This window comes from Brachypodium distachyon, chromosome 2 (assembly GCF_000005505.3).
Source record: "Brachypodium distachyon strain Bd21 chromosome 2, Brachypodium_distachyon_v3.0, whole genome shotgun sequence".
NCBI classification, from domain to species: domain Eukaryota; kingdom Viridiplantae; phylum Streptophyta; class Magnoliopsida; order Poales; family Poaceae; genus Brachypodium; species Brachypodium distachyon.
The window spans coordinates 19,932,037-20,060,111 of NC_016132.3; the positions used below are offsets into that span (position 1 = coordinate 19,932,037).

Consider the following 128,075-nt stretch of genomic DNA (forward strand, 5'->3'; position numbering starts at 1 on the left):
GATCACACTATAAGTCTCGAGCATATAAAGACAAAGAATATGCTTGCGGATCCGCTTACGAAAGGCCTACCACCCAGTGTGGTCAAGGAACACTTAGCCGGCTTCATTTTAAGGGAAAGCCTATGATTCCTGGATAAAGAATGGCCCGAAAAGAACAGAATTTGTTTCAACATGAAAAGGTATGTCGTAACTGTCTGATTCTATCGGCAATTGAGCTGAGATGATGAAACATGCTCTACGTACTTATCAGTGGTGAAACTGAAAGATCGGTATGGTCGACTAGAGGGGGGGGGTGAATAGGCGACTAATAATTTTACTTTTTCTTTTCACTTTTAAGGATACAAGCATCAATACATGGATTCACTAAAACGTCTAAATGATAAACACCCCTAGTATGATGCAATAGCCGAAGCACGAGCACAAGCAATAGATAATCAATTTAAACTTGCTTGATAGCCGAAGCACAAGATAAACAATTAAGCTTTGCAAGTAAGTAAAAGGGCAAGAATGATACCACATGGGGAGACAAAGATTTCACCGGAGTTCCACCTATTGGGGTCGGTGTACGTCTCCGTTTGGAGGAGTGTTCTACCACAAAGGTAGATGCGTCACAAAGGCTCACTCTATTCTCCAACTCACCACACCACAAAGGCGGGATGAGCTCTCACAACACCACAAAGGTGATGTGAGTTCCACTAAGTGGCTTCCTTGAGAGCGAATGCCAACCCTTACAAACTTGACCGGTGCTCTCTCCACAACTTAATTGTAAGCTCCCAATATGAGGAGAAGGACACGTCTCCACAACTTAATTGGAGGCTCCTTCCCGAATCCACAAGCACCACCTCACAAGATTAGTGGCCTTGAGGAGACACCTTCCGGCTAGGGATCCCAAAATCCCAAGAGTAACAAAATCCACAAAGGAAACAAGGTGAATCAACCTTTTGCTTTGGTGAAACCCTAGATCTAGATCTCCTCCTCCAATACTCAAAGAATCAACAAGAGGGGAGCTCTATGGAGGGAGATATAGCACTTTGAAGCTTTAGAAATGGTGTGGAGAGAGTTGGGCTTCGGATGAGTTCATCTCGAGGTAGGGGATGACTATTTAAGGGGGTCCCGAAATCTAACCGTTATGCACTAAGTCTGCCAAGGGAGGAAGTTCCGGTCATACCCCGAAAGTTTCGGTGCCTTGGAACTTCCGCCCTTGTTCCGGTCCAACCTCCGCCAAACACAAATGAATTCCAGTAGCATTGCGGACCTGGTCCCGTTGGTTGGGCGGAAGTTACGGGGTACCGGAACCCCACCGGAACTTCCGGACCTGGGCAGGCAAATGCACACCAGTTAGGCTCCAGAGTTGGTTCTCTCTCACTTTTTGGGTAGGCTTTATGTGGATGTAAAATGTTTGTTTGTGTACGTGAAAAACGATTCACCCATTACCTTCTCATGTGGACTCACTCTTAATAGTACGGAGTTTCTACGACTCAATATAAATAAAAAGCCGCTCACCGCTGCGCTTCTTTCCTTTTTGAGGGCAACGAACCGTGTTGTGCCATATGATCTCAAATCTGAAACACTCGAGCACACGGTTAGTCCACGAGTCATGTTGTCATTAACACCGAAACACTTAGGCATCAAAATGCCTTTTCAGAAACGAGTAAAGTAAAAAGTACACAGTTAAAAGAAAAGTTGAGATCAAGGGGAAGAATGTTAGAGTGATCTCCTACCGTGTGGGCCCAACAGCCCACCGGGTCTAGATCTGACGTGCCCTGATCGGGGGCGCCCAACCCAATATGGTTGGCGGGCCCCTGTCGCGCTGCGCTATATAATGAGGTGGGGGGCCGAGGCACGCACTACGAGGTTCGTCTGCGTCACCACCAACCCCACCAAACACACCCTACTGATCTAGGGCTTTGCGCAGAGGCGACGGGAAGCAACCGCCACCGCCGTCACCACCTAGCTCATGCCGCCGCTCGTCTTCGCCATAGCCATGGCCGCATCGTCGGGATCTTCTTGCCAAGGCGAAGGTACTGCTCTCCCTCTCCCTTTTATCCCGTACCCGAACCGAAATCCATTAACAGAAATAGTTTTCCTTTTGTACCGATCTACACCTAGAGATATCTAGGATCTAACATATCTCACCCGCCAAATTTTGACTTCCGAGAAATTTCCTGCGCGTAATCACGGAAGGAAGGAAAATTCTGGATTCCGTCACTTATTAGAGTGATTTCAAAATATTTCATTTTATAGAGAGCTATAGAATTAAACTTCAAAATATTTGATTCTACCACCAATTAGAGTGATTAGTCCTCTTGAGCTGCGCCAGACAACGGCTATCACCAGTCGCAAATTGGTAGCTTGCCTCGAGCACATCCACCTTGTTTTTTTTTTTAGAATATCCACCTTGATGATCTACTAACAAGACTAGTATAACTGGGCTGTTTACCAAAAAAGAGTATAAATGGGCCGTATACTCGTCCGGCCCTTGTCTCGTGGGGAGGCCACAAACAACTCCCTGCGAGCAGGATTTTCATTTCTTTTTAAAGAGGACTACGGCAGGCCAAAGGCCACGGATTTCCATTTCACAGTTCGACTTAAGCATTGGCCGTAGGATTTTTGCTACGGAGTACTACTTACTTTCTCTCTCCAGTGTGTCAATAAACTATGCTTAGAAGATTCATTTATTGCAAGTTTAGAAACACAAATTGGAGGCTTTTGCCGCTCCTGGACATGGAGTAAATTAGATTTAAGATCAAGGAGTGGCACCATCGCAATGACAATATTTATGCTAGTGGAATTAATTGTTTCTGAGCAGGCTCTGTGCTTTTTCTTGATAGCTACGGAGTATGTGCATGCATTGTGCAAGCCTTGCAAGGGAGCAATCCTGGGAACCCAGCTGTTGATGGAAAAGGGAAGAGGCAAGGTCATGTGTGAAGTCTTCTCCCCTCAAGTTGGATAAAATTGGATGTTGATGCTAGTTTTTGTTGCCGGCGTCTCAAATGGGAGTGTGCTAGAACTGTTGCTCGGGATCAATCTTGACGCGTCCTGCTTTCCTCGTGAAACTTAGTGGATTTTTATTCTACTACCTCCCTTCGTTCCTAATTTACACTAAAACCATGACAAATATTTAGAAACGGAAGGAGTAGTGTAGCCGTGTACACCAATCGACTCAACTTGTGATCTAAGCCTCTCGTCATTGAACCTTGCCGTTCTCCGGTATTCCTCGTCTTCTATTTGGGGGCAGAAAACAGATATTTGTGTGGGAGAAGCAGAAGCTAATTGGGCTTGCCCATGGCTTAGCTTCTTTCGGGCTTTCGGCAGGAGAGTCTTGTTATGCTTGATTGTAACAATGTTTTATTTATTTTCTTATTTTGGCGAAATGCAACCGAAGATGCTTTTGTGGATTTACATGATTACAAGAAAGGGAGAATGTATATGTAGCTTAGAGATTAAACATGACCGAACAATGTTGCCTCCTAAAAAAAAAGGGAAAACAAATGGGATGAGGCGGATACCAGCAGACATATGTACAGCACTACTTAAAAGTTCATTCGCACTGTTGGTTATTTGTGCCCTCTCGCTTCTGCAACCTACTTTACTGATGTGTCCGGCAGGCATCTTCTTTCAACAGAAATGACAAGGCACCTTAATTTGGACGGTTTCCTATTTTTGTACTTTGTGCACTATAACATTCGTACGGATAAAGCGGTGTATTAGCTGGAAACCTTTTCGTTTTCATAGTACGCAAGACTTTTAGCCTGCCAGAAGCAATTTATCAATAAATTGATATTACAGAATCATCTGATGTAGAAACCAGAAGAACAGCAATAACTTTGACCTGGCAATGTTGCGGATTTTTTCCCCTTTTGCCGTCTTAAAATAATGGATCAAACTTTTTTTTAACGAGATATACAAATTAAGTAATTTGAAGTATTCCCATGCATATAGATCGATTGTATAGGTCTCCAAACAGTTTTTTTGTGCTTGCTGATCTGAACTAGCTAACTTTGCATCCATAGTCCATGTATACTGGCACACAAAATAAAGAACAGTCAAACCGGTCCGAAAATAAAACATAGTGTTGTTGTTCTAGACAACAATTAGAGTAAGAGGTGCTAATGCTCGATGGCACAAGCACGGGTATAAAAAAGTAGAGCGTGTACGCCGGTCTTATAGCGAAGGTCGCCGTACACTTGGACAAGTTGACACGTCGAATTTTTGAAATAGGTTCGGTCGACCCCGCGGGTGCGACTTAATCTTATGTTAGGAAAGGCTTCGAGGGGGTTCTTAGCCAAGGGTTTGGGCCGAGCGGATCTTCCCAAGACACTTTTTGGCGAGAGCTTCGTCGGGGATGCCTCGTATTTGGACCGAACGCGTCTTTCGAAGTATCGAGGTTAGGATACCCTCGGAATTCTAACCCAACCCCTTCTCCTTCGAGCCCATGCAACCAAGATTAGCTCGGAGCCTCAAAACTAGAGTCCCCTATAAGGGTTTCTCAAGGCCGATCGACTTTCAGTCGAGAGCGGCGCGCGAGAGCGAACCTTAGAGGGAGCACTATAGCCCTCTCCCCTTGAGTTTATTCAAGTGAGAGCGAATGGTACATGCCCCCATGGAGGTTATTATAGCCTAGGGGTACATGACAAAAGACCATGGCTACCCTTGAGGGAGAGAGAAAAGTAGAGGCAAAATGGTAAAAGTAGCTCCTTTGGTTCATAACTTTTGTGTGCACCATGAGGGCAAAGTGAGGGATGGTCCATGGTCCACCATGGACCAAAATCCTCATCCCACACCTTTCTTGCCCCTATTCTATCTCATTTGACCATTTGACCATGGCATGAGAGGCTTGACTTGTTGACTTGTCTTCCTTTGCCACGTAGGATTGACCGCGCCACGTGGGTGTCTTGACTCGTGCTTGGGAAACGTTGACTTAGTCGTCACCACGTAGGATTTACGGCCCGGCCCATATAACGATTTTATTTTACTACAACAGTAGCCCCCTTGAGCGGGAGGCATTGAGAAGGCCTTCGGGTCAACCTTCGATGCGAGACCTTTGATCCCTTTTCTCGTTCTTGGATTCACGATGGTACCTTGGATGGATTCCCTGGCGGACTCCCTTGTGAGAAACGGAGTCCCTGAGGGCCTCCCTGAAATTTCCGGAGTCCTATTGGCAATTTCTCCCAAAATCTTGTTTTTTCGCACTTTTCCGCGGCTCTTGTCGGTCGCATGGGCTACCGGGCCGTCCTGGCGTGTGCGCGTACGCGGACTGGGCCGGCCTTGCGTGCGAGTTGGGCTGCCTTTGGGCGTGCCACGGTTTTTTTTTCGGCCGTTAGTTGGGCCGCTCCAGGGCCGTGGCCCGGTTTGGCCCGATACCGGTTTGCAACTTAAGTCGCGCGATCGGACGGCTCTGGACGAAGGGGCGCCCTAGATCCAAGGGTTGGGGACCCTTCTTCCTCCCCCATACGTAGGCTTCTCGTCGTCGAGTCCTCGTGGGGACGCGGAGCGCGCCCGAGGCCGCTAGGAGTGAGGTGCCGGTCGTGCCTTCAAGTGCAGCCGGGAGACCCTCGTCGTCGGCCGTGCTCTTCTTGCTCCTGTGGAAGTGAGGGCGGCCTTGTGTCGTCATTCCTTGTGTCTTCTAGGTGCCGCCAATCCTTGCGGGCACGCGGTCAAGCACCTTTGGTGCGTCATAGCTTGGCAAGGGCGCGGGCATGGCCAGGCGACGCGGGCGCGCGTGTTCTGTGGGAGTGACGACGGCAAGGCCAGATGGCGCGTGACGCGAGCGCAGCACGGTGAGGCGCGTGCGGACACGGACGTGAGGGCGCGGCAAAGCGTGTGCGCGGAGGTGGGTGCGAGGACGCGGTGCGGCTAGACGGCGCGCGAGAGCGGGCGCGGCCTTGGTCCAGCGGGTCACGGCGTGCGAGAGCGGGCGCGAGCGCGGTGCGGCGAGGCTCGCGCGCGGACGAGGTGCGGCTAGACGGCGCGGTCTTGGTGCAGCGGGTGGCGGCGTGCGAGAGCGGGCGCGAGTGTAGGCACGGGGAGGCGTGCGCGGGAACGCGTGCAGGGACGTAGGCGCGCGAGCGCGGCGCTGCAGGGACTGGGCGCTTGGGCATTCCATTGAACGCCCGGAGGGCGCGGGCGGCAGCCCGCCCTATCGTCCTCTTCCCTTTTTCTCCTTTGTTTTTTTTACGCGGGTGGGCCGAGGAGCGAGCGGGCCTGCGGCCCGTGGAGCGGCGGCCTCTTCTTTTTTGTTTTTGCGGCGCGGGACGGGGGCTTTGGTTCCAGGCCCGTGACCTTATTTGGCTAATCCTTGGCAGATCTTTTTTTGTAGGTGAGATGGCGGGACCCGACGTTGAGCGTCCAGTTGGTGAGCCGCCGAGGGGGTCTTCCACGGCGCAGCTTGCGGCGAACCGACCGTCGCGGAAGAAGAAGGTCTCCTTCCGCCCTCGTGGTGGCCCTCCCTTGGTTCCGACGGCGCCGCTGGACGGCGGAGGTTGGGCACACGACCACCTTCTCCCTTCGTCGATGAGCCCAAGGATTTTGCCCAGCTGGAGGAGGCGGGATACTTCCCCAAGGGGGACGGTATCCTGCCCGATGGCAAGGAGGTGAGGCTCGACCAGCGGCGTTCGGGATGCATCGTGGCATTCTCGGCTTGGTTCCACGCCGGCCTGTGTGTGCCTGTTCACCCCTTCTTGCTGGAGTTCCTGGAGACGTACGGCATCAAGTTGGCCTAGCTTCACCCGTCGACGATCGTGAGGTTGAACGTTTTCAAGTGGCTGTGTGAGACGGCGCTTCACGAGGAGCCTTCGATGAAGCTTCTGCTCTTCTACTTTACCGTGGAGGTGAGGGAGCTGCTCACTCCGGACGGCTTTGCTCTGAGCGCCTTTGGTTCGGTGAACCTTGACACTTCGTTCCGGCTTTGGGGACGACTTCCTGGTCATGCCGGGGAAGAGTGCGGAGAAGATGTTCGTCAAGTGGGAGTCCCAATGGTTTCTTCTTCGGGCTTCGAAGACCCGTCTTCGACACATGGCTCGGCACTTTGGGGCCGGAGGTCTCAGGGAGGTGTCTCACCCCGGCGATCCTCGATCATCCAACCTCTAGGAAGTGGCCAAGATCAAGGAGGTGTCCGCCAAGAGGAGCTTTCGTGACCTCATGGAGGAGATGGTCATGGCGGGACGCTTCATGATGAGGAGCCGTCCGAGGTCCGAGATTAGGATCCCTCGATCTTTCCGTCCTCCACAGCTTGTCACTGCACGTGAGTGGCGCCCCTCTCCCCTTCGTGCTTTGCTTGTTTTCCCTTGTGAAGGTACTTAACAATTTTGGCTTGTCTTTTTTCAGCGACGTTTTTCGAGGAGAGGGCGGTGTTGTGGGCCGCGCAGCTGATAGGTCCGTACGGCGAACCGGAGCACCGCGACTACGAGACCAAGATCAGCGAGGAGGGATGCCACAACGTCATCGCGAGGTGCTTCGGGAAGATGGTGCCAGTGCGACAGGACCCGAAGCTTGGTCGCCTTCTCCGAGTGGGCGATCGATACTCCCGCTTGGCCACACCGTCGATGTTGGCGGTGGGGTCCAAGTTGCGGGACTCTTGCGGGAAGGCGAAGGCGGGAACAACAGTGCTGGGTTTGGCGATGCCTGTCGCGCCGGTTTCCAAGATACCTCGTCCATCGAGTGGATGCAAGAGGAAGGCTCCCCTGACTCCTTCTCCTTCTCTTGACTACGCCCCGAAGGATTCGGCAGATCCTGCCATGGGCGAGTCGAGGTCCCCCCTGAGGGTGACCTTGGACCTGCACATGAAGGGGAAGATTGCACTTGAGCAAGTTCTTCCTCCTTCAAGTCACGAGGTTGAGGCTTTCACTCGCGAGACGGGGCTTCGGCTTCGGAGCGACTCAGTGGTGGAGTTGTCGACCAGAGCCAGCGGTGCGGGCGTCCAGGTGTTCTCCATTGGTCGCGAGCGTCCCGAGGATGCTCCTACCTCTGGTGAGTGCCCTTCTCTTTTGGTCACGTCATTCTTTTTCCGAATGATTTTGACATGATCTCCTTGGTTTGTTTTTAGGTGCTAGGGCCGCGGAGCCTGGGGTTCTTGAGGGCGAGCCCCCGACTCAAGCGAGGGATGGAGTGCTTCGGTTGACCGCGGATGGAGTGAGAGACCCTTTTGTGACACTGGAGCTGGTGAGCATCCGTGACGTACCTTCCTTGGTTCTTTGGGTTAGCTTTTGTGCTAACTCCCTCTTCTTTGTAGGTGAGGGGTTTGGTCGAGGCCATGGGCGCCCTTCCTACCCTTAAGACTCAGGTGGGGGCGCTTTCCGCTGCTTTGGACGTGGAGATGTCCAAGTGTACTCTTGCTTTGAGCGAGTTGGCTTCGGAGAGGGTGCGGCGCTAGGCGGTGAAGGCCGAGCTTTCTCGCGTTTCGGCGGAGCTAGCGGCCGCGCAGACCAGGGCTCGACTTGTTGAGGAGCGCCAGAGGGACGAGATTGCGAGGACCCGTCGAGTTGAGGAGGACTTGGTGGTGGCCAACCTTGATAGGGAGCATGCCCGCGCGGAGGCTGCTTCCCTCAAGGTGGAGTTGGCGGCAGCGGGTGATGGCCCGATGCTTGCTCCTCGTGCTCCTCCTCCTCCGAATCGTCGTCCCGAGGAGGTTTCGCTTTTGCTTGTCCAGGCCACCGAGATTCGGGAGACGATGACTTGCTTGAGGAGTGTTCCCCAGCCGGATCTTCCTTCGTGTCGCACGGTGGATTAGGCGAGCAGGGTGCTTACTTCCCATGTGGAGCTCATTGAGTCTACCGTGAAGAAGTGCCTCCTGAGTATGGGTGCCTGACTTGTTTCGTCGGCGGTTGCGGCAGTCCTGGACGGCGGTGCCGGGATGAGTGGGCTTGAGGGTGAGATGTCTCACGGGGCGAAGAAATTTCTGGCGGACCAGGGTGCTCCTCTTCGTGCTCAGGCTCAACTCTTCGTGCGTTGCCTTGAGCCCGCTCTTCAGGAGGGTGACGGTGAGGTGTGAGCCTCATCGCCCTCGGAGGTGGTGATGTACCTCAGCTGCTTACTTATGCGATGTTGCATATATCCACTTGACTTAGCCTTATGGCTAGCATGTTTAGGCTCTTAGTCGTAGAGATTGTAAGGCGGCTTTTTTGTTGTGTTTCATACTTTACTATGTAGTCAACATTATCGGAAATGTTAACTTAGCTCAGCATGTATTTCTCATGTTTCACCATGTAGTCGACATTATCGGAAATGTTAACTTGGCTCAACATGTGTTTTTTGAGTACTATATTTCCTTTTTGTGAAGTACTATATTTACTTAGTTTATACAGCTCACGATCGTTCGCTATGATTGCACTGTTGTGTCATCAATTGCTGTCGCCGTTGGGATACGACTCGGCTTCGGCGCCTTAGGCCATGGTTACGAGCCACGGTCCTAGTACCCTTGTGAGGGTCGCTATCGATATGCCGGTAGTGATCCGGACATTTCGACCTGCCGTTCGGGAAATTTCATGCGGAATTTCCCCTCTTCGGACTTCAGGAAGTTATGCTTTCCTGCGATTATTATGGAGCCTTAACCCGGTTACTTTCATGCAGGCCCGTGCGCGACGTTTCGCATACGGGTAGCACGGTTCTCCGAGGTAAGTAAGCTCATGCATAACTCGCTTATTTACGATTCTCCTTAAATGCGTTTAAGGAGCTTCCGGCCCTCGGGGGACTTGGTTCTACTTGGCGGATGGCGTCGAGGCACGCTAAGATCCACCAAGGAACAAGTCGCTAGTACCGACCTATGTCCGTGGACATTCTTTAGAGGATGCTTGGGCCCACGGAGGCCTTTCCGCGTTCCTTGGTGAGCGGCACAGGGGCAGCGGCTCCTTTTATGACGATGAGTCGTGTGAGTGTCTCGTGTCACTCTCAATTTTTCCTCAAAGACTTGTTTTATTGATCCTTGCTTCCTTATCTTAAGGTATGGCCCGATGGGCGCTTACAAGCCTTACGTAGACGCGGCCTTGTTGGCGCTTACGATCCCTCGAAGTTTCGTAGGGAAACGGCCGGTAGGGCGCTGATAGTCTTTTTTTGGGAGCGGCAAGGATTGCCCTTGAAGGTCCTCCTTAGGCGTAGAAACGCTGGAGCTTGTCGCCGTTCCAGGCATGGACAAGATTTTGTCCTTTCATATTCTCGAGGTGGTATGCACCATTTCCCAATACTGCGGTGATGCGGTATGGTCATTCCCATTTAGTGTCGAGTTTGCGCTGGAGCTTTGGGTCGACGTTCTTTTTCAGCACGAGATCTCCTTAGGAGAAGGCTCGTTCCCGCAGTCTTGTGTTGTAGAAGCGTGCGGCGCTTTATTCATAGACGGCGTGCCTCATGAGGACTTTGTCACGAGCTTCTTCCACAAGATCGATAGCCATCTTGTGATGCTCTTCATTTTCGATGAACGCAATTGGGGTGGCTTCTTGGAGCCTTTCGACCCGAGGTGAGCGGAACTCGACCTCGGCGGGAAGAACTGCTTCGGCTTCATACACCAAAGAGAATGGTGTTCGGCCCGTGGAACGGCTTACGGACGTGCATATGCCCCAAACCACGCTAGCGAGTTCATCTCTCCATGCTTTGCTAACCGTGTGCTCTACCCTTCGGTGGAGTCCTTAGTCCATTTGCCTTTTTGCATGTGCCGTTGCTCTTGGGGTAAGCTACGGATGCGAAGTGAGGGATGGTCCATGGTCCACCATGGACCAAAAGTCTCATCCCACACCTTTCTTGTCCACTACTCTAGCTCATTTGACTCTTTGACCATAGCATGAGAGGCTTAACTTGTTAACTTGTCTTCTTTTGTCACGTAGAATTGACCGCGCCACGTGTGCGTCTTGACTCGTGTTTGAGAAACATTGATTTGGTCGTCGGCACGTAGAATTTACGGCCCGACCCATATAACGATTTTATTTTACTACAACACATAGAACAATAGAAGAACACCGGTTCCTCATGGATACTTGGGCAAGAGATGTTCATGTAATATACTAATTTTTCCGACCCATATTACTTGTTCAATATTTAGTACAAAATTCAGCGACACGTAATTCCGTCGGAAGGAGTACTTAATGACATGATTAGACTAACAGACTGAAGGCTAGCCACTATAATGCCAGCAAAACGAGCAGTTACCTTGATATATACAGCAGCAAACTTAATTCAACCGTACGTGTTGCATAAAATCATCAAGCTTTCAGAAATGTAAAGAAAAAAAAGGAAGAAGAAGATATCCGTAAGGACAAAGAAGCATGCCAATATGCCATGATCCAACGTACTTCAACACATGTGCAGGCGTGCAGCTACATACCTGGCTGTCTGCTCCGAAAAGACCAAAATCACTGCGCTCGTACGCGTGCACCGCAAAACGAACAAAACCGGCTCGCTAGCCTCCAATTAACTAAACACCGCCGCATATGGGCGTGCGCGCGCGTTCGCAGGCGAGGCTTGCGCGGTGGAGAAGAAGGGCACATGCATGCACACACACGCGCATGGCCGGCCGCTCGGGCGACACGCGCGCCCAGGCCGCGGCGCGGCACACCGGCGGCGAGCTGGAACGAATGCACGTGCCCTGCTTCTCCACCTCGCGCGCCTCGCCTCATATGTCCACTCCATCGATCGATTCATCCGGCAGCAGAAGCTAATTGAGCTGCGCTCTGTTGCATGCCGCCATGCGCAGACACGGCATATATATCTTTCTCCCACTCGCACTCTTCACACCTGTTATATACAGTAAGCTAGGCTTTCAGGAGTAATTAAAGACTTTGTTGCAGAGCTAGCACGCACACGCTTGTTCGATTTGGACGGTGCAAGTTGATCTCGCCGAGATTATTATGTAGAGGCCGGCGCTCCCAGTGCGCGCAGCAACATGGACTCCTACTAGTAGCTCTAGGTAGCTCGAGGATAGGGCCCATGCAGGCAGGAACAGGACAGCACGAATGGCAGGAATTCTCTGTCGTAGGGGGACCGGGAGCTGACAGCTCCGTGATACTGGCCCTTGTTGCCTTGTTGCCTTTTGATCCTTTTTCCCTTCGAATTCCACCACCGATCGAGTTGACAGTTTGATTTATCATCCTTTTGATGCGTTTTTGTTTCTATGAACTTGGCTGGGCATCAGGGCCTGATTTTACGTTACCGGTGGTGGCCTGGTGCCGATCGTGCGTGCGTGACCTTTGAAAAGCGGCCGGCGTCGCGTCATGGCGCTAATGGAGCAGTGCCATGTGTCGTGGGAGCATAGGGCACTTGGCGGGAGGAAGCGAGAACAAGAATCAATCGTTTTTGGAATGTATATGGCGTAAAGAAGCAGGCAAGCAAAGGCTAGCGGAGCTGACCGACCCGGCCATCTCCCTTTTGTCCGGCAGGAGATCTATCTTTAACACGTTTACGTACTCCTTTGGGACTTTGGTTTTGTTCCATGGCCACTTATTGGGTCAAAGAAATATATTTATATGTTCACGACATGATTCTAGTAGTACTAGCTTAACTAACCTCGCGATCGAGCATATATGCGCTCGCCCGCCAACATTATGTTACTACGTTATCACGGATCCAACCAACGCACGCAGGGACGCCGCAGAGGATCGGTGGATCGGAGTCGGACCGGAGGCCCTACCGCCGCGCTGGTGCCGGCCGGCCGGGGGTTTATAGCACGGAACGTACGCACCGGCCACGGGACCCGTGCATGCGCGCTACCGGACCCCGCCCGCGCGGACCTATAGCTTAGCTAGCAACGACGGCGTACGTACGTAACGCGCCTCATCGATCGCCCAGCTGGGGGACCTTTGCTTTGTCGAGCACTAATTAACCGCCGCCGGCCCCGACCGATCGAGCACGCTCGGGCCCGGCTGGCCACCGGACACGTACCGGCACGCGGCTTAAAATTCTCGGACCGTATCGTACGTGCATGCGCGCAGCTGCCGCGTGTGGTGCACAGGAGCGGTACGTACGTACGTACGTAGGGCGCGTCAACGACAGTCCCCTGCCTGACACGGCCGGTCGGTGACCTACCTCTACCTAGCCACACCTTAAAACGATCTCTCTTCGAGTGGTCTGTGTTATACAGTACGTTGTTGTGTTTCGAGACGAGCGAGCGGCGACCAGGCTGAGCTGGCATGGACGTACGCCCGGGCTCGGCCATTGATCTCTGCCCTCTAGCTGTGTACCAGCGGATGGTCACGTTGATTGCCCGAGCCCGACAGATGGCCGGTGCGGTGACAGCGTGCTACGGGCCGGACGGACGTTTCCATATATGGGATGCATGCGTGTGTGAATGCGTTCTCCACAAGGAGAAAAATAAGGACCATCAGCCTCGTTGATCCGATTAAACTTGCGTCGTCTCCCAGCATATTAACCTGCAACCATACCAGGCAACGTAATAACCATATGTGCATCTTTTGTTTCTGGAGTACCAGATGGATCGAGCAGTTCAGTAGCAGTACATTTTTTACAACTGATTGTCTAACTCCGCACATGTGTATTTTTCCGGTGCAGTGCGCTTGCTTGCTTGCCCACAGATGATCTAGAAGCAAAAGAGTTCTCTCATCGGATCCTTTCCCGTCATCGCACGTCATTCTCTGCGCGCTTAGTGCGCAAAAAGCTGCAACAACCAACACGATCGATCTGACCTACTCTCATCACATGGTGGTGTCGCAACTAATCAATTAATCAAAAGCTAGATCAATCAAAAAGGAAGTTTTAGACTTTTAGTACCCACGTCAACCCCCCAAAAGAGAGCGGCACATACACAAATTTGGCAGAGATCCCAGTGATGATAAATTCAGAGGTGGGATAGGAAAGCAACGGAACCATTCCCAACCCATATAACCGTTACGTACCCACGCGCAGCGTACTGCGCCGTTAGCTGGCCAAAGAAAAGATAGAGGACGCCCCGATCGTACGCACCGGAACAACGCAACGCAACGGACACGCCCCTAAGCCACTTAAGTGTGCATGACTCCATTTTTGCTCGGTTTTAATGGCGACGACGACCACACGACGGAGAGGACCACGTAATGTACGTACGGGGTTTATTCGGATTAGAGGTGCATATCTACCAATTAACGATGACATGCGCGCATCATGCATGCATCTACTCACTCCGTCTCATATGTCAAAATATTACATGTATCTAGACGTTACATCCATTTTTAAGCAAATTTGAGACAAGAATTATGAAACGGAGGAAGTAATAATTAGTTGTTTCATCTGTGCGCATATTAATCAGTTGCCAGTTTACCACATAATCAAGTCGTCTCTTCCCTGCCACGCGCGCGTATATCATACAACTTGATGATACAGAAGTGAAACGTTTATTTAAGATAGCAAGGGTGCCCCCCCCCCCCCCCCCCCCCTCTCTCAGAGCCGGGAATGGCGAAAAATAGTGCATACTCATCAGCAGTTGAGAAAACGATAAATCCAGACAAATGACCGTACTAGTCAACTGTCTTTTGTCCTGATTTAGTGTCTTAGCTTGTTAATTACTCTACCGTGACAGCCCAGCTTCACGGAGATGATTGATTGTGGATTTGTGGTTCCGGTGGCAGCTAGCGTCACCTTCGTGTTCCCTGCGCCGGGCTAGTGGTCGCCCCAACCTAGCTACTCGCATGCACAATGTCAAGTTTCATCTAACCTCGTGTCTCTGTTGGAAGATATGGTAGATGCCACTTTGTAGGACAAACAAATTCGGTGATGTCTCGTCAGACAACACGTGCCGACAAATGATTCTTCGTTGATTCGTTCGATAGTTACTTTGGACAACAAATGCAACACTCACTGATTCAAGAGTAATTCTCCTCCATTCCGAATTAATTGACGTGGATTTGCATAAAAATTTATACAATTCCACGTCAGTTCATTTGGAACGGAGTGAGTATATTAAAAGGTTGCACTGAGTACTCTCGGGGATGAAAGAATCAAAGAAGTGATCTTTTAAATAGTTTTGAAATATGTACAACGTGTCGTTGTCCGTTTCATGGGTGAACACGGGGAAAGATAAGTTTCGTACCCTGTATCAAATAAGGATGTTCCTCGAACATTTGCATATTTTTCATGAAAATTTACACGCATAAGAGGGACACTTTTAACAATGTTTCTGATTGTACTCTTCAGTCTTCACCTGGAAATCATGTGCTCCTAGCAGGCACTTCGCCACGACCATAAGTCAGGTACATATTCGTTAATGTACGATGAGAATGCTGCTATATAAGTCAGGTTACTTATATAGCAGGTTACTGTCAAAATGGGCGGCCTAATGAATCTGCACGGGCGCACATATCCACTCCAACGTGTGTACCTTTCCCGTAGCGAACTACTTTTCGTAGTCAAAATACGTGAAAAATGTCACGGAGAAGAAACAATCGATCGATCCGTTGCTGCATGCGTTCTGCAGCGTAGCAGTAGCGATGAATTTGCCAGCCCAAGAAACAAACGACGATTCTGTTTCTGTGCGAGCCTGTTTTTTTTTTCTATGGGCCAGCTGAGCTATGCTTCATGGGCTCATCAAACCTTTTGGTGTTGCGGCCTTTAGAATATTAGGGGTTGAACGTTATTCCTAATCTGTATAGCAAGCTGTTCTAAAAAACAAAAATCTGTAGAGCAAGCAACCCCCTAAAAAAATCCATATAGTGCCCTAAAAGAAAAGCCATATACGGAGTAGTTAAGCTTGATTTAGAGAGAAAGAGACAAGGCAGCGTGGAAATGACACTCGTACCAGTAGTTTAGCTGAGAAAATTCTGCAGCAAAACGAACTTACGTTATTGGTTCCCACAACATAGTCTTTTTTACACCCTCCTTTTTCCCTACAATGGAACCGGTGAGACGATGACAGCTAAAATCGCTGCTGCCTGCATGGCTGCATCCGCCCCATCGCCGTGCCACGGAGCCATTGACTCGGATACGTTGACTTGTTGACCCTTCCGAGGCGCCCAAGCCCAGCTGAGCTACCCCATCCGCACACCACGGGGGGCCCACTCCTCAGCAAACGCTCCTCCCTGCGAACTGCGATGCTGGAAACCAAAGCTTTCCTGTTTCCTCTGCTGCCCATCCAGCCTACCAAAGCTTTCCTCGCTGTCTCTCCCAGCCTAGCAGCACACACAGCCGTGGCGGCGGAGGAAGGAGGAAGAAGGAGGAAGGAAAGAATCTCGCCCGCCCTCCGTTTGCGCGTCAGGTGAGAGCTCCCCCCCTCCTCTTGTGCTCCGCTCCTCCAGCGGGATCTGGATGAACTGAACGCGTCGTTCCTTTTGACTTGATTCCCTCGCGTTTGTCCGTTCCAAGGATTTCCGCTCCATCCCTAGCAGTAATCTTGGTTCTCTACTTCTGTTGAGGGGTACGTAGGTTGTGCTCGCAGATTGTGGTGCCTGTTTATAGGATAGATTTTGCGTGGTAGTTGGTTAATGCTTGTATATGGCGTATTATTCGTCCTGGTTGAACTCTATTGGCAGCCGATTTAGTGGTGTACTCCGTAGTATACTAGTACTTGCCTACTTGCTATGCGTGTTTACTCCTTGGCACTTGACGAATTTACACTGCTAGTGCTAGCACAGAAATATATGTTCTTAAGCAGCTTGGATTTATTGAAGGTTTCACGGCTGGGCTATGGTTGTACTGATGGTAGTTGAGCCTTATTCTACAAGAGCATGTTTTCAGTTTTATCCCCCTTTTTGATGCATTTACAAGTAGAAGTGACTGGAGGATTGTTTATTTAAGATGCTTGTGTAGAAGTTATCAGAGTATTATTTCCAGAATAGCTCCAAAATTGAAACGGGACGAAATCTTGAGAGTGTCACATCGTTAGACGGAAATAAACTACTTTTACCTGGATAACAACTTACAAAAATAAACGGTGCAGCTCGGAGATCATTTTGTAATTTTGTTGTTTCCAGCTAGGGATGTGCTTTCCTTATTCATGTCCATCTTAAGTTTTATTCATGTTTCCTATATCCACAAGCTTATATACTCTTCTGGTCCAGAAATATAAGGTGCACACACTTCCCAAGATTTATTTTTGATCAAGAATTCATTCGTAAATATGCGGATTACTTGATGCAAATTTGATATCATTGGATTTGTATTAAAAATCATTTTCAGTGGTACCGCTTTTGTAAGATAATCCACGTATAGTTGGACTATTTGTTGGTCAAAGTTAACTCTCGGAAACTGTGTGCATCATTTGTTTCTGAATGAAGCCATGAAGGGAGTACATTATATGACATGTTTTCTACTTCATTGCCCCTTCTTCCGTAGTTTCACAAATCTTACTTTCTGTTATTCATGCATCCATAAAAATGAGTTTGAACCAACTTATCTAATTTTGAGTATTAATCGATTGCTTTTTCTTTCTGATCTGTTTCTGTTTATGCAGAACTTAGTAGCCAATAGTATGTATGTCCATATACATAAACACGCAATGCAACAGCCATTCCTGTGGAACATGACAATTTAAGTCTGAAAGTTAAGGTTGCTCTATCTTTGAAAGAAGGCTCGAAAGAGGTTGAGATTGCTCATATTATTTGAAGACTCCTGCTGAACAAAATGGCCCTTAATGGTAATGGAAACCTCAAACCTGATATTCAACAAATAGAGTCAACAACATCAGATAATGATCCAAGAGCCACAGTTATCAATACTCCTTCCACTCAGGGTGTTCCACAGCCGGGAAATCAGTCGAGTGGGTTTCTGAACTTCATGAATCGCTTTTCTAGCGGTTCCCACTTAAGGAAGTTGGGTCCTTCCCCTTCAGTCAAATTTCGACAGCTCGCACTTGAACGTGATGATTTTTCACGCTCTATCCATTCTGACCACCATGATAGTCATGAGCATTTCCAATTGATCAGGAAAATTAACTGGGGTCATTTGTGGGCAATGGGCAAGGATTGGATAAGGCAGCCTCTAAACATGGCCCTTTTTGTATGGATTGTTTGTGTTGCTGTATCTGGTGCAATACTCTTCCTTGTTATGACTGGAATGCTGAATCATGCTTTGCCTAGCAAATCACAAAGAGACACCTGGTTTGAAGTGAACAATCAAATTCTGAATGCATTATTCACACTCATGTGCCTATATCAACACCCAATGAGGATCTATAACTTTGTGCTTTTGTGTCGATGGGACCAAATGGACATTTTAAGGCTTAGGAAAATATACTGCAAAAATGGGACATATAAGCCTAATGAGTGGATGCACATGATGGTGGTTGTGGTCCTTCTTAATTTGAACTGCTTTGCCCAGTATGCCTTGTGTGGTCTCAACATAGGATATCGCAGATCTGAAAGGCCTCCTCTCGGTGTTGGTGTGACTATTTCTATTGCAATTGGGGCTGTGGCTTTTGCTAGTGTGTATAATATTGTCAGTCCTCTTGGGAAGGATTATGATGCGGAGATGAGAGAAGGTGACCCAGAAGCTCAGTTTGAGGTCACCTCAACTGAAGGCACCAGGCCAGCAACTTCACGGAAGTCGCTTGAAAAGAGATACTCTTTTCTTCATAGCGAAGAGCGCCGTTTCGTTGAGAGTAGACCTGAGTGGGTCGGTGGACTAATGGAGTTCTGGGACAGTATAACTATTGCCTACTTGTCAATTTTCTGCAGTTGCTGTGTCTTTGGGTGGAATGTTCAGAGGCTTGGATTTGGTAACATGTATGTCCATATTGCAACATTTCTGCTCTTTTGCCTAGCTCCGTTCTTTATCTTCAACCTGGCAGCTGTCAATATTAACAATGAAAACTTGCGAGAAGCACTAGGGTTCACTGGTGTCGTGCTTTGCTTTCTCGGTTTACTGTATGGTGGCTTTTGGAGAATACAGATGAGGAAGAGATTCAACCTCCCTGGGAACAACTTCTGTTGCCGCAACCCCGACGTCACAGATTGTTTCCAGTGGTTGTGCTGCTGTTCATGTTCTCTTGCTCAGGAGGTGAGAACTGCTGATTATTATGATATTGCAGAGGACAGGTCATACAGAGGGCAAGCAACTGAGGAAAGTCAGCGTGTAATATCACCATTGCCTCGTGAAGATGGCTTGCCTCTTTTCAAGTCAACTCCAGCTTCGCCCTACAGGAGTAGCACCGCTAGTCAGTCAATTTTCATTCTGGAGAGTCCATCAGCTCCACGGAGGTCCAACGGTGCAACCCCTATCGGTGGCTCACCGACAAAAGGTGACATGGTGATGAAGGCGCCTGCTCCATCTGTCCTACACAGAGAAGGTGAAGATGGATCGTAGCATGCGGTGACTCAACAAGGCAATTATCACGAGTCTACTCAGTCCATCCAGATGGACCTGTATATTTGTTGTAAAGCAAAATTACAATACACGGCTCCTCACCCACGGCTGAATTTTTAAAGATGTAGAGTATTCCGTTCTGCTCTGTTGTGTAATTTCTGTTAGATTTCATGCGATGCACTTGCTTTTGTGGTGGAATGGGGTGGTGATTTCCAGTATTTGGTTGATGAGTTCATGGCTAACATCAGTATTCGTTGCTGCTGTCAGACTGCTCAGCTCAGTACTCGCAAACAGTTATAGTAACCTTGTGATCTCAGCCTGTTTAACCCTGTCAAACGTCTGTTGCTTGTGTTAGCCCATTTCTTGCTCACCAATCACAAATCTGAGAATCCGCTGACCAATTCACCATTTGGCTTCCAGATTCAACATCAAGCTCTTCGTCCCGGGACACTCTACGTACGTACGTTTGACAGCTTCCGCACCGTCAATCCTGTTTTCACCATTTTGAAGTGATGCAGAGGAAACGAACACATCTTCAGCCGAGTCAATGAAAGCCATGGCCTTATTTCTCAATCCAACTGCGTCACAAAATCAATGGCACAAGAGTAGCCGTAGTCCCCCTCAAAAGAAAAAAAGAGTAGCCGTAGCGGGAAGCTAAGGACCATCAGGACTAGTTCTCCTCGCTGAGAACTTCTCGATTGGTTCAAACATTTTGACACGAGAACAGCATCTTCTTTCTCTCTATCTTCTTGTCTCTTCTGTATCCCTGTAAAATGTGAAGCAAAGAAGCGAAGAACAGTATACTGTAGCTCGCGCTTTTCTGTTTCCCCCCGGGAGGCTGTTTCCCGGAAAGTTTTTACTAGTCACAATTGCTCTGCCGGCACGGTGGGGGTCGATCAGACCCATTGAATTTTAAACCTCTCCAGGCATGCCAAAATCACGTTGCTCTTCAGTCTTCAGAGTCTCTGCGGTTGTAGCTACTTCACTCGTGACATTTTGATGCCGGGCCCATTTTCAGGGGCTCCAAGCCAAAACCTAAGTCTTATGAATTCAGATTATAGATTGCCGTAAGTCGCATAGCATTCACTTGGGCTTTAACCGAAGAAGAGGTCAATCAAATCGGTGATCGCCATAGCTCCACTTTACCTGCAGCGCTCCATCTAGAATTAATAACCCGCGTGTGACCTCCACTGCCGTTGAATATGCAGTTCGAGCGCATATACGACCGGTGTGTAAATTTGTCAATCTGTTCTGTCGTACATGGAACCAGTCAATTGGTTTAAAAATCATGGGACATTTTTACGCGAGTAGAAATTCAAGCATTGGCATTTGGCTGAGTAGGCGAAGAGCTACAGCGGGCCGACGTTCTGTCAGGCGCATTACAACGTGACACCCTCTCTCTCTACTCTCGTGCATCCTTCTCCCTCTGTACAGAGAAGGGCCAAGAGGATTTAAATTTTCAAAAAGTTCTTTTGTACCCCCCAATACATAATAAGTGTCTTGTATTTAGTACTTCCTCCGTTTCATAATTCTTGTCGAAATATTACATATATCTAGACGCTTTTTAGAAATAGATACATTTTTTTTTGGGGCAAATTTGAGGCAAGAATTATGAAAGGGAGTGAGTACAAATTAACTTTGTACTAAGTAATCATAGGCTGTCAATTTTTTGGCATGGCTGGTTGGGAGCACCAACCAAACATCTTACCAACTGTTTTTTCCTAGGGCTCCTGTACGAGGCGATCTTCTTGCTAGTGCCGCCAACGCTGGTATCCCTGCTCTTTGCCAGCCGCTATGGTGCCTGGAGCGTGGGGGAACCTAGGATCTGATGACCAGTCCGTGTAGGCCTTCATGTTCTTCATCTCCGGTGTATGGGCATCGGCGGTGATGGGAATAAAGGTCATGCAGCCTGCCTCAGTTCGATGTTCTTCCATGCAGGAGCATCGACGGGCCGGAGTTTGGAGTCAGATCATTGGGCATTACGCCTGGCGTGGAGTTGTGTTTCTAGGGAATCCTTTGGGATCCGGCCGGCCTTTTGGGTTTCCAACAAATCGGCTTTCGTGTTTTTTGTGTGGTGTCAGGCTTGGCTCTTCTGATCTACGGTTGTCATGTTTGGCGATGGTTGCGGCTCTGATGCGTTCGTCCTTTGGAACCTTAGCACGATGACTGCTCCGCCATCCACTAGCACAAGCAATCATTTGTCAAGTTTTGTCCGGCTCCGGTGATGGAGGGGCAAGAACAGTGGCCCTCCTTCGGCTTTATTTTAGTGTTTGTTGCCGTCGCTCGATGGTCCAAAAACTTACTTGTATTTTTTTTTTGTTATTTTAGGTCTCTTTGTACTGCTACCGATGGTTATCAATAGATCGGTGGTCCTTACCCCCTTCCAAAAAGAAGTTGGGTTGCTGCAGTGTTTCAGTCAGGCCTTTCTCTAAGATTGACGGGGCGCTCATTACCTGTCTGGCACACCAAAATGAACTCTTTGCCGCCGTCAACGGCGGCCATCAAACTCTTTGCACCTCACTCCTCGCCATTGCCGGTACATCCGATGGAAAAGCCATTGTTTTTGTTTGATGATGCAAAACTTTTAGTACGTAAGTAAACAACCCTGGATTACTCGAAAGCTTGGTTAAGCTACCCAAGCAAAACCAACAATCAGTGCATCACCATGTCTTTCAATTAATTCGCAAGGCAAGGTCTCCTACTCGCCACAAGGTCACTGTATCGACAAGACTTGGTGTAATAACTAATGAAACGAGCGCATTTCTGGTTGGCTCAGCCCATGACCCCCATCGATCGGAAGTTCGGAACCAGTCAGAGAAACGATCCGCGGCCGTCACTCCCCTCCGTGCACCGAAAACCATACCCGCCCCCTGCATCACCTCCTCCAAAGCAGCCCCACCTCCTGCCACGTGCGCGACCAGACGCGCTCCCATTGGTGGGTCGACTACTAGCATGCGGGTCGCAGCCGCCAGTCAAAGGCACCGGGCTTTGACCAGTCAAAGGTCAAATATTCAAACCTCTATATAAGCCCAGACAGGTGCTGTCTTGGAGAACCATCGATCGCCGTCGGATTCCTGCCTTCATATTCTGCCTGCGCGCGCTCCCTAGCCTTCCTCAACTCCGGTGTCCGGTGACCGCAAGCTGCGCTGGCCAACTCAGGATCCGTCGCGCTCGCCTTCGAGAACCCGTTCCACGGTTCTGCTGGATTTAGAAGCAGAGGAAGGACCGGGCTGTCCTCGTTGGAGTTCATGGCCATGACGCCGCCGTCCTCCCTCCCGCCGCCGTCGCCGTCGTCATACTTCAACATGTCCGCCGGCTTCCTCGACTCGCCGGTCCTCCTAACCCCCAGTGTAAGCACAGAGATCCATGCATCGCTTATGCGTGCTGCGTTATCATCATCCTCGAAAGTGGAAGCTGACAGAAGTGTGTGTGTTTCAGTTATTCCCATCGCCGACGACGGGCGCATTCCCCTCGCAGCCGTTCAACTGGATGGGGACGCAGGAGAACGACAACAGCGGCCTGCAGGGAAGCGTCAAGCAGGACGACCAGCAGCGCTACTCTGGGTTCACGTTCCAGACGACGGCGCCGATGTCCGGAACCACGTCGACGGCGCCGGCCTCCTTCCTTCAGTCGTCCATGCCGATGGCTCAACTGGTGAGATTAATTTATCTGTTGGATTTATGTGCATGCAAAGCTTAAGAGAACGACGTGTGTGCAAACGAGATAGACCGGGCTACTCTGGCTTTGATTATAGAGGGCCCACTTACCAGTGGTACCCCCGATAGTTGCAGTTCAACGACGTCTATGCATGCATTGTTTTTTCTTTCTCTGAGGTCATACTGGCTTGATCGGTACGATTCGTGACTTTGTCTTCACATGCATTTATGCCAACAACAATCGTACATAAAGCATATCCATATCTCACAAGCCATCTCTTTTTATACATTGTTTGAACGTTTCTCATGACACCTTTGATGCTGACCTTAATAATGGCCCAAAAAAGCATGTACCACCGCCATACAAATTAAGCACCATAGTCAACGCTCCCCAACTCTAAGCCTGAGTCAAAACCATTCGTTTGACCAATCGTACATTTGGATGTCTAAATATGCTAACATTATAACTTTGCTATTGTAGGGAGGAGACTCCTATAACAGGGAGCAGCAGCAGCCACAGCAACAACAGCAGCCATGGAGCTACCAATCAGACACGGTGAGCATGGACGTGACGACGACGAGGCCGGCGGACTTCACCACGCCATTCGACTTCGAGGCAGCACCTGACAACATGCTCGGAAACAATGTCGCCAGCGGCGGCTACAGCACAGCGCCTGCGGGCACCGGAGTCCGTGCGCAGAGCGGGCGTCGGTCATCGGACGATGGGTACAACTGGCGCAAGTACGGGCAGAAGCAGATGAAGGGGAGCGAGAACCCGCGGAGCTACTACAAGTGCTCGGCCCCCGGCTGCCCCACGAAGAAGAAGGTGGAGCAGGCGCCCGACGGCCACGTCACGGAGATCGTGTACAAGGGCACCCACAACCACCCCAAGCCGCTCCAGAACGCGCGCCGGGGCTCTAGCTCCGGCTCCGGCGCCTTGTCGTCGTACGCGATGCAAGGAGCAGGAGGAGCTAGCATGAACAACGAGGTGCCAGCGGCGGACGCGCTCTCTGGCACGCCCGAGAACTCGTCCGCGTCGTACGGGGACGACGATGCCAACGTCAATGGTGGCGAAGAGTTCGAGGTGGACGAGCCGGAGTCCAAGAGATGGAGGGGCGGCGGCGAGGGAGCGATGGCGATTTGCGGGAACCGGACGGTGAGGGAGCCGAGGGTTGTGGTGCAGACGATTAGTGACATCGACATCCTGGACGACGGCTACCGCTGGCGCAAGTACGGGCAGAAGGTGGTGAAGGGGAACCCCAACCCGAGGAGCTACTATAAGTGTACCATGGCCGGGTGCCCCGTGCGGAAGCACGTGGAGCGCGCGTCCCAGGACCTCCGCGCCGTCGTCACCACCTACGAGGGCAAGCACAACCACGACGTGCCCGCCGCCCGCGGCAGCGCCGCAGCAGCGCGCTACCGTGCCGCCATGCCGATGCCGATGCCGATGCCGCAGGCCGCGAGCGGATACCTGCAGCAGGGCCATTCGAGCCTTCGTCCCGACGGGTTTGGCGCCGCCGCGCCTACGACGCAGCAAACGGATGGGTCGACGTCGTCGTTCGCGCTTTCCGGGTTCGGCAACGCGCCGCCGTCCTACTTCAACTACGGGAACGACGCCATGTACTACGCGGCCGCCAAGGACGAGCCGAGAGACGACGACAGGTTCTTCCTCGGGAACTCGCTCATGTTCTGACCGAATTACTACATGAGTTTAACTTCAACTTCAACCAACGCCGGTCAAAATCGAAATCGAGTGCCGAGAAAATGGGTACAAAATGTAGGATTAATTGATTCGTCTTAATTTGGCCCTCGTGGCCGTGTGGATATATAGGTCTGGTCGCATTTGATCATAGCAACTTTTTTTGGAGGTCCAGCTAGTGAAAAATGGCAGCGGCCTTCGTATGACACCTTGCAAGAGGAAGGAACGTAGGAAGGAATAGTGTAGGAAATAAGGCAAGATTTTTCCGCAGTTTGACTGCGTTTTTATTCTCTCTTTTTTTTCAAGTGAAAAGTTGTTGTAATGTATTTTAACAGAAGAATTTGACCATTCAGCCGATGTATGCGCGTTACGGAAGAGTCAAACGTTTGGCACCTGGCACATTTGGCTTCTTGGCACATGCAGGAAGGAAGAAGGGGCTCGTGACACTGACAACTGGGCCACTTTGGCCAGGCATCAGCACGGTCGGGCTTCAGTGAGACAAGCTTAAGCTAGTCGTGGATTTCGTTTCGGATCCGCTGCTCGCTGCTCACCGTCGCGCGGCGCCGTGCTCTCCTCAGAACAGATTTTGACCTGTGGATTCGTTTGACCGAAATGAGGCGCTAATTGCTCCGTGGTTATATTTGCAAATCTGGTGCAGTGAACATCGTCTCCGAGCAGAATCCTTTTGGCGTGTGGGACGCGTTGGCAATCAAATTATTTCTTCTCTGATAAAACCATCAAGCTCTGTAAGTCTAGAACATGCCTGTAATTCACCATCCAAAATGTCACGACCCTTTTTTTAACAACACTGATAACTGTATGCGTGTAACAGACATCTTTCACAATATATGTTACATGTAAAATACTCAATTTTTCTGAAAAGTCTCAAAGGCCTATTATGTGAAGTAACAAGAGTGCAAAAGCTTAGTCTCTTGTCTTGCTAGGGGTGGAAGAGTTGCACCGTCTTCTAAACGCATGTTTGGTACAGTTCTATTTCACAGCTTCACCACTGAAACATATGAAGTTGTCCCAAACGCTCTAAACTTCACCACTGAAACAGACTGAAACAGTATACCTCTGTAGTTCATTTTACTGGAGTCAAGAAAGAGGTGCTTCACCTACTCCACTTCACCTAAACTTGGAGTAATTTACCCACCAATGCCATTAGTGATTCCCGAACCGTTATCTCCTCAGCCCCAGGCCCGACACCTCCTCATCTCCCTCGCATCCATCGACAGGAGCTCCCCCATGGCGACTCGATTCCAACCCTAGCTGAACCGGCCGCCGCGCGCATCTCCGGCGCTCTCGTCGGGATCCATCTCCGGTGAGCTTGTTCTCCGGCCGCCCTCGCTCGCCCGCCCCTCCAAGTGATTCCGCTGCCACGGGGATTCGTTGCCGCCACGGAGGTAAGAACTTCGCCGTCCCCCTCCACCAGACCCTAGTCGCCGATCCCACTTCTAGGACCCCTAACCTCTGCTATTCCCCAATTTTCCAGGACATTGCCGCTGTGAACAAGGCTTTCTTCCCAACCTCTGATTCTTCTTCTTCATCAATTGCGCCTGGAATTAGAAGGTAAAGGCATTGTTCTTTTGTTTCCTCTTACCTGTTTCTCTCATCCCCTCATGTATGTTGTGTGCATGAATTTGTTTGGTCTTGTACGTATATCACAAGTAGAAATATTACCAAATTGTTGTATGCCCAGATTGGTAATACAAATATATATGTGTTCATTTTCTTACCCATTAGATGGTGCACTGAATAACTCTATTTGATAGTTTATTTGAAGAATGGCCGCCATCAATTGGAATGATGATAATACTAGAATTATCACCGAGTTGTTTGCCGACCAAGTTCACCGTGAAAATCGTCCAAATAGCCACCTGAATAATGTTGCATATGAGGAGATTTCCCAGAGGTTTAAAGATAAAACCGGCATTGAGTCAAAGAAGACGCAAATCAAGAATAAATGGGATAAATTGAAGAACGAGTATGACATATGGAAAAAGTTGTTGTTGGAACAAACAGGTGCTGGCTGGGAGGGGGAACCATCAACCAGGACGTCGAATGGTGGAGGAAGGCCAAAGTGGTAAGTGTTTTCGTTATCATTAACATGTACTTGTTGCATTTAATCTGTTTCATTTGTGATACTTATCGATGCACTTGTTTCAATAGGACATTCCTGGTTGTGGAAGGTTTCAAAACAAAGGTATTCGTAATGAGGACAATCTGAGACTTATCTTTGAAGATATCACTAATGATGGACATGATCATTGGTGTCCTACTTGGGAGACTTGCCCCGACCAAGCATTGTAGAAGATGTTGTTAATCTTGATGGCGAGGACGGTATTGACATTGATGAGCTAGATGAGTCTTTGAGCAATGTAAAAGGGAAAAAGAGAGGTGCAAAGGTTGTGGGTGACAAGTCCAAGAAGTCGAAGACATCTCAGGTCATGCAAGATGAGATGAAAAAGGTTGGTGCCTTGGCTGAAAAGACACAATCGTCGTTGGAATCTTTTACAACAAGAAATGATACATGTTCCGTTGCTACAATGATGGATTTGGTGATCGAATGTGGTGGAGCTTATGGTACTAATGAGCATTTTATTGCCACCGAGCTATTTGTGAAAAGGGAGCAAAGAGAGATGTTCCTCCACATGCCAACCCCAGATATTCGTTTTGAATGGCTTAAAAGAAAGTACGAGGCAAAATATGCTCGTTAGATAGCTATTTGAATGTAATAATTCTGAAGTTATTTTGGCCGCCTATGAACCTGTAATAATTCTGAAGTTATTTTGACTAGCACTACTTTGTCCTCTATGTTTTGTATGCTAGACCATGGAAGCAAAATTTTATTGTTCTGCCATCTATCTGTTTGACTATCTGTTTGTTTCCAGATTGTTGTCTATATTTTTTTTAACCTTATGTATTTCTTCTACTACGCAATGTTGTCCAGGTTGTTCATTTCTTTCATCTCATTGTTCAGATTTTTGTACAGATTGTTCATTTCTTTCATCTCATTGTCCAGATTTTTTTACAGATTGTTCATTTCTTTTATCTCATTGTCCAGATTTTTGTACATAATTATTTATTTTTGTCCAGATTGTTTTTTTTATTTCATATATTATTTCTTTTTGTCCATATTGTTCATTTGTACATTTCTTGTTACTTACAGATGTCATCGGATAGCGAGAGCGATGGAAGCAATGATGATGAGAAGGAGATGATTGTTTATAATCATGTTCAAGCTCTGAGTGCTATTTACCTTGCTGCGGCCAACATTGCTGTGAATTATTCTGAAACCTATCTCGATAAGGCGGACCCAAGGACCTCTATTCTCAACGGGATGGGTTGGTTGAGGGAGACACTACAAACACCTGGAGAGACCTATAGGATGTTGCGTTTGAACAACCACGCCTTTTTTGACCTACATGACTTGCTGGTGAGAAAATATGGTCTAACCGCATCCGTACATGTGAGTAGTCATGAGTCGGTCGCGATATTCCTTTGGGTTCTTGGTGGATGTGAATCAAACCGGAAAACACAAAATAGGTTCAAGCACTCAGGTGAGACCATTAAGTAGGAAGTTTGATGAGGTTCTTCATTGTGTCGTAAAGATGGTGACTCATTATTTGAGACCAAAGGACCCAAATTTCCGTGCTGTCCATAAGAGGATTAGAGGTGATAAAAGGGCTTATCCTCACCTCAAGGATTGTATCGGTGCACTAGATGGTACTCATATTCGTGCATCACTTCCTGCTGATCAACAAGTGAGATACATTGGAAGGTCGGGCACTGCATCTCAGAACGTGTTGGCTATTTGTGATTTTGATATGCGCTTCATTTACGCATCTATTGGACAGCCGGGTGCTATGCATGATACAAGTGTGCTATACCATGCTATAAGAGTGGACCACGACATATTCCCGCATCCTCCGAAAGGTAAGCTTGTTCATCAATTCGGTCATAGCACCAACAGACGAAGCAATCTCGTACATAATAATCTATCGATAGTGAAAAAAAAAACAATAAAAATGACAGCAAACAACAAGGGAAGGGGTAGTCTGGGCAGGCTTGTGTGCCAAACACATTTTTAGGTGAAGTGGAGCTGAGGTGGAGTGGAGTTTAAGTGAAGTGAAGCCCTCCCAAACAGGCCCTAAGTGTCTATGTGCTTGACCATCTTGAAGCATGAGACATGGAGAGAAGTATGCGTGCTCACTCACTCGATCGACACGCCATGCCATGAGTGTGAGTTGCTCGTGTTGTGTCGCGTGAATCAAGCTCAAGATTTCGAGTTTCCATCAATAAGAGTAAGTGGGGTTTGTATATCAGACCCGTTATTGATCTGGTTATTGTGGGAACCTATTTCGGATCCTCCCACCACCTGACTAAGTAGCCCAAAATGAGATGAGATGCCAACTCGAGATTGTGATCTAATCTGCGACTCTCGTCTTCCATGCTCTAGTCATCACCGTTGCAATCTGTGTTACTTTCAGCTTTCCCATCCCGTCGCCGCATTCATGAGTGTTTAGGAAGTGCGTGCCGCTGAAAGGTCTCACTCGAGATCCTACATTGAAGAACCAATAAGATTTTTAAGAGTGTCATCACACGACTCCATCCTTCCAATCATTTGCGTCATCGTTCTGACAACTCCGGCAAACTCGGTAAGTTATACACCATATATTTTGAAATGGAAGTAGTATGTTTATGTTTCACCGAAAAGTTTGAAGCCTTGAACTAGAACTTCTAAGAAAGCAGGAAAAGAAGGGTTTTGCAATATATGAAAACAAAGATCATATATGTCAGTGAACAAACTTGACACAAAATTTCAATTGAAAATACAATCGATGTATAAAGAAACAAAATAAACCGCGGATAGTACTCCTAAATGGAACCAACACACTGTTCATAAATCCTGAGAACACTCAAGTTGCCCTCTGTTTACTGTCAGATAAAAAAAAAAGTTGCCCTCTGTTTTATGCCATGACTTGGGAGCGTAGGATATACAGTTCTCCAGATGAAAAGTCAATCGCTTTAAAATTTAAACCCTCTTTGGGTAATCAGCCAAGCATCCAAAACAAAGCAGCAGTACTAGCGTAGCACACTGTCGAACAGATTGCGAATAGACAAAAAAACAAAGAAGCAGTACTCGCAAAAAAAAAATTGCGAATAAACAAATCAACGAACCCAGTCTAAATTCTGTTTGTACAACCTGGATCTTAAAAAGATCTATTTTTCCCTTTCAATCTCGCCATCTACTTTTGAGCAAGAAAAAAAAAAGGATAGTGCTCAAGCCCCAAATGAACATCCTCACTGCTTAGCTTACAGTGCTTCACTAGATCGAGCTGACGGAGAACCAAAAAAGGCAAAAACTAGCGTCCTCAACGACCATCCATATATTCACAGCGCAAGATCGCAGAGGACAAAAGGAAAAGCGAAAAATTGGAGCGGATGGCACTAGTCCGAAGGCTCTTCCGCTATGCTCTCCAACCGCGGCCGCCACACGCCGGCGCGGCCGCTGCTGCTGCGCCGCCGCCGGTGTCCGGCCGCCGCCTCCCGCTTCTCGGACAGGAGCTCCCTCAGGTAGTTGTCCTGCTCCGCGGTGCTCGCCGCCGCCGCGGCCACCTTGCGGTGGTGGCCGGGGCCGTGGCGCCTCTTCGTCTTGCTGGGAGGGCGCGCGCCGTTGTGGTTGCGCTTGAGCTCGGCGGCCGCCTTGGCCTTGGGCGCGGCCGCGGGGCACGCCGTGGTGGGGATGAGGAAGTAGATCCGGCCGCGGCGGAGCTCGGAGTCGGGCGGGACGATGGCGATCCTCCTGGCGGCTCCCGCGGAGCCCGCAGCGGTGAGCGCGTGGCTCGGGTGCGCGGCGAGGACGTCGGCGGCGATGAGCGGGCAGGTGAACTCGTCCACGTGGCCGCTGAGGTGGACGACGCGGACGACGTCCAGGGCGCCGCAGGGGAGCATGCACGCCAGGCAACACCGCAGGCTGTTCCCCATTGCTTTGCTTGATTGCTTCTTCTTGGCCTGCGTAGTGTAGGCTGCCTGGCGCTCTGCTTCGTACGCGTTCGAGCAGAGCAATGGGAGGAGCCGAGAAGGAGGCGGTTTGTTTGTCTTCGTTTGGTAATGAGAGTCGGGTGGGTCGGCTCGGGCCGTCCGGTCTTATATATAGAGCTACGTAGGTGAGGAAATCAGTAACCGCAATGGGTACATGCGTTGATGCATATTGGGGCTTCGTCTTTAGACATCGAAATTATTTTTGTGAGATTGTTTTGTCATGGACCTGATAATGCAATCATCGTCAATGTACGGAACCATAGATTGAATATGTTTATATCCCCATTGAAAAGCTTGCAGCCTTGAAGACACATCACTCATGCGGACACTTATTAGCGAAAGTAGAATGGCTTTAAAACTTGTCAAAACGTAGTACTCCATCCGTCCAACAAAAAATGTCTTAAGTTTATCAAAATTTGAATATATTTAGACATGACTTAGTGTATTGAGACATCCTTTGTTGGACGACGGAAGTACGTTGTACTCTCTCTTTCGAAATATAGGACGTAACTTTTGTGGACCGTTAAGTTTTTGAAAGTTTAACCAGGCAGTGAGGCAGATAGAAAAGATATGAATATGTAGTGTTAAATCAAGGTCAAAAGATCAAATATATTTTCATAGGTATAGATTTTGTATAGCAGATGTTAAACTTTTAATGTACGTTTGGTCAAAATTTATATGGTTTGATGGTCTGCAAAATTTATGTGTCTTGTATTTTGGGAGATAGAGGTACAACTTTTAGTGGACATAGGAAACAACTCTTACCTAATTCATCTTACTTGTGTCAAAGTTGTACTCCCTTCGTCTCGTGACTCAAATTTATCAAATATGAATATATCTATATCAAAAAAATTGACTAGATACATGTAATATTTTGTTACTTAATATGGGACCGAGTGAGTACCATATTTCGTGAACTAAAAATGCCATAGAGTTGGAGGGATTTGGACAACAAATTTTGGACGTGAGTACATGTAGCATAATTGTCCTCGACCACATCGTGCGAACAAGACAAAAAGGGCACCATGGACATGATGCATGTCCATTGCACTTGCAGGTAGCTGTCAACTACGGCAACCTTTTCTTGCTCTTTCCAAGATTCCTTTTGGGGTACCTCTCACTAGTTTTCACTACCGGTGATTCAAGAAACCAAATACAGCAAATCAAGAGTTAGAATTAGTGGGCAATAATGCGAACTCGTGTGGTTTAGCAGTATACGCAGACCGGTCGTGGAGATTGTCTGTCAAGCAGGGGAAGCTGCTAGGAAATTTGCCACCTCCCGCCATCCAATCCACCGATGAGGGCAGAAGGGATAAATCTCGAGCCCGTTATCGGTTACGATTCCCGCGGAGAACATTCCTCGCAGGAGAATGGTGCCACATGAGTTTCTCGGCATTGGTTCCACCTTTTTGACGATTCGTTGGAAATTGGGTCGGAGTTTTCTCTCAGGTTCTTCCATTCAATCAGAATACACAAATGGTTCCCGTTTCTGTATAACATAGAGAAAAGATTTTGCTGAAATCCTTGTGAATTTCCGTAGTATTTTGAAAGAATCAAAATTGTCTAACTAATCCAAACTGTCAACACAAGGCTGAAGAAGCAAGCAGGCGCGGTCATCATGCCATGTCAAAAGGCCGGCAGCAAAACCCCGGATCGGAGACCCGTCAAAAAGGTCGAGTCAGGAACTTGCCTGCCTGCAAGGCGACACCCGAAATGAAAGGCTGCAGAGCAGGCGCCACTGTGTCAGCAGCCAAACTTAGCTCTAGCACACTGCACACCCGCAGCCGCCGCCCCAGAACTGACTGAATTCCTCCTGAGAAACCCGAGGCCGGCGTGCATGCCGACCATTGCCGATTCGCACGCCCTGCGGCACGATTGGCACCGGACCTACAGTATCATGAGCCGGCCCGACAGGTCTCCGCGGCAGCTGCGACCGCGCCACGCCGGCTAAAATCTCGCGGACGCTGACGGAGAACGGACGGCGGACCGACCGGTTTTCGGGGCGAGATGCGGCGTTGGGCGCTTTTTTGGGCGTAGCCGGCTGGGGAAAAGCTGGCCGTGCGCCCCGGGGAACCCACCAGCGGCACTCATGCGCTCTGCCTCGTGCAGTCGTGCTGCTCGATGTAACGACAGGCAGAAAGGAGCTCGTGCCGTTGCGGCTGTCGGCTCGGCGTCGGCTATTTCTATGGTCTACTTGTGCCCTCGCGGAACGGGCACTGTAGTGTGCTTTGTGTCCCCCTTCAATTATAATGTACTCGGATTTCAGAAAGAAGCAGTAGTATACTGTGCTTCAGATTTCAGAAAGGAGCAGCAGCAGCAGTAGTTGTACTGTTTTTTCTCTCAGAAGGAAATCCAAGTTAGACTTGACACAGTCGTGCTACCTGCGGAAAAAAAAATGGGATCAACAAACTTTCGGATGTTCTCGTTTGAAATTTTTTTCCTAGTCAAAAAAGAGTGATCCAAAACTTTGTTGTATGACAGCAAACTCACAAACTATTGATGTGGATCATTGCATCCAAAACGTGCGGTGCCGATTAAAAATGAGAATCAAGCGTTACCAAATGTGAGAGAAGTACAGTGAGTTGTGTGAAAATGTGTTTAATTGGATCTTTTGGTTTTCATCTTTGATCCGCACCACATGTTTTAGATCCGATGATCCATGCGAATAGTTTGCAAGTTTACACTGGATACGTCATCCGAATAAAAAAGATAAAATAATTTGTTTTCATTATATTGCCAATCTGGCCCGAATCACTAATAGATATGTTCAGCGACATGGTCATTTTTTAGAAAGAAAAGGTCTTAACCGTCTCTCCTATTATTTTGTCATCCTCGTCACAAAAATGAACAACCTTTAAGAAATGTCAGCGCTAAGCGTCGGCCGCACGTCATGACCTTTGAGAAATGCCAACGCTAAGAGTCGGCTGATCAATTGCCTCGAGATGCCCGATTTAGTTAAAATCTCAAATCTTGGTGTCCAACCATCGGAACATCAAAGTTCCGCGTGCAATAGATTTTGTATATGTTTGCAACATTGGTCTCTCACCCCCAAAACCTTGCAAGGAATGACCTGGATTGGGTGACCACAAACCCATTTCTCTCTATAGCAGAGCTCCATGGTGAGAACTAAAGCTCCACCATGGAGGCATCCTATCCATGGTGTGGGCTTCATGGAGAAGGAGGAGGAGGAAGAAGAATAGGTAGGGGATGCACGAGATGGTAAACGGTGGTGAAGGAGAAGTTTCATGGACGAATGAAAAGCCACTTGAAGAACATTGCGGGATGGGAAGGGCTCGAGAGGGGACGAGCGTTGCAGAGAGAAGAAGTGGAGAAGCTACGAGCTCTTTAACAGGCGGTGAATCAAGACAAACAAGCTCCGTCAATGATCTGAATTTAATATGTTAACTTTTTCTTAAGTAAATGTATAAACTTTAAAAAACAAGATTTGTGCGTGCTCCTAAATCATCAATTTAACTAACTAAATATAAATGTTTGTGACAACTGACAAGAAGACATATCATTAATTGTCGACTGCGATAAGTAATTTCGGTCGGAGGGATTGTGATTTTTATACAATATAAACATATTTAGTTGATCAAACTGATGATTAAAAAATACACGCATGCTTTGTGAAGATCGGAATAACTCACAGTGCGGTTGCGACGAGAATTTCCGTGGCCAGAGCCACGGGACGATTGAGCACGGATGCCATCGCATTTGCCGTGCAAAACCGCGAGCACCGAAGCTCGTGCGTTTGACCGGCCTACTACGCAAACGTGCCTGACCGACTCGAGAAGAGCACGCAGCAGATGGCGCCATCACGGCTCACGTGCGAGGGAGGAGCCGGGGACGAAGCAGCCGCGAAGCTTCATGGGCGCATCGCATCTGTTCCAAAACCACGGCGCCAGCCACCGACCACCTCGGCATCCGTCCCGCAAGATCCAATCTACCATTTGGGACCGAGCCGATCTCTCCCTGGACCCTGGACCACACGGCTCGGCCAACCTGAGCCACGGCGCTGGGCACCTGCCGCTTGTCTGTCAAACCTTGTGCCACTGCCTCTGGGACCCACCTTCGGCCTGCCATGTAACCCGATTTCTCTGAGGGCGCCGTGCAGCATGACCGTGCAGGAATCATACGGCCCCGTCCTTGCTCCGTACGGTTCCGTTGGTGGTGCTACCCGGATCTCCACTAATCCACTAGCGCCTGCGTTCCACTTAAACTAAATGTGATTCCTACATATTTCTGCAGTGGTCCATACATACATACCAATACCATGGTTGGTGAAGGAGACAGCACATTTCGATCCTACCAAACGCAGAACCAAATCTCGGCCGCTTTGCATGGCCGTGCCCGTGGTGGTGCGGATTCACGCCGCAACAACGACAGGAAAGCGGCGAGCTAATACGTTGTTATACAACATCAAATAATGCAACCACACGAAGCATGTAGGAAGAAGTGGCCACGGCAAAAACCGTAGTCCCGTTTTTTCTTTATTTTATTATTTTACGCAACGGCGTTTACAGAGCAATGGAAAGATCATGCTGGTTCCTTCCCGGCACCTAATCTTTACTTCTTCGGCATCCGTTTTATTTCAGTCGTCTTTCTCGGGGAACTTTAGTTTTCGTGATCCCAGATATCGGATGCACTCTTGTACGGCCCGTGGGTCTTGTTCACGAAGAGCTCCTCTCCGGTCAGGACACGCTTCTGCAACACCGAGGCTCAGTCACGTTAGATCGGATGAAAAGACAGCTAAGCAAGCTAATTACTGCTAACTTGCCAGGTTTTTTTGCAGTATTTTAAGGCGCAGCATGAGTATTCAAGAATTAGCTGCCGCAGCAAAACAGATCGAATGATGCTCTATCTGAATACCGCATTTTCTCTGTCTACCCTGCCAGCACTGCAAGATACCCTGAAGAAACGTCTAAACATATGCAGATATGTAGATCGACCAACTGCGGCATCTCCCTGCTACAGTTCCTGTTTACTGTTTTCTATTACTCCATCCGATTCATATTAATTGTCGAAATATTACATGCATCCGGACGTTTTTAGGTATAGATACTTCCATATTTGGGCAAATTGAGACAATTAATATGTATCGGAGGGAGTACTAGACTACATTTCTCAGGAAAAGAGATCCAGATTCAATGCTAAATTTTCATTCAAACGCTTTTTTTTTCTTTTTTTGGGCAATAGTTGTGTCGAAGAAAAAGAGTGCAGGTATTGCGACCCCTCACCTCATCTTTGATGCTGCACAGAACCTGGAAGTCCTCTTCTGGTATCTCCCATCCAAACACCTGAATATTCTCCTTGATCCTCTCATCTTTACTTGATTTGGGAATAACACTTGTTCCCCTTTGGAGAGCCCACTTAATGAGCACCTGCCCTGGGGTTTTGTTCAGTTTCTTCGCTACCTGCAGTTAAATGGTTGAATTGAGCTGTACAGTCCTAGTGTCATACATGTAATTTCCCGAGCTTGGATTCAACCAAAAAACCACATATTTAATTACTTCTGATTTTTGAACATGTGTACCTTGTCGACAACCGGGTCATGAGCAAGGTTCTTCTCTGAAGAACCCAATGGGGAGTAAGCCTGCGAAGTAACATGAGAAAAACAAGAACACCATTAAGCTATTTTGTTTCAAAAATGAGCAGCTGCCACATCTCGTTTTTCAGAACAAAAAATATCATACAGTAACATGAATTCCGTTCTTCTTGCAGGCCTCAAAGATCTTATCGTTCTTCCAACCAGGGTGCATCTCCATCTGTCAAATTAAGTAAATAAAGGGTTAAATCAGTTACTATTTCAGTATGTTGTAATACTTATGAAATCTGAGAGTTCGCAACCTGGCATACTGCCGGTGTAACATTTGCAGACCGTAGCAGCCGGTTGAGCTTGGCCACTGTGTAGTTGCAAACACCAATGTCCTTGACTAGTCCATCTTTCACAAGGTTTTCCATTTCCTTCCATACGCTCTCCATGTCAAATTCCAGCACTTCCCCAGCTTCTGGAGGCTTGTGTGCACCGTCTTTTAGTCGGAACGGCCAATGGATCTGCGTTCATTTTGTACGTAACAGTTTTTGTTTTTCGAAAAACAACGCACCATACTTATGTGTACTGTAGCGAGATCTAACAAAATAAAGTGCCATAAGAATAACAATGGTGCAAACAGAAAGACATTTGTTTTGGTTTCTTACAAGGTAAAGATCGATGTAATCCAACTGCAAATCCTTGAGTGTGTTCTCCAATGCTGGCCGCACCCTGTCCGGAACCAAGTTTGTGCACCTAAAGGAGCCAAAATCGATCAAAATTCACATGTTTGAACTCGCTATAAATTACACATTTAACTGTACATCAAAGGACGAGCTATGATTGCGCACATACCATATTTTTGACGTTACAAACAAATCTTTCCTGCTGATTCCAGTTTCCATTGCAGCTTTAAGTCCTTTGCCGACCTGAAATTAGCAGAGGATGTTTAACTGCATATGGCCTAGTAAGCTGGCAGTATAGAAACATAATACTATCACTTTGCTGTATACCTCCTTTTCTATTCCATATTCAGCAGCTGTGTCCACATGCCTGTATCCAGCCTGCAGAAACCATATATTCAGATTATTACAGAATCCTACTGGTTAGTGTAGCTGTGGCCACATGCCTGGACCAAGAAGCTGAAGTGATCATGAACTAGAATTCCCTATCTTCTTGATCCTATAGTAGCACGATATCATGATTGTTCTGAATTAGGACAGTGCTACTGTTCCCAGAGAACAGTCACCGTACAATCATAGCACAGCGGAATCCCAAGCAAAGAAACCAGGAGAAAGGCATGCTGGTATACCTCGGTGATGGCTGTCTGAACGGAGTGAGCAGTATCTGAGCCGGCCCTCCAAGTGCCTAACCCAACGGCTGGGATGGTATGCCCGCTCTTCAGAACAAAGTGATCTTGCTTCTCCTGTGCCATCGCTTTTGCACTCGCCATAGTCTAGCCTTCTAAACCCTCTCTTCAACACCCTTCTGGGCTTCTGGTGTCTTTCTAGTCTTTTTTGGCAACTTCTTTTTTCATCGAGGAGATATGGCATCGCACTTCAATATATATAGGGAGAGTTCTAGGAAGACATGCCACGTACTTGAGTATCCATGGACAGATGGCGAGCGATCACCACCTAAAGAACCTATGTGTCCCATGCAGAGTTGCATGAAGCACAGTTGCACTGGAAGAACTCGCCAGAACCCACAGGTGGCTAGCAACACAACAAAAAGAACATCAACGAACAGACGATACCAGAAATGAACATGCTTACCCGCCTTCGTCTTTTTCTGGATGATGGCTTAATACTTTGGAGCATCTGGCTTATAGCAGGCAGAAAGATTTGATTGCAACAGCCAGACGTACCAAACTTTTTACAGTTTCACCCAGAATAATTTCAAACTAAATTCGAATTTACAGCATGTTTAACTCACATCCGAGAGCTCTTGCTGCTGCAAATCCACTAGATACTGCAGGTGTTCTCCTTACATATTCACAGAGTACAAACCACAACAGTATATTTGCTCTAGAAAATGACTAGATGACTAACTCTGTAAGAGTGTAATTTATGTTTTGCCCAAATAAAAAAAAATTCCTTTCTTTGCTGATCCAAGGGTGAGGCCCAAAGCAAGAAGATATCTTTCACTGTCTTGAACATATATGGTTACGGACTTTGAAGCCGCAGTAGAGCAACCAAATCACTTGGTCGGACCACTCGATTGGTTCCTGTTGCTGCTAGTGTCATCCGAATTCTGTACTTCTGTTCTACCGCCCTCCAACTGGGATATTTCAGGTGGTGCGGTGATCTCAGCAGAAGGAAGTGGTTCCTTAATCTTTTGCACTCCGGTGTAGCGAGCAAGATCAACCCATTGCTACAGAAAATACAATCTTCAGTGAGGAGAAAGGTAGAAATACCATTATGTGTTAGTGTTAATGTGCTGTGTAAACATATCACTTGCTTGAAAACTCAAAACCAATGCTGATTACGTCCTAAGCAAGCATTGAAGCACTATCCATACTAATGAAGATCGAAAAAATGCATAAAGCAACAGAGAAGACTCAATTACAAAATTATGAACTGATTATGGTGCCTCACAATAATATCATAAATGCTAAGCTTTTGAGGAATGTTGAGCTAGCTATGGGATGGAAAATTTTAACGACTTACTCCTCTCCACTTTCTCATCATGAAAACTTACGTTTACTTAGTGTAAACAGATTGAGAGTGTTATTATGTTTAGTGTAAACAGCAGTATACAAGCATTCCAAACTAGAAAGATGCAGAAGCAGCCAACCTGCGTTCCCAAGTATGAGTTGGCTGTCCTTGCTACAAAGGACAACAAACCAGCAAGAAGTGGCTGATTGTAGCGGGTCGCCAAGCTCTCTCCTAGTCGATGCTCCAACAAGCCTGCAATGATCTTCAACAGAAACATTAAACACGATTAGATAAATTGGCTTAGAGCTAAAATAATGGATAAATTGCATTCTGAAGTAAAGCTTGGCTGGTTGACATAAGCAAGAGACTGTTTCAGTTGTTATTGAACTGAGACTTAAAATACACCCCCCCCCCTCCCCAAGAAAAAAGAACTGACTTAGAACACGCAGAACGTAATTTGCATGCAGTACATTTCAACTACGCTAACTCATGCCTGGAAATAACTGGGTCCAATCGGGCAGAAAGAGGACATTTGAGATAGAGATTTCATACTCCCATAACATAAGAAAACAAAACCTAGACTTTTCAACTGAAAGTGATTAAGTTATTCTGATAAGTTACCTGATATCGTAAATTTGCTGACGTTCCAAGAAAGCAACTATAAACAGCTGCTGACTTCCAAACAGGAGATCTCTTTCGTCCTGCTCCCACATTCACTGAAGGTTTCAGCACTCCTCGAGCAGCATACAGGAGATCTGAGGAAAATCCAGCCCCGACACTAGAAACAAAACCGACACCAGCAAGTTTCAAACCACCAATTAACACTGCTGCAACCCTCTGGTTCACATTCCAATTCTGACCGAGGGTATTCTTTTGGAACGCATTATCTGGCAATGATCCCAAAATGCCTTTGACAAACTCGAAGCTCTCACCAGAACCATTATCAGTATAAGAAAGGACTGAAATAGTTGGAGCAGGAAGCCACACTGTAAAGAAATCAACAACAGAGCCTCTAATAGTGTCAGTGAGGACATAGTCAATTTCTTCAAAAAATCGTCCTTTCCGTCTTTCATACTGTGCTAGAAGAGTGGTTGTTATTGATATAGCCTCTTCAATGGCTAATCTCTGAAGGAATTTGGGGTCTGCCAGCAACCTTTCTCGGAAACCCTGCAGAAGTTGATTCACTTGATGAATTTCGGTATAAAGGATTCCTATTGTACCAGCAAGGAAAACAGGTGTTGCAACAGAGTAAAAAATATCTTACTGCATGTTTACAAGACTAACTATTTTACTGAAACAAGGGGCGGCTTGGCACAGCCATAAAATTGGCGACAGATTGAGGAAAGTGAGCAATCCCATCTCAATGTCAGCTGTTTGTAGCAAATCAGACGGCTCGTATGACCCAAGGGTAATGGGCCATCACCACCAACTGGTTTCTTTATAGGAGTGAAAATACCAAGATATTAACAGTCATCAATAGTTATTCTGTTTCTAAACCAAGAAAGGCACGCTTCAAAGAGAGACTCCCAGAAAGAAAAAGAAAAAAAAGATAAAGTAACACTTGAGGACTAGGGTGCAAAACAGAAATAATGAAATAGCTTCTTACTTGAAACCGGTGAATCAGTTCATCTATAACAGGGTATTTCTCGAGGTCAAAGAAGTTCTGCAATATCTCAGGAGAAACCACTCCGAGATCTAATCCTTTCTGAAGATCCTGCAATAGTCAGTGAAAGAGTTGCATTAACCAAATGGTACAAAACTTGGTGTGGACAGAACATAGAAACGTTTTCGCTACAGGAGATCTTCATTTTCGTTGCTAATAGAGCGCTGCGCATGGCTACTTTCATTATACACAGTTCATCTTCTGCTGCCGAAAAGAAGCATGACCACAGGAGTTAACTAGCAATAGGATAGAAGATAGAGCAAGCAACAAACCTGAGGTAAAGCTTCAGGCCTCCTGCCAGCAGCATTCATAACTCTAGCAATTTCGGCACGGTCAAAGCAATTTCTACTGCAAGGTTTAGCCGCTGAATACCATAAGAAATTGGCAACTGGGATTTCACCTTCCCTCCTTATACTTTGTCTTTCAGGATCAAGTAGTACCACAACTTGATCTTTCTTCGGCATCTTTTTAGCTATTCTGGCAGGAACACCAATTCCTCGTGAACCATATATAACGTGGCTTGCACCCGCCACAACAATTAGCATCCTTGAAGGATCTCTAGCATCAAGTTCCTTTATAATTATCTGAGACATGGTATAATCATCAACTACTCTTGCCTGTGCAGATAAATATGAGTTGGGACCAAAAGGAGAGTCACGTGTTGATGAAATCTTGTCTATCAATGACCGACCAGAGATAGACGTAAAGCCTGAAATGAAGCCCGAGCCTGCTGGAGGAGCATACTTCTTTCTTTCCACTTTTGAAAGACCTCTAATCCCCTCTGCTTGGACAGTTCTTTTCACCTGCTCAAAGAAGAAACGTTATATTAATAGAAACTGGAAGCATATGTATATATTGGTAAAATATCAAGTACAGATAACAAACTCATAGATTCAACAGAATGCACACTATAAGAGTATAGAAGCGAATCATATCATGTTTCGGAGAATGAAGTTCATTTAATAATTATAAACTAAGTTTTCTAGGTACTCAATAATGCCATCCATGCTAAGGAATTAGTAGACCGGAAGCGGCAGAGAGACTGTTATCATGGGATGTGGCACAACAATTGTAATCTTTATCATGTGATATAAATCCACAAATATGCATTAAGGACAAACATTGCAGGTGCCAAAAGTTAGAAGACTTGGATCACTGATGCAGCATGGTGTTATAACTAACAAAAATTTCAACCTACTGTTGTATAGACGTGAATAGAAGCTATCAATCACCTGGAGTGGAGTTCCACAAGCGACAAGCTTAATTCCATTATCACGACAGAAATTTAGAAGAGGTTCATACTCCTGCCAGCGCTCTGGTGGCCAGTGGAATGTGTACGACTTTAAGATGCTGCTATCAATCCTACATAAAGTATACGTTTGACAAAATTATTGAAAGGAAATGAGCTCTCACTCGAATATGGATTTCCTTTGTAGACAACTTTTTCCAGCAAGATGATATCAATGTTAAGATTTCAACCAAACTTGATCTGCCTTGAATCCTAAAACTTTAATTGCGACATAAACACTACTACAGTGTTTATTAGAAACAGATATATAAGTACCGTTGTTATTACAGCAATGTTATGCATCAATGAATAAAACGTACATAGCTTGTACATCTACTAAGCGAGGACAAGTGTAATTCATCTAATTAAATAAACATTGTGAACAAAAGCAGCTAAAGTGGAATAGAATAGTCAGGTAGAAGGGTAATGCACATTCATAACAATTTAATGCATTCACGTCTCACAACAAATAGGAAAGGTGCAGAAAAACTACAAACAGAGATATAAGTACCGTTGTTATTACAGCAATGGTAGGCATCAGTGAATAAAACATACATAGCTTGTTCATCTACTAAACGAGGACAAGTGTAATTCATCTAATTAAATAAACATTGTGAACAAAAGCAGCTAAAATGGAATAGAATAGTCAGGTAGAAGGGTAAAGCACATTCATAACAATATAACGCATTCACGTCTCACAACAAATAGGAAAGGTGCAGAAAAACTTAGAATGTTCACGACTGGTTCATAATGACACTGCTATTCAGCCATGATCCTTGCGATCTCAATCGCACTTCTAGCTAGTGGAACATTTGCGACTATGACTAGAGATTGATAATACAGTAAACTCAAGTTCACCAATGATGATGCAAGATGGAGAGATGAGAGTTCATTTCTACAAACACTGATCTTGACTACCGAAATACTTGTGTTGAGACAACGACATATCAATGTGTCACAACATAAAACAATAATTCACAACAGCGTCATGTCAACAGAGCTAAAATTCTGGTGATTTCAGTCACAAACAGGTAAAACATTTTCTCCGAAGCAATTAATAACTTAATTGAACAGGATAAAGGGGAGCAACGTACTTTCCGTCCATGAACTGGTCAACCTGCTGCTGGAGATCGCACGGGAAGGCCTCGAGCGCGAGGGCCAAGCTCCTCCCGGCATCCGTGCAGCGGGCCGCGAGCTTCCTGACGATCTCGAGCTCGAGCACGCGGTCGTCGGGGTCGGGCACGAGCTCGGCCTCGCCCAGGTACACCACCCTCGCGGCCGCCAGCTTCTCCCACACCCGGCCCTTCGCGTCCCTCCCCACCGCCTGCGGCTCCCCGATGACAGTCGCGTCGTACACCCTCGACATGGCAGACTCCTCGAGCTCCTTCTCCTCCGTCCGGGGCGGCGGGGTGGGGGTGGACGGTTGGGCGGGAGGGGTTGGGGGTGGCGGTGGCGACGCTTCTTCATCGGCCGCGGCAGAGGGGAGCGGGCGGAGGAGAGCGGAGGCGGCGGCGAGCGAGGGGACGAGGAGGAGGAAGTCGCGGCGGGATGCGGCGGAAGCGGACACCCTGCGGCGTGGAGAGGAGGAAGTGGGAGTGGCGCCGGAGGGGAGGACGGGTTTGACACGGAGGCGGGAGCGGGGCGTCGGGAGGAGTGGTTTGAAGGGGGCGGCGTTTCGGGACGGCGCGTTGGACATTTTCGGAGCTCTGCTTCTGCTTCGTGGTAGGCGTAGCACCGCGGCCTGCGGCGGCAGGAGTTACGAACGATCCCTGTACAGTGGACGCTTTTCTTCCAATTCTATTTTCGTTCCGGGTGATAGATAAAATCTCACCAAAGCAAAACGTTGTGGGAGGCTGAACTCAACCGCATCTAGAGGTGCAACATGGTGACCCTCAAAATACCCTTTGATCCTGCTTAGTTCAAACAAATAAACTAGTTTTTAAAAAAATTGTGTCATTTTAAAATTTCAGTTTATTTAGTTACACTAAAAAGAGTCAAAGGTATCCGGAGTCACAAAGTTGCAGCTCTGACCGCATCACGTAGCTTGGCTAGGCATCATCCACATCGGTAAGATTCCGGCAGGACATGTTCACTAAAAGACACCGAAATAATTTCGGGCGACTTCCAACTCGACTTCTCCCAAGAATAACACAAGACAACAGAAAATGCAGAACAAACGTCGACAACTGGGTACGCGAAGCGTGTGTGGTGGATAAGCAAAGATACCAGCCACTGGCTCGTCAGCCAGACCAGTCAGCACCCAGCAAGGTATGGAAATTGGGATTTGTTGTATCAACCACTGGCACAAACCAAAAATTGAGAAGCCCATTCCTCGCAATTGTACAAAACTCGGTGGCATTACAACGAGACTCAAGGTGGCAAAACTGGGGAGTAAATAGTAGATCAGCAAAATCCACTAGTACTGTACACGAAGTTGCATGATTACATCAGTTGGTCCTGTTTGCGTATACTTGGGTTTCCTCTGCTACCTTACCCCACATATTTGCAAAATTATCCGAATATATGACCTGCATTATGGTGATACAAAGAGTATCTGTCAACCACTACATATTGCCATTTCTGTGACATATTTCATAGTCAAATAGTGTTAGATTCATACCTGTTTTATTACAAATCCTTTCAGCATATCAACAAAATCCCGACGCCTGTCCTTGTCAAACCTTGCGATTTCAATCATGTTGTTCTCCTGCATTGGCATAGAAAGGTAAATATGGTAGGGAAGGACTCAGTATGGTTTCAAAATTCAGTAACAGAAACTACTAGCATTCCTATAGTCCTACAAATTGCTGTGCCAACTCCACACAAGGATTCGGCCTTGCAATGATTGTCTGACTAAAAATACTAATACCATTATTTGCAAACTCTAGATATATACTTCGAGAAACTCCAAGAAAACAAGAAGCTCATGTATCCACTACCAGGATAGCAACCCACAAAAAGGATAAAGACCACCCTCTGGCATATATTAATGTGAAGTATACATTATCAGTACAAAACCTAGTATCCATATGTGATCTCTACCAGAAAAGGCATTTTAGAATGCTCTTAACAAAATGAGGTCACAAAATTGCATCTAAAACTGAACTAAAAACATTATATGTTGATTAGCATGGACATAGTTTAACTAGCCATAATGTGTCCCTCTGTATTTTTCCAGCTGTAGCTATGCTTTCCTCAGTGACAATAGGGAAGTGCATCAACTAAAAAAGAACCGTCCTTATGAACAAACAAAAGACAGTTTAACTAGATGTTAGTTATTAAACTGCATCACGCGGACAGCGATCCTAAATTTCACTCTGATTTTCAAGGAAATACTTTTTACAGCAGTTCCGATATTTATTCTGACTTTCAAGGGGATAATATCGAAAGAGTGCTCAATTGCTACATTTCTAATTTGTATTTATAAGCAAAACCATAGCAGCATTTCCTATACAGAAATGCTGACAATATCACATGCCAGTAAACTGGCACATAAGTGATGTCAGAATAAAAGGAAGGCTGAGTTATAGTGATATTAAACCTCAAACATACATTGCCAGTGCTTAAAAAAGGATTATCCAACTGTGCGGTGCAACCATCACAAAAATATAAACTTAAGCATTCTTAACTAATGTTAGCATGCAACCTTCATCAACAGATTTAGTTGGTGAAATGCAGTTAAAGCAAAATTACAATCTATAGTTGTGAGCCTGTTTTCATTAGTAAACCATTAGACAAGCACAATTTTAAGTTTGCACTTTGTGCATTTAGATGATTTCGCTTATAACCTCATGCCGCCTAAGTTTTCTTAACAGGACAGCCTCACTTCACATTTCTTGGTGATTTACCTTAATACTTTCATATTCTCTAAGAGCCTGGCTTTTTGCTGCTTCTGCTGCACTTATTGTTTCTTTCAATCCCTCTATCTTCTGATACCTTGTCCATTCCTGCCCAATACCTCTTGATGATACAGATTCAAGTCTTCCTGCCCTGGTGTGCAAGAAAAATAAATCTGCTGACAGACTTTGCACATGTTGTAAAGCATTAGATCGATCAGTAAATGCATGCTGAACAGATATCATCATCTCCAAGTATTCATGGATATTATCCTGCAAAGACACAAATAATTCCTTGTTACTATGAAAGAAAAAACTAATTCAAGGAAATGGCACTCAGGTCATTACTCATCCTAGTTAAGTTTGTGACATATACACATACCAGGCGTTTTACGATTTCAGAATTTAATTTTGCCTGAGATCTGCTGAACTTGACAACGGAAGTTGCAAAATTATTGATATCACTAGATCGTCTTCTATGGGAATCACATGTTGCCTGCTCTCTTTCAAATTTCGATAGCTTAATCAATGTCATTCCCAGGTGAGCTGTAGTTGTTCGAAGATCATCCTGAGCTTTGACAAGTGACTCTGCCTACATAAAATGCAAAATTAGAAGACTAGTGTAGTTTTATGGTCCAAAATAAAACACAGAATTAGAAAAGTTTATTACGTACTCCCTCCGATCCATAATAAGTGTCGGGGATTTAGTACAAAGTTAGTACAACTTAGTACTAAATCCCCGACACTTATTATGGATCGGAGGGTGTACATAGATTGTGAATGAGTAACAACAGGGTTGGCAATTCGGGACTTATCCTGCGGATGAAAAAGGAAGCCCCAAAAGCAAATGGAGCGCAGGACCTTTCTACCTATTTCAGTAAAGAGAACTTGAAAAAAAAAATACTATTTTGGATGCGAAGATGAAGTATGAGCTGGGCAAATGACATGCTACCCTGCTAGGCCAGGTCTAAACTGGCCAGTTTTCCAGCCATCAGTTGGGTTCAGCCAATTAGCTAACATACCACTTTCCTAGAGAGCCAAAAAAGGGGGAGGCACTGGGCTCCAAACCCAGGACATGGGAAATACACAACTAAACTGACTGAGCTACTACAAGGGGTATTGTTTGCAGTTCTGGGAATGCAATATAGGTCACTACCACCAACAGCATGCATGTATATCTGTATACCCTCTTATACATAAATAAATAATGTTGTTCGAATTCCGATCAGTGACCCACCGGGTCCACAAATTACCTGATAACTTGACCAGGTTAATGACAAGGCAGTATCTAGCAAACTAATTCTGATAGGCTAATTTGGTAACTTTGGTAGCTCCATAGAAAACAGAACTCCACTTTCATTCCTTTGTATACCAAACAAATAGGTTAATGCCAGCCGGAGTAAAATAAAACCAGTCATTCATTGGGAAATTGAAGGTGCGATGGTTCCACATAAAGTTAAGAGGCCTCTAGAGTTAATAACAGAGCATGTGTTCTCACATGAGTCTATTTTCAGAATATTCTGCTATGACTACATATGTTAGCGTTTTCTTGAAGAAAAAGAAACAAATTTACATTGCGAACTTGTGTGTGGATTGATGAGAGTATGAAGCAAACAACAGCTTCCTATGTGGTTGCTGTTACTTACTCAAGATATTTGAGGCACATGGGAGTAGGGTTCCTGGTTAATCTACTGTTGAGCTTTGCAATACAACCTAACATATAGTGCGGATTACTCTTAACTGACGATTTAGTGCTAATTACACACTAAGTACTCAGCCCAGTAGAAATAAGTGCAGTACAAGCCCATTGTGCTGGCCCAAGAAAAACTTAAGTCGCATCTGCCAGGCAACAGCAGGCACAGCAGCCGTCCACGATTGTTTCATCTGCTCCTCTGCTACTCATGTCAGCCAGCGCCGCTGATCGTTGTTTGCCTGCTTGCCGCACCACCATCCCGTGAACTCATCACCAGATCACTTGTCAAGATATTCTATTATTCTCTATATACATACTGCTAGTCTGCTATTGCCTAGTGCCTTAGTTAGCAGTTACATGTGCTCAGATGAGACAAAGAGATCTAACTCTTCTTTGCTAGCAATACTTCGTCTAATTTCAAAAATGAAGAAATATAATTTAGTATATTGCTTTATCAAACTTGAACTAGTGCAGAAAATTCAGATCCAATCATTGGTGATCCTAGATCTAAATTAAAACTAAAGAAGTGTAGATTTCTTTTGTTGTCAAACATGAATCAGTTTCCTTATCTATGTATGTTTGAGATAAGCTTATAGTCATATGCAATGTCATTGTCAAACATATGTTGCTATGCTATGCTATTTGAAACTTCACTAAATTTCATCTGTGATCATTGTCAAACGTATGTCATCATTGATAACAATGACACGTACCTGCTGAGATGTTGTGGTGAGTTGCTGCTGCAAATCCTGGAGCCTGGCCTTGTGTGACAGGAATTCTGTATCAGTTTCCTCCTCCACGGGCGGTGGCTTTGTTGCGACCAAACCATTCACCACGGTCTGCTTCAAATCCTTAAACATCCCAAACAAGTCTCTCCCAGCTTTCGCTGGCACCGGCATAGTGGCGACATTCGCAGTGGTAGTCCAGTACCGCGGTGCCTCACCTTCAAAGGCAGGTATGGCACCAGGCTGAGTAAGGAACGTGCGGAGGTCAGAGCTTCTGCCAACAACAGGATGCGCGGCAAGCCGGCGGAGGTAGCGCTGGAGCGCAGTACATCGCTGGTTCACGAAGTCGTGGCGTTGCATGACCTGGCCCTCCACAAGGCTCTTGTCGGGCCGGGTTGGCACGAACAGGCCGCGGTGGGTCGCCGCCAGGCGGTCCGCGAGGGCCACCACATCCCGAAAGCGCCGGCGCACGCGGAACTCGCCGCCGCCGCCGCCCACGAGGCTGGTGGTCACGAGGTAGGAGAAGTAGCTTCCGGAGCCTGGGATCACGCCGGCGGCCCCCGCGACGGGCTCCGCGTGCTTCTTCGGGTCGGACACGGTGATCCGGTCGAACTCGGGGGGCGCTTCGGCGGGCGCGGCTGGCGCGCGGGGGCTGGGGGATGGGGGGATGTCATCGTCGTCCTCCTCGTCGTCGAGGAAGTCGTCGATGACGAAGGGTTCGTGGTTTGCGGCGGCGGCTGGGGAGGAAGGCGGGCGGAGGAGGGGATCAGTGGAGACAGCGGCGGGGGATGAGGAGGCGGAGTCGAGGGCGAGGGTTTCGAGGTCGTCACCCGCGGCGCAGACGGAGGCAGCCGGCGGCGAGGTCGAGGCGGCCATCATGGCTGCTTGGTTCGGGGGTGCCCGGGGATGCAGGGATTGGGGCTTGGGGAATTTAGGAGGAGGGTCGTCCGCGGAGATCGGGAGATCTGAGAGCAACGATGCGAAGAGCCGATCGATAGATCGATCAGTCGAGGAGCGGCGGAAGGACTCTGTAGTCTGTACTGGCGTTGCGTGTTCCGCCGCGGCTATGCGTAAGCAAGGGGCTGAGCTAATTTGGAAAAGGTACGGCCTGAGCAGCCAATGCCAGGTGGGGCCAGAACGTTAACAAGAAACCGAAAGCTGTTCATCATATTGCACGCACGCAAGATGGTGCTGGATCTCAATAGCAGTAGCCTTTCAATGTTCCCAGTGTCAACTAAACAACAAATTTTCTTTACAACGTGAGTATACTTGTGTTGTCCTCCATCCCGGTCACTCAAGGGCAAAAGTGATAAGTTTTCTTTTCTCATTGGCAATCACGGCAACCAGTCTAATGCGTGCCGTTCACTATATTCGATCCTTTATCGAACATAGTTCATCAAATTGGACTCTGGACTCTGTAAGGATGCGTTTGGCCAAACTGAACTCTCCGTCAACGAAGGAGGGTAGGTTTCGTTGCCCTGTTTAAAATCTCTGCTGTATTTTGCAATTTTTCTATCTCTAATAATAAAAGCATGAAGGGTTCCTTCATTGTCGTCCGCCGTGCATCAACTTCTGTGCATGTTCTGATTTTCCGTGTCTCCTTACACTCCATCGAACCTTCCTTTTCCTATTTTCACAGCGCTGCCTTCTCGGGCCGCTGCCGCCGACTCAACTGCCCGCGCAGCACCTCCCTGCGGTGACCGCTCTCGATACGCGTCGGCGCCAGATTAGATTATCGTGCAAGAAACGAGCAAAGGGGTTCAGGGCTGATCGGCGCTATCCACCGTTTCTCGTGCACTGCACCACCGCGTGCTCTGACGCCGGCCACGGCCGGCGAGCGGTGTGGACTGGGTGCCATGTCCGTGACCGCGGCTGCTAGCATCGGCCCCAAAATCATTTTGATTGAATGTCCAATTATATTGTTATATTTTGTATAAACATGAATTTTTGTGTGTACATGTTTAAGCGGCCGTGGCAACGCACGGATACTGTACTAGTATTACTATTATGACCCTGTGTCATTATTTATTCTATTTATTATTAATTTCAAAATTGCAAGGCTAATGCATATGTTAGGTTGATGTTGTAATATGACTAAATTAAACGAAGTTCAAATGGATTTGACATGATTTTGTATTCACTAATCATTACGAGTTAAGCAGGCACTATGTGAAATTGTGAAGGCTAGGCAACTAGAAGAAAAGCAAACCACGATTATTATTCAAGATGGTAGTATTTATCAGATGTGTACATCTCCACCTCAGAGTTTGCATAGCAATTCGGCCTTCGCAGTCCAAGTATGCTTCACAGGATGATCAGCTTCAATAACCAGCACACATTCTACTGTCAGGGAAAGACACAAGGGACCACCAATTAGTGGGCATTTCTGATCATTATTTCTCAACGAGACCACAAATTGAGCAAACTATGTTATTTAAGACTATGGGTCTCAAGATGAAGCCTACACGTCAAAAACTTGCTTAGATCTTTAACAAAAACAAATAAAAAAACATATATTTGTGTACACTGTATCAGTACATAATACTGGTACATTCTATTCTCTTATAGTCCACCCGTTGTGCTATGGATGGCCTGGAGTTTGATTTTAGGGCACTATTATTAAGACCCAGTTATGTCAAGGCCTCAAGGGCAATCACCAGTAACGCTGTACAGTTCTCTCCTCTTACAAAAAGAACACTACTGGCGTTTGTTGTAAAAAATAAACCCTTCCAAAAAACTACCACTGGCGTTTGTTGTAAAAAATAAACCCTTACTGAAATTCAAACAAGCTTTAACATTGAGAAATAACTTTGGAACAACCCATGATATTGTGATTTCTGGAGTTCATTCATTTGAAGTACCACAGATCATGGCGTTGCAAAGAAGGCTCATTTCTATCTCTCTAAAAAGGGAAGATCATGGAGTTGCAAAGAGGATTTTAAAATCACAGGAATAGAAAAGGTAGAGAATTGGAATGTCACGCACACTCCAGTAGATTTTTCAATGGGGTCTTACTCTTACATAATGCTTAGTATCCTTCGGCACGCCCTTTAAGAATCTTTCAAACCAAATGAGCCCTGGTATTGAGGGTCATCAACATTGAGTAATTTTAGCATGTATAACACCCAGCTTCCAAAACTGGCGACTGTAATGCCAAAAACACTCTCAATGTGACGCATGCTATGCATAATTGTTCAACAAAGACTGAAATTGATAAATAGGAATTCAGCATTTTAGCAAACATTGTTTTGAAGGACAAGAATGGAAAAACCACATGATTGCAACGTAATATCCAATTCAAATCCAACGGGATTGAATTGCACACAAGAAAAACAAAGAAATCTTAACAAGAGGTTTGAGTCGACAGAACAAAAGATCCTAATAATGTAGTGTAAAGAATATTAGGAAATTGTCCCATGAAATTCAATTCTAAAGATCAAACAACTCACGCAGGAAAATAAAAATCCAAAGGCTTCAATCCTCCAAAATTCCTATGAAAAATCTTTGAATCAAAGAGGCAGTTAATTTTGAACGACTAAGTATATCTTGACCAGAAGAATTGTTGTTAAATTGATATGAGCGCACAGATAGAAAAATATATCGGTCCTCATCTACAGCACTCAGACAGAAGGCTAAACCCTGGAAAGCCAAGTGCATAGCTCTGGTTTAAGCCTAGGGAAATACCAATACGGAGTACCATACAGCAAAGTTCATATGTCAGTCTTATGCAGACCACCATTATCTTATTCCCCACATTAGCAATTAACGTAACCAACCTTTGAACAATAATAGTGTCATACAGATCTACTGACTTTACACGAAACTGCCAGTACCCACTGATCTCCACAAAAATTACTCAAAGCATTCACGTATAGATCATCACAAATGAAAGCAAATTAAGAAAACAAAAGATACAACGGGAGAATTGCAGTACTTTGTTTGATTATCCTCGACAACATACCAACTGTATATCCGATAGTTCCACATCATATACGTTTATAAAAAGTAAGCCTCGAACACTAAACCTCATCACATCGTGAAACTTACAGGAGATAATTGCGCAGATCTTAGCAAAAGTCGACGCATCACTCATGATCAACAATAAACCAATAGATCTGTAACTACAGAACGATGAACTGGAGTAGAAATAGGCGACAGGTACAACAAGATCAGATCCAGAGTAACTCCAGTTTAAGACAACTTCTCAGAGCCCAAGAAGCCTACCAGATCTTGTCGCCCGCCGCTTCAAACCCTAGATCCGGGTGCCCCGAGGAAGGATAGCAGACCCTGGGCGGCGCTGTTGCCGCTGGCCGCGTCGGTGTCGTCGAGGAAGAGGTCCTCGGGCATGCGGAACGCGCCGTGCGCGGCCACGATGCCGGCGCCGACGAGCATCCCGGAGATGATGAGCGACGCGACGGACGTGAAGAAGAAGGCCACGAAGGACGCGCCGACGAGCCCCAGCAGCGTCTCGCGGTCGGAGAAGGTGCGGCCGAAGAGCGTCACGGGCTGGTCGGAGGCGCGGAAGAGGTAGAGGAAGCACCACGCGGAGAGGACGCCGAGGAGGATGATGAGCGAGAAGGGGTGCGCCAGGAGCGACGCCGCGAGCGCGAAGGCCACGATGGCGGTGTAGTTGACGCGGAAGTAGGTGAGGTTGCGGCGCAGGCGGGAGGTGGCGTCGGAGACTGAGTCGGGGCGCGAGAACGCCGAGCGGTCGACCATCTCGCCCCACGGGCGCCGGTCGGACAGCGAGCGCCGCGCCGTGTCGGAGATCCGGCCCAGGAAGAGCCGGAACGCCGGCGTGGCGATCGGCGCGTCAGAGCCGCCCCCGCCCCCGCCGCCGCTGGCGGCTGCCGACCCCGCGGCCGTGGGATTAGTCACAGGGAGGAGGGGCGGCGGCGTCGGTGCGGAAGCCATAGCGATGTTTTGCAACGGAATCGCAGATCTCGGCGTGCTTTGGAACAACTGGGGAAGGGGTGTGGTGGTTGCCTTGCCTGCGTCCTGCCGCTTGGTTTGGTTTGTAGTACCCCGATGACAGTGGGTTAAGCTGTTGGACAGGTCCACATGTCAGGGGCGACCTCCTTTTGTTCGGTGGAGTATTTTATGGGTTTCGTCGGTTGAAGAATGAGTTGTGATCCGTCTGGATTGTGAACCTGGTCTATTTGGTTGGTCCGCTTTCATTTTTGAATGGACTAATCGTAATTTCAGTCCAAATTTTAGTTCGCGTGTCTTTTACGCAGATGGCATCCTTTTTAGCGGCCAACCCGGACCGTGGATCGTACATAGTCAGCAAAATTGACCGAGGGAAGAAACACGAGCTGGAGAGCCAGGATTGCTCAACAGAGCGAAGGAAGAAACACGCAGTGGACTGAGCTGCATCTTCCAAGGCTCCAATGTAAATTTATCTAAAAGTCGAACCTCTATGAATTGAAACTAAGCTCAATTGCGTCCTAAATCTCTGTAATCTGTACCAGAAAAAACTAAACTCAAAACTTTCAAAGAGCCATGCTAGACACATAACATTTTCAAAGAAAAACTCAAACTCACAAGACGCGATAATTAATGGACAACACTACCGCAAAGGACTTAAACCTCGCAAGTATGATGTCCGTATAGTGTTTCGTAGCCGAGCCATTGGAAAGAAGATCAAAAGAAAGGATATGCAAAACAAGAATACCAGTAACCAAACACGAATATAGAAACGTCACCACAGTCATAAGACCAGTGTGCAAACAACAATCTGTCGGATGAAGAATCGTCAAACCCAGCTCCATGACGTCGATCACATGAGGAAAAAAGATACATTTATTCCTAAAGCCTTGGCTGTAAAAGAACAAAAACTAACACAATACAGTACAATGCTAATTTATAAAGCCTATCGAGATTTCTCTCGCCCCTTGATGTCATATCAGGCACCAAAGACGAGACACGTGGGTGTTAGCAAAAAAGATGATGACTTATCTCTTTTATCCACATGTGGTTAGGGTTCACAGCTGCATACTTTGTAGATCGTTGTCACTAGTGAGATTAACTTTTCAAAATGAAAATTCTACACCCTAGTCTGCCACCATGCTGAACAAGAGGGGCGCCAATCGAAGGAGGAGATGAGGTGGTAGCTGAGGAGAAAAGGAGGCGCACGCCTCTGAAACCCAATGGCCAAGGTGGTTGAGGAGGCGGGAGATGAGGCGACGAGCGGAGGGGAAGAAGAGGCGGCGCGGTAGGCGGAGGGGAAGGCAGGAGAGGGGCGGCGACCGCGTGTGGAGGAGGAAGCGACATGGGATCGTTTCTTTGTGGGGGTGGGTCTTCTTTTGGTTCGCTAGTGCGTGGTTGGATGGACGGAAATGGACGAAAATAAATGCACGAAGAGGAGCTAGAGGGGACCTTACATATCTTATGGATAGGAGAAACGCCACCCGCTGAAATTTGTTTTGCGCTGCATTAGCAAGGTGAGTGATGACCGTTGCATTTTATTGGGCCGTTGTTTGACTAGTCCCTAAGGTATGTTTGGAACCTAGGCTAGAACGGTTGTAGCCTTGCTAGGCTAGGTTTGACGTTTGGTAGATAACAAAAATTCTAGCTTTTGAGGTCCAGCTAGCCAGATCGGGCTAGAAAAAGGTTGTTGCCGAGGAAGAGCCGATTTGGCTCGCCTCCGATGTCAAGCCCACGTCGTTTCAAAAAATATTCAACAGCAACCGTCATACAACACGATCTCACTTTTTTGTTTGGACGTGTCTCTTGTGTCAATCCACTGAGCAACTTTTTTTGACAACAAAATATCCACGAAGCAACATTCTTTTTGTTGTTGTTCTCGACAACAATTAGAGTAAGGGCTGTCAATGCTCGATGGCACAAGTGCGTATAAAAGTAGGGCATGTATGCTGGCCTTATAGCGAAGGTCGTTGTACACTTGAACAAGTTGACACGTCAATATTTTTTGAATAGGTTCGATCGATCATGCAGGTACGACTTAATCCTATGTTAGGAAAGTCCTCGAGGGGTTGTTAGCCAAGTGCTTGGGCCGAACGGATCTTTTCAAGACACCTTTAGAAAGAAATTCGTCGGGGCCGCCTCGTACTTGGACCGAACGCGCTTTTCCAAGTATCGAGGTTATGATATCCTCTGAACTCTAATCCAACCCTTCTTCTTCGAGCCCTCAAAACTAGAGTCCCCTAAGAGGTTTCCTCAAGGTCGGTCGACTTTTAGTCGAAAGCGGAGGTCGAGGGCGAACCTTAGAGGGAGCACTCTGGCCTTCTCCATTTGAGTTTATTCAAGTTGAGAGCGAGGGCCCGTTTGGTTTGCTACCAAAACATACCATGCCAATTTTTTGGTCATTGATCAAAATTTGGTGTTTGTTTGGATGGTGACCAAATATTTGGCTAGCCAATATCCCATAGCCAACTTTAGTTTGATTTTTTTGGCCAAAATTGGCCAACTCATGGGCTAGCAAAACTATAACCAATTATTTGGCTAACTAAATTTTTGGTAGGGCAACTTTGGACTCAAACCAAACAACCCCTGAATGATACATGCCCCCATGAGGGGTATTTATAGTCTAGGGTAAATGACAAAAAACCATGGCTACCCTTGAGGAAGAGAGAAAAATGGGGCAAAGTGGAAAAAGCAACCTTTTGGTCCATAGCTTTTGTGTGCGCCAAGTGTGAAAATTAGGGATTGGTCCATGGACCAACAGTCTCATCCCCACACCTTTCTTGGTCGCTACTCAAGCTCTTTCCACCCCTTGATCATGGCATGTGAGGCTTGACTCGTTGACTTACTTTGACCGTCGCCTAGTTGGCATGACGATGCCTTATTGGCGCTTTGAACAATCTTTGAAAATGCGGACCAAGTCGTCGTCATGTATGATTCATGGCCCGGCCCATATAAGGGCTTTATTTTACTACAACACTTTTCTCTGCAAAACATAGTCGCTATCTTCAAACGTTTCGTTAACTCGGACATTCAAATATAGTGCGCAGTTATCCGAACTTGTAAACATGGCACGAAGTGGCCATGCTCCACGGTCCACCAACCCGATCTCCGCGTCAATCAAGCTTGTTTTTTTTTTCAGAACGATCTGGCTTTATTTATTGAACGAACATATTACAACTGATCGAAAAAACCAAAACGACAACAAAGATTTTGGATAAACAAAAAATTACATCAAAAATCTTTGAAGCCAACTTCTCTAACTGTGACGAAACAGTAGAAGACCAAACATGCATAAGCTGGACTAATCTTATAGGTTTTACTGATGCATGAGCCGTCCACCGCAGCGGGTGAGAACTTAATATCGTTGAACGCGTGGTAGCCGGGGACACACCACTCGCAAGACAGATTGTCGAACCATTGAATCATCGCCGAACCGATGGGGAAGATGACCAAAATCACGAAAGTACGAGCTGTGAGATCCCAAAACTTCATGGAGTAGACCATGATAGCCACGCCAGAGGGGGGATGGAGCTGGGAGACCAATAATCCGCACATCGTTGCCTCCACTGTTAGGCCGCCACCGCCAAAGACACAAAAAATCTTACAGAGAAGGTACTAAAACGAGGTCAGATGCTGATCCATGATTTCCCTCACCTCCTGATCCAATTCCCCGTGACGAGGATTGGCCATCAGGAGGTGAGGAAACCGACGAAGATGAAAACATGATTATTCTCTAGCGGCTAGGGTTTCTTCATCTCATCACGCCCAGGCTCAAGGCTTCTTGGTTGGACAACTTTAGCATTTGTTTATACCATCATTTAACAATATCAAGTCAAATACCAAATATCAAAGCCGACGTGGCTTATGATCTAAAAGTCAGAAACCAGTTTTAACCGGCCCTCACACGCGTCATTTCCCGTGGCGTGGCTTTCTGACTTTTCCCCGTCTCTTTCCAAAAGAAAAGAAAAATACTTTTCCCCTCCGGCCCGGGCCTGAGCCGAAGCTCTGACACGTTCTATACCACAGGACCCTTGCCTTTCGCTTCCCCCGAGGCCACGCCGTTTTTATCGCCCTCGATCCCACTCATCCCGCACATCCACCGTCCGTCACGAGTTACCCGGTCCACGCGACACTACCACTCGAGAGCGGCGCTGCCCGTGCCGAGCAGTAAAGCAGCCAGTCCACGCGCTGTCGTCCTCTGCCAGCAGAAGCAACCGCGTCCCCGCGTGGGAAGTCACCACCGGCTCATCCCTTCTCTCCACAATCCAACCACCGAGGACCGAACGGCGAAGCCGCGTGTGGAGGAGGTGGAGGCGTGGAGCCCTCGTTCAGATCTGAGCCAGGCCGCCGTAGGAACGCCGTTTTTCCGCGAGGAGGAGGAGGAGCTCCCTCTGCCACGCAACCCCACAGAGCGATGGCGGAGGACGGCGAGGAGAAGCTGCTCGCGACGGTTCAGCACATCGTGCAGACGCTGGGGAGCAGCGACACCATGACGGAAGACATCCTCAAGGTATTCTCCAACTACGACGGCCGCCTCTCGCTCGACAAGCTCTACGCCGCGCGCGGCGCCGCGGCCGCGGCGGTAGCGGCTGGCGGTGGGGGTGGCGGGGGAGAGCGGTCGTTGCCGGCGTCGCCGCCGCTGCCCCCGCCGCCGCAGGCGGCGGTGTCTGGCTCCGCGGCCAGGCCGCCGCCCGTGACGTCCATGGAACGGACTGTGCGCACGCTGGACCGCCAGATCTCGCAGTTTGTGACCATGAATAGGCTGATTTGGGCCGATTCCGTGGACGCCGACACGTTCCTGGAGGCGGTCGACGACCTCATCGGAACCGTGCAGGAGCTGGATGCCGCGGGGACCAACCGCGTCCTGCTCGACCGCGCGGACGAGCTGCTCAGCCGGTGCATGGCGCGGCTCGAGGATGAGTTCCGGGCGCTCATCGAACGCCCCGACGACGCGGCCCCCTTGGCGCCTGGCGGGTTCGGGTCGGACGGGAGCGATGACGAGGAGTTCTACGGCGGCGCCGATGGCTACGCTGACGAGCCGATCCCGATCGCCAAGCCGGTCACCGACTACGACGTTGTGATCGACGCGCTCTCGCCAGGGTCGATTGCGAACGTGCACCAGATCGCACGGCGGATGGTGGACGCCGGCTTCGGCCGCGAATGCGCCGAGGCCTATGCCGCTGCCCGGCGCTGCTTCGTCGACGAGAGTGTTGCACGTCTCGGCGTCCGACCGCGTACCGCCGAGGAGGTCCATGCATCCCCCTGGGAAGAGCTCGAGGTTGAAATCGCCCGCTGGATCCCGGCTTTCAACATGGTTTTCCGCATCTTGATTCCCAGCGAGCGCCGCCTCTGTGACCGCGTCTTCGACAGTCTTGCCCCCTTCGGTGATCTCGCCTTCATTGCTGCTGTGCGCACTCAGGCAATACAGCTCATAGCATTCGGGGATGCTATTTCTTCCTCCAGCCGCTCGCCGGAGCGCCTCTTCCGTGTTGTGGACATGTATGAGGCTGTGCGGGACATCCTTCCTGACCTTGACCCTGTGTTCTCTGACCCTTACTCTGCGGCACTCCGCGCAGAGGTCTCTGCAGTGTGCAACACCCTAGGCTCCTCAATCAAAGGTATATTCATGGAACTGGAAAATCTCATCCGCCGTGACCCTGCCCGGGTAGCTACCCCTCGTGGTGGCATACACCCCATTACTCGGTATGTCATGAACTATCTCCGTGCCGCATGTGGGTCGCGGCAGACATTGGAAGAGGTGATGGAAGGTGACATTGGTGCTGGTGGCAGAGCTGCTGTCGCCGTGGACCCTGACCGTTCCACATCTTCGCTAGCTGTGCACATTGCATGGATCATGGATGTTCTCCACAAGAATTTGGATACAAAGTCTAAGATTTACCGAGATCCATCACTAGCTTGCATTTTCTTGATGAACAACGGCAAGTACATTATCCAGAAAGTGAATGATAGTGAGCTAGGTGTTCTACTCGGTGATGACTGGATCAAGCAGATGACAAGTAGAGTGCGACGCTGGAGCATGGATTACCAGCGGACAACATGGGGCAAGGTTACAACCGTGCTGCAGATCGGTGGTCCTGGTGTTGGTGCGCTCCCAGCCAAGGCAATGATGCAGAAATTACGGATGTTTAACACCTACTTTGAGGAGATCTACTCAGCACAATCAGAGTGGGTGATAGCAGATGATCAATTGAGGATGGACGTTAGGGGGGCAGTGGAGGATTCAGTGATGCCAGTGTATGCAACTTTGATTGCTAGGTTAAAATCGTCTCCTGAAACTGGGCGTGACCTATTCATCAAGTACACCCCTGAAGATGTCCAGGCACATATCGAACACTTGTTTGAAGGCGGAGCGAACTGATGAGTTTCCCGGTACCTCGTGGTGCTTGTGTGACGCAGCTCTAGCCTATTACTCTCTTGGATTTGTGAAGTTGCTGTCATGGATCTTGGTGAATATCTGGGCCTCAGTAACGGTGATATTCTTACCTCAGCCTTGTATTGTTGTATCACTTATATTTTTTCCTCCATGAAGAAATTATGGGGTTTAGCAAATTCTGTTCATGATTGTAGGTGTATGTATGTTGACTAGTAAGGTGATTATTTTGTAACAAAATTAGGGTTTGATCTTGGATCCAACCACTCCTTCAGTCTAACTTCATAACACCGCAAGTATTTATGGATTTCAATGCTTATTTTAAAAGTTTATGTGGTCAAACATTATTTTAGAAAGTGCTCTATTATGATTTTGTGGATGGTTTAGTTCTATGATTGCAGAAAATCTTCCAAATCATCAAATGCATGGCGGACCTAAACATGGCATTATCACTTTCTGTAACATTATCAACAGATAGATGCAAATACATGGTGACCAGGTGAGTCTATAGCAGATGAACTTCAGCACATATTGAATTTCTCCAAGATATTGCTGGTAGTAACCTAGTAGTTTGAACAAGGTGTTCTGTGAAGTTGGGAGATATTTGCCTTGGTTGTTTAAAATATGGAGTGGTTATATCTTCTATCAGGTGTGTTTGCTTAGATACATGGTGACAAGGTGAGTCTATGGCAGATGAGCTTCTGCACATATTGGATTTCTCCAAGATATTGCTGGTAGTAACCTAGTAATTTGAACTGCGAGGTTGGGAGATATTTGCCTTGGTTGTTTAGAATGGTTACATCTTCTAGGGAGTGTCTATTTCTCAGTCGCCTAAGAAATAGTTATTTCTCAGTCGACAATTGTATCCATCCAATGAAGATTTTCTTATCCATTGGACCTACATTAATCTTACATGAATCTCAATGATTGAATCAAAAGGTTGTTATCATCGACTACGAAATAGTTATTTCTCAGTCGCGTAAGAAATGGCAAAACCACATCTTCTATCAGGTGTGTCTCTGGGAATGAGTAGTAGCCTGTAGCCTAGTCTCAGGGTTGTTCAGCTGTTTGGCGTTTCAGTTTACATGACTGTTTTGCATCTGAAATATGATTGGGGGTGGTTGTAATATTTTTCTATTACTGTTGAATGGTTGATACTTTAAGATGGTATCTCCAATGCTCCGCCTTATCTTTTCCTTTGGTCTTAAGAATCATATTAACATCCATTGAAGTTGGGAACATGTCATTTTTGTCCACAAAGGCTGTAAAGAGGAGCTCTTCCAAAAATTCATTGTGGATAGCTCTAGTAACTAACTTCCATGCAAGCAAACTAAAATGCATATGGTTAATATTTTGTTCATGTATGTTCCTTTATGTTAACTGTGGTTGCTGATGTGCAGTTGTCAGTTTATCGTTTATGCTTATCATAGATATCCTCAATCCTCATGCAGCTGCGAACAACCAAATACACAAATGTTGTGCTTGTCCATTACTTGGCAGTATACTTCAATATTCAGTAATTTTCATTTCTTAAATGAAATGAAGTTTGTTCGGCACTTATTCTAGTAGGAGTAGACAAGCACACAAGTGCGCACCTGTATGTCCCTTTTTGATTAAATTTGCCGGTTTGTCTGTTAGTTTGAGTTCGACATATCAGTTTTGTGTGTTTACTTAAACTAAATTGCTCATTGTAACTTGCCACTGAAATCATCTTTGGTTGTTTAATGAGGTTCATATATTTGATGCGTACTTCCTCTACTGTGTGGAAAAGAATCGGCCTGGTTTCCCTCTGACATCAGTGGCTGTGAGCTGAGATTGTGGCTTCTAGAACACTTAGAACTGTTGCGAATCATGTTAAATTTTCCCTAATATACAACCTAGCAATTTTCTGGTCTTCAGTTTAAGCACACCCTGTTATTGAGATAGCAATTTTCTGGTCTTCAGTTTAAGCGCACCCTGTTACTGAGATTCTGGTTTGAGCAGTGTATCCTCGTTACTTCCATTACACATTGGAATATTGATCTGAACCAATTTTAGCCTTTGATTAGTGGGGATGTACTTCTGGAGAATCTTGCAAGCTGCATCCTCCTTTGGATCATTATCGGATGCAGGGAGAGCTAGATTTGTTCTGTAGCTTTTGAGTTCCGCCTTTGGATCATCAAATAAAAACCACTGGAGGCTGCAGTCTCAGGCCTGAGGCCGGAAGAACTTGTTTTTTTTCTTCCCGTGTCCATCGAAGCCGGATTCAGTTTTGGAGCTAAACCTGTGGGTAGATTGCACTTCGTCGGTAGATCAAAACTATCCTAACTCCCTGTGGAGTGTCGACTCCACACAAATACGAACTAGGAAATAAACTCGGAAAAAGTCTATTTGAATCAAGTCCTAGAAACTAGAGATCAGATCAACGTCTACAATGCAAAGGTCAAGAGATCACGTCAGTGCTACAATAGCTCTTCCCCGCCGGCCTACTGCAGGAACTTGCTAGATCCGGCGGTTGTCATGGTCCGCTCCGGCGGCGGCGCCGTGCCGCCATCGTCACCATGCCACACGTCCTGCGCGCCCGGCACGGCGGCGTTCAGCCCGCCCTGGTCCTGCTGCTTCATGATGAGCACCGAATAGGGCGTGTGGAAGTCGGAGGACGCGAGGAGGTCGCCGATGACGCCGAGCTCCGGGCACTCGCTCCAGTCCGACAGCCCGTTGGCCGACATCACCGGGTACCACCTGTGCCGCATGCCGACGATGACGAGGTCGTAGCCGGCCTTGTCGAGGCCCCTGAGCACCTCGACGATCTTCTCCATGTCGCCCACGAGCTCCTCCTGGACCTGCAGGTTCATGCTCCTGCTCCTCGCCGCCAGCGCCTTCACCTCTTCGATGGCGCGGTTGTCGATCCGCCGGTCCGACGGGTCGTCCTTGATGCCCCGGGTCGGCAGGAACCGTATGACGGCCACCCTGGACCCCGGGTGCCGCGCCATGCGCGCCGCGTAGGCCAGGGCTTCGCGGTCGTCGCCGCCCCCGAAGAAGAGTGCCGCCACGGCCGCGCTGAATCCCATGACGCTCGTCGTTGACGAGCGGCTGTTGCTGCTGCCGCCTCTGGAGGAGCTGTCCTGCAACGGCCCCGGGATGAAAGCGCTCAGGCCCACGCTGCCGGCGTTGCGGTCGACGAACACGCCCACGGAACACGGCGCCACCTGCATCACCTTGCGGTTCACGACGCGGAGCCCCATGGCTGCGCGCATGCCGCCGGCCAGCATGTGGCGCTTGTGGTAGTGCAGGACGATGAGCGACGTGCGCTTGTCCACGGCGAGGCGGCACACCTCGTCGTGCATGGAGGAGTAAGGGGAGATGGTGGTGAACGGGTGCACGGACACGGCGCCCTCCGGGTGCCGCAGCTCGTACTGGAAGAAGGCGTTGATGACGCGTTCGGAGTCCGTGGACGGCTGCTGCGGCGCGCTGGAGCGGGGCTTGTGGGGTATGAACACGGGCGCGGAGCGGCCCGCGAGCTCGACGAGCTGGAGGAGGAAGAGGCTGATGGGCGTCTGTGGCGTGGCGTAGGACGCCTCGAGCAGCGCCAGCGTGCCCTGCACGTGGGACTCGTCGTGGACGCACGCCAGGATCCGCAGGTCCGCGTCCGCCTTCAGGTGCTGCACCGTGCGCCGCTTGTACACGGCGTACCGCCGCGCCGGGTCGTACAGCAACGCCGCCACCGGCACCGACACCGCCGTCATCGACACCGACGTGAACACCAGCGCGCTGAAAGTGTGCTTGCCGATCAGCTGCATCCAATCGGTCAATCAATGATTCTTGTTACCAGCGAGAAGAACGATGACCGATCAATTTAATTGAATTTGATTAATCACCTTGTTGGTCATGAAGAAGGTGAAGGTGATGACCTCGACGATGCCCTTGGAGTTCATGAAGAAGCTGAGCGACACGGCGTCCCGGAGGGGGATCTCGAGGTACAGCGACGACGCCAAGACCCCAGCCAGCTTGCCGAGCCATCCGAGGAACAGGACGAGCTGCAGCCTGCCCCAGTGAATCTCCCACATGTCCGTGCTGAGGCCGGTCATGGCGTAGTAGAGCGGCAGGATGATCCCGGACACCATGGCCTCGATCTTCTCCCCGAGGGCCGTCCCCAGCGGCGGGCCGTCGGGGATCGCCAGGCCCAGCATGAGCGCGCCGTGGAACGAGTTGGTGCCGATGCAGTCGCTGTAGAGCCCGACCAGGAGCACGATGAGGAGGAAGAAGAAGACGTATGTCTCGTCCACGGGGCTCCCCGCGGGGGTGCGCTCGATCACCAGCAACGCGATGGGCCGCACCACGAGCAGGATGAAGCCCACGAGGGCAGCCACGGACAGGAAGGCCCAGAGCGAGGTTGCCGGGGACACGAGGAAGGCCTCGACGAGCACGTAGCCCACCATGATGAGCCACGCGATGCCGTCCGTGGTCATGGACGCCGACATGGCGATCCGGCCCAGGTCCGAGTTGAGGAGGTTGAGCTCCGACAGGATGGGCGAGAGCACCGCGAAGGAGGTGACGGACAGCGACGCGGTCAGCGCGAAGAGGAAGGTGGACCGCTTCGACATGTCCTCCTCGACCTCCAGCCCTTCGCCGGAGGAGAAGGACGCCGTCAGGGCCAGCGGGATGAGGAAGCCGGACAGGCCGATCACCACGCCCTTCTTGCCCGACCGGACGGCCAGCCTCGGGTCCATCCGAACGCCGATGAGGAAGATGACGTACATCAGCCCGAACGTGGCGATCGTGTTCAGCACGGGCTCCCCCCTCGCCGGGAACACCTGCTGCTTGAACGCCTCGTTGCGGCACAGCAACGACGGGCCTAGGATAATGCCGCCCTGCATCATCATCAAGGAACCCCAAATTAGATTCTCGACGATTAATTTCGCCGTGGCAACAAGCAAATTATGATATGTACCATGATCTCGGACACGACGCGGGGCTGCTTGAGCGGCTTGAGGAGGACGTAGAGGACGCGGGTGAAGGCGACGATGAGAGCGAGCTGCACGCCGAGCAGGGGCAGCGACGACGAGAGCGGGTTGCCGCCCTGGAAGATGTTCCGGCCCGTGCCAGAGGTCTGCGGGACGACATAGCAGTCGACCTTGTCCATTTAATTCAATTCCGCGGCGGCTGCTGCTGCCTGCGCCGTCGTCGCCCTGGTTCTTCTTGCCTTAGGCCGTTTCTTCCATGGCGGGTTGCGCGGTGGATGGGAGGAGGAGAGACGAAGGGAGGAGGAGAAGGCGAGAGGAAACAATGACATGTCAAAAAAGCTTTAGAACTTGATAGGCTTGAGAATATATTGAGTTCGGCATGTTTTGGTTTCTCGTGGCTAGAAATTGCCAACGTTGTCGATTCTTCGATACAGGCGGGCGATCTCGGCGTACGTTCAGGAATAGCAGACCTAAAATTGAACGGTGCGGAACAACAACGTTGATCGATGATATGATAAGTTCCAACCGGATGCTTGTGTTCTATGCAAAAGCCCTGTTCTCACTTCTCAGCATTAAATTAATTTTATGAAAGCAATATACTAATATCTGCAGAATTAATACGAGTAGAATTAACTTAGAGTTGTACAAGTTGGTAGGTTTTTCTAGAAGTTTGATTAAACTTTAAGACGACACTAGAACATCGTATGAAAAGAAGCTGAGGGAGCATGTAATATGTCCAACTAAAACGAACCAAACGGCTACGAGCAAAACGGAGTGACCCAAGTCAAAATTCCCATCTCATCAAGCGAACTGTTCTCTTTCTGCTGCAATTTCAGTCACCCAGCGCCCACAACGGCGAGTCGAGGACGTCGTCGTCAAACCCGTCGATCTGGTAATCCTCACTCTTCCTGTCGGGGTAGTATGCCAACATCTCGGTGCTAGGATCCATGTTGAAGTACCAGGCAATGTCAGGATAATCCAGGTAGTCAGCAAACACTTCCTCTTGCGCAGCCCAGGAAGCACCACAATGCCAAGTGATTCCCATGTCACCACTGCCACCATGCGCCGACATCGGCTTGACTTCATGTTCATCGAAGACGGAGGCAGTCACCATTGGCTTCACTTCATACTCATCGAAGACAGAGGTGGCGGTGCCGGCGACCATCGGTTTCACACCGTGCTCACCGAAGAGAGAGGCGGGGGCACCCACCGGCTTCATCCCGTGCTCGCCGAAGACAGAGGCGGCGGCGGCCACCGGCTTCACAGCATGCTCGCCGAAGACGGAGCCGTCTGCCGCGGCGGTGGGGGAGGCAGATGGGAGGTTGAGGCGCGCGCTGGGACCATGGATCGCCACGGCGGCCCTGTCATACGCCATGGCAGCATCGACGGCGGTGGCGAAGGTACCCAGCCACTGTCGCTTGCTGGCGTTGGGGTCGCGGATCTCGGCAACCCACGTGCCCCACCGGCGCTGCCGGACACCCCGGTACTTGTGGTGCACCTTCTCCAGGCTCCCCTTCCCTGCATGAGCCGCCGGAGTCCGGAAAGCCTTCACCTTAGTTCGCTTCTTCCTGCTCGCACTGCACGTTAAACAGCGCAACGCTCATCACGCCTCAAATCTCAGTTGAATCCAAACTGCCAACGTTTTAGGCATGGTTAATCAACACTTATCAGCGTGGATATTATACTACTCAAGCATGATACTACCAGTAAGAAAATGCATATAAATGTGCTGTGCGATGCTTCAAGCTGAATTCTGATATTGTGGTTTTGCAGTTGCGGTTCCTGATTGGAACTGCACCAGCATGTTTGCAAGAACATTTGCTGGATTGGCAAAGTTCAGTACTATTTCATTTATTTAAATTTTAGGAGCAAATGCATCATGCTAAACACTATAGTACTATAGGAAGGAATTAAGAAATGTTGCCATCTTGGATCGGCAGGATGCCAGGATTGCAAAAGAGAAGCTTTATAAATAATCTGAAGTTTATGTTGAACACCGAAACTCCCTTTTGTCCCCCTTGTATCAGTTCGACTGAACAACAAAAAAATATCTCCAGTCAATCTATTACAATAGAGTGCACAGTACACACGCTACCCTTTGCATCAACAACTGCAAATTAAGTGGATATAAAATGCATACAATGTTCAGAAACTATCAATGATATCAGTCTATGATATGCTGTCCAATTTACAAAAACTTCCAAGCTGTAACCTAAATATTTTTCCCCCTGTTGTGGGATTCATTTGAGTACTACAATTACAGTTACAAATAAAAGCTAGTTCCAAATTTATTTATTTATTTATTAGAAGACAAAACAATTTCCATTTTCTAAAACGAAATGGTTCAGAACACAATGTATATGTGCTCATCGGCCCAAATTTGAACCCTTTTAATCTCTGAATAAGAACACGCAGAAACTAATTTCTTAGTTATCACATTGCTAACATAATCCTCAGTATATCAGCCAAAATATCTCTACCAGCAATCAATCCCAACAATAGGCATAATCCGCACACTACAACAGCGGATAACGTGCGCTTGCAATTAATCGACGCCAGAACGACATCGATTGGACGCGCACGGAACAAGCAAACTAGAGCTCACCAAAACCCCAGGCACCAACGAAAAAACCCCACTCCCAAAGCAAAACTGCAGGATTCCGGGCGGAGATCACGAACTAAACAAATAGAACAGCGAAATGCCGCAACTCCTGTTTTTACCTGGAAGTTTTCGCCGGCGCCTGCTCCATTTCCTCCCTCTTGATCCTCCGCCTCCCGTCGTCGGCGACCCGGAAGGGAGAAACCCGCGAGCTGATCAAGGCGACGCGGGTGGGCAATTGGTACGCGACGCAATTAGCAAGAGCTAGCGTGCGCCGTCCCACTCCGGCCGGTCCCAGCGAAGCTCCGGCGAGGCGATTGCGGCGCGTTCCGGGGGCAGCAAAGCCGCCGCGTGACGACGTCCCCGTGCCCCCCAACCCCAATGTTTCGGGAAGCTGTGAGATACCTGGTGGGCCGTGGGCCGGGTGGGCGAGGCTTTTCTTGGGGAAGAGAAGAGTGCTGGCGCGGGGCCCACCCACCAGAGGCTTACTGTTCCTTTCATTCCATAATTTTTATCGTCGTTTAAAATTGAATTAAACGGCGACAAGAATTATGAACAGAAAAGTATCTTTTTTGCCTTTTCCGATTTGGCTAAATAACCTCAAACTTATAATCAAACTTTGTGTTTTCTATCAAATCGAATCTATAAGTTTAATTTAACTTTTTTTTATTGAAAGAAGTCTAATCAAATGGTAGAATCAAGTTTCTTTTCCAAAAGAGACTTACAAACTGACCTACTTTCACAAATTTTTATCACTACAAAGTCACCGTGATTAGTTTATAAGTTTGCCGCTTTCTATGATAATATACTAACCACATCTGTCCAGTCAATTCTTTATAGCAGCTATACGTGATGGCAGCCACCGACCTGCTTTACCCGCGCACGTCTGATATTTCCGCGCTTATCCCCGGGCACAAAATCTGGTTAACAGTTAGCTCTGCCAATGGAGGAACCGTGCCTGAAATCACTCACGAACGATCCAATCACTGAGCTCTAAACAAACCAAAATCATTGGCCAGGGTCACGTCCAAGCTTTCAACACAATTCAGGCCAATTTTCTGAACTTTCGTCACCGGCCGGACCAACCTCTTCTGAATTGTTTACGTGACTGTTCCCTGGGCCAATACGGTCGACCAAGATATGGTTGTTTTTGCTGCGACATTGCATTCTGCGTGGATTGTTTTGATCGATCTCATGCATGCGCTTTAGTGGGAAGCATGCATTGAATCTGTCCGGATGTTTTTTTTATCTGTCTCCTGCGCTTTTCTGGAGGAAAGGGAGAGGCGGGCAGATATGTATGTAGCTTCAACTCATTCATCACCATGCCCTTCTAGTTCAGCCTAATATTTTGCTTCTGGCATGCATCTTGATTGATCACCTCTTTCATTAACCGATTTTCCAGCCTTGTGGTGTTCGAATTTCCCATTTATAGATATACGGTCCATACGGAGTTCTCTTGTCGTTTTAGTGTCGCTTGAAGGCTTGGATTGTTTATACGTGCACATCTAAGAAATGCAACCGGAACTAGTCAACTCGTTCAGACTGACGGTCACATAGACATGCCGATTTCTCGGAGCAAATTGAAGGCGATCAGGAAGATATTTATCTTCCTTCGTTATTGCAATGAAGGAAGATACTCTGCTAGTACTGTCTTTGACCAGGAAAGAACCACACGGGTAAAAATCCGACAAAGACGATAGCACAGATGGTTCTCAATGGCCCACCACGGCACCAGCACGTAGAACAAAAGTCGGGCATTGACCTTCGTCGCTCCTGGCGAGCAACAAATGTCCGAATTGATCTACCGACCAGACTAATCCCTCGTGTCACTCTACGTGGACCTTAGCAGCGTCTCTGAACTACATTGTGTTGTACATATTTTTAAAATTACTGCAGATAAAAAATCACGGAATTTCCATTGGGCTCTTCTGTGTGAATACAATTAATTGTTCATAAATTTGTTTTTTGGGCAGAACTGATTTACTATTATCTTCTCACATAGGGGTGAAAATGGAACAAGATCGGTCAAAATAGCCTTTACCACATTGATTTTTGAGTTAATTAATTATCAGAATTCTAACCTCAAATTTAAAAGCGACTAAGAATACAGTAACATATACGATTCAGAACGAATATGGGTCGACAGAGAGTGTAACTGCATATTTGATGAAAAAAAAATTCCTTGTAGAACCATTTGTAAATTCTTCCTTTTATTAGAGATTTATAAACGGCTTAAGGAAATTTTCTTGATTCACTAAGCTTAGCAAGGAGTTTCCTAACAAGGACATTAATATTAATGATCAATATATATTTTGGTTGAAATATTTTATTTGACTTTAAAATATTGCAATGTGCATCCTTGAACTTTCACTGAACTTTATGGATCAGATTTCATATTTCCCATAGCATATTTGGATTCTTATATTTCATAAATTATTATTTGTGTTAAGTTCCTAGCGCGTCAAACTTTCTAACACGGCCTAGACCAACCCCCCTTATCTTCCTTCCTAGCTCTCTCCTCTCTTTCCTTCTTTCGTGTTTCTTTTTCTGAAAACGAAGATAACCTCTGGCCTCTTCATGGGGTGATGAGTCATTTTTTCTCCTTTTCACATGTCTGTCTAATCATTCAAGAAATTGCGAACGAGTTAGTTTCAGAAATTCCGGTCTGATTTTCGTTTCAGCTCGTTTATGCCTACACGTCATGAAAAAAAAAGGTTCAACTATGTGCCCGTTTTCGTTTGCGTCCGAAACACCACTTCCGTTTTCGACCTAACTTCACGTCACGAAAAAAGGGTCGAACTATGTGCCCATTTCCGTTTGCGCCCGAAACACCGCTTCCGTTTTTGACCTAACTTCACGTTTAATCCTACTGCTTTATGCCTCGCGTCAAGAAAGAAAAAAAGATCCAACCATGCGGCCATGGATTTCCATGCTACAAAAATTGATTTGATTTAGACAAACAAGGCAAGTTACGAATAGGAAAATTGTAAAAGTAATCTTATACATTTGTACTATTTTTTGCAAGGCTTGAACAAAATTGGTGGCAATTATGTATAGATATGGCGTTTGCGGAATTTTTAACATGGAAGTTGAAAACCTGTATATATGAGCAAAGATAGGGTGACAAGTCCATTTAAAAATCAACAAAACGACGTTATAATAATGTTCAACTCACTGTTATCATAATTTCCAAAGTCATTTTTCCTTTTGGCTTGTGTCATGTAAACCCTTTTGGCACCAGATTGCTTAACAACTTGTATGTGTGTGTTACTCTACTCCCACAATTTGTCATGTAGAAGAGTACTCCTTCAATAAATAGAAATACCAAAATTCGTTTGTTACATCTACTCCCACACAAGTTTTCACATAAACAAGAGCAACCAACCTTAACAAAAAAAAATCATCCCTAGCTTAATCCCCAATGGGCACATCACTTTCCCTCGATTATACTTTGACTCCCCTATCATATGCCCATTTGCCCCCAAGTCCCAACCAAACCAGCCTCGCTTTCCTCCGTGCCACCCACAGGAAACCCCAAACCACCACCTTTTCTCAAGTTTCTCCTGAGAAAACTATCCCCAACTCTCCCAACTGACCCTTAAACTTGTCTCCAAGGAAAAAAAGGCGACCCTTAAACTGGGAAACTGCACCCTACAACTTGCTCAACCACAGTAAAGAAAAACGCTCAAGTTGTGACGCCCATCGCAGCCTTGTTTGTCCCAGGCGTATTAATATAAGCTCACCTCTCTCTTAAAGGGCCTACCTCTACTGATCTTTCGTCCTAAACTTCTAACCCCAGCTCAAGCTCTCTCGCGCAAGGAACCCAGAAGATTTGCTTAGCCAGGAGCGCGTAATGCCGTACACGGCATCCCGGTCCCGGCCGTCGCCGGCGCAGCGCAGCCGGGTCGGCGGCGGACGGAAGGGGGCGGCGGCAGCGGTGCCGGAGGAGGTGGCGCGGCACCACGAGCACGCGGCGGGGGCGGGGCAGTGCTGCTCGGCGGTGGTGCAGGAGTCGATCGCGGCGCCAGTGGAGGCCGTGTGGGCGGTGGTCCGGCGCTTCGACCGGCCGCAGGCGTACAAGCACTTCATCCGGAGCTGCCGCCTCGTGGACGGCGACGGGGGCGCCGTGGGGTCCGTGCGGGAGGTCCGCGTGGTGTCGGGGCTCCCGGCCACCAGCAGCCGGGAGCGGCTGGAGATCCTGGACGACGAGCGCCGCGTGCTCAGCTTCCGCGTCGTGGGCGGCGAGCACCGCCTGTCCAACTACCGGTCCGTGACCACCGTGCACCACGCGGAGACGACGGGGAGCACCGTGGTGGTGGAGTCGTACGTGGTGGACGTGCCCGCCGGGAACACCGCCGACGAGACCCGCACCTTCGTCGACACCATCGTCCGCTGCAACCTCCAGTCGCTCGCGCGCACCGCCGAGCAGCTCGCCGCCGCCGATTAAGGTCGATTCGTGTTGCCTTTTAGGGGCGGGCTGCCGTTGGTTGATTTCCTTCCTGACTTCCTCTCCTTGTGTTTGGCCCGTTTGAACAGCTCGATCCATCAGCGTATTGTTCTAGGATCATGGTTCGCCTTTTGCTTTTGCTTTGACTACACATGGTAGTACAAAACATTGTGTTGTTGGTGGTGCCTGACATTGAATCCTTGTTCATACACATGTATAACTCCTAGCTAAATCTTTCGACGAATGCTAATTACTGCTGCTCGTGTGTTCTTGCAATGCATTTTTTCTTCATTACATGAGTAGTGACCAAACATTTTATCACAGCAAATTTTTGCTAATGATCTTAATGCAGAGTAGTTGGTCAGGAGTAATTTAGTGGGGTTAATTAGGACCAGTTGTACCAAACGAATGCACATGGAGTTGTGGAGCAATTGAGGGGGGTAGTACATAGTGTGGCCAAACATTTTAGTCCCTGTTGTTAAGCTGGAACAGCAGCCTGGTTGTATCACTCCATGGGATAGCTAATCATGAACTGGCTGCTAATAAAAGTACCTATTCTTTGTTGTATCTTTCCGATCATTAATGGTGGCGGCCGCTGCTCTGCATGTACAGTCAATATCAAATACTAACCGTAGTACCGTACTGACATCAAGTTTTCCAGGCTCAACTGTTCTTTCGAAATAAACAAACAGCTGAACCGTATGCTTCCCTATCACGCGTTTTTTCTTAATCATTTGACTTTTGTATTTTCCTTTTCCTTTCTCGGGTCGAGACTTCGAAATTCTCGGCATTTTATTGAGATCGCAGGTGCCATCCGTGTGCGCGGGGAAAGAATCTTTAAGAATCATCTGCCCAAATGTGATGTGCCATGTTAGTCTAGGGGCCGCTAGGCAAACACTGTTATATAGACAGACATATACAATTGTTGATGCGTCAGTGAATGGTGGTAATTAAAATGGATGCTCCGCCGATCGACCGCCCTGCGGAGGAAGACAAAATAGAATCACTCACACGTACGCACGCTACGTACGGATCGTTTGTTTCTTCCCTTGTTGGCCTTGAGAGGCATTGATGGTGTTGTTGGGGGAGGAACTATACTTACTACACTAACGCCACCAAGCGATGGATCCTAGCTCGTCCTTTGCCCAATTAGTAAGTCTTATGTACGGTTAGATATTCAGGCCCTGTCCAAATTAAATTCCCTGAAATCTCAACAACCATTAGGGCTTGTTCGTTTCACCCCAATCCTCACCAATCCAACGGGGGTGGCAGGAATTGAGAAGGATTATAGGAGTAGTTCATTTTTCCATCAATCCCTCTCAACCCCCTCGATCCAAGGGAAAATGGCTTGGCGGTATCGAGGGTAAGGTGTAGTCTTACTTTGTTAGTGGAGAAAGAGTAGGATTGTGCAATAAACCCTCTTACATATAGATTAGTAAAGACGAGATAACAATGTGCTCATTCAGTCACTTGACATGGCATGCACCGCACACGTGAATCGGATTTGGGCTCCTGGGAGAGGCAGCGACTGTTCGGTTGTTCGCATAGTTAGACTCTCTCGAGATTGTATGAAAACATAAAATAGAAAATGTCACGTACCGTGAAAGGTGAGGTTTTGTTCATGTAATCTTTCTACGGATTTATGATCAAAGGAATGCATTCTACAAAATAGTCACAATCCTAGTGTTTGATCCAGAGAGCTCATATAGAAAAAATCCCTAAGAAACTTTTCATCCAAAGAGGCTTAGTGATTTCTATTGCTTTTGGTAAAATTCTCTGCCGCGGGCCTCTTGTGCAGGCTCTATGGGGGCCATTTCTAATGAAATTTTAGTGAAACAGAAGGAAAAAATTCGTGAGATAAGAGTTCACTTTAGTTTTATTTATCTTATTGCTTGATGTTTTGCTTAGATTTCAATAAGTTTGACTCCTATTTTTCACGGCTACTAATTAGTGAAATCAAAGGGAAAATTGGAAAAAAAAACCAAAGTGGGTCATTAGTTTATTAATATAATTTTTATTTTACTAAATTTCCACTCAGAGTTCACTAAAATCAAATTTTATTAACTTGTATAATTATCGACTAAAATACATCTAAAGAGAATTATACGATTGTTCGGTCCAATCTCACCAAGTCGTGCCAAAACAAGAAGCGGTGAAAACAAAAAAGATGAGACATCTCGAACCTCTACCATCAATCTGAGTAAAGATTTAGCAAGGGGATGCACGAAGCCTCTAGAGGCATCGATCCAAATATTCTCTTTTCCCATACTCCATTTGTACTGTATTCCTTCTTTCTCTGTTCTTTTGTTCCTTTCTTTCTCCCGCCTACTACGTACATGTCAATGCTGACTGGCGAAAGCTTTACATAAAGGAAAATGCTGACTGGTACCGAAAAGACAAACAAAGGAGTGATCGAACTGCTGCAAAAGAAAACGTACGCATGCTTGGCCAACTGTATATACCGCGATCTAGATAAACTGCAAGTGGCAGGATAGCCTGCAGGCGAGTTCTGTTCTTTCTAGGATTCACTTGGCATTAACAAAACCGAAAGGTTATATTACGACACAGACACACGACGACGAAATATAAGCAACACTTGGCCAACTTGTCCAACTGGGTACGATCGAGAGCATCTTCTCCTCTGCTTCCACGGTCAAGGAGGGCAGCTCCGATCCATCGGCGCGATTCGCTTCGCGTCCCGGCCGGCTTTGTTCTTTTCTTTGGCTGCGCTAAATTAGCTTGCGCCATCGCGAGCAAGTGGCCTCGGTCTCAACTTGGCGCCCGCGCTTCAGGGGGAAGAAGCTTCGCGTGTGCCAGCCGATGCTATCCGGCCCTTGAGACCCCCCGATTTCCAACTGTTTACTCCTCGAATCTATAATAATTATCGAAATATTACGTTCTTTACGCATTGATACATTTATATTTGGATAAAATTTGAGACAAATAATGTGAATAGGAGGCAGCAAGCAGCTTAACTCGTTTCCTCGCCGCTTCTGTGTGTGCCGTATGTATGCATGCACGTCCGGTTCCACACCGCCTTTCCGAAGAGTTTGACGAGGGCGTGGACCACGGAGATCAGATAATGTGACCACGAGGAGCGAGAGACAAACCCCTGCAGCGAACGCTCCCATGCATGTCCCTACCGTGGTTAATGGCCAGAGTATCACACAAACCACCATGTACAATCATGATGGATGCACAGGCTCATCACGGCTGGCGTTGCGTCTCATACACAAGACAGGTGATGATCAGCAACGCTCAATCGAGTCCAGCTGCTCTCCGCATGCCATACCCATATGCATCCGAGACTACTACTCCCATGTAGAGTACGTCGTCTTCTGCTCCGTTTTGTCGTGGCACGCGACAGACAGGCCTCTGCCCGCGGCCGCGCGTGGACTATATAAAAATGGCCGCGCCGACTGCCGTGCCGACCTCGATCCCCGGCTCCGAGGACTCACACGAAGCGGACGCCCTTCCTTCCTTCCTTCCTCGTCTCGGGCGCCGGAATCCGAGAGAATCTCCCGGAACCCACTTGCCCGGGGCGCCAGAGCAGAGCAGAGCAGTAGCGCGGGCGGGGCTGCAAATCTGGAGCCGTACGAATACGATCGCGCGTGGCCCTCGGTCGCCGCGCGCGCGTACCTGCGACGCCCCCAACTTGGCCCGTACAGTGTGATGCTTTGGGGGCTGGGACGAGGAGCAGTGCGTGCTGGTGGTTGGATGGCTAGAATCGTATCCCCCGCGGCTGATTTCATCGGACTATTCTTTACTGCCAAGTTGTGTCGAGTCGAGGAGGAGGATGCGTGCGCCGGCGCTCCTGCGCAAGTGGCCCGTTTTGTTTACAGTTTAGCTCTTGCTGCTTTGTGAAGTTGCGGCATGCATGGTGCGCGCCCGCGCCGGTTTGGCGTTCGACTCTGTCTGATCGCGTCGGCCCGCGTACGTACGTCGGCACGTGCAATGCCGATGCGAGGAGCGTGGTTTGTTACGAGGCGTGTCTGGTGAAGAATCGATGTTTTGCCAGGGTGAAGTTCGTGGCGTCATAACAACCGTAGAAGAGAAGGCAGAAGGGAATGCATAACGGAGGTCGACCACCGGGGTTTGGCAGATCAACTCTCACGGGCCCATTCGTAGAGTACAACTTTCTTAGCACAGGTACAGGTTCACTGCGATTTTGCCTCTTGAGGACAATGTACAATTGTTGTTGTATGTCGTCGCTTAAGACGAGACAATTAAACACGCCATAAAATAGATTACTTTTCGATGTGATTATGACTCACGTGTCTGATTTTTTAAGCAAAATACTTAAACCCTAGTCGACAGTACCAGACCGTCCTTGCTCTTCTCTTCGTCGTTCGTTCCTAACCTTAAAGTACAAAGAGATCCGACGGCTGATCAATCGACTACTTCCTAACTAAAAGTTAGGCAAATTAGATACAACGAAGCCGATTAGATTTTAGCGTCATATCAAATAGATCATCTCTTACACTTCTAATAGCCAAACGGTCAACAGATATAGCAAAACCGATTAGCTTTTAGCGTCATATCAAATAGATCATCTCTCACTACCAGTTAACTGAGTCTATCACATGCTCACTTCCGATATGTCTCCCCTCATTTAAGTGAGATCTATTTTTTATTTTGACAAAACAACACGACATATTATTTATAGCCAAAAAAATCAATACGAGATCGACACGAAGGATATAGAGAGAAAAACATTGACCAAATCACTGCTTTCCGAGGAACACTGATCTCATCTCTAGCCATGGTCTATGGCGGGCTCAAAGGGTCAACATAATTTAATATTTAATGACATAGGTGTCGAGTTCAAAATTTCTTTTCTGCCCAGACCGTACTGGACAGGACGCAGTAGCTTAGTTATAGCATGAAGCCCATTTCTGCTGGCACAAAGACGAAGCCCATTTCTGGACAGGACAAAGGAGGTTACCACAAGTTTCTTTTCTCTTTTTTCTTTTTTTTTTTGCGGGGAAGCACAAGCTTCTTCTACCTATCTAGAGTTAAATTGTATATGGTTGGCATGAGCAACAACCCTTGCCAGCTCTTGTATTTATACACACACGAGGGATTAGATTACAAGGTAGTTAGAATCTCAACTACAAGCTATTGCCGGATATGCTACAGAGGTTACAAGGGATATACATCGAGGGAGATATTCTAGCGTTAGTTTTACATTCCCCATCAATCTTTACCAGAGGTTCCGAGGTGAAGATTGCGTCGCATTTTGTCCAGCATCAATCTAGTGGCTGGTTTCGTGAAGGCATCGGCGAGCTGATCTCCAGAAGAAACAAAACGAACCTCCAAAGCACCGAGTGCTACTTTCTCTCGAACGAAATGGAAATCCACTTCGATGTGCTTGGTGCGGGCATGGAACACCGGATTTGCTGTCAAGTAAGTTGCACCAAGATTGTCACACCAAATTACCGGAGGCCGAGGTTGAGGAATCAACAATTCTCGCAGTAGCGATTGAACCCACGAGACTTCGGCGGAGCCATTCGCAAGCGGCTTATACTCTGCCTCGGTGCTAGACCGTGAGACTGTGGGCTGCTTCCGGGCACTCCAGGAGATCAAGTTCGGGCCAAAGAACACGGTGAAGCCGCAGTGGAACGCCGATCGTCGGAGAAACCTGCCCAGTCCGCATCAGTAAACACACTGAGAAGAGATGAACCAGACCGGAGAATATTAATCCCGGTGTTCATGGTGCCTTTGACATATCGAAGAATCCGTTTCACAGCGTCCCAGTGAGTATCCGTAGGAGCAGCAAGATACTGGCACACCTTGTTAACGACAAAAGAGATATCGGGACGAGTCATGGTGAGGTACCGGAGACCACCAACCATGCTGCGATGCCTGAACACATCTTCATCTTGTAAAGGAGTACCAACATCACGAGCCAAAGGATCTTGCACGGCCATTGGAGTAGAGACCGGACGACAGTTTTCCATGTGGGCACGATGAAGAAGATCAGCAGCATATTTCTGTTGGCACAGATTCATTCCCCCTGAAGTGGTGGTTGCCTCAATGCTGAGAAAATACCGTAGAGGGCTGAGATCCTTGATGGGGAACGCCGCTTGGAGTTGTCGCAGCAGATGATCAACCGCCTTGGAGCACGAGCTAGCAATGACAATATCATCGACATAGACGAGCATGTAGATCATAACCTGGCCTTGAGCAAAGATGAACAAGGAGTTGTCAGCCTTGGATGGAACAAAGCCAAGTTGCTGCAACTTGTCGCTCAAGCGAGCATGCCAGGCTCGCGGCGACTGCTTGAGGCCATAAAGCGACTTGTGGAGGCGGCAAACATGCCTGGAGACTGGGGATCTTCAAACCCAGGGGGCTGCTGCATGTACACTTCTTCGGTGAGCACGCCGTGAAGAAAAGCATTATTGACATCGATCTGCCGAAGGTGCCACCGTTTGGAGATGGCCACGGACAAGACGAGCCGAACGGTGGCTGGCTTGACCATCGGACTGAACGTGTCGAGGTAGTCGATGCCAGGGCGTTGCGTGAAGCCGCGAGCGACAAGCCGCGCCTTATATTTGTTGATGAAGCCGTCAGGCTTCTCCTTCACTTTGAACACCCACTTGCAGCTGACGACATGCTGGCCGGGAGGACGATGCACGAGACTCCATGTGCCATTGTCCTGGAGGGCGGAGAATTTGGCCTCCATCGCGGCACGCCAAGCAGGTTTGGTGAGGGCGAGACGATGCGACGACGGTACGCGAAGAATGCGCGCCGGTTGGGGTCGTACCGGATCGTCCCTGAAAGGGAAACCTTGCCCCTGTATGGGTTTTGATGAATGATGACAACATGGTTGAGGAACTAATGAGTTACACGGAGTGTTTCAGGTTTTAGTCCCTCAGAAGAGTTGGTTTAACCAGCATCGATGACCCCTAAAAATTGAAGTACAGATACTGGCTTGAAGTATGAAGAACTCAGTGAAAAATGGTGAAGAACATGAAGCGTGGCTTTCTTCATAGGTCTTTCCGTAGCTGTTTCTTCACTTGAGTATAGGAACGTTGTACTATTAAGGGGGGTTTGAAGTGTGGAGCTGGTTCAGGTGAAACCTATTCTTCATGTTCTGCTTACGCGAAAACCATATTCTGTGTGAGTGTTTTTCGTCGGAGTGAAGAATGAAACATTTCAGGCTTCACAGAAACTTTCGCGTGAAGTTTTCACTCTGATTTCAAATGTGTTTGAAAATCTGTCGCTTTCATTCTTGACCACCTAATCTAACCGTTGTGAGACAAAGAGATAAAGTGTGAACTGGAGTCTCAGGGATCACTTTATCCAATGGGTCACAACGGCTATATCAGCCGTGACCAAGGCTACATAAGACGACCCACCTTGAACGGGTTCGGTGCTGATCCCCCAGTGAGTTGTTTTGAAAAACACCAGATAAAACCCATAGAGCTGAACTGAGCGTGAAGAATGGGATTCCCTCTCTAGCTGAGCGCTTGAAGCTTATTACTCTTGGTGATTGGCATCACCTAGACAGCTAGGAGTCCGCGTTGAAGAACAATCGAAGTTTGTGATTTGTCATCAACCAGTCTGTGAAGGTCCGGAGATCACCTCAAGATCTACCACGAGTAACTGGGCGAGACTTAGGTCTTAGCTCAGGAGAATTGGGTGGACTTGTGTGTCCGCGAGTCTTATGTGACTCAGCCTCTCAACGGAGACGTAGGATTGTGCCAACAATCTGAACTTCGGAAAACAAATCCCTGTGTCTTCAAGTCCTGGTGATTTCGTTCCTCAACCTATTACTCTCTGTTCAAATATAACTAATCCATTTGTGTTCTGTCTTCATTGCTACTGTTATAGACTTGTTCATCTTTCTTCTTTCTGCTGCTACTCTAAAATTGCTAAGTGTAATCTCTGTTGTTGAAGTACTGTGACGGTCTTCAGTCTTCATATTTTGAAGAAAGAATTAAAACTGGTCACATTCACCCCCCCTCTGTGACGTACTCGATCTTTCAGTCTCATTCGTGGGCTTCAGCGGCATGCGAATGTTGTTGCGGAGGCAAGTCACCACTGTAGACCGGGCCGGAGCCGGGGGCGTCACCGTCAGCGGAGACGGAGGCGCGTGGTCTGCCGCAGGATATTCTGCGGCGGCAGGATTTTCTGCCGCGGCAGGAGTTCCGGCAGGCGACGTGGCAGGAGTCGATGTCGCGGTAGGAGATGCAGGAGGCGACGTGTCCGCCGCGGCAGGCGACGCGGCAGGATCAGCAGCCGCGGCAGACAACTCGGTGGCAGGCTCTGCCGCAGCAGACGATGCGGCTGGAGCCGCTGCCGCGGCAGGCGAGGCGACTTGACTCCGGTTTGTTGCTGCTGTTGTGGCGGCAGTTGCCGCGGGGTCAGGAGCTGCACCAGGGTTAGTGTCGCAAGTATGATAATAACACATGGAGTCAAGGTGAATGACCGGCTCGGATGAAGGAAAAGTGGATAGATCGGAGGACGAAGAACTAGTGGAGGAGGATGCAAAAGGAAACACATGTTCGTCGAAGACAACGTGGCAAGAAATGTAAATGCGGCCGGTTGAACGATCGAGACAGTTATAACCCTTATGCATGCTACTGTAGCCCAAGAACACGCACTGTCGGGATCGATATTCTAGCTTACGGTTGTTATAGGGTCGCAAGTAAGGCCAACAAGCACAACCAAAAATGCGGAGAAAAGAGTAATCTGGAGTGATATTGAGTAAACAAGAAATAGGACTATCATTTAGCAAAACCTTCGAAGGCATGCGATTGATTAGATAGCATATGGTGAGAAACGCTTCATCCCAAAAACGTAAAGGAAGAGAGGCGTGAGCGAGAAGTGCGAGCCCTGTCTCGACAATATGGCGATGCTTCCGCTCAGCAATGCCGTTCTGGGCAGACGTGTGTGGGAAGGAGACTCGATGAGCAATGCCAAGCTTCTGGAAGTGTTGGTGAAGACGATGATACTCGTCACCCCAATCGGATTGAAAAGCACGAATTTTGGAGTTCAAGGTACGTTCTGCATGTGCTTGAAAATTGTGAAAAGCAGCTTCAACATCAGATTTGTGCTTAAGGAGATAAAACCAGGTAAAACAACTGAAATCATCAACAAAGCTAACATAGTATTTGAAACCGCCTACAGAGGTAAGAGCAGGCCCCCACACATCGGAGTGCACAAGCTCAAGAGGAAATGTAGACACACGAGTAGAATCTGGAAAAGGGAGTTTATGATTCTTTGCTTGTTGACAAGCGTCACACACGGATGAATCTACGGCACACGGTATTTTATTTGACCTAAGGATAATGTCGGCGACAGCTGAAGAAGGATGACCAAGCCGCTGGTGCCACTGACGGGAGGTGATACCGGAGAGGCCTTGCCGACTGACCAAGGAGGAGGAGCTACGGTATAGGGGAATCGGATAGAGGCCGCCCCTGCTCCTACCGAGAAGTAGGACCTTCTTCGTGACCTTGTCCTTAACACAGAAAAATTTAGAGTGGAATTCAGCAAAGACGTCATTATCGGGAACAAGTCTATAAATGGAGAGAAGATTTTTGTGCATCTGAGGCACATGCAGAACATTACGAAGGTGCAACTGGGAAGATGAGCCGGGCAAAACACTATGACCAACATGCGAAATTTTCAAACCTACGCCATTGGTGACCTGGACTTGATCCTTGCCAGTGTAGCGCTCGTGCATGGTGAGCTTGTCGAGGTCACCGGTGAGGTGGTCCGTCGCGCCGATGTTGGCATACTAGTTGGTGTCAACATGGTAGCCAGTTGGTGAGGACGAGTTGCCGGCGTGAGAGCTCTCCACGGAGTAGGCGTGGTTGAAGCGGTTGTGGCAGCGCAGGGCGTCGTGGCCGTACTTGTGGCAGATCTGACAAGTGGACTTCAGACGCCCACTGCCATTGCTTGCCCCATTGCCGCTGTAGTTCTGCTGGCCACGGTTTTGCTGGTTGCCGTTGCCACGGTCACCACGGTCTCCGCGGCTGGTGGAGCAACAGCGGTTGCCGTTGTTGCCTCCTCCTTGGCGAGAAGCACTGTTGCCGGAGGATTGGAACTCTGGTGATGCACTGTTTTGCTCAAGACGAGTTTCAAAGCTCAGCAAGTAAGAATAAAAATCACTGAGAGATACCGGTTCGGTGCGGGTGGTGATCGACGTCACGAGGGCATCATACTTGAATCCTAGTCCAGCGAGCATGTACCCTATAATCTCCTCATCGTCGAGCACTTTGCCGATGGATGCCATGGCATCGGCGTGCCCTTTCATCTTGTGGAAGAAGTCGGAGGCTGCCATGCTCTTCTTCTTCAAGTTGGACAGCCGGTAGCGAATCTGGGCTACCCGCGCCCTGTTCTGCGTGGCGAGAAGTGCAGCCCAAATACCAGCCGATGTCTTCAATTGCACTACCTGTGCGAGGACCCCCTCCGTCATGGAGGAGAGGAGGACGCTGAGGACAGCTTTGTCCTGGTGAAACAACGTATATACGCTGGGTTGACAACGCGCCGAGCATTGTCGCCGGTCCCTTCAGTGAGCCTGTCCTCGTGCGCAGCAATGGTGCCGTCGAGGTAGCCAAAGAGATTTGGCCCGGAAAGGGCAGCTTCAACCTGCGCACGCCATAGCAGGAAGTTTTCGCGTCTCAACTTGATGGTGATGAGGCCGCCGAGCGACGAGACGGACATGGACGAGCCAGCAACGGACGAGTTGGAGCCGACGAGCTCCGAGCCGGAGGATGCAGCGGACGTCATGGTGTAGATGGGATCATGGCTCTGATACCAAGTTAAATTGTATATGGTTGGCGTGGGCAACAACCCTTGCCGGCTCTTGTATTTATACACACGCGAGGGATTAGATTACAAGGTAGTTAGAATCTTAATTACAAGCTATTGCCGGATATGCTATAGAGGTTACAAGCGGATATACATCGAGGGAAATATTCTACCGTTAGTTTTACATCTAGGGCAGAGAAGTTCGCATCTACATAAATGAAAAGTATTTCATCCGTGACATGTACTAGGAGTCCCTCCCTGTAGACAAAATGGTTCGAATTCAGAAGGCTAGATTACAATCTTTCTGAACTTGCATTTTGCTAACGAGTGCTGAACTGCTGACCAGGAAAGCAACAAGAAACGTTTTAAAGACAAGTGCTTCCGTGCTTTCCTGTTGCACGAATTCTGTTCTCCCATCTTTTCAAAAAAAATATACTACTCATTTGTATAATTCTTGTCTCAAATTTGCTCAAAAATTGATGTATCTATTTTTTTTCATAATTCTTGTCTCAAATTTGCTCAAAAATTGATGTATCTATTTTTAAAAAATGTTTAGATACATGTAATATTTTGACAAGAATTATGAAACGCAGAGAGTACTGTATAATGAATTTCCTTTCCTCTGCGCATCGTTCCAGTCAACGCATCAAGCTAATTCCCTTTCTCTTTCTGTACATACTTGCAGCTCCAAAAAACGGCTGGTGATTGACTGAATAATTGCCCACCGAGTCAGGCAGCAGCACAGCAAACAATCCGACGCCTCGTGACGGCAATCTCTCCTATAGACCCCGATGGAGGCACGCGCCGGCGGCTGTACCTTCAAGCCCAGACGGCGAGCAGGGACATGAGGCCAGCCCCGAGCAGCAGCGAGACGTTGAGGGCGAGCTGGAGGCGCGCTCTGCTCTGCACGCTGGCCTTGGTGAAGTCCTCGGCGAGGATGTCGACGAGCGCCATGTACACCAGTATCCCCGCCGCGGCAGCCTCGAGGAGTCCCTGCACGACCAGCGCCTTCGGGCTGGTCTCGTCGTAGACGGAGGATATCGCGATGCCGACGCCGATGCCGACCGGGGTGGTGAGGGAGAAGAGCAGTCCCATTGCCAGCACGGACTTGAGGCGAAACTTGGCCTGCCGTAAGAAGAACACAGAGCGTAGTTATGGCCAGGCCCAGGAGTGAATCTGTATTCAGTATTGGGCCCAGGAGATTCAAATAGACGTCAACAACCAACTAGTACTTTCGGCCCAGTTACTGCTATCACGTTACGCAAATGCCAAATAGTACTAGTAGTAGTAACATTTTTTCTGTGGGTTAACTGATTAGCTGGGCCTTTGGCTTAAGAAAAAAAACAGCTGGCCCAGGCCTAAGATGCTGACTGCGAGAATCTTGGGTTCAGCATCCGTCTCGACAAAACAAATTCTGCGCTCAGTCAGACCAAGTACTTCCGCCGTTCCGCGTTCGGCGTCCAGATATATAAGATCGGATCGGATCGGATCTTGAAAGGAAAAGAGATCGGTACATGGTACACGCGCGAACTTGTCACGTGCCACCAGACCCAAGCGGAACAGATGAACAACTGTGTGGGCAGTGTGTGTTGACCTTACCTGAACGATGCACCCGCCAAGGCCGATGCCCTCGAAGAGCTGATGGAACGTCAACGCCGGGACGAGCGGCCGCACCGTGCTCGGGAAATCGGAGGCGCCCAGCGACATCCCGATGATCAGCGAGTGCACCACCACCCCCAGCTCCAACACCTTTCACAACAACAACACCAGCAACTAATTCAAATTCGCCACCCACCTTGCAAATTTGCACCCAAACTAAATCGTACGTACCTGCGAGATGACGCGGTGGCGCACGAGCTCGTCCTCGCCGTCGGGCGGCGCGGCCAGCACCGACATCCCGTGCGCGTGCGCGTGGTGCCCATCGGACGACGACGTCGCCTCCAGGTCTCCGGCGCGACCACCACCAAGCGCCGGCTCGTCCGTCACGGCCGCGGCTCTCTTGGCGTTGGTCCTGCGGAAGTACCCCGTGGCGACGGTGTCCACGATGAGCGTGCCGATGGCGGCGAGCATGGCGACCATCCCGGCGAACGGGAACCGCCTCCACGGCCCGTGCCCCACTAGGCACGGGGACCCCAGCGCCTCGAAGGCCGTGGGCAGGATGTGCACGAGCCCCGTGGCGAGGATGACGCCGCCCGCGAAGGCCTTGACTGCCAGGAAGAGGTCCGTCTCCGGCCGGAGCGCCGGGAACCTGCGCCCCAGGGACGGTATCCCCGCCCCGATCGCGCTCCCGGCCAGGATGCAGACGATGGCGATGACCTTCAGCCGCAGCGCCCGCGCCTTGTCGCGGCCCGTGGCGGCGGCGTCGGACTCGCAGTCGCAGTCGGCGACGGCGAGCGCCGGCAGGGTGGCCAGGAGCCCCAGGAAGAGGCAGAGGAGAGCGAGCTCGCGCGAGGCCATGCCCATCGATCAGCTGATCAGCTCGCTGCTGCTGCTGCTGCTGCACGGAGCTAGCTAGCGCTAGCTGGTGCGGTGTGCGAGAGAGGTTGCAACATGCGTTTTTAATTTGCTTCCCTTGGAAGATCCTTGTGGCTGTAGAACACTGCCGTGGATTCACTCAGCAAGTCAGCAATTTTCAGCTTCGGGATTTTCCACTGGCAGGTGGCGAACGGCGGTTCCCAGATGAGCTCACTATGTTGAGCATGTCTTCGATGAACGCGACAACATTGATAGTTTTGGACGTATGCTAGCTCCCGCGGCTAGGACTGTGGTGGTACGAACGGAGCAATTAAGGAAGGAAAATTTGGTTAAATATCACTATAACTTTACAACCTTACTACCCCAAAAAACAAATCACAATCTTACTAATTGCAGCTTGCTTAACTTGAAACGTGCATGTCCTGTATAATCTAGAGGTAACTGCATCACCGGCCAACAACTCGAGGGTTCGAAGCATTTTAGTCTAACAAGTTGCAAAGTGAGCAAATCTAGTTCTAAAAAAATTGAGATTCGAGAGCATTTTTGCCCAATTAGTCCGAATAGACACGTGGCAGCAACACAGAGCCCATGAAATTTTTGCAAAAAACCCCTCAAACTGAAACAATTTGTACAATTAATCACGTCCTGATAATTCCCAACAAAAATCGATCAATCAATCAAACTCCATCCCCATGGAACGAATCCATCGAGCTCGAGCTCTGACGTGTGCGTACCTAAAGAATTGGACAGATGAAATGGCTCGGAGTTGGAGTCAATGATACGAGAAGAATAGTAGAGCTCTCCTTGCGCACGGGGCCGAAGCCCGACGTGGGGGAGGAGGTGGATATGGCGGCGAAGGAGGCAAGCGCGTCCCGGAGGTCGGAGCGCGCGCGGTGGTCGTCAGAGGCGGCATGCATGGTGGTCGGAGACGGCAATGAAGAGCTCGCGGTTGCGGCCGAACACAAAATTAACGATCGCAGGGGAGTTTCAAGAAAAAACACAAAATGTTGGGCCACGTTAGACAGGACACATGTCAACACCTAGTTGGTTTGGATCTCCAAGCAATCTGAATCTCAAGTTGTTGGGCTACTGGTGCAATTACCTTTATAATTTACATCTCTCCTTTTAACTCGTGCCTTGTATAAGTCTTTGGTAATCCCGCATAAGATAAGAAATGGTGTCGTATTATTGTATTGAATAATTGAATACTCCCTCTGTCCGGTTTTATAAGGCCCGCACAGAATTTTGTGCCGAATTTTGACCACAAATTATAGTGCTCATATGAGGTTATTTTGGCACAAAAGAGACATTGTTGGATTTGTATTAGAAAACTCTTTCAAATGGTATAGGTTTTATATACATATATTAAATATTATTTGTGTAATTGTTAGTCAAAGCTTGGCACAAATTTCAATAGGGGCCTTATAAACCTAGACGGAGCGAGTAATATATTTGATAATTATTAATAAAATCACCTAAGAACTATATATGCGTGTGCGATCTTCGGCGATACCTGGATCAAGGACCTTCCGGCGTCCCTCTCCCAAGATGAGTTGCACCAGTTCATCCACTTGTTCTCTATTGTCTCTCGTACTACCTTGTTTGAGGGCCTCTCAGATAACATCAAGTGGAAGCTCAGCACTTCAGGATCCTACACTACTAAATCTGCGTACCTTGCTCAATTCTAGGGCCTGGTGCGGCAACCGTTCTCCCAGCTCTTTTGGAAGTGTTGTGGACCTGAGAAATGCAAATTCTTTGCTTGGCAGCTGGTGCAGCACAGATTTCCAACCGCCGATCTCCTTGCTCGAAAAGGCATTCCTAGTATAAGGTGTCCTTTCTCAGCTTTCTGCCTTCATGCCACGGAAGGTGCAGTGAACATCTTCATGGATTGTTGTTTCGCTCGTCAGATTTGGTGCTTAATCGCAGTTTGGACTGGTGTTCCGATTTTCAATCCTTCTTGGAGCCAGACCTGCGACTAGGTTCGCCGCTCGGGGCACGACCTCTACTTTTTTGTTGTCTCTTTGGTCTATTTGGAAGGAGCGCAATTGCTGGATTTTCAACGCAAAGAGCACTCCGCCGGCCGGGATCATGGTGCTTATTAAGAACGAGGTGGAGCTGTGGCCCCTTTCTCTCATGACCTGATGATGTTCCTTGAACTTGAGTTTTTTTTCTTTAGCTCTCTTTTTGTTTTTCCATTTTTCTGAGTTTGTGAGTTTCTTTTGAACCTTGTATTCCCTCCGTGGTCGACCCCAGTCGTCCTCCTTTTGATATATAAAGAGCACGCTGTGCTTTTTCGTTAAAAAAATTCCGTCCCAGATATACTCCCTCCGTTTCATAATTCTTGTCTCAAATTTGACCAAAAATGGATGTATCTATTTCTAAAAAATGTCTAGATACATGTAATATTTCGACAAGAATTATGAAACATCGGCTTTCAATGTCAGAAGATAGGAACAAACATAAGGTTCATCCATCCACATAGTTCAAGAACGCACTTGCCGCACAAAGCTAACAGGATAACAGGAACACGATGCATGATCTAAGTTAGAAGTTTGCGAAAAGAGGAAGCTAAAGCAAGTTCACGAAAACAGCGACATGAGAGTTTACAGGCAGCACAAAGGGCCGTTGAATAAGCAAAAGAGCAGATAAGCAGACGGTCATCAGACATAGGGGAACTCTTGTGCTTCCAAACAGACGTGTCTTATCTGCTCCTACTTCACGAGCAGTGCTTCACGTACAATCTTTATTTGTACCATGGCTATACAATCAGACACACTCTAACTTGTGGGCCATGGCATAACAAGAACGTTTCACTGCCAATTCACCTTGGTCGTACAAAAATCGTACGTGACCCATCGTACGCAAGGCATTTCCGCTACTTCACTCGCCATCTTCTAGGTCCTCCATCTGTTGCTGCCTTCCATCTTCCATCACACGCTTCATCATCCCTCTGGAGTGAGATTGGTGTGCCTTCATATAGCAGCTTGCTGGAGAATGTTAGCCCTAGCTCGCAGTGCTCCCGGTCAGATTTACCATGCAAACCTGCCCAATGTTTCAAAAATGAGCAAACCAAGCAAATTAATTCAGAATGAGATCTTATCAGTTTTCTTTCAAAACAAGATTTGTTGCGAATCTTCCAAATAATCCAGCAAATAGCAGCAAGACCAGTGATCTGATCTGAACATTTTTACTAATATGTTCGTGTCTATGCATGGCCTATTTTTTTTAAGAAACAGTGAAAACTAGCATCGATTGTTAATTCGATCTGATGCACTTAATTGTCTGTCTTTACTGGGCATAATAGTACTCCCGTCCGGAGTAGATTTTTCTCTCTTGTACCAAGATGAGCTCTCGTTTACAAGCACTGGCCATCTTTGTTGGTTTGCGAGTAAATGAGTGTGAGCATTGATTGGTTGGAAGGGTGATTCAAAGAGCCAACAAACTACATAAAGACATATATAAAAAATCTATATAATCTACATAAGGCCATTTCATACATTTAATACAAAATCGCATGCTACAGTATCAAAACCTGGTCAAGCAATCATACTTCTAAACTAAATACCGAGTTCAACATGCATGTTAACAAAAACAGTTGCTACACCGGAACCTAAAACTATTGTACAAACACCTAAAGAATAATGGGATAGATACTGCTATATATATTAAGTTTCATATTCCCGTCAACGGCTTTAGTTACATAGAAATAGGTCCAATCTCAAATTTTGTACAGGGCCTTCCATTTTTTTAGGTACAGCCAGGATGACGACATTCTTGTGGAGTTGCATGGCGTTGAAGAGATGACTTCTCGAACAAACAAATAAAACTCTGATCTTCCTTTCTACTACTCCCATGTACCTCGTGTGATTGACTGGTTGGTGCTCTTTGCCCAGCTGCCGATCGCAGCTCGCCTCTTTTTGACGCGGCGAGCGGTTGAAGGAATCGACTTATCAAAATATACGGACCCACGTAGCAGGTAGGCAGAGGGGGCCTGACAAGTGACGACGACCGAGATGTCCCATTTTTGGGATCCAGACTATAGTGTCGCCTGATAGGTGAACCTGAGAAAACCGAGCTGAGAATGTGAAATGCAGACTTTAGTGTCGCCTATAGTGTCATGGTCTAACCTCGCGGTGTCGACACCTGACACCCGACGTTTTCTTCACAGCAGAGATCAGATCTTGGGAAGGCGTGATCGACGCCGCGATATGTCTCACCGGGGGCTAGAGTGCTGTTGGCTGCGGCGAGAAGGGCGTTGACCTGATGCGTCGAAAGAGGCTCAAGTTGCTGTCAGAAAAGAAATTTGATTACTCTAATAAAAAAAAAGGAAATTTGGAGTACTACACTATTCTTCACAGCCGCGTGCTCTTTTTCTTATTCCCCAGTCAACTACAGTTTCACATGTTTAAAATTTACTTTTTTGGTGTGACATTTTTTGTGTTACATGATAGGAAAAAAAGCAATAATTCGACGAGATCAAACGATAACTCTTGAATGAAGATCCAACACCTCACAAGAAACCAAGTAACCCTTCCACCAATTTCTAAACGGAGTACCTGAAAGTGGGTGCTAGTGTCAAAATCCGAGCCGTTTAGCTTGTTTGGGATTTATTTGTGTCCCAAAATGCTAGCATTGATGCTTGACTTAAGTAAATTAATTATCAATGCCTTTTTGCTGTCTAAACATCCCTGAAATAATAGTTTGCACTCGGAGGTGTGACATTAATGTGGGTGTTTCTGTTCTTTCTCCTTTCTAAAAGTTTGTGTAAGCTCTCATGCATCGAAGATGGCCTTTAGAATATCGTCTATCTATCAATTGCCCAAAATTCCTTAAATCCCGGTCATAATCGCCCCCCCCCCCACCCACCACACACACACACAAAAAAAAAAAGTTCATCCATGATAACTTTCAAGAGTTAATAACATGGGTCATACAACAACTTGTCTCGCGCGAGCAATTTCATACAACAACTTGAAAATTGGGGCCATGAGGTGATACATCAACTTGTTAATCACGGATTATGGGTCAACTTAGTCCGAATTGTGATACGTCGCTGCCATGTTGGACCGGAGGCTGTATGTCCTTTTGCGTTTTAGTCCTCGAACCGAAAAAATTCTTTGGTTTTTGTAACCCGGCGAGCTCTATGATGGAAATATGCAAAAAAACCTTTGTTTTCTCTATATTCTAATTTCCTTCCGTACCAATGTCGACAATGCTGTCACAATTTCTAAAAATAAACAAGCCATGGCGCGCGACTTTGCCACACTGGCAGTGAGCGAGTGACACATGGCGGCTCCGAAGCCTGTCCGACAAAAAATCAATCCGCAAACCAAGATGATATATCACTTGTACACAATTTTCAAGTTGTTGTACGAAAATGCTCGCGCGAGACATTTTGTTATATGACGGGTGTTATTACCTCAACATCCAAAGAAAAGTGCCAGTGATAATAGACGATACTCCACCTGGTGAGTCTTCAGTAACTTCAACTTCCATTCATGCTGTGAATGGCAAATATAATAACCTCATTTTATACTCTGGTTCCTACGCTGATCAAATCCAGACCGAGCTGCCAGCTGATTTGCGTATACGCCGGCGTGTGTATTTATATGTCGTCTCTCATGTAGCCATCAAGGCATCAATTCTCTCGCCTTCGCCTCCGACTAACCATGGCTGCCAATCTCAAGCTCAGTACCTTCTTCCTCCTCCTCCTCGTCGCCTCCTCCCTCCCTCTGCTCGCCCTCGCCGGCGACTGCGAATGCGAGGCCAGCAGCGAGGCGGATGACGGCGGCGACGACAAGGCGAGCGCGCTGAACCTGAAGATCATCGCCGTGTTCAGCATCCTCGTGGCCGGCGCCGCGGGCTGCGCGATCCCGTCGCTGGGTCGGAGGTTCCCGGCGCTCGGCCCGGACACGAACCTCTTCTTCGCCGTGAAGGCCTTCGCGGCGGGCGTCATCCTCGCCACTGCCTTCGTGCACATCCTCCCGGAGGCCTTCGACAGGCTCGGCTCGCCGTGCCTGGAGGGCCACGGGCCGTGGCGGAAGTTCCCCTTCGCGGGGCTCGTCGCCATGCTCGCCGCCATCGCCACCCTCGTCGTCGACACCGTCGCCACGGGCTACTTCCAGCGCGCGCACGGCGCCAAGAAACTTGCCCCCGCCGTCGACGGAGACGACGTGGAGGGCTCGGGGTCGGCCGCTGATCATCGCTCCCACGTGCACGGGCACGGCGCGTCGTCGGCGGCTGTCATCGCGTCGTCGTCGTCGGCGGCTTCCCACTCCCACGTCGACGGCGCGGAGCTCATCCGCCACCGCATCATCTCGCAGGTTCTATTGATCTATCGATGCAATGTATACGCACGCGAAAAAAAGGGTTGTAACCACGCGTGGACGCTAATTACTCATGCATGCTGTTTGATGTGTGAAGGTGCTGGAGCTGGGGATTGTTGTGCACTCGGTGATCATCGGGATGTCTTTAGGCGCATCTCAGAACGCGGACACGATCAGACCACTCGTAATTGCGCTAACTTTCCATCAATTCTTCGAAGGGATAGGGCTCGGAGGATGCATTGTTCAGGTATATATGTGTTCGTCGACACGAGTCCGGTTCCGCTCAGAAAAATTATATTGATGGTAAGAAATGTAGGCTGACGTTAAATGAAACTTATTGGCTCTTGCAGGCAAAGTTCCGCCTGAGATCTGTCCTGGCGATGGCGCTCTTCTTCTCGCTCACCACGCCAGTTGGTGTGGTGATCGGCATCGGGATATCCTCCGGTTACAATGAGACCAGCCCCAGGGCCCTGGTCGTCCAAGGGCTCCTCAGCGCCGCCGCCGCCGGGATTCTCAACTACATGGCCCTCGTCGACCTCCTTGCTGAAGACTTCATGAACCCTAGGGTGCAGAACAACGGAAGGCTGCAGGTCGTCGTGAACATCTCCTTGCTGCTTGGCACGGCTCTCATGTCCATGCTTGCTATATGGGCATGAGAAATCGTCATCAAGTGGAAAAGAAATCGTTTTGAACGTTTTTTTTTCCTGTTCTTGTCATCATTTTTTGGCATTACTTACGTGAGGATTTCTCTTGTTTTTTTCTTCCTTGTAAAAATGCATAATACTCCGTATAAAGATTACACTGCAACTGCACACAGTAAAAAAATGTTTATTTGTTCAGTATTAGAACGAGTAAAACAGTACTTCTGCCGAAACCATTTCACAAGCACGAATATACAGTGATGCGAATGCGCTATGCGTGAGCTGTGCTTGATCTGTGTTGTACTCTGATTGAAGACTAGTAAAAAGGTTGCACTGTCGCTTTTCGCATAGCAAATTTTTTGTGTGGTTTCTTTGTCCGTATGAGTGAAAGCACATCTCCTGTTCTCATTTGGGACAGTTAGGTTAGCTGTGGCGGAATCTTAACATAAACTCATCTAGATCGGCAGGACCGAGTTGACTTGTAAAATATGACAAATGATAATACGTGGCCAGCTGTCTTCTCGAGGAGGACGACGAAGAGAAGAAGCCTGCCCCGTATTCTATACCTCAAGTGTCGACACTCGAACAACACATGACGACATTTCTAACAGTCGCACACGACACAAAACCCAAGATGAATCATCGGTAGTTGAAAGGGGTAGTACTGTATTAAGTTTCGCATTTCTGCGGCTCCTAACTACTTAGTTTTACTTTATTAGGTGAAGACCTTGCATATACGTCCTCTGCAAATTCTAAAAGACGGAAAATTCTCGTCCTCTCGACCTTGCATGTACGTCCTTGCATATCTAGCCAGATAATAAAGTGATAAACGCTTCTTTCGTCGTCGTCCGTACGCTTTGCAGTTTGCCTCTTCAAGTTTTGATAATTCAACCCGCAGTCCAAATTATATGGGCTATTCTGCAAATATGCGTCTCCTTCCCCAGATCTCTCCCTGACCCCAATACTGAGCCTCTACTTCTCTTCCTCCCGACCTCTTGTGGCCGCCGTCCCCCTCCCTCTCCTCCTGCCTTCCCTCCGCCCGCCACCAGCACTTATCCCCCCTACTTCGGCGCTGCTCTGCTCTGTCGCGCATGCGACGCTACGTCCCGCCGCCGACGTGTCTTCGTCTGCTCCGCTGGCGCCGCTCCCTCTTACCGTCGGCGCTGCTCTTCTCTACCGCGCGGGCGCCGCTCCCTCCTGCCGTCGGTGCTGCTCTTTGTGATGTCCGAGATGGATCACCACATGCGGATCAGCGTGAGGAAGAAAAGGGAACGAACAGGAGGGGAGAGCAGAGGGGGGCTAGATTGAATTAGGGAATATAGTTTGTTACAACCCGATACCCTCTCTGTCTCTAACTCCTTTCTACTTAACGAGAGACTCACTCACAGCCTTACATGGGCCAAGCCCAGCCTCCACGATGCACAGCACCTACGGCCCACTCACACCTGAGTCCTTTGCCGGATTAGTCACAGTAACAGGACCCTGCACGGTGACACTCCCCCTGCCTTGAACACCAGCTTGTCCCCAAGCTGGAGCCGATGGAAAACGCCTGCGCAGCACTTCATAATCTTCCCACGTGGCCATCTCAATAGGCAAATTGGCCCAGTGAATCTTGACCTGAAGATGAGCAGCATTGACGCGCTTGACCAGACGACGCTCCATAATGTGTTCAGGGAAGACAGCTTCAGCATTAAGAGCAACAGGGACAGGTAGAGAAGAAAACACCGGAGTGTGATCAGGAACAAACCCTTTGAGCTGGGAGACATGAAAGACCGGGTGGATCTGACTGGTAGGTGGGAGCTCAAGTTTATAAGCGGCATCACCAATGCGAGTTAACACTTTATAAGGCCCATAAAATTTGTACGACAGCTTCGGACAGGGACGACTGACCACTGATAACTGGCGATAAGGCTGAAGTTTCACAAAGACCAAATCACCTACAGCAAACTCTCGGGGGGTGCGATTGCGATCAGCCATTAACTTCATACGCTGGTGAGCTTTGGCCAACTGAGACTGCAAATGAACACGGCACATTTCACGTTCCTCCAACAAGTCCAGAACGTCAGGATTAACTGCTGCTGGCATATCTGGCACTTGCCCCACACTAGGTTCCTGTCCATACAAAGCTTTGAACGGGGAGCAACCAATGGAAGAGTGATGACTAGTATTGTACCAAAACTCAGCCAAAGGTAACCACTGCGCCCACTGTTTGGGGGTGTCATGAATTGCACACCTCAAATACATCTCCAAACACTGATTGGTGCGTTCAGTCTGCCCATCAGTTTGAGGATGGTAGGCGGAGCTCATCTGCAATTCAGTGTGTAACAACTGAAACAATTCTCTCCAGAAGGAACTAGTGAACACCCTGTCTCGATCAGACACAATAGTATTAGGAATACCATGCAATTTCACCACATTGTCCATAAATGCCTTAGCTACTTGAGGAGCAGTAAAGGGATGTTTAAGAGGGATGAAGTGGCTATACTTAGTAAATCTGTCAACCACTACTAGAATAGAGTTATAGTCAGCTGAAGTGGGCAGGCCTTCAACAAAGTCCAGAGAAATATCTTTCCAGGCAGCAGTAGGAAGAGGGAGAGGACTTAAGAGGCCAGGTAACTTACAATGTTCATGTTTAGCCTGTTGGCAGATTCTGCATTGTTGAATAAATTCTTGGACAGATTGCTTGAGACCCTTCCAATAAAACAACTTCTTTGAGCCTATGATATGTTGCATGAATACCAGAGTGGCCCCCAACAGGAGTGGAATGAAAAGCCTGAATTAGTTTTGTCTGAAGACCAGAGTTTGCTCCCACCCAAATTTTACCATGGTATCTGATGATTCCCTCATGTAACTGGAAACCAGGCTGATCAGCAGAGGACACAACCAACTGTTGCAGAAGGGATTGAGCAGTAGGATCCATCTCATAAGAGTTGAACACTTCTTGTAACCAAATTGGCTGAGCAGTAGAGACAGCTGACAGAGTCATCAAATGACCAACTCTGGACAGAGCATCTGCAGGGATATTGTCTACACCTTTCTTATATTCAAATTTATACTGCATGCCAATCAGTCTAGTCATAGCCTTCTTTTGGAGGTCTGACCCTAAGACTTGATCTTCCAAGTAACACAAGCTCTTGTGGTCAGTTTTAATAGTGAATGGCCCTTGCTGTAAATAAGGTCTCCACTTCTCAATGGCAAGCATAATAGCTAAGAATTCCTTCTCATATATAGAAAGCTTCTGGTTGGCAGGACACAAAGCTTTACTGAGATAAGCAATGGGGTACCCCTATTGACTAAGGACAGCCCCAACTCCAGTGTCACAAGCATTAGTCTCCAAGCAAAAGGGAATAGAAAAATCTGGCATGGCTAGAACAGGTGTGGCAGCCATAGCCTGTTTCAGTTGCAGGAAGGCAGTGTCACTTTCAGGAGTCCACAAGAAAGCTTTGTTCTTGAGCAGATTAGTAAGTGGTCTGGCCAAGACACTGTAATAAGGTACAAACTTTCTGTAGTACCCAGTTAACCCTAGAAAGCCTCTCAATTCAGTGACATTAGTAGGAGTAGGCCACTTAAGCATGACATCTGTTTTGGCAGGATCAGTAGCAACACCCTGGGAAGTAATGATAGGGCCCAAATATTCCACTCTATCTATGGCAAAAGTGCACTTGCTGCGTTTGGCAAACAACTGGTTTTGCTGCAATGTGGACAGCACCAGATCCAGATGTTCCACATGGGCAGACAAACTCTTACTATATATCAAGATATCATCCATGAAGACGAGCACAAATTTTCGCAAAAATGGTGCAAAGATGCAATTCATAAGACATTGGAATGTGGCAGGAGCATTAGTGAGACCAAATGGCATCACCTTGAACTGGTATTGACCATGGTGAGTTTTAAAAGCTGTTTTATCCTCATCTGCTGGGTTCATCCTGATTTGATGATATCCTGACTTGAGATCAAGCTTAGAGAAATAAGTTGTGCCGGCTAGCTCATCAAGGACTTCATCCACAATCGGCACAGGGAACTTGCTTTTGATAGTAATTGTATTAAGTCGCCTGTAATCAATACAGAAACGCCATGTTCCATCCTTTTTCCTGACCAAAAGCATTGGAGAAGCAAAAGGGCTCATGCTAGGTATAATGGTGCCAGGGAGCAAATGGTGCATACTTGTAAGGTCTAGAATTGACAGGAATGGATCCAGGGAGCAAATGAATGGAGTGATCAAACTGTCTGCTAGGGGGCAGGGTTTTAGGATCTTGAAACACATTCATATACTTGGTCAAAAGAGCCTGAATGGGTGCAGGTACTTGAGGAGCAGCCTGTGCATCAACTTGTTCCACCACAACTGCAGCCCAAATGTCATGTCCTTTGGACCATTTGACCACCTGCTGAACAGAGATTTCCTGTAGAGTATCAGGAATGTCAGGAGCAGAAATCCCTTGAAGTTTGACCCTTCTGCTGTGATAGGAAAATTCTATCCATTTTTGATCCCAGTGACATGTCATGGCCCCCCACTGTTTTAACCAATCCATGCCAAGAATAGCGTCATATCCGCCCAATTGCAACACACGAAAGTCATACTGAAAAGTTTGGTTCTGAACCCACCAAGTCAGACCAGTGACTTGGCGATAACACTGTAAGAGAGCACCATTGGCCACCCTAACTGACTGAGGGGACACTGCTTCAGTAGGACAGTTAAGAACTTGGACCAACTGAGAATCAATAAAGCTATGCGAACTGCCAGAGTCTATCAGGAGAATCATCACTTTGTTGCCCACTAATGCACGTAACCGAATGGTGTCAGGATGATCTGCTCCAGAGAGTGCATTGAGGGAGATATGCATCTCTTGTACATCATCAATCTCCTCTCCTTGAGTGATAGCATCGAGCACATCATTAGACAATATTTTTGCCGCTTGTAGAGCTTTGAGCTGAGGAGGTACTGCAATGACACATTGGTGGCCAGGGGCAAACTTCTCCCCACACTTATAGCACAACCCATGTGCTTGACGATAGTCTTTCAGCTGCTTAGCCTTCCACATTTCCCCTTTATCCATTTTGGGACCATGAGTCACACGGCCATAGCCCTCAACTCGTGGAGCACGAGCAGCCTGAAGCACAGACTGCCGAGAGAGAACCCCTTCTTGTACTGTGCCATACAACGCAGCATCAGCCACAGTCGATGGCAACTGCACCTCAACAGCAGATTTTACCTCATCTTTCAAGCCCAGAATAAACTGTGAAACCAGCATCAATCCCCCTATTGACTCATCACACAAACGAATTTGATACACCAACAGATCGAATTGGCGACGATACTCAGTCATAGAGCCAGTCTGGCGAACCAACAGCAACTCACGAATCTTATCACGTTGGGTATTATTCTCAAATTCCTGTAACACGGCAGCGCGGAACTCGTCCCAATCATGCCAACCCTTAGTACGTTTGTAAGCCTGGTACCAGTGTGCAGCACTATCGCGCAAGTACATGGTAGCAGCAGCAACTCGAAACCCAGGTGGAATTTGATACATGGTGAAAAACATATGACACTGATCAATCCAGATGCTAGCATCGGTCCCATCAAACCGAGGAAAATCCATCTTCGGAGTCCAACCACGACGATGACCCGAATCTGACTGACCAAATCCTCGGTCGCACACATCAAGCGAGATGGGAGTGGGGGAGGGAAATTGAACCTGCGGTCCGGCGGACGATGAAGCCACACCAAGATTAGGAGATGCCGGCGAGCGTGAAGGGGGTGGACCAGTAATTCGTGGCGGAGGAGGTGGTGGGGGTGGGGGAGGCCGGCCCTGGCTGAATCCCGCCAAACCCAGTTCCGTACACGGGTTGGGAATGACGACGGGCGGTGGGGCCTTGCCACGGATGCCGTTCGCGGTGACGTTGGAGGTCGCCGCTGCCGCTGCCTGCTCCTGTTGGACCATCCCAAGTGAATCCAAGGAAAGATCCACCTTCGTCTGCACAAGGGCGAGGTGCATGGCCTGCTCCGAGAGCTGGTGGAGATGGCAGCAAAACGGTCCTCCATATCCTTGGTCTGCGCCGCGAACTTGGTAGTTAGCGCCGTCAGGATTCGTTCCTCCATGCCTTTCATGGCCTCAACCACTTGGCGCACAGCGAGGGATGGTTTTGCCGGTGCCGTGGTAACGACTTCAACTCGCCGACCAACCTCAGATCGGTATTATGGCTGCAGAATGAGTCCGCCGCCAACCTCTCGTTGGATATTACGATCAAGGCTGAGCGGAAGTGAGGAAAAATCTCAGGGCTCTGATACCAGATGTGATGTCCGAGATGGATCACCACAGGTGGATCAGCGTGAGGAGGAAGAAAGGGGAACGAACAAGAGGGGAGAGCAGAGGGAGGCTAGATTGAATTAGGGAATATAGTTTGTTACAACTCGATACCCTCTCTGTCTCTAACTCCTTCCTACTTAACAAGAGACTCACTCACAGCCTTACATGGGCCAAGCCCAGCCTCCACGGTGCACAGCACCTACGGCCCACTCACACCTGAGTCCTTTGCTGGATTAGTCATAGTAACAGGACCCCTGCACGGTGACACTCTTCTCTGCCGCCCGGGCGCCGCTCCATCCCACCGTCGGCACTGCTCCCTCCCGCACGAGGCGACCAACAGAGTTGGGTGGGGGGGGGGGGGGGGCGGTGGCTGTAGACCCGTGAGAGGCGTTTCCTCGGTGCACCCCATCGTCGAGCAGCTGGTCCTGCACCGACCGCGCGTGCCTCCTCCACTTCCTTTCTCTATCGTTCTCCGTCTCTCCCTGTCTCTGTCTCTATCTTTCTCTGTCTCTATCTTTCTCTGTTTCGTTACTGACCCCTCCCCCTTCTCTTCTCTTTTGTTTATGTTGGTAATAATGGTTATGTTGCTGGTCATATACGCATATCAATGTTGTATTAAATCTTGGAGAATTTTATCCATTATCATTATATTGAGGAGGTAATCTCATTTTGGCACACAAATGTTACCACAACCCGGCTCATCCAGGTTAATTAGAAACCAAACAACAACCTCGCTCATCCATGTTAGACAACCAAACACAGAAAAGAAATATCTTTATACACGTCACTAATGGCTATCTCTATCCACTTTTGCTTCCCGGCAAACCACTGTACTAGTACGTTCCTTGTGTCCCTACAAGCGTGAGAGGATTGACGCCCTTTCGACGCTGTTTAGATGGCCTTATCGTGAAGCTTATCTGGGTCATTGTTGTGTTTCTCTGTTCTCGAAGGCTCTTTGAGCGATGGTGTCTTGGGTGCCGCTGGCCTGCGGCTGGCTCCCCTCTCACTGTCTCTGTTGCGTTGCCAGTGCCGAGTGTTGGAGTTGGAGGTAGGCGGCTGCTAGAGGCGGGTTTTCTGGAGATTTTCTAGGACAGAAAGGCAGTCGTTCCCAACAGTTCCTAATAACCTTTTGTTCTACCGTGAAAATCGGGCATTCGAAACCTCCTGTATCAGAGGTAGATGGCTCCGAGTCAGAGATCAGCTGAAACAGTTGGTGGAGAATTAGCCCCACGTACCCCTTGAGGACTGGACGTGGTAGCCATTCGCAGAGTTCTTATTTCACTTGTTTGCGTGTCGCACATCCATCGTGTCATCTTGCAAATTACTATTGTCTGACTATCTTATTCTAGTACTCCGAGTTAATCCAATTGACAATAGTTCAACTTGAGCCTCTTTCTACACGTCAGGTCAAACTCCCCTCTTGCCACAACCAATAGCACTCTGCCTCCAGTGACATATGACGCCGATGGACACGCCTTCGCCGTCCCGAGATCTGATCTCAGGTCAGAATAAAATTACATTGTTGAGACTCGGGTCTTGAGACGTAGGGTGTCGACACTTGACACTGCGAGGGCAGTTCAAACCTCTCGGTAACACCAACGTGATATACACCCATCTTCTTCACCAATTATGCGTTCTCCACCTTTTTCTTAATCCCTCCGACATTTGATTAGACTGATCCTAAATTCTTGACTCAAATTTATCCAAATATGTATGTATTTATTTTTAAAAAGCGTCTAGATACATACATGTAATATTTTGACAACGATTTAAGATTGGAGGGAGTTTTTTTGAAAGCCCAGCAGGTGGGGCTGCTGTTTTCATTCATAGAAGGAGAAAAAAAAAATGCAGTACATGCGCTCGAGGGGAGCAAATACAAAATGAAGAAGGCAGAAGAAGGAAAAAGAAGAAAAAGAAAAAGGCCGGGCAGGCCGGAGGAGGGCACGCCTACTCTCGCAACATCCGGGAACTTCCAAAGGCTAGATTCCAGAGTCCCACCGTTTCCTGGATACGGGAGACGAGCTGGCCGGGCGAGAGCTCGACACCTTGGAAAATCCGGCGGTTTCGCTCCAGCCAGATCTCCCACAGAGTGGTCAGGGCGATCGTCCTGGCCTCAGAGCGATCGGTGGCCCGACACCTGGATAGTCCCTTGAACCACTCGAACAGGGTGCGACGCGACGGCCAATTTTCGTGGCAGAGGCTTGGCAGCCGGAAACGCACCCCGACCAGGTCCCAGATCGTGTTCGGCCAAGGGCACTCGAAGCACAGGTGGGAGCTTGTCTCAAGGCTTCGTCGGCAAAGCTGACAAAAATAGCAGTTCGGCCACCCACGCCTCAAAAGCACATCCGCCGTGAGCAGCCGGTCCATCGCGAGAAGCTAGAGGAAGAACTTGCTCTTGGACCTGGCCTTGACCTGCTAGATGTCGGCCACAAACCGCGTGGACACGGCGTCGAGAAATTGAATCCGGTACGCGGAGCTGGAGGAGTATTGGCCGGAAGGGGATAAACGCCAGGTGAAGAGGTCGCGCTCCCCCGTCAGCGTAATCTCGTTGACACGCGCCCACAGCTCCACGAATTTGCCCAATTCCTCGGCAGAGATTCTGCTCTGTAGGTCAAAGACCCACCTGCCGCCAAGGATGGCATCGGCAACTGACCGGTTCTTCCTGGAGGAGAGCCTGAAGAGCAAAGGCATAGCCAGCCTCGGCGCGACACCAAGCCAGCTATCGTGCCAGAAGGAGGCGGTTTTGCCGTTGCCGAGGGTCACTCGTGTGGCCACCGCAAAGAGCTCACGATCCATGTCCGAGCAAGGCACCGGGAGACCAAGCCAGGGCTTGTCGGTGGCCACCCGCTCGTGCCACAGCCAACAGAGGCGCAAGGCGCGGCTGAGCAAAGCCAGGTTGGGCACCCCAAGACCGCCGAGGCGTTGCGGCTGGCAAACCGCGCGCCAGGGCACCTTGCATTGGCCTCCAGTGGCAGAGTCGTTTGCTGCCCACATCCAGCCATGGCCGAGACGATCGCAATCCTTAATGAACCATGCCGGGAGTTGAAGCGTGGTCATGGTGTAAATAGGCATGGCCGAAAGCACGGAACGCAGGAGCACCAGGCGCCCCGCCGTTGAGAGCAAGCCATGCTTCCAGGAGGCCACCACGCATCTGCCTCGCCCACTCCCCAGTGTCACACCTGGCTCGAAAGACTGAAACAGGAGGAGGAGGAGGCGGATCGATGGCCGCGCCGCCGCCGAAGCAGGAGGAGCTACAGCCGCACGCGGTCAGGGACCAACTGCCATCCGCAGTGCCTCACGCCCTCACCAACCCTCCCCCATGCGTCAGTACTCTTATCCTCTCCACTCGCCGCTTGCTTTAGTTCCCTTAATTCGAAGGTTTGCCGTTGCGTTTGTTCGGATATCCGCAGCTGACTTCACGTGTCCTCTTGAAGAGATATTTTACTGTTTCCTGCATGGTCTGCCCGCGGCCGGCTTCCTCCACCCCGGATCTGCTTGCTCTCTATGCCATGATCTGGCCGCCGCCGGCCTGCTTCGCGTGAGATCCGCTTGCTCTGCGTCAGGCATCACTCGGCGCCCTTGAGGAAGGTCGCGGGTGCATCCTCCTCTTGTATTCTTTTTTAATTTTAGATCATCGATTGCTGATTCGAGGATTGACGAGGTATGATGGGGTACTTTCAAGAAAAGTTTTGTTTAATCTTAGACTAAGTAAAAAGCTCGCGCTTTGCTACGGAAGAGACTTAAAAAAACATGTTATAGGTTAATTTTCAAATAGTGGCATCTTTTACATTGCTGCTCCATTTCCACGAGAAGGCAAGACAGAGGCACCCTCTTCTCTGCCTTCTCTTTCTCGTTTTCTCCCATACCACCTGTTGCTCTCAATTCTGCCTTTGGCTTCATCAACTTACCATTGCTCCACTCTACTTTGTGTTGATCTTGATTCTGGATTCCATCATCTCTCATAGCACATTAATTGTCTAGTATGATATGAATAGAAATAGAAACATTCTTACCGCATTTAACAGAAACAAGGGCAACCAACAAGCTTGGGACATTTATTTAACAAATGGGCTGGATGGCGGCTCTGCTGGCTTGGGTTAGGGCTTGCGGGGCTGCTGCTTGGGCCGGAAGGTGGAGATGGGCCAAGGGGAGATGGGGTTGGTGGGCCTAAAGGGGGCTCGGGGTTGCTGCGGGGTCGAGGCTGCGGCGCTGGAGGGCAGCGACACACGTGAGCATAGGCGGGGGAGCGAGGCAGAGGGGCGATTGAAGGCGCGGGAGCAAGGGGAGGCAGCGCCGGAGAGGTTAACGGCGAGAGCAACACGCGAGGGTGCCGGGCTGCGACGGTGACTGGAGCTTGGCGACGGCGCTGGCGGATTGCAGCAGTGAGGGAGAGGAGAAGAGGGCACGACGAGTAATGAAGGCAGGAGAGAGAGAGAGGGGGGGGGGGAGGGAGGCGGCTGGACAGAGGAGATCGGGAGGGAGAAAGGAGCTTGAGGGGAGAGATGAAGGAGCACATGAGATACTGGGCCGGTTGCGTGGTTGGGTGGACGGGCAGGACAAGAAGAGGGGACATGAGCGAGAGAGATAGGGTTTGAGGAAGCCCGCATCGGCTAGGGTTCGGGGGTTAGACGAATGTTTTTCGGAACCGAGAATGTGCGGTGGCATATTGAGCGTAATTTTAATGAAGTGACGTATCGCGACGTCCGTACCATCACCACCAACTCCAATTTAATATATTGGTATAGATCCATAATGTACTATGATTGATGAGGTATTTTGTCTTGTTTTGATTTCTAAGGCGTATTTCTTATGTTCATGCCTACCTAATGTGTCACTGGCTTGTAGCTGAGGATGCACTTACCATATTTTGTGATGTATTTATAATTGACGATGTACTTGTTAATTGTAACATCACATGTATATTGACAAGGTAATAAAAATTAATGAGATACTAAGGTTGAGAAGGTACTTCGTACTTTTGATTGTACTTGTAGTGTAGATGAGTATTGATAGAGTACTTAAATTGATGAGGTACATAAAATTGACAATATATTGTCCTCTATTCTAACGTACTCCCTCCATCTCATAATTTTTGTCTCAAATTTACTCAAAAATAGATGTGTCTATTCCTAAAAAAACGTCTAGATAATGTAATACTTTGACAAGAATTATGAGGCGGAGTGAGTACTTGACATATACCCTGATGTATTTGCTATGTACTATGATGTACAACATAAATGTTAAGATGATGTACTAATTTTCGTTGCCATGATCACGGTGTACTCAATTTTATGTGCCTTCGTGTACATTTAAAATATCCTGTACTGTCTAAATTTAAAATAACAGTGGATGATTTTTATTATCATACACCACAATGCACCTCGCAGATTCTTTTACTAAACAAGTTTGCTTATGTATCATCATGTGGTGTGCATGTACCTGACGCACTGTAATATGTACCAATGAGTAAACTTAGTACGAAAGGTAAGTGGCGCTCTAAAATTTCATGTACAAAAAAAACATAATATATTAGAGGAAAAAGCAGGAGAGAAAATGTGAGTGAAAAAGAAAAAATGTGTGCCTGACGAAAAGAAGAGAAAAACATAAAAGAGAGAGAAAAGCAAAGAAAATAAAAAGTCATCCGGAGATCACATCCAAGAATGTGCCCGACACAACTAGTACTTTTCTCTGCTACTCATCTCTTTCTAATATAAGACAAACTATACTAATTTGGTGTGTTGAATGAAACATGTGGCTAAAATGATGGGGGTAGATACCACGGTGGTACCGCCTCCGCTTTAGCGAGGGCAGAGCATGACATGATGAGTTTGTCGGTCCGTGTTTCACATTCTCATCTCCGTTTTCTCATGTTCACCCTTGAGTCCCGTATAATTTTTTTTTCCAGCACGCAGTACTAGTACAATTGAAGAATAGAAATTCAGAAGAAAGAGTTGAAGTTTTTTGTTTGTTTGAGAAGTCATCTCTGCGACGCCATGGAACTCGACAAGAATGTCGTCATTTGCATAAGCAAAACGATGGATTGATCGAAGGGTCGTCAGCTAAGATAAATATTGGATTTGCTCGGTGCCTTCGTTCGATCGAGATGCAAAATTGGTAGCACGTCTGACTTGAGTATGTTCAACAGTAAATTCTACTAGTTCTATTCTCCAAACAAACTCACGAGTTGTACAAGTTTTGAGAAGTATTGATGCGTTACAGGCTTACTTAATCTGAGTTGACCAAGTTAGCATCGGACGCTGATACCATAGTTTAATCACATTTAGGAAATTTAGGGCTTCGAAAAACATACGAATAGGAAAGTCACAAGATTTCAATGTCATGTCTATTTGAATTCCACAGTATCGAGGTTCGACCAAACTTGGTTTGATTGAACATGGAAAAACAAAGATCTTGAAAAGAGATTGGAGCGGATGGAGAATCAACTATGAAATATAGTGCAATGGAATCCTTGGAAAATTTTTACAGAGGATTTAATCATACAAATCAAACAACTTATATAAAAAACCCAAGGATTCAAATCCTCCAAAAATCCTATAAAAATCCTTTGAGTCAAAGAGGCCCTAAGTACCTCGTCCAAGACAATGTTTTCAAAGGGTCACAATTTAGATAAAGAATTTATCCCAACGCATCCCTATCAAACGGTTTAGTGTCACTGTGGTCTTCTTATCACCGTTTTTCAGGGGCGGAGTTAGGAATCACTAGTACAAATATTTTTTTACTGTGAAATGCTATTAAGTGTATTATGAAAACAAAATTGTTAGGACATAAAACCCTTGCTCGCCCGCCGGCCCACCCCTCTTGGCTCCTGGTCGACGACACGTTTTGACAACCCTTGACGGCCGTTGCTTTAAACAGGGGAGCCGGAAAGATCGACCTTCCCTCTCCAATGACGGTGCAATCCTTCCATTTTGTATATTTCTTATTCTTATTTTTCCACCCGGTCGATGCACTGCATTAGCCCAGTTCAGCGCAAATTGTTCACCCCTTAGGTCTTGTTTGACAATGGTGTATTTTTTAGTCACAAGTGTGTTGGTATTTGAGGTGATTGGGTGTTCACCAAAAAACCCCTTCCACCCCAATCTAATCTCAGCCTACCAAACAACCATCTGAAGTTTCTATTGTTTATCAATTTGGAGTGAATTGTACTCTAAAAACACTAAAAAAACACTAATGTCAAATAAGGCCTTAAAGGCCCACCTTACACGTGCATTTTCAATTGGTAAGACCCCTCTTACAAGCTCGGGTACGGTTTCTTCATTTATTTGGTTGCTATTTTGTGTTGTATATTACTTCCTTTATTCTAAAATGTAGAGCGTATAACTTTTGTTAGTTGTCAAACTTACTAAATTTATACTAAACATATAGCGAAAAATATCAACATATACAATATCAAACTAATATACTATGAAAACAATATTTCACAATGAATCCAATGATTTTTATGTGAAACCATAGATGTTGATATTTTATTTTATATAAGTTTAGTCAAACTATAAAAAATTGAATTATCAAAAAAGTTATATAATTTACATTTTTTTGTTTTGAGAATAGTTGGAACGGTGCAAGTTTTTTTTTTAGCGAATGGAACGGAGCAAGCCATCTGTTGAGAAATTTGGCCTCCTTGCTTCAGCTTCTGGACCGGCTTACTAGTCAAAAAAGCCACCTGAGGAAAATTTAGACATAGTTTTTGTACGGCCCATTTTATGAAGATGGGCTGGACCCAAACTTTCTGCTGTACGGCCCATCTTATGAAGATGGGCTGGACCCAAAATTTAGACGGCGTGGCCCAGCTCGAAACGTCCACTTTCTGCTGTTGTCCCCGACCGCCTGCGTTTCTATCCCGAGCCTCCCCACCCGCCGCCGCCTCCTCCGCTCCCCGCCTCAACCTCCTCCAGCCACCTTACCCCCTGGCGCCGCCGTTCCCACCTCTACCTACGCCAGTTTCATCCCCACCTTCTTCGCCCCTGCCGACCACACATCCGCCGCCCCTCCAGTGAAGGGAAGACTGGCTGGGCCTCCAAAAGACTGGGTCCTCCCGTCGCCGGACCAGTTCGCCGTCTCCTTTCCCCACGACCACCGCCATCCCCGAGCTCATATTCGCCTCCTCCGCCTCCCTTTCCCACGGGCATCGCCGCCTCCCTTTCCCACGGGCATCGCCGCCTCCCTTTCCCACTGCAGCAGGAATTGCACGCCGTCATCTGCCACGGGCAGCTTTCTCCAACTTCTAGCAGGTGAGGAATGGGTGTGTATTTTTTTCGGTGGAATTTCAGAATGCATGAAGTGTGTATTTCTGTGATATATGCATGAAGGAAGAGCATCGAATTTTTCCATCTGGATTTAGTTGATGGGTGTATGTTACACAGTGAATATCAATTTCTAGTGAAGTATGCAATTTTCAGAATTGCATGGGTACAGTGCGTGCGTGCTATATGCATAAACAAAAGGAATGCAATGAACTTATTTGTGTGCTATATGCATATGCATGAACAGAAGGAATGCACGTAATGATAGACAACTGTTTTGTTAGACTTGTACTGAGTAAGCACTGAGATAATATTTTTATTGCAATTTATCACTTTATTCTGCTCAAAATTCATCTTGGTCAGTTCCATGGTTAAACGGTGAAAATTAATGATAACATGAATTAAACTTGAAACAATTGAAGTCCAGGGGTATGACAGACATTTCCTACTCAAATCAGACAATAAGATGCAATTCTAGAAGATGAAAAGAATAGATTGGATAGTTTCTCAGAGCTTCCTATGGTAGCAGCTTCCCTTAGAAATTGTATTGCATGCATCATCTAGGGTTATTGCTCCGCCAAACAATTCCATGTCATCTCAATGTGCCAAATCAACAAGTGCCGCAAAACAAACACGTGTTGCAGTCCGGAGGTGACAGACCGACACCACCATGGAGTATTTTTATAAGAGCAAAGATATGTAGTTGTATCACACTCATACCTTCAAGCTTTCTTTAATCTCAGATCTAGCTTAGGCTCAATGTCAACTATTTCTGATCAGAAGAGACAGACCTTAGAAGCCATTCAACAACGGTATGCGGCAGTTAAAGCTAAGCAACTACAAGGTGAACAGCTTAAACTTCAGAAGAACAAAGATAGTACCCCCAAGCCCAAGTTTGATCCACAGAGGAAACTCAAAACTCCTGAATCCACTCCATGTCGAACTTCTGCCCAGCTCCCTATGCTTAAAGGTTTAAATTCTGTCCATGATTCTCCATTCAGATGCGATTTTTATATGTCTCGCCGTTTTTTCTCATACTACGTCTGCTTCTCAGCTCAAGCAACTTCCAGTCATAAACAAAAACCTTCCGCTTCTTCAGGTAAACCCCACACGCGCGCTCTCCTTTTTCTCTGCCTCTGTCTCTGTCTCTAGTAAATACTAAATGGGTCTATAAACATCTTTGAAGAGGACTACAGGGGACATAAAGACCTGCCTAATTTTTTAACCTTGTAGGTGAAGAAACCAATCCTATATACTCTGAACTTTCATTTGCTCTTCATGGCAATTTGTCGCAAGATGACATTTTGGTAAACATTCCCCTGATATGGCTTGTGGATTTCAAATTTAATTTTATATGCGAAAATTGATGAAACAATGTCTAATTTTTTTGTGCGGTGAACTTTGTTGTAGGATCTCAATAGCACAGATGTAGTTCAGAATGTTCTTTATGATATAATTCAGAAAGGCGGGGCTGGGAAAATTACCAAAGGAGCAAAAAAGTTAAAGCTGGAAAAAGGGATTCTTTTGGATAACTATGTCCAGAGGGGTCCTAGGCTAGTGGATGCACAATCACGATCTTTGTTGATTCATTCAAAGAGATCAAAACGACACATGTCACTGAAGCAGCATAAGAAATGTGGGTCATTTCATTTACATGATACATTCCACAGGCAAGTCTCATGGAAAGAGTTTGATTTATATGGTTATTGTGTAGATTTGACTTTTCTTCCTCTATCATGATCTTTTACGACAAGAATGGACACAATTGTATTCTTGCTAAAATTCCCACATCTCATATTCCTGGTCATAAGAGTTATGCAGTGTTTACTAGTGATTCTTGTTCTTGCAGGTTTGACCTCTATAAGCCAATGCATGAAATGTGGAAAGAGTATATGCGAGAGCTTACCAAAAGTACCCCGTATGGATCTCACACTATCTTTTCCGTCTGTTGCTTTGAGGCCTCTTTTTCATAATTGTGCTCTTATTGTGGGGAAAGATAAAAGGTGCATGATATTTTAATCCTAAACTTAAGCAAGAGAAATGCACTTGGTCTCTGAATATTCTGCAGCTACTGGTCTCTTAGTCTTAAATTTCTGTTTTCAGACCTTCCATAGTTGGTGTTTTCTTTAATAGAATCCTGCAGCTAATAGGTTGAATTCTGCTTTTGAACTACTTTGGTTATATGCATTCTGAATGTACAGTTAGTTTTAACATGTAATCACTATAACACACACGCTAGCTTTATGCTGTTAATAAAATCGGCCAACCCTAACTGCTATCCGTGCAGAAACTTATCCTGTAGGGACTAAATCATATGGTTTTATTGTTTCAAATATAGAGCCAACTGTCATTATAAGGAATTCTCGTATTAACAAATTCGAAGAGTTGAGCAACTAAAACCAAGAAATGCAAGAATGAGCTAAATATCCACATAAGTAAAACTATTCGTATTTAAACTAGAAATGACAGATCAGTTTAACCTTTTTTAAAACTGGGTCTAACCCTTTTATTATCCATTTTATATGCTACTCCCTCCGTCCCATATTAAGTGCCGAAATATTACATGTATCTAGACGCTTTTTAGGTATAGATACATCCATATTTAGGCAATTTTGAGTCACTTAATATGGGACGGAGGGAGTATATGTGAGGTACTGATGTCTCCTGTTTTCTCCATAGGAAAAAGCAATTGGCTGAATCCCTCCTTTCATCAGATCTTCATGGGGCCCTTCTAATAGGTGATTCATATACTTGAATTAGCTGCATACTGGATTGTTTGACTGTTTCTGTTGATTTCGTCATGGTTTATATGGATTTTTTTTGTTATTTGCAGTGGCACAGTGCAAAGCTGCCTTATATCAAGGTGTAAGTGGCATCATGATTCGGGACACTGCAGAAACTTTTGGAATTATATCAGAGGATAACCACTTCCGAGGTACTGAGTATTCCACTTCCTAATGTGATATTTTGAACAGACTAGTAAAAGTCATTGTTTATTTTGCTTGAGATCATGGCAGTTGCAATCCTTTCTCTTCTGAAAGATATGGTTATTACAATTTATGGCAGCCTTTTGTTTCTTCCGCTAATTCAATACTTCTATTACTGTTGATTCTGCTTTTGTCCATTTGATTCTCATTGAATTGGCAAAGAAATACCATGAAATTACAACAGAAAGGTGCTCCCTGATGTTCAAACAGTACCAATATACATATGTTTTTCTGTGGTCCACGCTTTAAATTTTCATGATTAGTACTCCCTCTGATCCTAAATTCTTGACTCAAATTTGTCCAAATATGGATGTATCTATTCTTAAAAAACGTCTAGATACATGTAATATTTCAACAATAATTCAGGATTGGAACAAGGGTTCTTCAGCTTCTTGCTCATAGAACAATATATATTTGAAACCTGCAGTTGTACCAAAAGCCGGGTCAGTTTTCGTCCTCCAAGCTGATTGTTGGAAGGTTACACTGATGGGCGACAAACTCTCACCAAAGGAGAGGTTGAAGGAGAACCAGCGCCAGCAGCGTGCACAGTCACTGATCAGATAGAGCTTCCAGTCTATTGGACTGCTGTTCTAACAATTTTGCCCAAAAGGAATCTGTACAGTTTGCATTGCTCAGTTCCTGTCACATAGGCTTAATTGCAATATATCCCTTCGTGGTCACTCAATTCTTCTTGCTTCAACTCAACACTGAGAGTTTCTATAATGTTTGAACGAGCTTCTCGGGCGGGTTGCATCCCTGTGGAACCGAAGCATCCGTGACCAGTCCAATTTGTGTAATTCAAAGGGCGTGACTGGTGGCTAATTTGTATCTGTTGCGGCTGCGGGAAACTCACTACTGTCGCTCATCTTGCCGCTTCCAATTGATGGCACTCCCTCCTAAATTCAAGACAAATTCAGTAACATCTTCCCAAAAAATTTTTTGTAGCTTTTGCGTGAAATATAGTTACAGAGTAGTACCTCAGTAATACTTATTGCAGCATTGAGGAAACCACAATATGTAGCTTTTGCGTGAAATAATAGTTACCGAGTAGTACCTCAGTTAGTATAAGAAGCCCCAACGCATTTCTAGGTTGAAAATCTAACTAATGTAACTTGTAACATGAGTATATCACAAAAATTATACCATCAGAAAATAAAACATTTGAAATTTCTAATTGTATAATTTTTATGATATAAAACTCATGTTATATTAGTTAGATCTTTAACTTAAAGGATGCGTGGGGCTCATATACCGGAACGGAGGAAGTACTCCTCTGTGCACACATGGTGCATGTGTTTTGAAATTTTTATTTGACCATACCAATAATATGTGGTTACTTGGCATGAAAACTATATACATTCACTGATAATTTAACTGACGGTTAAAGTTAAAGTTTAAAATAAAACAAGTGCGACGCAGGCCAGGTCTCACCGGTGCGGGATAAAGCCTCTGTCGACCCGGACGGCGACGCTGCTTGGGCCACGGAAACTCGTCCAGCTCGGTTGGGAACCGGAGGACAGGCGCACTGCCTGTCCGGTGGGCGGTGGTCTGTCTGATGGCAAGTGCAAAATCGCCGGAGTTGAAGTCTGACTGCCAGAATGGGATCGGAATGCTGGGATCGGGAGGGAGTGCACGTAGTAGGTGCACCAGAATACCAGATGCGTTTCCTCCAATCGGTGAGGTGTCTCGTGGGTGTCGGCGCGTGATCAAAGAGGTTGTATACTGGGATCCCGAGTAATCAGCTGTTTGAAGTTTGGAGATCGCGGATTCAGCAGCTGCAGAGAACTGAAAAATAAAATAAAAAATAAAATCAAACATAACCAAAATCTGGTTTCCAAGCTCCAACCTGGCAAGTGGCAACCATCGAAAACGACCTCCGCCTTCCGCCACCTCCCCGCCCGCCATCGGCAGAGCTGCCGTGGCCGCGACGCTCCACTTCGCTCCCTCCTTCCCTGCACACCCACCCAACCCACCATCTTCCTCTTCCCTCCCCAACGGAGCCACACGCCGCACCGGAGGCAGCAGCGAGCCATCGTCGGCGATGGCCGTCCCCTCCGACCGCAAGAGGCGGCCCTTCCTCCTCTCGCTCTCCCTCTTCCTCCTCGTCTCCGCGCTCCTCGTCCTCTTCTTCCTCTTCCTCGACTCCTCCAGCCAGTCCCTCCCGTTTCTCCCCGACCGCCTCTCCACCCCCACCCCCTCCCTCCTCGGTCCCCTTCCTCCTCACCAACAGCAGAGAGCAGCCCCAATTCCTTCCTCGTCTGACTCGCAACCAAACCCCCCAGCCTCCGCCGTTGCAGAAGCAGCAGAGAAGGCCGACGCGTCGCGGCCAGAACCCACCGACGCCGTTACAGGAGGAGCAAGTAAAAGCGAAGCGTCGCCGCGGCCTGTCGACAGCAGCGACGCGGCGGCAGCCGATGCGGATGCGAAGGCTGACAGAGGCGTCGATGCGGCTGGAGGAGATGGCGGCGGGGACGACCTGGCGGTGGCGGACGTGAGGTGGGAAACGTGCAAGGTCATGAGGGGTGTGTCGCCGGCGGACTACATCCCGTGCCTCGACAACATCAGGGCCATCAAGGCGCTGCGCTCGAGGCGGCACATGGAGCACCGGGAGCGCCACTGCCCCGTGGCGCCGCGGCCCAGGTGCCTGGTGCGTACGCCTGCGGGGTACCGGTTGCCCGTGCCGTGGCCGCGCAGCCGTGACATGGTGAGGACCTTGCGCGCTTGCCTTCGTCGGTAAGGGACGGAAGTGGCTCTGGTTGTTGATGCTAGTTGCTTTGCCTTTCTCGTTTTGGTTTATGTGACTGACTGGGTGCTCATCAGGAAGGTTGTTTGGTTGCACCATGGTCTAGTTTCCAATTTAACATTCTATAAACACTGCAAAACTAGGAACATCGTTTGTTTAGGGAAGCTCATTTAGTGAAACAGGATTGGAAGTTGTATCAGGAGATATATATAGATAGTCTGGAATGTCTAATAGCATTAGGAACCTTGCCAATAATTCTCCTTCTGTACAAGGAGCCTTTCGACCAATGCTCTTACGAGGTTTCAACTTTCAAGGCAGCTAGTAAATCTTGTACTCCCTCCGATACATAAGTGTCGGGGATTTAGTACAAATTTGTACTACTAAATCTCTGAAACTTATGGATCGGAGGGAGTATAACTTAATTTTTTTTACCTTTACTAACTAAAAGCCCTGATGACTAATGATTTTAATCTCCTTCCGAATTTCAGATTTGGTACAACAATGTTCCTCACCCGAAGTTGGTGGAGTATAAGAAGGATCAGAACTGGGTTACAAAGTCAGGTGATTATCTTGTTTTCCCAGGAGGTGGAACTCAATTCAAAGATGGTGTGACAAGATACATTCAGTTTATAGAGCAGGTAAGTATTACTCAATCACCTTCATATATGTTTGACCAGGTTAGCTTTGGAAAAAAGAAGTCCTTAACTAGTTTAATGCCCAAGTGAGTTGTGCGTACTTGTGAATTCAAATGCTTCTTATGTATTGTTGTGAGTGTTCAGTATTCGATTTTGTAATGATGAGACTTGAGGGTGAACATAAAGGTTGTGCACTGTGCTTGCGTAGCTAAAACACATGAAGCCACAAATGAGCATTAGTTTCTTTCTTGTAGCTTCTTGTTTTACCCTGAGGTCACATTGTAACTTTCTTGTGAAAAAATGTTTATAGACAATGCCGGCCATTCAATGGGGAACACACACAAGAACTGTCCTGGATGTTGGATGTGGCGTTGCCAGCTTTGGTGGATACCTGCTTGACAGGAATGTCATAACCATGTCATTTGCCCCGAAAGATGAGCATGAAGCTCAGATACAGTTTGCGTTAGAGCGTGGAATTCCAGCATTTCTAGCAGTGATAGGAACACAAAAGCTTCCATTCCCTGATAATGCATTTGATGTGGTCCACTGTGCAAGGTGCAGGGTCCATTGGTATGCAAATGGCAAGTGTTCCATTTCTTCATGTTCACGGCATACATAAGAATCTGCCATTGTATCTGCGTCCTCTCTTTTTCTTAGAGAAATGTATCATACATTCTTTTGAAATTTTTATTTATTACCGGGGATGTGCAGGTGGAAAACCACTATTGGAGCTTAACAGAGTGTTGAGGCCTGGAGGATATTTCATTTGGTCTGCAACCCCTGTCTATCGTAAAGAAAAAAGAGATCAAGATGACTGGAATGGTTTGTAGACATTTATTACATATCATAGCCTCAATTTTCATCCTTAGTAATAGTATCAAGATGGAGAAATTGCTGGTTTCAAAGGAACAGAGCAGATATGGGTAACTCGGGTTTGCTGAAAAGCACAGATCTATCTATGAACGACTAATGTAAAGTTGGATATTATAGATAAGTGCAGCAGCTACTTTAGTTTAGGTCAATTCTGTAGAAAAATTATATCCAGTTTGCTTCTAATGAAATTATGAAAACATGCTTGGTAGGTAGAACAAACAAAATGGTGTCACTGCCAAGCAACAAACACTATATTTCAGTATTTGACTCAAGCTTCTAAAAGATGTCGACAGCATTGCCCCTTCAACTTTAGTTGCAAGTGAATGCTGTCATTTGTGTGGGGATTTTTTGTTGTTGTTGCTAACTGCTAATTATACACTCTACATTGGCAGCAATGGTTACTCTGACCAAATCAATCTGTTGGAGAACAGTAGTAAAATCGGAAGATAGTAATGGAATTGGTGTTGTTATATATCAAAAAGCAACCTCAAGTTCTTGTTACCTCGAGAGGAAAACCAATGAACCCCCTCTGTGCTCCAAGAAAGATGGATCACGTTTTCCTTGGTAAGTTATATCTCATCCTTCATTTGTTTGTCAAACTGTTCAGATTGCTAGTTAGTGATCTTCTGAGTATAACTTATTCCCTAATTGGTAGACAGCAGTTGCATGGCTGATACCATCTGGAACCTGTCTTGATTGCAGATGTTGTAGACATCACAGTTCATTAAGTGTTCTATAGTTTCTGATTGGTCTTATCTTTGCTTTTGCAGGTATGCCCTTCTTGATAGTTGCATTCTGCCACCTGCTGTCTCAAGTTCAGATGAAACAAAGAACTCGTCATTTTCGTGGCCTGGACGACTTACCAGATATGCAAGTGTACCTGATGATTCTGCTACTACAGAGAAATTTGATGCTGATACCAAGTACTGGAAACAAGTCATTTCAGAAGTATATTTTAATGACTTTCCAGTTAATTGGTCAAGTATCCGTAATGTAATGGACATGAGTGCTGGTTATGGAGGGTAAGAGAAACTACTTTCTCCTGATTAGATTTATGAAATTCATTCCATATGGTATCACAGTATTAATCAGCATCATTTTAGTGCTTCTACTTGAAGGGACCTGGTTTTTGCCAGTCAAATGTGTATCAGTACAAATGTAGATTGAACTCAGTCATTCTCTTTTAGCAATGCCCTAAATGTTTCTCTTCATGGGATACTAATACTAATTATTTTGGAGTTCCGAGTCAGAGTTTCTTCTTTGGGGGATGATGGAAATCAGAAACTTACTTATTGATATATATAATTTTAAAATTAGATGTAGATCTGCATAGCATGCAGTTGCTGTCAAATGAACCTAAGATTATTTCATGGCGGGGATTTTAATCAGGCTAGTTTTGTTGAACCAGATTTGCAGCAGCAATCGTGGATCAACCTTTATGGGTTATGAATGTTATACCTATTGGCCAGTCAGATACCTTGCCAGTTATTTTCAGCCGAGGTTTGATTGGGGTATATCATGATTGGTGTGAATCTTTCAACACATATCCAAGGACCTATGATCTTCTCCACATGAGTTATCTCCTTGGAAGTCTTACAAATAGGTAAACAACCTGAATAATTTTATACTCGTGCTCCCTTCTGTCAGAGCATAGGTTGATATCTGTGTCTTCCCTTTAGGTGTGACATCATTGAAGTGGCAGCTGAAGTTGACAGGATATTAAGGCCTGGTAGATGGTTTGTGTTGAAGGACACCATGGACATGATAAAAAAGATGGGCCCAGTTCTTCGCTCTCTGCACTATGAAACTGTCATCGTGAAACATCAATATCTTGTCGCTACAAAGAGTTTCTGGCGCCCCGGCAGTAAAGTGTCCAGATCAGGATGATATGGATCAAACTTCTAAGGGACTCACCATTACACAAATATTCTGTCGATTCTTTGAATTCTAATTGAAACGATTCTTTTATACAGAAGAGTATAATTTGGTCAGCTCCAGACAGCTTTGAAGTTTTGGTGGCACAAGTACATACTTCTGCAGGTATGCTGAGCCGATTCTTTTTGTCAGAGGAAAATATAGGGTTGTTATATCTGTAGGCTAGTGCTAATAGTGCATACACGGTGGACATGGGATTATCTTTTGTATACTTGTTCTTGATTAGTCTGTACACTGAACAATAAAGATTTTGAATCTTGTAGAAATATGAGCCCCTTCATGTCTTCCTCCATCTTTTCTTTTTAGAATCACCAAGAGCTTCCATAAATTTTAGTAACATTATATCATGTTCAATACAAGCAAGGATGCTTTCCGGCACCAGAAGCAATTTTGGCTAAACTATGAGCTATCCTAATTGGTTTTCTTTTAATATATGAATGACATCAAAGTATTTGCATCCTTTTACCAGCTCTCAGATTTGATTTATAACTGAAAGGATACTCGCTCTATGATTCTTACATTTCCACAAAGACACAAACTTCATGGAATCAGTTTCCATTAGTAGCTTTGCTCCATCCCTACACAACCAGTTTCCATAGTAGCTTGGGAATTTCTAAATCTTTCAGTAGCTTTGCTCCATTCGTGCATTTCTAAATCTAAATCTCTCTCTCTCTCTCTCTCTCTCTCTCTCCCTCCCTCCCTCCATCGTTTTGCAAATGAACAATATGTAGGTGTACATATCTACACAACATACCATATTATAACCATCCAAAATGTGGTAATTTCTGTCTTGGTTTCTGCTCTGCTCCAGTCAATCAAGCATGAGCTGCAGGTCAAGACTAGCTAACAGCAACCATCACGGGAGAAAAGGAGTAGCAGTCTGTTAATTATACCTCCTCTACCACTTGACACATGGCATAGTGAAATTGTAATTTCTTAGTTCAGTGGTTTAAAACATCCACCTCTCAAAAAAAGAAAAATCCACCTCTAAAACTAAAACATCCACCTCTCAAGTACGAGTAGTTTACATTGCTCTCCAGAATTTCCATCCATCTATCCTCGTTTGCTGAGTGTGAGTGGGGACTTGGTCAAAGCCACATAGACCATCTGTTGACTGCCTGTCCCAGTGTCATTGCGTGTACGTACTGTTTGCAAGTACAAACCCGAAGTAATTTTCGGATATTACTTGTCATTGATTTAGTACAAGAGCTAATGAAGAAAATGTTTAAACGGTTTAGATCCAAAATAAATTTGCGGAATTACTTCACGTACGATCTATTACATCCAATTTGTGTACGACACTGTGATCGGTGGCTGTGGCATCTCAAAGCTGCTTGTATCGACGGTTGTTACTTGGTGTCGTACGTGAATCGTAAAAGTTTTGTCGTACGTGCAGCGGTTCTCATAAATTGGAACATCCTTACGCACCACTGAGCCAGGCTACCAGCAAGTAGATTCCGCGTCCTTTGGCCGGGACCCCCTCATAGACTGTTTAGTTTACCTGGATTCCATGCCTGGCAAATCCTGCTACCTAGAGGTAGTCTGATAATTTGATATATTTTGCCTGACAAGGAAGGTATATGAATGTGTTGTTTGGTTGCTGCCTGATTCTTAGAAGGTATTGTTTAGTTGTTGCAGGCTCTTTCCTGTAATTAATTAAAGTGAGATTTAGCTCACAGGCTGCTGCTGCCACAGGTCGAGGTAGGGCTGTCCAAAAACGGGTCCAGGTGGAACCGTGAAAACCAGCGGGAGGCAGATTAGTTCACTTCCCTTCACAATCTGCAAACAGAGCTGCCAAGCTAGTTCAAAAAATTGAACTTTCGGTTACACCGGTTTTAACTCAAAACGTTTTTGAACAGCCATAGGCCTAGGCATTCATTCCATTTTGGTGGCCTTAACTTTCCTCTCCGATCGATCTCCCTTCATTTTCCGTTCTGTTTTCGCTTTACAAACCATGTTCTGTCGTAAAGTGTCAGTGAACGTTGTCATAGCACATAATCTAATCTCTTCAAAAAATATAAGTAGATCGAAGTGATCTCGTTCAGACCCCACTAATTCATTCCTGATCAATGTTGAGTGCTCGCTGCACTGGACATAGAATCATTCTACCTTACGTTTGCTTAACTTTGAGCATATAGTTATTGATCTATACTATGATCCTCTTAAAATTAAAAGAAAATAAACTAATACAATAGGCATTCAAGACGTCAAGTAGGTTCATAAAAAAAGGTTTGCAATCAAGTAGATCGAGGGCACCTAATCTCTGTACCATATTGTTTCCCACTAAGTATGCGTGATATGCAGTGACACTAAAAGAGGACGCCATTTAAAAAACTAGTATTTATTTAGACAAGACAATATAATATGCCGGAGCGGCAGTACCGCCAATAAGTTTCTACCCAGATCTCCCATCTCTATCGAATCTTTGAGGAAAATAAATAAAATGAGAGCCTATGAGCCGTTAGGACGACGTACAAACAAATCATACCGCGCTGTTCTGATTGAAGCCAGATACTACTTTCTTTCTAAAATGTTGAGAGTATTTCGTCTTCTTTGACCAATGTATTGACCAAGAATAATTCCATTAGCATGTGATTCATGTGATACAAACTGTTGTAGTAAAATAAAAAATTTATATAGGCCGTGCCGTAAATCCTACGTGGCAACGACTAAGTCAAAATTTCCCAAACACGTGTCAAGACGCCCATGTGGCGCGGTCAATTTTACGTGGCAAAAAAAGACAAGTCAACAAGTCAAACCTCTCATTCCATGGTCAAAGGGTCAAATGAGTTAGAGTAGGAGCAAAAAAGGTATGGGATGAGGCTTTTGGTCCATGGTGGATCATGGACCATCCCTCACTTCCCCCTCATGGTGCACACAAAAGTTATGAACAAAAGGAGCTATTTTTACCATTTTGCCCCCACTTTTTTCTCTCTCTCAAAGGTAGCCATGGTCTTTTGTCATGGACTTCTAAGCTATAAATATCCTCCATGAGGGCATGTACCATTCACTCTTACTTGAATAAACTCAAGAGAAGAGGGCTAGAGTGCTCCCTCTAAGGTTTGCTCTCGCGCGTCGTTCTTGACTGAAAGTCGATCGTCCTCGAAGAAGCCTTCTAGGGGACTCTAGTTTTGAGGCTCCGAGCTAACCTTGGTTGGCACGGGCTCGAAGGAGAAGGGGTTGGGTTAGAGTTCCGAGGTTATCCTAACCTCGATACTTGGAAAGACACGTTCGGTCCAAGTACGAGGCGACCCCGAGGAACCTCTCACCAAAAGGTGTCTTGGGAAGATCCGCTCGGCCCAAGCCCTTGGCTAACAACCCCCTCGAAGCCTTTCCTAACATAGGATTAAATCACAGCCATAGGGTCAACTGAACCTATTCAAAAAATATCGACGTGTCAACTTGTGCAAGTGTACGGCGACCTTCGTTATAAGGCCGGCGTCCACGCACTACTTTTATACCCGCACTTGTGCCATCGAGCATTGGCACCCCCTTACTGTAATTGTTGTCGAGAACAACAACAGTGGCGCCGACCGTGGGGAACCCTCACCGCAATTGAAGATCTAATGGCCCCGACGAAGCCTACTTCATCGGGTCCTCAGCTTGCCGCGAAGTCTACACGGTTGCATACGAAGAAAGCAAGTGCCTCGGGGGCTCCCGAGGAAGAAGGAACCCTCACCAATCCGGACGTCGCCGCAAACATGGTCGCCACGACGAAAGTCGCGGTCGCCCGTCCGCTACCGGCCGTCCCGGAAGGAACCGAGGTGCTCGAAACCGTCGTAAGCGGTCCCTCGACACTCACCAACGTAGTGGCAAGGATAGGCGAGCTGCCTACGGTTGCTGCCCCCGCAGGGGATACGGAACTCAGCATGCCTCGCTCAATGGGCTTCGCGCCACCTTCCCTACAATCGGTGGTGACCCTGCCCTCGGAACCTACGAGAGGAAACAATGTGGCGTCGGGAGGATCTGCGCCAAAAAACCAAGGAGTCCCGGCTTACGACCCCTCCAACCCGGGATTACCTCCACTTGCGCTCGCCGCGATCGCCCAAGGAGCTCCTTGGTATCATCCTTATTGAGGGCTTCCGCCGCAAGGCGCTCTCCAAGTCGCACACACTCAACATCAACCTCGATTTGCGAGTGCCGCACAAGCTCCCCTTGCTGCCCCCGTCGGGGTCGAACCAGGCGGCCACCAGGTACCACCTCAAGCTGCGCCTCGCGGGGAACGAGACCCCAGCGTGCATGGAAACGAGCAAGTGGCGGAATCCGGAGCCCGTGCCAGCGGCGAAAGGAATTCCCGTCGACGCTCCGACCCTCCAAGAAAACGTCGAGATCATTCTCCAAGCGACCCCTCTAGCGACGAGGGAGGACCTCGCCACCGATGAAACCAAAAGAATCAGCCGACTTGCAACCCGCTCACGCGGGAGATCCAAGACGCGCCTTTTCCGCCAAGGTTCAAGCCACCCACAATACGGCCATACGACGGGGAGTCGAATCCTCTTCAATTCTTGGATGTCTACTCCACCGCCATACGGGCCGCCGGGGAAGGTCCCGTCGAGATGTGCAACCTCTTTCCTCTCGCGCTCACCGGAATGGCGTAAACTTGGTTTTATAACCTGCGGAAGAACTCCGTGCACTCATGGGAGCGCCTCCAAGAGGTCTTCATTGCCAACTTTCAAGGAAACGTCAAAGAACCCGTGCAGGCACACGAGCTATACGCCGTGAAACAAAAGCCGGAGGAATCCCTCTGAAACTTCTTCCATCGCTTTGCAAAGGTGCGAAGCCAAATCGTCAACCCGCCGTCGACCACCGTGATGGACGCATGCGTGCAAGGTCTTCTCCAAGGAGAAGTGAATTGGGCCCTAAGTCGTAACCCGCCGAAGACGACCGAGGAGCTCTATCGAATCTTGCAAGAATACGCCCGAGGCGAAGACGGGGACATCGCCAAAAAAGACGCGCCACGCACCGCTCCCGAAGGAGCTCCCTCGTCCGACAAACCCCCTGCGCCTACTTCGTCTTCCAAGAAGAAGAGGAGGTGGGGGAAAAAGGCCCCCGACGACCAAGCCCGGAAGATCTTCGCCGTCGAAGGACAAGCACCATCCCAAAAGATGTGGCAGCCCAAGAAGCACCTCGCCCCGCCGAGGGAGGAACTGGGAGATGCCTCATCCACAACTCGGCAAGCCACAGCACCGAAGAGTGCAACACTCTCATCGCGGCTCGCGAAGAGTTCCAGGCACGAATGCAAGCCCGGCGCAAGGATGAGAAGACAGCCGATGCTCCACGCCCCGCCAACGTCCTTGTCGCTGACTCAGCACCCAAGGAGGATAACCTCTCGTTTCAGGAACCCGCACATCACGTCGGAGTGATACTCGGGGGCTCCGCCACGGGACGGGGATCAAAGCGACAACGCAAGGAGTATGCTTTCAAAGTCAATGTCGTGGTAACCTTCACCCCAACACCACCACCCAAGTGGGCGAGCGTGCCAATTGCCTTCACCGAAGAAGACGCCAAGGGGATACGCTTCCCGCATGATGACGCCCTCTTTGTGACGGCGATCGTCGCCAATTGTGAGCTCAAGAAGATTCTTGTGGATGGCGGAAGCTCCGCCGACATCCTATATCTGAGCACATTAAAGAAGCTGATGGAGCCACAAGGGGGATACAAGAACGGCTCGCTGCAGCCATCCCTTTATCCCCTCACCGGTTTCGTGCCGGGGAAGTCCATTCAGCCGCTCGGACAAATGGAGCTCCTCACGATCTTCGGAGACGCCACAAATCATCGAACCAAGCTCGTACAGTTCGACGTGGTGGATATGGGAGCCTCCTTTAACGCCATCCTTGGGAGGACGACGCTAAACCGACTTTGCGCCGCCGTCCACCACAACTTCTTGTGCATGAAGATCCCAGGCCCGAAGGGCATGATAACGGTCCGTGGCGAGCAATCTTCCGATAGAAAGACACTCTACCGCTATCGCACCAGTGGCACCCGGGGTACCACCGTTGCTTAACGCGTGGGTCGCCTCACTTTCTCCCCGCAAGGACGGTACCCCGGGCAGCGCGGTGCGAGCTGCCCGGGAAGCCACCAGCCCGGTAGGACTAGTCGGGCTACGGGGGTTGCCCCGGATGGCAGCGTGAAGGTTCCTGTCAGGGTGCCCCCCGGGAAGGTCACTTGCCGGGGAGGGTGTTCCCTGGCGCAGGCGCTTACAACAGGGCCGACGCCCAATGCAAGCAGAGTATTGGCACCACGTGGCCGCCCGGCAGGCTCCTTTCGTGCAGGGCTGGTCAGGGCGTGGAGTATGGCACGAGCAAGCATTAAATGCTCTGACAGAAGGGTGGTTCCCTGTCTAGTCAGCCCACAATGAGTGGCTCGCAGTGAATCTAAGGCACGCACCACCCTAGCTACTACACTTTGCACCATGCATGCATGCCAGCGCAACAAGGGCAAGCTGCCTAGGGTCTTTACTCGACACTTGTACCCCATGCACCGAGAAGTTTGGCACTCCGAGAAGTTAGCCAATCCGGTCTTGGTGAAGAAAGCCAACGGACGACTACCCGCTCCCCCGAATCGACCAACTGGTCGACTCCACGGCAGGATGCGAAAGGTTGAGCTTCTTGGACGCCTATTCAGGGTATCACCAAGTCCACATGGCCAAGGAAAAGACCAGCTTCATCACTCCCATCGGCACCTTTTGCTACCGCAGAATGCCTTTTGGTTTGAGAAACGCCGGCGCAACTTTCCAACAATTGGGGAGAAACGCCGAAGTCTACGTTGACGATGCCGTCATCAAAAGTCAAATTGCGAAGACCCATCCCCAGGACCTGCAAGAAACCTTCAACAACCTTCGCAACTACGACATAAAGCTCAATCCGGAGAAGTGCGCATTCGGAGTTCGAGGAGGGAAACTCTTGGGCTTCCTCGTCTCTCAACGAGGGATCGAGGCCAACCCGGAGAAAATCTGGGCCATCATGGAGATCGAGCCTCCTCGCTCCATCAAAGATGTGCAACGCCTAGCAGGAAGAATGACGGCCTTGGGACGATTCGTCACCCGGTTAGCCGAGAAGGGTCTTCCTTTTTTCAAAACTTTGAGAAGCCTCGACAACTTTGAGTGGACTGACGAAGCTCAAAGAGCCTTCGAAGAGCTCAAGACCTATTTGTCGACCCCTCTGCTTCTCACAAGCCCAAAGTAGGGGGAGCCTTTGCTCCTGTACCTTGCCGCGATCTCGGTCGCCGTGAGCGTAGCACTCGTGAAGGAGGAAGACGGGTCACAACGCCCGGTATATTACGTGAGCGAAGCCTTGGGAGGAGCAAAGGGTCGATACACCCAGATCGAGAAGATCGCATACGCCCTCCTCATGGCCTCTCGAAAACTCCGTCATTATTTCATGGGCCACACCATCATGGTGCCAACTACCTTTCCACTCAAGAAAGTCTTCGGCAATAAGGAAGCCACCGGAAGAATCGCCAAAGGGGCAACGGAATTGGCCCCTTTCTCGCTAGAACTCACGGCAAGAACGGCCATAAAATCCCAAGTCCTGGCTGACTTTGTGGCCGAGTGGCATGCTCCACTAACCCCGCCCGAAGAAATCGCGTCCAAAATCGAGCCCCCCGTACCACATTGGATAATGAGGTTCGATGGCTCCAAGCGCCTTGACGGCGCCGGGGCCGGAGTCATACTCATCAGCCCCGAAGGCAAGATCTTGGAGTACGCCGCCCATCTTGACTTCAACGCCACCAACAATATGACGGAATGTGAGGCGCTACTTCTCGGGTTTTGACTGGCCAAGGCCATGGGAGTCCGACGCCTTCTCATCCAAGGAGACTCCCAACTGGTGATAAACCAAATGGACAAGTCATAACAATACCTTGATGAAAGGATGAAGAAATATAACGAAGAAGTTCGCAAGATGGAACGGTATTACCTGGGTATGGAGGCGCGACGCATTCCGCGAGAGAAAATCACCTGACCGACAGGTTAGCCCGAACGGCCGATTCCAAAGAACCGCTGCCACCCGGTGCATTCTTCGAAGTAATTCACGCCCCATCCATAAAGGAAGAAGCCGACGCCCTTGACGAAGCTTCAAAAACCAGCATGGTCATCCACGCTCCACCCTCTTGGATGACACCGATTATCCGTGCCTTGAAAGGCAAAGTGGACGAAGAAGCAGAAGGCCCGAGCGCCAAAACTCTGCTCGCAAAAGCCAAGATGTACGTCCTCCTCGACAGCATCCTATACAAGAAAGGAGCGGCCACATTGCTTAAGTGCATAACTCCTGACCAGAGAGCCGAGCTCCTCCTGGAAATCCATTCAGGAATATGCGGCCACCATATTGCGCCAAGAGCCACCGCGGCAAAAGCCTTACGTCAGGGATTCTATTGGCCCACCATGGTGCAAGACGTAATCACCATATTGCGGAAATGCGAAGCTTGCCAGAAAATGGCTAAGTCAATCCATGCGCCCGTGACTTCCTTGAAGAATATCCCGATAACATGGCCATTTGCACGCTAGAGAATGGACCTTCTCGGGCCTTTCCCCGCATGCAACGGGGCTGCAAATACCTCGTGGTGACGATTGATTACTTCTCCAAATGGATAGAAGCAGCGCCGCTCGGCGAGATCACGTCACAGGCCGTTCAAAATTTTTTCTGGGAAAACATCATATGCCGATATGGCGTCCCGCAAGAGCCAAGTTAACATTTCCGATAATGTCGACTACATGGTGAAACATGAGAAATACATGCTGAGCTAAGTTAACATTTCCGATAATGTTGACTACATAGTGAAGCATGAAACACAACAAAAAAGCCGTCTTACAACCTCTACAACTAAGAGCCTAAACATGATAGCCATGAGGCTAAGTCAAGTGGAGATATGCAACATCGCATAAGTAACCAGCTGAGGTACATCACTGCCTCCGAGGGTGACGAGGCTCACACCTCACCATCACCCTCTTGAAGAGCGGGCTCAAGGCAACGCACGAAGCGTCGAGCTTGAGCACGAAGAGGAGCACTCTGGTCCGCCAGAAACTTCTTCGCCCCGTGAGACATCTCACCCTCAAGCCCAGTCATCCCGGCACCGCCGTCCAGCATTGCCACAACCGCCGACGAAACAAGTCGGGCAGCCGTACTCTGGAGGCACTTCTTCACGGTAGGCTCAATGAGTTCCACCTGGGAAGTAAGCACCCTGCTCGCCTCATCCACCGTGCGACACGGAGGAAGATCGGGTTGGGGAACACTCCTCAAGCAAGTCATCGTCTCCCGAATCTCGGTGGCATGGGCAAGCAAAAGCGAAACCACCTCGGGACGACGATCCGGAGGAGGACGAGCACGAGGAGCAAGCATCGGGCCATCACCCGCTGCCGCCAACTCCACCTTGAGGGAAGCAGCCTCTGCGCGGGCATGCTCCCTATCAAGGTTGGCCACCACCAAGTCCTCCTCAACTCGACGGGTCCTCGGAATCTCGTCCCTCTGGTGCTCCTCAGCAAGTCGAGCCCTGGTCTCCGCGGCCGCGAGCTCCGCCAAAACGCGGGAAAGCTCGGCCTCCACGGCCTCGCGCCGCACCCTCTCCGACTCCAGCTCACTCAAAGCAAGGGTAGACTTGGACATCTCCACGTCCATAGCAGCGGAAAGCGCCTCCACCTAAGTCTTAAGGGCAGGAAGGGTGCCCACGGCCTCGACCAAACCAATCACCTACAAAGAAGAGGGAGTTAGCACAAAAGGTAACCCAAAGAACCAAGGGAGGTACGTCACGGATGCTCACCAGTTCCAGTGTCACGAAATGGTCTCTCGCTCCATCCGCGATCGACGGAAGCACTCCATCCCTCGCTTGAGTCGGGGGCTCGCCCTCAAGAACCCCGGGCTCCGCGGCCCTCGCACCTAAAAACAAACCAAGGAGATCATGTCAAAATCATTCGGAAAAAGAATTACGTGACAAAAGAGAAGGGCACTCACCCGAGGTAGGAGCATCCTCCTCGGGACGCTCGCAACCAATGTAGAATACCTGGACGCCCGCACCACTGGCTCCGGTCGACAACTCCACCACGGAGTCGCTCGGAAGCCGAAGCCCCGTCTCACGAGTGAAAGCCTCAACCTCGTGACTTGAAGGAAGAAGAACTTGCTCAAGTCCAATCTTCCCCTTCATGTGCAGGTCCAAGGTCACCCTCGGGGAGGACCTCGACTCGCCCACGACAGGATCCGCTAAATCCGCCGGGGCGTAGTCAAGAGAAGGAGAAGGAGTCGGGGGAGCCTTCCTCTTGCATCCACTCGAAGGACGAGGTATCTTGGGAACCAGCTCAACAGGCACAGCCAAGCCCAGCACCATCGTTCCCGCCTTCGCCTTCCCGCAAGAGTCCCGCAACTTGGACCCCACCGCCAACATCGACGGTGTGGCCAAGCGGGAGTAGCGATCGCCCACTCGGAGAAGGCGAGCAAGCTTCGGGTCCTGTCGCACCGACACCATCTTCCCGAAGCACCTCGCGATGATGTTGTGGCATCCCCCCTCGCTGATTTTGGTCTTGTAGTCGCAGTGCTCCGGTCCGCCGTACGGACCTATCAGCTGCGCGGCCCACAACGCCGCCCTCTCCTCGGAAAACGTCGCTGAAAAAAGACAAGCCAAAATTGTTAAGTACCTTCACAAGGGAAAACAAGCAAAGCACGAAGGGGAGAGGGGCGCCACTCACGTGCGGTGACAAGCTGTGGAGGACGGAAAGATCGACGGATCCCAATCTCGGACCTCGGACAGCTCCTCATCATGAAGCGTCCCGCCATCACCATCTCCTCCATGAGGTCAAGAAAGCTCCTCTCGGCGGACACCTCCTTGATCTTGGCCACTTTCTAGAGGTCGGTTGATCAAGGATCGCCGGGGTGAGACACCTCCCTGAGACCTCCGGCCCTAGAGTGCCGAGGAAGATCACCCGTGTGCCGAAGACGGGTCTTCGAAGCCCGAAGAAGAATCCACGGGACTCCCACTTGACGAACAACTTCTCCGCACTCTTCCCCGGCATGAGCAGGAAGTCGTGCCCAAAGCCGGAAGGAAGCCTCAGGTTCACCGAATCAAAGGCGCTCAGAGCAAAGCTGTCCAGAGTGAGCAGCTCTCTCACCTCCACGGTAAAGTAGAAGAGCAGAAGCTTCATCGAAGGCTCCTCGTGAAGCGCGTCTCACACAGCCACCTGAAAACGTTCAACCTCACGATCATCGACGGGTGTAGCTGGGCCAACTCGATGCAGTACGTCTCCAGGAACTCCAGCAAGAAGGGGTGAACAGGCACACACAGGCCGGCATGTAACCAAGCCGAAAATGCCACGATCCATCCCGGACGCCGCCGCTGGTCGAGCCTCACCTCCTCGCCATCGGGCAGGATACCATCCCCCTTGGGGAAGTATCACGCCTCCTCCAGCTGGGCAAGATCCTCGGGGCTCATCGACGAAGGGAGAAGGTGGTCGTGTGCCCAACCTCCGCCGTCCACCGACGCTGTCGGAACCAAGGGAGGGCCACCACGAGGGCGGAAGGAGACCTTCTTCTTCCGCGACAGTCGGTTCGCCGCAAGCTGCGCCGTGGAAGACCCCCTCGGCGGTTCACCAACTGGACGCTCAACATCGGGTCCCGCCATCTCACCTGCAAAAAAAGATCCGCCAATGATTAGCCAAATAAGGTCAGGTTCCGAAAAGAATCGGCAGAAGAAGGGAAGCTATGGACCTGGAGCCAAAGCCCCCGTCCCGCGCCGCAAAAACAAAAAAGAAGAGGCCGCGGCTCCACGGGCCGCAGGCCCGCTCGCTCCTCGGCCCACCCGCGTAAAAGAAACAAAAGGAGAAAAAGGGAAGAGGACGATAGGGCGGGCTGCCACCCGCGCCCTCCGGGCGCTCGACGGAAGGCCCGCGCGCCCAGTCCCTGCCCGCGTCCGCACGCACGCCTCGCCGCGCCTACAGTCGCGCCCGCTTTCGCGCGCCGCAACTTGCTGCACCAAGACCACGCCCACGCCGCGCGCCGTCTAGCTGCACCCCATCCACGCACGTGCCTCGCCGCGCTGCACTCACGCTCGCGCTCGCTCACGCAAGCCGCGACCCGCTGGACCAAGGCCACGCCTGCTCTCGCGCGCCGTCTAGCAGCACCGCGTCCGCACGCGCACGTCACCACGCCGCGCCCGCGTCACGCGCCGTCTAGCCTCGCCGTTGTCGCTCCCGTAGAACACACGTGCCCGCGTCACGCCTGGCCATGCCCGCGCCCTTGCCAAGCCATGACGCATCAAAGGTGCTCGACCGCGTGCCCGCAAGGATCGCCGGCACCTAGAAGACACAAGGAAAACGCCACAACGCCGCCCTCACCTCCACAGGAGCAAGAAGAGCACGGCCGACGACGAGGGTCTCCCGGCTGCACTTGAAGGCACGACCGGCACCTCACTCCTAGCGGCCTCGGGCGCGCTCCGCGTCCCCACGAGGACTCGACGACGAGAAGCCTTCGCGGTGGCTCCTCGGCCACCAACGCGACCTCCGTCGCTGCTAAAGAGTGGCTAGTGCCCCTGCAAGGCCCCTACAAACACCAACCTCTCGAAGAAATGTCGGGCGCCGCCATACAAATCAAACAAGCATGGTGTGAGCCTCCTCAATGCCCGGGGGTTCCATTTTATAGGCCGCCGGAGCTCCTAGGCGTCTGTGTCAGGCCAATGGCGGGGCGACACCTCGCCGTCCTGTGCACTGTCCAAAGCAAGGAAGAGACAAGAAACCCAACTTTGCAAAAGAAAAAAGAGGGAACAAAAGGAGGAAAGGGGGGTGGGCTCCCCTGGCCGCCCCGACCGAATGGCCAGCCCCGGCGTCACCCTCACCGGCATC

At 48.2% G+C, this 128,075-nt stretch overlaps 16 protein-coding genes, 1 long non-coding RNA gene and 3 other non-coding genes across 22 annotated transcripts; 9 read left to right on the forward strand and 11 right to left on the reverse strand.

The window, feature by feature from the left end:
• Positions 1-11,417: 11,417 nt before the first annotated feature.
• Positions 11,418-11,610, reverse strand: MIR164A (microRNA MIR164a). Its single transcript, NR_126893.1, has one exon. It is a non-coding gene; the product is annotated as a microRNA MIR164a (primary transcript).
• On the forward strand, positions 11,437-11,597 carry MIR164F (microRNA MIR164f). The gene has a single exon (NR_126938.1). It is a non-coding gene; the product is annotated as a microRNA MIR164f (primary transcript).
• A 4,350-nt stretch (positions 11,611-15,960) lies between the features above and the next one.
• Positions 15,961-19,426, forward strand: LOC100824987. The gene is made up of 2 exons (XM_003568203.4): positions 15,961-16,162; positions 17,357-19,426. The coding sequence occupies exon 2, from the start codon at positions 17,527-17,529 to the stop codon at positions 19,204-19,206; it is 1,680 nt and encodes a 559-aa protein (XP_003568251.1). The 5' UTR covers positions 15,961-16,162; positions 17,357-17,526; the 3' UTR covers positions 19,207-19,426.
• Positions 19,427-22,269: 2,843 nt separating this feature from the next.
• LOC100846086 (WRKY transcription factor WRKY24) lies at positions 22,270-24,936 on the forward strand. Its single transcript, XM_010232966.3, has 3 exons — positions 22,270-22,556; positions 22,645-22,860; positions 23,344-24,936. The coding sequence occupies exons 1-3, from the start codon at positions 22,455-22,457 to the stop codon at positions 24,553-24,555; spliced, it is 1,530 nt and encodes a 509-aa protein (XP_010231268.1). The 5' UTR covers positions 22,270-22,454; the 3' UTR covers positions 24,556-24,936.
• An 856-nt stretch (positions 24,937-25,792) lies between these two features.
• Positions 25,793-27,358, forward strand: LOC112271046 (L10-interacting MYB domain-containing protein-like). Of its 2 annotated transcripts, XR_002963834.1 has the most exons (4): positions 25,793-25,967; positions 26,057-26,133; positions 26,337-26,647; positions 26,734-27,358. XR_002963834.1 is itself a non-coding variant. In XM_024459951.1 (2 exons), exons 1-2 carry the CDS (start codon positions 26,349-26,351, stop codon positions 26,789-26,791), a joined length of 357 nt encoding a protein of 118 aa, XP_024315719.1. In that variant the 5' UTR covers positions 26,126-26,348; the 3' UTR covers positions 26,792-27,358. The 2 variants fall into 2 exon arrangements, 1 of the variants encoding a protein (XP_024315719.1); XM_024459951.1 differs by lacking the exon at positions 25,793-25,967 and having other exon boundaries at positions 26,126-26,647.
• Positions 27,359-29,633: 2,275 nt separating this feature from the next.
• LOC100825294 lies at positions 29,634-30,884 on the reverse strand. Its single transcript, XM_003568204.3, has one exon. It carries the CDS (start codon positions 30,550-30,552, stop codon positions 30,016-30,018), a length of 537 nt encoding a protein of 178 aa, XP_003568252.1. The 5' UTR covers positions 30,553-30,884; the 3' UTR covers positions 29,634-30,015.
• Positions 30,885-35,058: 4,174 nt separating this feature from the next.
• LOC100825600 (aldose reductase) lies at positions 35,059-37,823 on the reverse strand. The gene is made up of 9 exons (XM_003568205.3): positions 37,455-37,823; positions 37,156-37,206; positions 36,998-37,071; positions 36,811-36,898; positions 36,460-36,666; positions 36,306-36,377; positions 36,146-36,205; positions 35,850-36,026; positions 35,059-35,316 (listed from the first exon to the last, which is right to left on the reverse strand). The coding sequence occupies exons 1-9, from the start codon at positions 37,593-37,595 to the stop codon at positions 35,227-35,229; spliced, it is 960 nt and encodes a 319-aa protein (XP_003568253.1). The 5' UTR covers positions 37,596-37,823; the 3' UTR covers positions 35,059-35,226.
• Positions 37,824-38,006: 183 nt separating this feature from the next.
• On the reverse strand, positions 38,007-43,532 carry LOC100846697 (protein RETICULATA-RELATED 5, chloroplastic-like). 2 transcript variants are annotated; one of them, XM_014899326.2, is made up of 7 exons: positions 42,845-43,529; positions 41,695-41,824; positions 40,735-41,265; positions 40,406-40,513; positions 39,421-39,966; positions 38,939-39,061; positions 38,007-38,515 (listed from the first exon to the last, which is right to left on the reverse strand). In XM_014899326.2, the coding sequence occupies exons 1-7, from the start codon at positions 43,444-43,446 to the stop codon at positions 38,342-38,344; spliced, it is 2,214 nt and encodes a 737-aa protein (XP_014754812.1). In that variant the 5' UTR covers positions 43,447-43,529; the 3' UTR covers positions 38,007-38,341. The 2 variants fall into 2 exon arrangements, 1 of the variants encoding a protein (XP_014754812.1); XR_002963352.1 differs by having other exon boundaries at positions 38,399-38,515; positions 38,939-39,051; positions 42,845-43,532.
• Positions 43,533-44,019: 487 nt separating this feature from the next.
• On the reverse strand, positions 44,020-49,074 carry LOC106866224 (sorting nexin 2A-like). Its single transcript, XM_014899327.2, has 5 exons — positions 47,993-49,074; positions 45,969-46,178; positions 45,599-45,859; positions 44,371-44,457; positions 44,020-44,278 (listed from the first exon to the last, which is right to left on the reverse strand). Exons 1-5 carry the CDS (start codon positions 48,881-48,883, stop codon positions 44,198-44,200), a joined length of 1,530 nt encoding a protein of 509 aa, XP_014754813.1. The 5' UTR covers positions 48,884-49,074; the 3' UTR covers positions 44,020-44,197.
• A 2,742-nt stretch (positions 49,075-51,816) lies between these two features.
• Positions 51,817-53,057, reverse strand: LOC100826229 (PRA1 family protein B2). Its single transcript, XM_003568207.4, has one exon. It carries the CDS (start codon positions 52,916-52,918, stop codon positions 52,250-52,252), a length of 669 nt encoding a protein of 222 aa, XP_003568255.1. The 5' UTR covers positions 52,919-53,057; the 3' UTR covers positions 51,817-52,249.
• A 3,974-nt stretch (positions 53,058-57,031) lies between these two features.
• LOC100826541 (exocyst complex component EXO70B1) lies at positions 57,032-59,694 on the forward strand. Its single transcript, XM_003568208.4, has one exon. It carries the CDS (start codon positions 57,345-57,347, stop codon positions 59,307-59,309), a length of 1,965 nt encoding a protein of 654 aa, XP_003568256.1. The 5' UTR covers positions 57,032-57,344; the 3' UTR covers positions 59,310-59,694.
• A 1,985-nt stretch (positions 59,695-61,679) lies between these two features.
• On the reverse strand, positions 61,680-64,693 carry LOC100820890 (cation/H(+) antiporter 15). Its single transcript, XM_024459391.1, has 4 exons — positions 64,252-64,693; positions 63,179-64,171; positions 62,462-63,094; positions 61,680-62,143 (listed from the first exon to the last, which is right to left on the reverse strand). Exons 1-4 carry the CDS (start codon positions 64,441-64,443, stop codon positions 61,787-61,789), a joined length of 2,175 nt encoding a protein of 724 aa, XP_024315159.1. The 5' UTR covers positions 64,444-64,693; the 3' UTR covers positions 61,680-61,786.
• A 134-nt stretch (positions 64,694-64,827) lies between these two features.
• LOC104582638 (dehydration-responsive element-binding protein 2D) lies at positions 64,828-67,258 on the reverse strand. The gene is made up of 2 exons (XM_010232967.3): positions 66,986-67,258; positions 64,828-65,841 (listed from the first exon to the last, which is right to left on the reverse strand). The coding sequence occupies exons 1-2, from the start codon at positions 67,012-67,014 to the stop codon at positions 65,097-65,099; spliced, it is 774 nt and encodes a 257-aa protein (XP_010231269.2). The 5' UTR covers positions 67,015-67,258; the 3' UTR covers positions 64,828-65,096.
• Positions 67,259-70,280: 3,022 nt separating this feature from the next.
• LOC100821488 (abscisic acid receptor PYL4) lies at positions 70,281-71,638 on the forward strand. The gene has a single exon (XM_003566103.4). It carries the CDS (start codon positions 70,717-70,719, stop codon positions 71,308-71,310), a length of 594 nt encoding a protein of 197 aa, XP_003566151.1. The 5' UTR covers positions 70,281-70,716; the 3' UTR covers positions 71,311-71,638.
• Positions 71,639-81,396: 9,758 nt separating this feature from the next.
• LOC112271255 lies at positions 81,397-81,535 on the reverse strand. The gene has a single exon (XR_002964247.1). It is a non-coding gene; the product is annotated as a small nucleolar RNA Z247 (small nucleolar RNA).
• A 1,050-nt stretch (positions 81,536-82,585) lies between these two features.
• On the reverse strand, positions 82,586-84,738 carry LOC100822110 (zinc transporter 5). The gene is made up of 3 exons (XM_003566104.4): positions 83,902-84,738; positions 83,671-83,820; positions 82,586-83,196 (listed from the first exon to the last, which is right to left on the reverse strand). The coding sequence occupies exons 1-3, from the start codon at positions 84,532-84,534 to the stop codon at positions 82,891-82,893; spliced, it is 1,089 nt and encodes a 362-aa protein (XP_003566152.2). The 5' UTR covers positions 84,535-84,738; the 3' UTR covers positions 82,586-82,890.
• Positions 84,739-90,094: 5,356 nt separating this feature from the next.
• LOC100826853 (zinc transporter 9) lies at positions 90,095-91,854 on the forward strand. Its single transcript, XM_003568209.4, has 3 exons — positions 90,095-90,869; positions 90,970-91,119; positions 91,223-91,854. Exons 1-3 carry the CDS (start codon positions 90,216-90,218, stop codon positions 91,526-91,528), a joined length of 1,110 nt encoding a protein of 369 aa, XP_003568257.1. The 5' UTR covers positions 90,095-90,215; the 3' UTR covers positions 91,529-91,854.
• Positions 91,855-105,661: 13,807 nt separating this feature from the next.
• On the forward strand, positions 105,662-109,992 carry LOC100827157 (ribonuclease P protein subunit p29). The gene is made up of 9 exons (XM_003568210.4): positions 105,662-106,073; positions 106,829-107,055; positions 107,140-107,184; positions 107,319-107,392; positions 107,496-107,755; positions 107,935-108,003; positions 108,765-108,823; positions 108,919-109,020; positions 109,500-109,992. The coding sequence occupies exons 2-9, from the start codon at positions 106,845-106,847 to the stop codon at positions 109,634-109,636; spliced, it is 957 nt and encodes a 318-aa protein (XP_003568258.1). The 5' UTR covers positions 105,662-106,073; positions 106,829-106,844; the 3' UTR covers positions 109,637-109,992.
• Positions 109,993-110,960: 968 nt separating this feature from the next.
• On the forward strand, positions 110,961-115,657 carry LOC100827471 (probable methyltransferase PMT23). Its single transcript, XM_014899456.2, has 8 exons — positions 110,961-111,776; positions 112,304-112,453; positions 112,761-113,031; positions 113,162-113,272; positions 113,716-113,887; positions 114,094-114,345; positions 114,732-114,926; positions 115,003-115,657. The coding sequence occupies exons 1-8, from the start codon at positions 111,114-111,116 to the stop codon at positions 115,208-115,210; spliced, it is 2,022 nt and encodes a 673-aa protein (XP_014754942.1). The 5' UTR covers positions 110,961-111,113; the 3' UTR covers positions 115,211-115,657.
• Positions 115,658-124,708: 9,051 nt separating this feature from the next.
• Positions 124,709-125,309, reverse strand: LOC112270658. The gene is made up of 3 exons (XR_002963042.1): positions 125,203-125,309; positions 125,012-125,127; positions 124,709-124,941 (listed from the first exon to the last, which is right to left on the reverse strand). It is a non-coding gene; the product is annotated as an uncharacterized LOC112270658 (long non-coding RNA).
• Positions 125,310-128,075: the final 2,766 nt, after the last annotated feature.

What these genes read in the sequence shown, in the direction of transcription:
- LOC100820890 (XM_024459391.1), bottom strand. Translation starts at nt 64,443, where the DNA reads ATGGACAAGGTCGACTGCTATGTCGTCCCGCAGACCTCTGGCACGGGC. An exon ending in CCTTCTTCATGACCAACAAG is followed by an intron (nt 63,095 to 63,178) that starts GTGATTAATCAA and finishes GATTGGATGCAG; the next exon opens with CTGATCGGCAAGCACACTTT. An exon ending in TCGACCGCAACGCCGGCAGC is followed by an intron (nt 62,144 to 62,461) that starts GTGGGCCTGAGC and finishes ATGAACCTGCAG; the next exon opens with GTCCAGGAGGAGCTCGTGGG.
- LOC100846086 (XM_010232966.3), top strand. Translation starts at nt 22,455, where the DNA reads ATGGCCATGACGCCGCCGTCCTCCCTCCCGCCGCCGTCGCCGTCGTCA. An exon ending in CGGTCCTCCTAACCCCCAGT is followed by an intron (nt 22,557 to 22,644) that starts GTAAGCACAGAG and finishes TGTGTGTTTCAG; the next exon opens with TTATTCCCATCGCCGACGAC. An exon ending in CCATGCCGATGGCTCAACTG is followed by an intron (nt 22,861 to 23,343) that starts GTGAGATTAATT and finishes TTGCTATTGTAG; the next exon opens with GGAGGAGACTCCTATAACAG.
- LOC100821488 (XM_003566103.4), top strand. Translation starts at nt 70,717, where the DNA reads ATGCCGTACACGGCATCCCGGTCCCGGCCGTCGCCGGCGCAGCGCAGC.
- LOC104582638 (XM_010232967.3), bottom strand. Translation starts at nt 67,014, where the DNA reads ATGGAGCAGGCGCCGGCGAAAACTTCCAG. An exon ending in GCGCCGGCGAAAACTTCCAG is followed by an intron (nt 65,842 to 66,985) that starts GTAAAAACAGGA and finishes TTTAACGTGCAG; the next exon opens with TGCGAGCAGGAAGAAGCGAA.
- LOC100826229 (XM_003568207.4), bottom strand. Translation starts at nt 52,918, where the DNA reads ATGGCTTCCGCACCGACGCCGCCGCCCCTCCTCCCTGTGACTAATCCC.
- LOC100827471 (XM_014899456.2), top strand. Translation starts at nt 111,114, where the DNA reads ATGGCCGTCCCCTCCGACCGCAAGAGGCGGCCCTTCCTCCTCTCGCTC. An exon ending in GATGGATCACGTTTTCCTTG is followed by an intron (nt 113,888 to 114,093) that starts GTAAGTTATATC and finishes TTGCTTTTGCAG; the next exon opens with GTATGCCCTTCTTGATAGTT. An exon ending in CTTGGAAGTCTTACAAATAG is followed by an intron (nt 114,927 to 115,002) that starts GTAAACAACCTG and finishes TCTTCCCTTTAG; the next exon opens with GTGTGACATCATTGAAGTGG.
- LOC106866224 (XM_014899327.2), bottom strand. Translation starts at nt 48,883, where the DNA reads ATGATGGCCGCCTCGACCTCGCCGCCGGCTGCCTCCGTCTGCGCCGCG. An exon ending in GAGAATATGAAAGTATTAAG is followed by an intron (nt 44,458 to 45,598) that starts GTAAATCACCAA and finishes ATGCCAATGCAG; the next exon opens with GAGAACAACATGATTGAAAT. An exon ending in AAGGATTTGTAATAAAACAG is followed by an intron (nt 44,279 to 44,370) that starts GTATGAATCTAA and finishes ACCATAATGCAG; the next exon opens with GTCATATATTCGGATAATTT.
- LOC100826853 (XM_003568209.4), top strand. Translation starts at nt 90,216, where the DNA reads ATGGCTGCCAATCTCAAGCTCAGTACCTTCTTCCTCCTCCTCCTCGTC. An exon ending in GCCACCGCATCATCTCGCAG is followed by an intron (nt 90,870 to 90,969) that starts GTTCTATTGATC and finishes TGATGTGTGAAG; the next exon opens with GTGCTGGAGCTGGGGATTGT. An exon ending in TCGGAGGATGCATTGTTCAG is followed by an intron (nt 91,120 to 91,222) that starts GTATATATGTGT and finishes TGGCTCTTGCAG; the next exon opens with GCAAAGTTCCGCCTGAGATC.
- LOC100826541 (XM_003568208.4), top strand. Translation starts at nt 57,345, where the DNA reads ATGGCGGAGGACGGCGAGGAGAAGCTGCTCGCGACGGTTCAGCACATC.
- LOC100827157 (XM_003568210.4), top strand. Translation starts at nt 106,845, where the DNA reads ATGTCAACTATTTCTGATCAGAAGAGACAGACCTTAGAAGCCATTCAA. An exon ending in CCAGCTCCCTATGCTTAAAG is followed by an intron (nt 107,056 to 107,139) that starts GTTTAAATTCTG and finishes TCTGCTTCTCAG; the next exon opens with CTCAAGCAACTTCCAGTCAT. An exon ending in AAAACCTTCCGCTTCTTCAG is followed by an intron (nt 107,185 to 107,318) that starts GTAAACCCCACA and finishes TTAACCTTGTAG; the next exon opens with GTGAAGAAACCAATCCTATA.
- LOC100846697 (XM_014899326.2), bottom strand. Translation starts at nt 43,446, where the DNA reads ATGTCCAACGCGCCGTCCCGAAACGCCGCCCCCTTCAAACCACTCCTC. An exon ending in GACCAGTTCATGGACGGAAA is followed by an intron (nt 41,825 to 42,844) that starts GTACGTTGCTCC and finishes TACTTTATGTAG; the next exon opens with GATTGATAGCAGCATCTTAA. An exon ending in CTTGTGGAACTCCACTCCAG is followed by an intron (nt 41,266 to 41,694) that starts GTGATTGATAGC and finishes TTCTTTGAGCAG; the next exon opens with GTGAAAAGAACTGTCCAAGC.
- LOC100822110 (XM_003566104.4), bottom strand. Translation starts at nt 84,534, where the DNA reads ATGGGCATGGCCTCGCGCGAGCTCGCTCTCCTCTGCCTCTTCCTGGGG. An exon ending in GCCACCGCGTCATCTCGCAG is followed by an intron (nt 83,821 to 83,901) that starts GTACGTACGATT and finishes TTGTTGTGAAAG; the next exon opens with GTGTTGGAGCTGGGGGTGGT. An exon ending in TTGGCGGGTGCATCGTTCAG is followed by an intron (nt 83,197 to 83,670) that starts GTAAGGTCAACA and finishes TTCTTACGGCAG; the next exon opens with GCCAAGTTTCGCCTCAAGTC.
- LOC100825600 (XM_003568205.3), bottom strand. Translation starts at nt 37,595, where the DNA reads ATGGCGAGTGCAAAAGCGATGGCACAGGAGAAGCAAGATCACTTTGTT. An exon ending in ATTACATCGATCTTTACCTT is followed by an intron (nt 36,667 to 36,810) that starts GTAAGAAACCAA and finishes AAATGAACGCAG; the next exon opens with ATCCATTGGCCGTTCCGACT. An exon ending in TGTGCAGCATCAAAGATGAG is followed by an intron (nt 35,317 to 35,849) that starts GTGAGGGGTCGC and finishes TCGGTGTTGCAG; the next exon opens with AAGCGTGTCCTGACCGGAGA.
- LOC112271046 (XM_024459951.1), top strand. Translation starts at nt 26,349, where the DNA reads ATGGCCGCCATCAATTGGAATGATGATAATACTAGAATTATCACCGAG. An exon ending in GGTGGAGGAAGGCCAAAGTG is followed by an intron (nt 26,648 to 26,733) that starts GTAAGTGTTTTC and finishes TTGTTTCAATAG; the next exon opens with GACATTCCTGGTTGTGGAAG.
- LOC100825294 (XM_003568204.3), bottom strand. Translation starts at nt 30,552, where the DNA reads ATGGGGAACAGCCTGCGGTGTTGCCTGGCGTGCATGCTCCCCTGCGGC.
- LOC100824987 (XM_003568203.4), top strand. Translation starts at nt 17,527, where the DNA reads ATGGCCCTTAATGGTAATGGAAACCTCAAACCTGATATTCAACAAATA.